Source organism: Nuphar pumila, chromosome 3 (genome assembly GCF_984573655.1).
Source record: "Nuphar pumila chromosome 3, dmNupPumi1.hap1.1, whole genome shotgun sequence".
NCBI lineage: Eukaryota > Viridiplantae > Streptophyta > Magnoliopsida > Nymphaeales > Nymphaeaceae > Nuphar > Nuphar pumila.
In genome coordinates, this window is record NC_143251.1 from 35,205,375 (window position 1) to 35,349,553 (window position 144,179).

The 144,179-nt window shown below is 37.7% G+C and overlaps 3 protein-coding genes across 5 annotated transcripts in view; 2 read left to right on the forward strand and 1 right to left on the reverse strand.

Moving 5' to 3' along the window:
* Nucleotides 1-444: 444 nt before the first annotated feature.
* LOC149842561 (dnaJ protein ERDJ2-like) lies at nt 445-65,333 on the reverse strand. Its single transcript, XM_089999285.1, has 11 exons — nt 65,197-65,333; nt 55,625-55,841; nt 55,408-55,503; nt 36,335-36,455; nt 36,076-36,182; nt 35,766-35,983; nt 28,965-29,142; nt 28,733-28,852; nt 10,285-10,371; nt 4,269-4,379; nt 445-1,441 (listed from the first exon to the last, which is right to left on the reverse strand). Exons 2-11 carry the CDS (start codon nt 55,808-55,810, stop codon nt 608-610), a joined length of 2,058 nt encoding a protein of 685 aa, XP_089855411.1. The 5' UTR covers nt 55,811-55,841; nt 65,197-65,333; the 3' UTR covers nt 445-607.
* Nucleotides 65,334-97,861: 32,528 nt separating this feature from the next.
* On the forward strand, nt 97,862-106,430 carry LOC149842562 (B-box zinc finger protein 19-like). 3 transcript variants are annotated; one of them, XM_089999286.1, is made up of 5 exons: nt 97,862-98,085; nt 105,408-105,504; nt 105,590-105,705; nt 105,790-106,056; nt 106,171-106,430. In XM_089999286.1, exons 1-5 carry the CDS (start codon nt 97,993-97,995, stop codon nt 106,177-106,179), a joined length of 582 nt encoding a protein of 193 aa, XP_089855412.1. In that variant the 5' UTR covers nt 97,862-97,992; the 3' UTR covers nt 106,180-106,430. The 3 variants fall into 3 exon arrangements, with proteins under 3 accessions (XP_089855412.1, XP_089855414.1, XP_089855413.1); XM_089999287.1 differs by lacking the exon at nt 97,862-98,085 and adding an exon at nt 105,175-105,290; XM_089999288.1 differs by lacking the exon at nt 105,590-105,705 and having other exon boundaries at nt 105,797-106,056.
* A 34,552-nt stretch (nt 106,431-140,982) lies between these two features.
* The window catches only part of LOC149842563 (kinesin-like protein KIN-7C), an 11,512-nt gene continuing 8,315 nt past the window's right edge, over nt 140,983-144,179 (forward strand). Inside the window, exons 1-10 of the mRNA XM_089999280.1 lie at nt 140,983-141,066; nt 141,247-141,461; nt 141,672-141,761; nt 141,854-141,954; nt 142,043-142,156; nt 142,236-142,317; nt 142,390-142,457; nt 142,569-142,634; nt 142,762-142,886; nt 144,142-144,179. The exon at nt 144,142-144,179 is cut by the window's right edge and continues 299 nt beyond it. Coding sequence (XP_089855406.1) covers nt 141,056-141,066; nt 141,247-141,461; nt 141,672-141,761; nt 141,854-141,954; nt 142,043-142,156; nt 142,236-142,317; nt 142,390-142,457; nt 142,569-142,634; nt 142,762-142,886; nt 144,142-144,179 — 910 coding nt within the window. The 5' untranslated portion in view covers nt 140,983-141,055. The remainder of the gene's footprint in view (nt 141,067-141,246; nt 141,462-141,671; nt 141,762-141,853; nt 141,955-142,042; nt 142,157-142,235; nt 142,318-142,389; nt 142,458-142,568; nt 142,635-142,761; nt 142,887-144,141) is intronic.

Consider the following 144,179-nt stretch of genomic DNA (forward strand, 5'->3'; position numbering starts at 1 on the left):
CATAGAAAAATGCCAACTTGCATACTATTCAGAATTTGACCTGAGTAATATGTGGGTCAGGTTTGGGCCATCTATAGAATATCCAGACCTGACCTGGGTTGATCCGGGTTTTATATGTATTTTTGGTGAATACAAGGTTTTGAAATTATATGCATCCAGGTTTACGATTTCATTTTCTTGACCCAACAAAACCCCAGACCTGAATCCAGTAGTTTATTATTTGGGCGGGTTTGGGTAACACCCTAATGGGTAATATACCCGATCTGTCAAACAGCCCTACTTATTATAAGAATTCATTCTTTTCTGAAGTGGGAACTTGTGAAATGATAAAAGTTGAGTTACTTTTCTACAGAAGGCAGCCGCAAATGTAAAACTATAAGCGGGAGTAAACTCAGTTTTAAAAATAAACAATGCAGAGATGATTGTGGAAGAAGTGTCAGCTGTAGTATGATCCATTTTATTATGAAAATGCAAGATTTTGACTGTACTGTTACATTTAAGCAAAAAAAGAAAAGGGAGAAGATAAAAGATAAAGGAGCAGAAAACATGAAAAATATAATAAAAAGCTCAAGAAGACTACATGACCAGGCTCAGAAAACTAACGGCTTCACTCCTCGTCGGTTCCCAAACCTTCCGAGCTTGAACCACTGTTGCCGTGTGCATCACCATTCTGTAGCTTGCCATTCCCTTTCTTGGTTTGTTCCTCCTCACCGTCATCACTATACTCGCTTTCATAATCATCATATCCTTCATCCACCTCCTCTTCTTCCTCTATCCCATCTTCAGTAGCAGCTCCCTCTTCAACCACTGCGCCAACCTTAGTCCCTGCATGCTTCCGTTTCAGTACCTTCAACTTAATGTTTGTTTTCTTGTCACACCCGATCCATGAATCACACATGCAATAGGCTGTCAAGTTGTAAGTTCCTTCAGCAGGTGCCTGAAACTGGCCCATCACCAACCTTGAACCACTTTTGACTTTCTCAACTGCTTCCCGGATGGCCAACCTTATCTCCCTCCTGTTTGCACCCGATCCTTCTTTTGACTCCTCTATGGCACTTGATGCAGCAACTATAGCAGTTGTCTCATCCATAAAACTCACTTTCTGAGAAATCCACAACTCATTCGAGGCAGAATCAGCAATGAACAACCAATAGTTCTCATCCTTGTGGGATGGGAAATATGGGCAGTGAGGGAGTGCAGCAGTGAGGCCATTCCCTCGTTTGAGGGAGATCCATGCATGCATAGTGACAACATCACCCTCTTGTATGCCACCTTCTTCACCCTCTGTCACGCATGTGATGTCAATTGTCAGCGACGGCATCATATTAAGCACAGCCTCCACATCTCTAGCTTCTTCATCAGAGAATCCAGCAATCTGAGTCAAAAGCTCAGAACGTTCCTCTGGTGACATCTCTTGTAGCTCCTGGAATGATCGGACCTTCTGCAAACATGGACAGCAGTAGAACACAAGGTTGTACAGGTAGTCAAAACAGACCCTAGCAATGAACTTGACCCATTATGCAAAACTGAGAATTTGAATAATTTTTGGCATGCATGACCATGGTAATAAAACATGCAAGAAAAATCATGAAAACAGGAAATATTGTGAGATCAGCTGGTAGGTCATGGTTTGTTCGCCATGACCTTAAAACACAATCTACATATTTTGACCACCTCTATGACGATCAAACATGCTTTCTTTGAGTTTGTTCTTGCCTTTTCTTTTTCCTTGTTCATATCTTTGGGAGAATGCTCCCAACACAATCCTCTCGTAATAAAGGATGAAGTCACCCATAAAAAAGGAAGACAAACAGAGAGCACAATTGAAAAAGAATTAACCACTGAAAATGGCCAAAATAGCTAAAAGATATATGTAAATATTCGAAATGGCTGGCATACCCATGCAGGTGCTGGTATATCTCTGGGCAATGGTACGTGTAGTTGCCTACAGTGGCGTAGCTAGGATTCATGTGAGGGGGGGGGGGGGGGGTGCGGCAAACAGGGGTGTAGCAAAAAAAAAATATTTGGTGTGATAGTCGGGGGTTCGGGGGCAGCGGCCCCAAAATTTTTTTTTTGAGATAAAATAAAAAATGGCTGCAATTATTAATAAAAATCTATTTCATATGGACAAATCAAACTATTTGCTGCAGTCAGGGCTGGGCTGGGCTAGGACTGGGCTACAAAAAATGGATAAAAATCTATTTCATATGGAATCAGGGCTGGGCTAGGACTGGGCTTTTAAAAAAAAATGTTTTTTTTTAACTGTTTCGGGAGGCAGCCCAGTCCTGCCCCCCCCCCCCCCCAGCTACGCCTCTGGTTGCCTATTATGATGTATATTTTTTCTTATGTTATATATATATATATATATATATATATTCTCTACTTTATCTTCAAAACCACACAGACACGCATACATGCTAATGTATGAACTCATATCTCTTGGTAATGCACCAGTTGTCCATAATTATATACTATATACAATATATTTTGTTTAATGTTATATATTTTCTATGTTTTCCTCCAAAATCCTATAAAGCTACATAATATGTGTGTGGGTATGCGTGTTGGTGTGCATGTGTCATACTTTAGCTCACAGCAAAGAGGGGTCAAGGAATCCTGAATGAGATAGCTGGCACAGTTAGTTGCACTATCATAACCAAGGGGTCTCAGTTAGAATCCCATGGGGTTTACCCCTTGAATTGCCTATGTAAATAAAAAAAAGTGCCCTGGTGTTGTTAATCATCTTAGCAATTGAATAGCATCATACACACTATGGCATGAATGCAACATTGCAACCATGCAATTCATACCACAGCTATGTCATGCAGCTATCTGGAGCATGAACATTATCACAAAACCATGCAGGCCACATCCATGGAAGAGGGACTCATATCTCAACGCATTGGATGTCATTCATTGCAAGACTGAACAGCAACCATGATATCCTAGATGGTAATTGATCCAAGGTTCACTGGACCTGATCTACTCCCCAAACTCAAGGAGTACTCACTAGAACAATTTGTACAGATTCCTTAAGCAGTCTCCTACTAGTGAAAAATTTAGTAGAGAGCACTCCACAGACTGTTTCTTGCACAATTTTTGCCATACCAAAAGAAAAAAAGAGGTGGTGCCCAGAAATTGAGCTAGAAGCATAGTCGTCAAAGCACAAGTACATGTTGAAAGCCCCACAAGAAGTTGATTTTGGAGTGGCATCAAAGACTGATAATTCTGAACTATACTACAAATGAATTTATAATTGTATAAAATAAGAGAATTTCCTAATTCCTACAAAAAGTTTCTGCATTTGTCAGGATGTGTATAAGAAATAGGAAATGGAGGAAGAGCTAATGCAGAAAATCATAACACAGATAAGTTATATAACATGCAAATTTAAGAGTAAAAAAGAAATAAAATAAATAAAGGACATGTGATAAAAAAACTGTGAAGCATTAACTTTTCTACTGTAGCAGGAAGAAAAGGACCAACTCAAGAACTACCGAGCTTTTCCTTTTTCTGTTGTCCAATCAACTTCATCACTTATGTGGCATGCTGCATACCTCATTACTTCATATGGCAATGCTGCAAATATGGCAATGCAACCAACATTTTCTGCCATATAGGTGAGTCCATTTTTGAGATGGATGTTGCATTAAACTGCAGCTTTATAAACAGCCACTGTACCATCACACTCAAAAGGAAGGGACTTCTACCAAATTTATTCACAAACCATTTTTGTATCACATGAAATCTAATATATTTTCTCATCAGGTAAATAAGAGCAGACAAATCTTATCAGGTTTACTTGAAGAATCAATTTAGTTCTCATGCCTATGATGGATAGCTAGTAGAATTTCAATTAGGACCCACAAATTTCTTGCTGAATGCCTGAGTGATCCATGAAAAATATATTAACCAAACTTGACTTGTGTAATCAATACATAAATTTTGGACTTTTGTAGAATAGCTCAAATATAGGAGTATCATGACCGGTTAAAATGTGTGCAGCAAACATCGAGTTGGCACACACTACACTGCAACTTGGAACAACTTGAAGAAGTTTCTTAACAAACTGAACAAAACAGGTCGCTTCTGTTATTCACTACCGTCATCCAATTTTTGGGTTAATCGAGTCTCTAGGCCAATTACAAAGTTAGGTGGCTGGCAAGTATCAAAGAAGCATGAGAAGCATATAGAACAAAAAGGTCAGCTGCAAACTTTACCCATATATTCAGTAAATCTTATGAAGTCGAGCAATTAGAACTACTCACTTTTCGACTGATTTTTTTTATCACTGATTCACTGAAATGTGGCAGCTGCAGAAAGGGAGCATTCCCCTCAGAAAATCCTCCAACTGCTTTTCTTGCACTAAGAGGAACAGCCTGTATCAGAATCCAGTAGTAGTATCAAGAACTTAGAAAGGATAAGCAATATCAACCACCAAGTGTGTACAACTGACAAGACACATTAAAAGGAACAGTTTCATCTTTCAACACGAACAAAATAGGAAATATTGTATCCTATATGATTGGACCATGAAAGTCATGTGAAATGAAGATGTTCTCGCAAAACATAACCCAATAGGGTTCATGCACAAGAGGCAAAAGAGTCACTTACACAACCCAAATATGGGTTCAAGGCTTCAAGCACAAAAGCCACTAAGGGCCAAGAGAACACACATAATAATAATTTTATTGACAGAATGCATAAACTACAAGGAACCCAGATTTCATTTCCTTCTTGACAAACTTGCGGTTATCGCACCGTAAGTTTGAGGGGGGGTGTTAAAATGTATCTTCAAAACCTTGTTGTAAGTATAAATATATATACTTATATACTTAGAGATACATATACATATAATATATTATATGTATATGTATCTCTACATATATAAATATATATATTTATACATATTTTATTTTCTTACCCGAAAAGGGTATTCTTGTAATCTTGCGCATATTCCATTTGAGAATATGTTGTAATTTATTTTTGTATTTTGTATTTCTTTATTTTTAATTTTTTTCATTTTTGTATTTCATAAAGGTGCATTGGGGGTCCCCCAATAAAGTCGTTGGGGGGCCCCCAACGACTCCTTTGGGAGCCCCCCCTTTGCACCCTTTTGCTTTGTATAAATAGGGGTGTTCCCCCTTGTAATTCTTTAAGCTTGAGAGTCTCAAGCATTTTCTCCTTTTTTATGAAATACATGCATTATTGCATGTTTGTTACTTTTACGCTTTTTGCGTATTTTGTTCAAGTGTTGTGAGAGTGTCTTCGTGCACTTCTTTTATAAAGTATTTATGCTTGTATTTGTATTGTCTCTTCATAGACAATTTTACACAACCTAGTAGAGGTTGTTTTTCTTTTTATTTTATGTTTCTTTTTGTTGTTTTTTTATTTAATATTCAATATGGCTGTTGGGGGAGCCCAACTAGCCGTCGGGCTGCTCCCAACGGTCATAAATATGACTGTTGGGGGCTAGCCTAATAGCTAGTTGGGCTGCCCCCATTCCCTCTTCTTTGTACTATAAATAGGAGCTTTCCCCTTAGTATTCTTCAATGCTTTTCTAAGCATTTCCAAGAGAAATATATATATATATATATTTATTTATTTATTTATTTATATTTGTGTTGTCCCATAGTGGCTCTTGTAGTGTTTTTGTGATTGCTCTCTCTTGGATATTGTATTGTTCCTTGGTGGACTAGTGCTTGTGCACTTATTTTGTGTTCTTGTTAACCTTTATTGGGTTCTTTATTGTGTTTCCTCTTATTTCATTATAGTCGCAACAAAATCTAGCAACTGTCTCAACCACACCAGCTCAAAAGTAGTAGTCATTGTAGCTTGGTACTCTGCTTCTATAAAAGATAAGGACATCTTTTGTTACTTGCATTTCCAGAAAATCAAGGAGTCACCTACAAAGATACAAAAACCTATAGTTGAGTGTCGATCTTTCACATCTCTACCCCAATCAAAGTATAAATGTGCAATAACTTCTAATGGAGAAGATGACAAAAGTAAACCATAATTAACAATATTTTTAATATATCTAATAATCTTCGTTACAACACTCATATGCACTGTAGTAGAAGAATATTGAAATTGACTAGCATAAAGAATAGCATGAGCAATATCCGGTCAAGTAATAGAAGATAAGTTAGATTTCTAATCATTTGTCTATATAGTGTTAGATCCTTCACAAGTTCTCCATCATCCTTCTTATTCTTGGCATTGATGACCTCTGGAATATCAACTCCCTTTTCATTAGTAAGTCTTTTTATTATCTCGGTTGCATACTTACTCTGTGATAAAAAATAGCCACGAGGTGAATATGCAACTTCAATACTAAGAAAATAATGAATAAAACCAAGATTTTGTTAAAATATATGCATATATATACAGTTGTAAAATGGTATAACCCTCAGTGGTATTGTCTTTTTGTTATATGTAATTAGCTCCACTAGAGACTTTTTTTATTCTTCTTTTTTATATTTTTATTTTCTTTATTTCTTTGACCAAGGACTTTTTTGTCCTCTTCATAGAGCTGTTGGGATCCCCTTCAATGGTCACAAATGTGACCGTTGGGGAGCTCCCCTTTGGTCCTCTTTGGTGTATAAAAAAGGGACTTTGGCCCCTATCCATTCTTATGCTTTTGAGCATTCTTTAATAACAGTTATCATTTATTTTTTGTGTTCTTTTTGCTGTTGTGCTTAAGCACTTTGTGGTTCTATGTATCTTGCCCATTAGTGTCATTATTGTGTGACTAGAGATACTTCTTGTGATCTCACATTTCATTACATGGTATTAGAGCCCATTGGGTTCTTTTGACCTTGGAAGTCATGCTCGTGGTGATTGAAGATCGTGTGTTCGTGATTAAAATGTGTTGCTCTCTCTTCCTCTTTACCCTCTTTTTCGTCATGGAGCATGAATCAATAGTTGAGCTCTCCTTCAAACTCAATGGATCCAACTACATGATGTGGGTTTTGGACATGAAAAATCACCTTAGAGGAAAGAAACTTCGGGGATTTGTGATGGGCACTACTCTTGAACCATCTTTAAAGCCCACCAAACTCGAAAAAGGTGTTGAGAAAGCTCTTGTTAGAGATGATCATGTTAAAATTATCAATGAACATCAAATAAAAGCAGAGCATTGGAAAAGAAACCATGCTAAAATTTTAGTATGGTTTATGAACAATGTTGACATAAAAATATGTGCCAACATTGCTAAATTTGGAAGAGCCAATGAAGTTTGGTTCTTTCTTAAGAGTATGTATACCCAAAAGGATCTTGCTAGACTATTTTTGTCAAGATAAGATTAAATCTACCAAACAAGGGGGACATGTGCATCCGAGATTATTTTAGTTTCTTGTCTCTCCTTTGGGAGGAGGAGAAGGATTCATGTGGAAGACCCAGAATGATTTTCTTTGTTGGTTCATATCGCCGACCCCAATTGTTTGGGGATGAAGGTGTAGTTGTTGTTGTTGTCTCTCCTTTGGGATGAATTGGTACTACTTGAGCTAAAAATCGGTAGCTCCTGAAGATGATGAGATTAGAAGAGAGCAAATTCAGAAGAAACACTTTTTTTGTTCCTTTATGGTCTAAGATTGAAATTTGAACAAGTGAGGTCCTCTCTCCTTCATAGAACCAAGGCTATGCCTCTTGAAGATGCTCTTGCCGAGGTATGTCAAGAAGAAACTCGCCTTGGCATGACCAATAAAAATGATGATGTTTTGACCGTTACTAGGTCGGGTTCCAATGTAAGGGCCTATAAGCCCCTCTACTTTGTAAAACAAAATAACAATAATAGTGGATATACGAAGGGTGTTATTTGTCACTATTGTAATGAACTGACACATATTAGACCAGTATGACCAAAGCTTAAAGGCAAAATCGCTTTCGTTGAAAAAATCACACCCAAGAAAGAAGAATCAAGCAAAAATTGAGGAGATATTAAAGATACTCTTAGTCAAATATCGAAGGCACTTCAACTTCTCAAATCATGTTCTACTTCGGGTGCTGCCATTGCATCTTCTTTATCTCCGAGAGCTATGTGGATTCTTGGCTCCGATACTTCCTTTCATATGACACCTCATAAGAATGCCCTCTTCGAAGTTTGCACTAATTCTACTTCATCTTACGTTTCAACGGCCGATGGAACCTCTTTGAAAATAAATAGTATTGGAACACTTGACTCAAAAATTTCTTGTTCCAAAAATAAGGGTTAATCCAAAATTAAACTTAAATCTTTTTTCCGCCTCTCAAATTTTCGAACATGGTTACACAATTTCTTTCTTATATAAAGATTGCATCTGCTCTCTTTGTCAAGAAAACAGGTACTACAATTTTGATTCTTCTTCTATATGTTGATGATATGATCATCACATGAAATGACAAAGGAGTTATTGAAATTAAATCTGTTTTAAAGAAAACTTTTGACATGTCGGACTTGAGGTTTTTGAGATATTGTTTAGGAATTGAGGTTGCCTACTCACCTAGAGGATATATTCTCTCCGAGATGAAATTGGTTGTTGACATATGTTCTAGGTTAGGAGTTTCACATGAAAAGATAGAAATACAAAAACCCAGTTCTGCCCTTAATGGGCAGATCCTATTATAAGGGTCAAAATACCAAAATACCCCTAAAGAGTACTACATATTACAATCACAAATATATATATATATATATATATATATATAAGGTACTCCAGAAGTACCTACTCCCACCTAATAGAAACTTTAGATTTTCAAATTTCTTGAACTTTTTTTGTTGATCAGACATATAGATATGATTTATAAGTATTATTTTGCAGAAAACAAGTTTTGGATCATGTGATTATAGCATACATGTATGTTTTTTCAGACCTTTAAAAATCAATGGCTCACAATGTATCAAAATTTCATGAATTAAAAAATCCTATTTTTATGTCCAAAAAACATGATCCAAAGATCGATTCCTATCAAATAATTTATATTGAGTACATCCATAAGGTTTAGTTGAGAAGATACAACCTGCAACCATGATTTCTAGTATGTGGGAGTAGGTACTCCCGGAGCACCGAAGCATTACTCTCTCTCTCTCTATCTATCTATCTATCTATCTATATATATATATATATATACAACATAACTATATTTTAACAGTAAGATGCATCAAAACAGAAATGCAAAACCATGTTGAAACAAGAGAAATAACCAAAAAGATGATTATTCTCAGTAAATAAAGACACTTCATGATTTCTGAAGTATAAGGCTTGTTGCATTCAAAATTTGCAAATGCTAATAATGGCCGTTAATCCTTTCCTGAATGAATAAAAGATCCAATTTAGCTGCCATAAAAGGTTAACATGCTATATTTGAAGTCAAAGGCCAAGAATGTTAGGAATCATCAGTCTTAAGGAGCCAACTGCTATAATGAAGCAAGCAAGCAACCTCAGAATAGAATAAACCATGCATTGAATAGATTTTATTGCTAGCATATCAAAACTTTTCCAAGGTGAAATTGATAAAATAGACTTTAAAGTAATGTAATTCATAAATGCCAACATGCCAACTGTGTTCATGGAAGCCAAGCATTTTTTTATACCACATCCATCAGAAACATTCATTCTAACATCTGCAGTGGACATATATAATGCCATCCTTTAGTGGTTTATTCTCACATTGACACGAATATAGTACAGGAATGTCCAGTCACATGCAGTTCTCTTATGCTCTTAAAGCGCGCAATACTATGTCAGCCACAAAAGTACATGTTAGAAATCCCCAAGCAGACTGACCTAAATGAGAGCATCATGCATCAGGTTGGGTCTGGGAGACAGATTTCACATAAGAAACTGCTCCCAGTCACAGGATTGAGATTCGGAAATGGGTTTTTATCATTGTACATGGAATAATCCAGCTAAGAACTACAGATTTGAAATATACACTTAAAAGCTTAGCATAAACACAATCCTCCACAAAATTATACAATTGAATAATGTTATTGCAAATTAAAAGCCTAGATAAATAGAACTTTCAACCTAACAATACCACGAGTACTAATGCTATACCAAAAATATTATCGAAAAACAGGGGCACTAAGAAGGACATGGCTCAAGCTTGACAAGTAATAGCTATACAATCTGCTAATTTGAAGTTATTAGTTATGAAGAAAAATTGACTATGGATATGCTGAAGTAGCAGCACTTGAAAAAACAAATAAATAGATGCATGAGTTGCAAATGCATGAACAAATATGTTCTTTAATGATGGAAGATAAACTAAACTATTTCAAAAATATTACTGAATAAGTACCTGAATTATACTCTGAGACAGTTCAAGCACCCCAATTGCAGGTCTGAGCCACCCATGCCCCATTGGACTACGCCTTATAATAGCCATCTGCAGCACACAAGGAAAACTAAAATCAAACACCTCACCACCTAAAGAAATGAGAAAGTCAAAAGGTGTAAAGATTCAAAAAGCAATCCTGGAAGTTTGCAAGATTCATAACCAACTGCCATATGCTTGCCAATACATATCAAGCAAAAAGACCATGGCAGATAATTGATATAAACCTCAAACTTCTGATCATGAGGCTACATATAAAAATAAGATAAATGATAGAAAGAATACAAACATACAAGCAAAATTATTTGCACCAAACAAGTTGTAGAAAAGCACATGGTGATTATCAGACAATTGTCCCTTTTTATGGCATGGATGAAGGCCCTGTTTGAATGATGCTGGAAACCAGGTTAAAAAACTGGGTTTTAGTATAACACCCCAAAATTTTAACCCAAATTTATGAGGATTTTTTTTATAACAGCGAAAAAAAATAATATTATGGGGTTAAACATTCCGAAACATTACAGTAGAGAGCAAGCCAACACGTTTATGGCATTTCACTATCAATGAATAATAACATTAGAGTTTTAATGACATGTTCTAATAAATAAAAAAGGAACTCAAACTATCCCGGGAACAGTAAATCCAAAGTCTCGATCAAAGCCTCATTCTGCAGCCGCTCATAAACCCTATTCTATTCTTCACCTGAAAAATGATAAATTTATACGAATTAAACTACAACTGTCTAAGTAGGTAATTACTGTGAATTTGACAATCATACTAAGTAACAAGTATGCACGAGATTTGTTTAATTACACACAATAAAGTATGATACTAAGCATAGCATGGGAATATGAAGATGACTGAACTAATCCACATTGTCAATTTAAGTTTCTAACTAGAATATATAAACACTAATAGGATCAAATCAACTATCACAGGGATAAATAATTTAATTCATGCTAAGGTAACATCATTAGCAGCATTTAAATATGTCATAACCACAGATTTCATTGAATGCTAAAAGTAAGTGACCACATTTCAAAAGTAATTGTTTATGAATACAATTGTAAATCTGTCACTACCTACTCAAATGTGATACCTACGATGATCTAATTCAAATGTTTATCTTTAATTATCCCGCGGGTACACACGGGCCGAATCACCCGTAACGGAAGCGAACATTCAGGGGTTTATTATTAATGGATGTTTTATTAACCCGAACATTCTAACCGAAACTGTAAATCCTAAGGGAGCGGCCAGTGACCAAGAGAATCTCCCAAAGGCCAAAACCAAAACAGGATGCATCCCTAACTTCTGCAGAAGAACATGGAGCTACCACCTAGAACACATTTGGTAGTCCGGGTCCCCCAACTCCGAGGACTGAGGACCAATGAATCACTTTAGCTCGAAACAGTTAAACACATGTCCCCAGAGTTTTGTACCACCTACCCTCTCCAAGGTAAGTCCGAATCTGAGTGGGTTAATCTTTTCATTTATTTAAATTACCCAAAGTACAGGGGCATTTCCCCAACTTCTTTTTACTACCATAGCAGTAGAATTCTCAACCTTAGTCATTTTACCAAGCTGTATAAAACAGTCCCAATCCTTTGTCATATTGATTGCATAAACCCGGTCAAAGTGCTCTGGTGCCTTTAAACCAGCCAAGCACACAAGCCCTGGTGCCTTTAAACCAGTCGGACAACAATTATTATATTTCAATTTACTTGTGAAGTCTCATTATAAACTCGAGGAGCCCCCTATGGACCCATCACGCACCAGACTTGGCCAATCATATGCCAGCACCAATCATAACCTTTGTTTACTTATCAAGGCATAAGCAGTGTTCCCAAGTCATCACCATAGTTTACTTGAATTACAGGTTTGATTAGATTTTAACTTGGCTGGACTCATAATTACTTAGTTTAATAGTTCCTAAGTATGAATAGTGCCAACAACCTTTAAGATAGATTTCATTGCCAACATACAGAGATAATGGTGCATACATCAGCAGCTTTCATGACATGATTTTCAGATATAGGCAAATTACAGATACGCCCATTTTTGTATCAGGTTGCAAATCATTCTATCAATAAAGCTTAAAACACAATGTTTCACAAATGTGTAGCATCACATATTTTCCACTACAAGTAGAATGCCCATACGAAATTTCATAGCGAATCACAATTCTTAATGGCAATAAATATTAAAAACACAGTTTTTCACAAATGTGTAACATCACCCATTTTCAGCTATAAGCATAATGCCCATACACAGAACAACAAAGGACTGACTTATGTTGTGCCAAGGTCGACTCTATGGTCTTCCCAATATGTCGTTAAATGAGCAAATGAGCATCATCTTAACATGCAGCTAACTATGCAATTGAACATCAAGTGAATATGTAGTTAAATACTAAATTGAATCTCAACCTAATATGCAACTAAATAGGCATGGAGCATCTCATTAATATGCAACTTCAAATGAAAGTTAACATCAACTTAGAATACAGTTAACTAGTCATTGTTGATCATTCCTCAAACCTTTCCATATAACTAGAAAAGAATTACAACAATGTGGCATCGCAATATCTCAAGGTTACCAGGACAGATAATATGCAGCCTATTGAGGAAGAAAGACAAGATCCTACATTCAAGTATATGTAATGAAGAAGAATGAAAGTACAAAGTTAGGTCACTATGCTGGTGGTCTTTTGCAATTAAAAACCTACATAAATTAAGTCCATAGGTGACTCTTTCTTTCTCTGGCATTGATTAGTCTATTTAACTACAAGAAGATTAATTACATAATGGTGAGTATTTACAGGCAAAAGCTAGACAGTAAAACCATAGAAAACTAGATTGAATATTAAAATTCCACTGTGACGCTGTGAAGTGATTAGTGCAGAAATATAAGGGATAAAGATGATCCACCTATTTCGGACTTCAAGACAGATTTTGCAGCACCATTTTTATTTTGATAATAAAAGAGAAAACCATCAATATTTACAAATCCAGTATGGCCTGGGAAAACAGACAATCTGGACATATGTTGAGTCTGGTCCCCAATTAAATTTTATCTGGCATCCATATAAAGAATGTATATTATGCTCTTTACAATTAAACAACTCTTTACAATTATACAGGGGTATTTCTACTTATAAGGAATAACATAACATGCTGTATATTAACTGGATGGGTGGACTATAATGTACATATTACATGATCTAATCTAATGTTGCAAAACATATTGTTTTAGACTTTAAGACCCAACAATTAGATCAGAGTATCTGATAAGGGTGAGCATTAGCAACCCCAGAAGGTCTTCAATTTCAGGCATAATAATGATAACTTCTAAGTTATTATTATTCATCTCTTCACCGACAACAGCTAAAACAAAACACAGAACTGCAGCCTACTAGAAACAACAGAATATGCAAGTCCCAAAAAAAATGGAGTAATCGATGTTATGAATAAAAGACCAGATAGCTTGGATCATTAAGATACAAATAACATTTGCAGGAAAGAAAAATAACACACCCATTCAGTATAGACAGTACAGAACTACAAATCCCCATTTTGTTTTCTAATGAACTGATCTATTAAAAGAAAGTCGAATGTAGCCATAACCATAAAGGGTCTTGACTACTTTAGATTTCAGCAGGCACACACCTGATCATATATCATGCAAGGTCCAGCACGGTCCAATAGAATGGGCAGAGGATTAAAAGAATTGGGATTTCCAAAAATCAGTATATACAAAAACCCCTTTACGATAATCAGTAACCACACAAAACCAAGGTTTTGCACAGCTTTAGTCCACTCATAGGGATTGTATTGCAAACCATTACATCTTTAGAACAAATGCCCGACAAAATCACAATAGACCCTACAAAATCGTTGTCAATCCTACTGTCGAAAATTCCGAAATCCCCAAATCAAAGATTTGGGATTTTCGGCAAACCTAATCCCAAATTTTCGATTTGGGATTCACGACAAATCCAACACATACTAGTAACTAAATACATATGTGAAAAGCACAGTAAAAACCTACCTGTTTTTGGCGTTTGGTGGCTGCTACCGCAGGTGGAAGGGTCTGCCTGCCTCAACCGCACCGCAACCTTGAAGAGAGGGCAAGGTCGGCTGTCGTGCGAGGTCGTCGGCGGCATCGGCCGACGTCGGGCTATCGTCGAGGTGCGCCAAACAGGAGGAAGCGAGGGAGAGGCGGGCGTCTGGCTCACTGGGGTTTGCAGAGGGGAGGTCACCGGGAGTGGGAGCGAGGGCACAACCGAGAGGGAGGCGAGACAACGAGAGTGCCAGAGAGCATGAGAGGGAAAGAGAGAGCGTGAGAGGAAGAGGGGTGTGGGAGGGGAGTAAATAGGGAAGGTGGCCCCGAAACGGAAGGAGGCGATTACCTTCCTCCCTTCGCCCGGCGGCTACGCACCCAAAACCTTCCCCCTTTTTTCTCTATCGGCTGCGTTAGGGTTCTCTCAGAACCCTAACACCCATTTTATCAGGTAGGGCCTCTCCCCCTTTTTTTTTTACTTAACGCACGGTGAGGTGTGGGGCATGGATCAACCAGATCCACGACCCACGATCTAGCCACGATTTGGATCTGCGGCCCATCGATGGTTTGGGTCCGATATTTGGACCCATACGGATCCAACTACGGATCTATATATATTTATTTATACTTAGTATTATTATTACTATCTTATTTATATATATATATATATTACACCCCAATTGGGTATGGTTTTGGTTTGGCCACCACCGAGACCCGCGACCCAAATCTTTAATGAATCCACCCAGTTGGGCAAATTGGATCCGTCTGAAGATTCAAATTATTACAAGCTTTAAAATATTATATTCTTAATACATTTGGTTTATTCTTCAATACGATCTTGTGGGTCTTTCATAGGTTAATATGGATCCATTTACATTAAAAAAATTTGACATAACTTATTATGAATCCAGGATCCATTGTACTTCGTAAATCCCTTTAATAAAATCCGGATTCAGGAATCCGAAGTTTTGATCATACTCTGATTTAGATCTTGTGAACACCTCAAATTTTTCAAAATTTTGTAAATATTCCCTTTTTGCCCCTGGCCCCATTTTCTGAGTAAATTTAGTCATTTTCACTCCAAATTCCACTTTATTTCTAGGATTTATTGGAATCAAATCCATTTTCTATAACTGACTCGATTTTGGATCCGGATCTATTATCCAAACCCAAATCTGAGCCTCGTTATCCAATTTTCAAAGTAAAACTACAAAAATTACCAAAATAATTTCTGAATGGCTCAGACAGTCCATCCGACATCCAGTTGGATCCACGGCTCTGTTTCTCGATTCGAGGTCCAAAACTCGAGTATCTCCTCAAATTTTGGATCCAAACCCGTTTTCTGAGAAAATTTCAAAAGTTTAAACCCGAATTCTCATAAAACACTTCTTTTTATTCTTAAATTTCTCAAAATTAGTTTAAAAACCCATAGTTTTAGAGTTTTTTTTATAAAATAACAAAAAATACAGAAAATACAAAGTAAAAGAACAAAAAATTCAAAACATAAAGAAATTACAAAAAAATAGTTCTAAAACCCCCCTTTTTGAAAAAGTTTTTACGAGAGCCTTGTTTTTTTGAAAAAATGAAAATTTTGCAACGGCTTTCCGTTGCCCGATCATGAGCTCTCTCTCTCTCTGTAACAACTCAGAATTTTTTTTTTATTGTTGAACCCGGGTCGGATCCAGATTTGGACCCGACCCGGATCCAAAAGGGGAGGCCATCGGGCACCGCCTCACTGGCCACCGCCTGCGTGTTTTATAAATAAAACATGCAGAGGGGGAGGGTACAGGGGACGAGCCCCTCCCCCACGCGTCGGCCATCACTGCTCCTCTCGTCCCTCGTAGCCATCGGCGATAGGACCTCCGGAGCCCACCCTCGCTGGCGACAGTGTCACCTTCCCTCTCTCTGCTGCGGAGGTGCCGATGACCTCCCTCCGACGTCGCCGCTGCCGGCGACCACCAGGTACGCGCCTCCCCCTCTATCATTCGTCTCTCTCTCTCTCTCATTCCTTCCCCTTCGTTTCTTCGTTACGCAGGGAGGGGAGGGCTGAGCCACCTCCCTGCGACCCCCCTTTTGCGAGGGAAGGGGGGGGGGGGGGCTGAGCCTCCTCCCTGCTTCCGTACGGCAGGGGAGGGGCCGAGCCACTCTTCCCTGCTCTTTGCTACGACAGAGGAGGGGTCGAGCCCCTCCTCCCTGCCCCTTTTTACCTGCCTCTTTTGGCTGTTCTGGTAGGGGCCGATGCCCTTGCCCCTTTTAGTTGTGCAAACAGGGGCCATCGGCCCCTGCCTTTTAGTTTTCCAGTAGGGGCCATCGGCCCCTGCCTTTTAGTTTGCTAGCAGCGGCCGATGGCCCCCTGCCCCTTTTTCTGTTCTAGCAGGGGCCATCGGCCCCTGCCCCTTTTTTCGGTTCCCCTATTTAGGCGCGCAGGGGAGGGTCCAACCCTCCTGCCTCCTCCTTTGTGCTAACGGGTGGGGGCTTGATCCCCTGTCTCTTTGCTCTTTTGGCAAGCAGGGTGACGCCTCGGCCTTCCTCGTAACTTCATAAGGCAGGGGCGCAACCCTGTCTCCACGTTGTTTGCTGACAGCATGTCAGCAGGGGCTCGTGGCCTTGCCCTGCTCTTTGCGCTTATAGCAGGTGCGCATGTGCACAATGCCCCTGCCTCTGCTTTCTTTACGTCAGGACGACGACAATGCCCCTGACCTTCTATTTTTGGTGGTAACTTGCTAAAATCGTTACTTTTGCAGCTCGTGCGACGGATCCTGATCGCGCTCCGCGACCCAAGCCGTCCACCGCTTACACTCGCAGACGCCAGCAAGCTTGCAACTCCCAAAGGTAGGGGAAGATTGTACAGAAGACTTGAACAATTGAATTGAGTTCAATTAACTAAAAAGGACAATTAAATAAATATATATGCATATATATATTATATATATTTATACAAGTACGCATTTAACTCAAGGACGTGGTTTCGCGATCCTTGTCCTTTACCTTGTCGTTGCGCATCGCGCAAAGGTTCTGTGTTGCATTCCTGTTTACGGTCTTTACTTTGCCGTTGCGCGTTGTGCCGAGGGTTTGCGTTGCACTTCTGCTTACCGCCTTTACTTTGCCGTCACGCTTTGCGCCTAGGCTCTTGCTTTTGCATATGTGTTGGTATTGCCTTGCTATTGCAGATGACGTGCAGGTTCTTGATCTTTGCGTATGCCTTAAAGGCATCCTCGTGGAGGATGCAAGGGGCATTTACCCCTCTCCCTCTTTCGACAAGAGTTCAGTCGGGAGCGAGCGGCACATCCTCGTCTAAGGAGAGGGATACCTCGCAAGGATCTTGGCTCTTCGTGTGCGCAGTCCTGCAGAGTCGACTTGAGATTTTAGAGAGTTGCGCAAAAGCATCAAAGACTGCTCCAAATCGAAGCATTTGGAAGGATGTGACTGGCCGATTCCGCTCGCCCTTTTTGGCATATCTCGGGTGATCCCGAATTGAGGGTTCGAGCGAACTTCTTAGCGGGTGTTCTGTTGAGAAACCCGTATCCCGTCTATCGAGGCCGGTATCAAGTCATGCGAGACATGTAGATACCTCGATAACGGATATGATTTGAGATAATCACATGCATAATGTTGGCACGAGGTACTGCTCTTTCAAAAGATAAAGTAAAGTTGATAAACTTTACATCTTTGTGAAACACTCCTGTTGAGGCTTCTATTGACGAGTTATACCCCCTTCATCCTAGAGTACTTGTAGTCGTGCACGACACGTCTAGTACTGCGATGATCGGATGAGACGGTCGTGCGACCTCGAACAACGCTAAATGCAAAATGTTGTAATCACATAAATGGCCTCACATTCGCCTTCACAGGCAAGATGCTCGAGTGGTTTAAAGACCACAGCATAGAATGGGTCGTTAGTTAAGCAACCCCTAACGTACCTATTCGCTTCTTTGTGTCTGTCAAGGGAAAGGACAGAGCGGTACAAACTCCAATGGACAGGTTGTTAACAACCACTCTACGGGCAACGATCCGGCCTCCCCAATCATTGGAGTTAGGGGAAAGGGGCTACATTAGTTAGCTCAACACTTCTGCAGAAGTTGGATGCGTCCGTGGCACAACCTCCTTTGGGGAATCCTCTCTCGGCTAAAGCCGTTCCTTTGGAGCGAACTCAACTAGCTATTCGGGTTATTGAAAATACATAGAATAACAGACGCCCGAACTAGTCTCAGTTGGTTCTACGTTTTGCCTGCGCGTACCCGCAGGTTCGTAATTATCGAAACATAAGGTCTGTTCACACTGGTCGTTAAGTCGTGAGCTTCGCTTACACTACTGCTTCTCTTGCAGTACGGATTCGTTTGCACTACTGACTCGCTTACACTACTAATTCGCTTGTTTGCTCAGTAGTTTAGTATGCTACTCGTTGAGCTGTGCATGTCTGTCAAGGCGTTACTCTAGTTGGTTAAACTGCTTACGCAGTTCTTTGCGAAGTAATAAGGAGCTTCTCATACTAGTTAAATGCTTATAATAATAGCATTATGCCAGTTGCTACATATTAGCATGTGACCTGTTTTATCCCTTGGTCGAACTGTTTGGTGCTTATTGTAGCGTAGCACTTGTTGGCTTGCATCTCTTATGATTGATGTGATTGCATACAACTCATACTCTACGAACTGGTGGCAACTAGGATTGATGTGGTCGCTTGTCTTATAAGCTGCTTACATATTGTGATATAACTGCTGCCGTATGATTGCTTATGAATGGCTTGTGATGCAATGGTTTATGCCTAACGATTAATTTAATTACTTGTTGATGGACTGAGCCATTTTATGGTAATTGTATGTTTTACGAGCATTGTTATGAGTGTTCATCTTATTTAGTTGTTTTGTTTGACTGACGGGTAGAGTTAGTTACTCTTTGCCCATAGAATCAACTGGATTGCCATATCTGCGCATTCTCATCTGTCGTTTACACATGCTTTGAGGGCCTATTTGAGGATTGCAATATTCCTTGTGGCAATAACACGATGCGTAGGATTATATGCTTCTATGTGAAGTGATACGATGCATATTGCTGATATGCATGTTTGTGCCTATATTGTGGCTACCGACCCCGAGGCGGTCAATGGTTCAGAGCAGTCAATTATTGATGCATGTATCACTGAGTGGGGTGTCTGTCGAGCACTTGATCTCCAAAGGATTATCTGCGAGGGCGTGTATGATCAAGACCAGATACCCGGCTAGAGTGGTAGATTCTCTGTGAGGATGTACACTATCCACGAACGGGTAGCCGCAAAGGCGGTGAACTCCTGTGAGGAAGTGTATGGTCCAAGACCAGCTATACCATCTAGGGCGGAATTCCTTGTTAGATTATACATTTCCCAGACCAGGTGATCCGGCGTTGATCTTGTTGTTTGTATTAGTGGATATCAACCCTGAGAGCGGTCATTTGTGTTGATGCGTGTATCACAATGATTTTCATTGGATGTAACATTTGTTAGGGACCGGTCTCCCAAAGGTTTCACTGTGAGGTTATACATTTCCCAGATCAGGTGACCCGGCTAGAGTGGGAGATCTCTGTGAGGATGTACACTGTCCACGAACGGGTAGCCACGAAGACGGTGAACTCCTGTGAGGAAGTGTAGGGTCCAAGATCAGGTATACCCTCTAGGATGGTAATTCCTTGTCCGGTCGTATATCTCTCGGATCGAACGATCCGACGTGGATCTTGTGTTCTTGCTTACCATAAAAAGTTATGGTGAGCTGTGACGATCTTCTGAGATTGTTTGTGATAGCCAACTATGAATTCATAGTTTCGGCTTTCTGTTTTAGCATGATTACATGCATGACTCAGGTGTGAGAATCAGATCGATAGTGATTTGAGTTAGTGATCAGGTTTTGGACCTTCTACGGAAGGGTGGGCTTTTCTGAGGAAGTATGACGCCTTAGTGAGTCATAACCGGGGACAGTTAGCCGCGTAAGACTTTAAGAGATGAGAATAAATTAAGGTTGTTCAGGACAAAGCGTTTGTTAGAAGTAGTGAGCGACAAACGATGTCCTGATGGTGATTAGATGCAGAGACCCCGTTCTAGGAACGAGAACAAGCTTGTTGCGTAGTAGTTCACAGCTTACAATCAAATGGATCGTATGCTGCGTTTGTCAGTTGCACTGTTTCCTTGCTTTGAACTACTTATGTGTTTGCACTTCTGCTAACTCGCTTGCACTACTTACCCGTTTGCACTGCTTACCTTGTTGTATTGCTTACCTGTTTAACTGCATATCTGCTTTAAACCGCGTAACCTGCTGAATTAAATACACTTACTTCAGTTTTCTGTTAGTCTCTCTTGTGCACCTACTAGTTTTTCGCGAAACTAACTCATTCTATGGGTACATGTGATGATTAGGTACACTACGGGCGATGGTGCGATTGCAAGATGGTTTCAAGACTTCTTCTTCCTGCTCTTAGCTCGCGTCCTGGACGCTATGGGTTTGTATCGGATTTTCCTTAGGATATCCGAATCTTGTGAGTTTTGGTACTTTTAGCTAACATGCCCAAAGTTGTCAGTTTGCCTCATGATTTATCAAACAAAAATCTTCCGCTGATTTCATACACAAACTCTGAAGGAAAGAGATATTTCTAGTCTCTTGCCTGATTTTCCGAGAAGGTTCTCAAGTTTAAAATTTGGGGTGTTACACTCTCTCTCTCTCTCTCTCTCTCTCTCTCTCTCGATCGATCGATCGATCGATCGATCGATCCACCCTTTGATCGATCGCTCTTCCCTCATCCGCCTATCTCCAACCGTCATCTCTCTTGATCGATCCACCATTCGCCTACCTTCTTCTTTCTCTCCCGTTCATCTCCAACGGCCTCCCCTTTCTGATTCTTCCTTCTCCCTCTATAAAAAGAGGCATAGGGGAAGGGGTCGGGCATCCGTTCTCCACCTGCCCATTCCTCTCACGCTTCTTCAACATCGATCTTCATCGGTCTTCTGCCTCACCGCTGCCAAGATCTGTTTCCTTCACCTCTCGCAAGCCATCCGCGATTAGCATCCATCGTCCATCGGGCATCCATTAAGCATCGATTACATTCATGAAACATGCAGCCAGCGGCCTTCTCTGCCTCCCTTCTCCCCTGGAACGCTTCCCTCTCCTAAAGGAATGCTTCAGAACCGTCTCCTTCCTCTCTCTGAGGCTTTCCCTGCAAGAGCTGAAGAGCAATCTCTTAGAGTGCCTCATCTACCGTTGTTTAAAGGAGATCAAAATCCTCTGCAAACAAGGTAAGAACCTCTTTCTCGTCTCTGATTTTCGATTTCCTTTGTTCCTACTCCCATTAAAGCACTACCGTGATATCAGTTTTGCATATAGCAAGCATTGATTCACGCACATTATGCAATATCAAATGGAATCCTCATATTCCGATATCTTACTTCTGTAATTGCAAATTTTCCGTTAGATTTCCTTTTTTTTACTGCGCATCTCTCTGATATCTCTGTAATTTATTCTTGCAATTCATAATTTCTAAAAATGTATTTAGCTCATTTACGAGTTGAAGTTATCAATCTCTTTTGCGATTCCTACCTTCTGGGATTATGCTTCTTCAAAAAGGCGATCCAAATGGATTGTCCATCTGAGCGATCTATATGCCCTGGGATAATGTCCATGCGATTTTACCATAAATACGTGTTATGCTCCGTCATACCAGAAATACATAGTCTCATCCATTGATTTTGGTCATGTTGCACATCTCGTTCACTGTATGGGTGATCATTTTCGTATTGTTTCATGTCTGAGACTCTCTTGGTCACCTTTTCATTCAGCAAACGCTGATTGTAGTAGCATCAGTTGCATTCCTTTCCAATAATTCATTTGTTACATCACATTCTTCCTTTGTGTTTTACCATGCTGTATTGCTTCATTTCATTATCCGGTTTAGTTTTCCTTTTTTTCTTTTTTTCCTTTTTTTATACAAGTGATAGACAGGGTAACATTCTGTTGTCCAAAAGGCAAAGGGATAAATCCCGGTTCGTTATTGCATTTGCTTCAACTAATCAAAAAAAAAAAGAGCTCATCCCCCTCATTTCAACAGTGTCTCGATTCATGGCATTTTCACGCATCCAATGTTCCGTTTAGTTTAATTTATTGTTTTCATTTTATTTAGATTTCCTGCTCTTTCATTCGTTCATTTACATTATATGTCACAGCATATCGTCTGATATGCTTGTAATATGTCATTATATCCGTGAGCATGCCAGACAGTGAATTGATCCAGGCTCACTACCCACACTTCATCCTGTGAGAGTGGGTGGGATCTTGAAGTACATCCAGTGTTTTCTCCTGTATTCTTTTCAGACATTCTATTGTAAGCTAGTTCTGGTTTTTATCGAGGAAAGGAAACCTCTCAGCCTTCAGGATTTGTAGTTATTCCAATCAAAGAACAGACAGGTAAGGCTGCTTTTATAGTTTTTTTTTTGTCTGGGTTGACATTTCTCAATATAGCCTAGCCCACGAATGCCTCAGATGGAGGCCTTCCTGAGTTAACCCGTGGACTGGTCCCATCCAAAGCAGAAAACATCCAGAATGAATTTGATTTCGCAGCTTTATTCCCAATTTGGCTTGATCTTTATAGCAAACGTGATACAGAAGATACCCAGAGGGAGTTCGGTTTTGTAGTTCCATATCCAATTTGGCGTGATCGTTTGCAGCAAATATGATACAGAGAATATCCGGAATGAATTTGGTTTAGTAGATTTATCTTCAGTGTAGACGTGGCTTTTATGTGTTCTTTTTTTTTTTTCTCTCCCAATCTGTCTTAAACACAGGTGTGTGGCCTAACCCGCACACTTGTGTGCATACGTACGAGTTGGTGCCTGCAAACAATGCATTTTGCCCGTCATAACTGAACTGATTTTATCAGTTATCCAGGCCCTCAAAGCAGGATACTCTTCTGTTCAGCCGCCACTTCATCGCTATCGGGAAGATGGGCTCTTTATTGCAAGGAAAGGGTATCCAAAGATGGACAGGTCGCTGAATACACATTGTCTGCTTCCCTTGCTCATATGCTAGCACTTCGTCTTGCTCTTCGCATGATGCATGGGGCTTTTCAACTTTTAAACCCTGTTTTTTTTAGTGTTTTGGATCAGCTGCATATTAGACTATACTATATATCTTTACAACACACTTCCACGCCCCCAACATCATCCACAGTAGTAACCAACACTATTCACATCACTGCTGTATCTTGCACCTTCACCTCAGTCACTACACCACACCATCTCCATTCACAGGTGCACAACAGCATCACCTAAACAATTCCACCTCGTATCCCGCACATTGTTCTGCAAAACACATTGTTCACCATCCATTTTCACTATACATCTCCTACAGCACCTCACCACTTTGTTTCTCACTTACAGCCACATTTATATTGTCCCACACCTCAGGCACAACCTCCCATACTCCAATTTCTACATACTCACACAGGCTATCATCAACTTCCATGCTTTTACTGCTTATACCCTATTGCACAGCATATCTCCATTTCATCTACATATAGCCCTTCATTATTCATTTCGATTTTCTGCATCAATATATAAATCCCAGCTCCACCTTTACTTGCATTTATACAACATATGTATGTCATAGCAACTCCATCATACCCCTTTACATTGTTGCAAATCATTTGTGCTTCAATGTGTCATTTGTTGCACTATCTTCACAGCCCCATTAATATCTATATCTTCATTTGTTCCATTCATCTTATATTTTCACCTCTTCCTATACTCCCTCATCAACGTTGAGGGAACACCATATGCGCATGCAATCTCTTGGTTTTTTCTCCCATTTCATACTTTGCTTCATACTAACTTTGTCTTTTTGCAGGAAAGATGTGGAAAAGACAATTTTCTTTATTAGTTTAGAAATTGTAAATTCAATTTCAATTCTCACATTTGGAATAGTTAGACTATAATGAGAATTTTACATTTCAAGCACTAGATTAGAATGTATGAGCATGCCTATATCGTAGAAATTGCTTGTTTTCATATCATTTTCCTCTTTTATTTCAAAAATTCACAAATGGGAACACGAATGGCACGTGCATCATTCTAATAAAAGGTGATTAAATCCTAAGTTAATGATTTGCATCAATGGTCATAGTCAAGATGTGAACAAAACTTAGGATTTTCATCTTTTATGGAATAACATTGGATCCACACTGGATCCCTTTTAAAAAATTATCAGATTTTAATTTTTTTTTTCTTTATCAGAGTTTAACTTAAAATTAATTCAAAATATATATCAAAGGCTATAGTCAGGATATATTGAGAGTTAATTTCATTTTCAAACTCTATAAAGGCACCAAAATATATTTTATTCCTCACTTGAATTTAAATACGATTATTCTATAATACATTTTATGACCATAGTCAGAAATGTATTATATCTTCAATCTTATTTCAATTCATTTAAAGAATGAAATATGCCTTTCAAAATCCAATTTTAAATTCTTTTAATTCATTCATCATCTAGAATAGAATTATATCATATTTTCAAAATCCAAGTGATTTTTAAGATATATTTTCAAATATCTTCTTCATTTCTCAAATCAATCTTCAATTTCTATTTCAAATTCATCTTTCTATTTTCGAAATTCAAAATTCAATTTCAAGGTCCCATTTGACTTTGAAAATTTTGAATTCACTCCTATATTCCAAATTCAATCCAAATTAAATTTCAAAGTTCAATTTAACTTTGAAAAATTCAAATTCATTTTCATTTTCATTTTCATTTTCAGGATTCAATTTCAAAATTCAAATTAGCATTTCAGATCAAGTTTCTAAGTTCAATTTAAACTTTGAAATTCTTGATTCATCTTTCAAGATTCAAGCTTTAAATCAAGCTCATCCTTTATTTTTTTTAAAATCTCCAAAGTTCTATCTACAGATTGAGTCTTGACTCTCAATTCAAAATAAAGGTTTTGAGATTGATTCTGAATCTCAAAATTCGATTTTTCCTAAGTTTTAAATTCAATCTGGGTTTTCAAAAACCCAGATCCATCTTCAAAGTCTCATTTGGATTCTCAAAATTCAATTTCATCTTGGATTCTAGATTTAGAACCAAGTTCCACCTTGGATTCAGATTTCCAAATCCAATCTCCATCTTGGATTCCAGACTTCGAATCCAATTCCATTTAGGATTCCAGACTTCGGATCCAACTCCATTTTGGATTCCAGACTTCGGATCCAATTCCATTTAGGATTCCAGATTTCGGATTCAACTCCATTTTGGATTCCAGACTTCGGATCCAATTCCATTTTTGGTTCCAGACTTCGGATCCAATTCCATTTAGGATTCCAGACTTCGGATCCAACTCCATTTTGGATTCCAGACTTCGGATTCAATTTCATTTAGGATTCCATATTTCGGATTCAACTCCATTTTGGATTCCAGACTTCGGATCCAATACCATTTAGGATTCATATTTCGGATTCAAATCCATCTAGGATTCTAGATTTCAAATCAAAATTCTATTCCAAATTTACAATCCAGTTCCATTTCCAATTCTTATTTCCAAAGCCAATTTCAAATCTATTTCTCAAATCTAAACTCAAAATCAATTCTTGTTTTATGTTCTGAATTCAAATTTTCCTTTTTCAAAATCGATTCTTGAAAATTGATCCAAATTCAAAGTCCCTTCTGACTTTGAAAATTCATTCTCATTTCAAAATTCCAATTCTAAATTCCTTTTTTCTTCATCTAAAGGCTTATCTTTCCAAATTCTGATTATTCCAAGACTTGGAATTTCAAGTCTCTTCTTCCAAATCTATTTCCAATTCTAAGTTAGATTCAAAATCTAACTTTTTCAAACCAATTTCAAGCCTTTTTTAATCATTTCTTCACTCCATTATCAAATTTATTTTAAAATCACTTGGAAAATCCCAAATTTCTAAACTGTTTTCTCAAAAGCATATATTTCGGCATTTGCATTGCACAAGCATGATTCTTTGTGCATTTAAACTTAGAATAAATTCTTAGATGATATTTAGGCAAAGCAAAAGGCATAAAATCGATCCTTGGTTCGATTACTCCTGGTAAAGGCGCTAGGAACGGTCGAACCTCGTACCGACGAGCGAATCCCGTCTCTTCATTTTCCCGCGAATTTTCAAAACGGAGATGAGTAATTTCAAAATATTTTCAAATTTGAGGTCAAGTGAGACCTTTGCAAAAGTGTTCATCTTCTCTTCTTTCCTTTCTTCTCTCTCTTCTTTTCTATCTTTTATTTCCCCTTCAAAAGAGAGATAGAGGTTAGAAAGGAAAAGAGAAGGAAGAGAAGAATACAAGAAGAAAAATTTTGCAATGATCACAGAACTATGGATCCAAATGAATTATTATGGATCCCACTAAATGTATATTGATCCTTACGGTTTCGATACAAGGATCCAGATTAATATTGAAGTTCCGATGTCGAAGATCCAAATGCAATATTGTGGATCCGAATATCGCCTTAAGCTATACCCATTCCTACTAAAGTGTTGTAGGTCCAATATAGAAATTTTCTCATTAAAAAAATTTGATCTACTCTGAGGATCCAATTTAAGGTTCGTGATCCAATATCTAAAATCTAAATGGAATATCGGAGTTTTGAACAGGATATTAGGGATCCAACATTAAAGATCCAAATAGGATATCCGAGATCCAGTTACGAATAAACAATTAAAACAATAAAAATAATCTCGTACCAGCTTAACAACCTAAATTTCAAGTTTATTTATCTAATAAAATTCACGGGTATTACATTCAGAAAAAGAAGTTGATAATCAGAAGAAACCAAAAATAAATTATACATATTTCTTCATTTTTTTTCTCTGTTCCCATTTTGCTCTTAACCTATCCCTTGGACTGGTTGCCTGACTAGTGTGTGTGTGTGTGTAAGAGCTTCCAATGCCTACGATCTCTCATGAATGCCAACACTTTCAGTACAAACTTATGCCCCTAACGAAAATAAAAAAGATATGTGGTTTCATCTATGTCACAGGGATTCGGCTAGGAGGGTGCCGCACCCGCGTCGACGCGACTCGACGCGGGTGCGGGTGCCGCACCGGGTGCGGGTGCCGCACCGGGTGCGGTCAACTCGATCCTGGGTGCGTTGACCGCACCCAGGATCATTAATGTCCATTTTTAAAAAAAAAAATTGCCCAAATGGGCTTCGAATTTTTTTTTAAAAAACTTTATGCTAGTCTGTCAGCTGCTGACAGACTAGCATAAAGTAAGTTTTTCAGTTTTCACGCACAGCTGCTGACAGCAACTGTCAGCACAGCTGCTGACAGCAGCTGCCTGACAGCTGCAAAGTTTAAAAAAAAAAACCCGCCTATTCCCCAACCCCCTTTTTAAAAAAAAACCCCGCCTATTCCCCAACCCCCTTTATATATATATATATATATTACTTATTACATTTTTGCCCCTGCCGCACCCCCGCACCCGGGTTTTTTGGAAGTGCCGAATCCCCGCACCCGCACCCGCACCCGCGCCCGCACCCATGTGACATAGGGTTTCATGCATTAAAGTGTCAGCACCATGGGCATTCTTATAATTATACAAATATGAAATAACTATGAAAGTACAAGCCCAGAGTGGTGACAATTCATGCATAAACTACGATTTATCCTTAAATAAGTGTTTGAACAGAAATTTGATATTTGAGAGCTTTGATCCACTAAGGGAGTTGTTCATTTCTTTTTATTGATGACATGGCGTGGTCATGCTCATGCTATGATCCATCTTTGTTGGAAGAAAACAGGGGTGCTGGCTGATAAAGATGGATATGAATGATCGCATGATATCAATTCATTGAAACACAAACACACACACGCATGCACACACATACTGATTAATATTTCATCATGTCATTAGTACTGTACTATCTTGTAGATCCCACAAGTTTTCCTTTTTTGGTAAATGCTTTGTGGATAAAGTCCTATAGATATGATTTACATAGCTTGTTTAGCAAAAAACATGTTCTGGATTGCAAGATTGTGATATGTAAACAGGTTTTCAAATGATGGACTCACACAATGTCGGAATTTCATGATTGAAAAGTAAGGGTTTGATCACCAAACTACCCAACCCAAAAATGTGTTTCATACTGAGCAAACCATGTTGAATGCATCTGTAGTTCAAATTGAACAAATAAAGCTTTCACCTATGATTTCCCACTAGCTAGCATAGTTCTAATTGCATGATCATATATTAAACTACACACACATGTGCCAATACTCACGCACGCACACACAAAACAGCAGTTTAAAATTATGTAGGCATTTTTTTCATCCATAAACACAAGCATGTAATGCATTCAATGTAAGTACATCAGTCACCTTCATTAATTCTTCAAGAAGGCGAGGTGCAAGTTCGATCACATGCTTGAAATCACCCTTCAGTGATAAAGAAATGGAAGATGATTCCCGAGTTAACTGAGCCAGAAGCAGTAGCTCTGTCTGAAACATGAGGGGGGAAACTAAATGAGCATGTGAAAAATTATATCGGTCCATGAAAACTAATGGTGTGTGAATGCCAAAAGCAGCCAATGGTGGTACAGAAAATCAAAACCTTCACTAAAGCTGGATGCCTCTTCCAAAACTTGGCTTGCTCTTGCTTGATGTTCTTAGTGTCTAAACCCAGCTCACTGCGAACAACCATAAACAGCTTTTGAAGGGGTTCAGTGTCGCTCCTATGAACTGGTATTTCCATGTATTCTGCTGCCTTAATAAAGACCTCCATTACCTTACTGCAAGATCAATGAAGAAAGTTCAAATTCAAACAGCAAAATGGCGATCGGAATTGAAAACAAAGCAGACAGAAGAGATGTATAAACACCATTCTTGGAAAATAAAATGACAATGACACACTAAAGCAAGACAAAATGAGAATAAGGGCATGTTTGCATTGCAGCACCCTGGCATCTGGACGGACTCATTCGCGTGAGTGAATCCAGGAGGCAAGGGCTGTGACAATTGCATCCTGCTTTGGCAAGGATGCCCGTGTCCTGTGCTTGAACTTTGAAGTGGGATGAGGGGCCTGTGAAAATATCTCAAAAAAGAGATAAAGTGTGCGATAAGCACAACACCACCAATGTGCACAAATGCACAAGAACACTTAGAACAAATGTACACGAAGGTACAATAAAGAAACTCAAATGCACAAAGGCATACAAAATATAAAGAATTTTATTGATAAGAATGGAGAACAAAAGCTCCAAGAAGTGAGTTTTACAAAGGGGGGAACTCCCCTATTTATAAAAAGAGCCTTGGAGGGGCTCCACTAGCTGTTGGAGCCCCTCCAACGGTTAGAATTCTAACCGTTGGAGAGGCTCAACAGCTAGTGTTGAGCCCCCTCCAAGTTGATTTTGAGTCAACAAAAAGAAAGAAATAAAAAATGAAGAGAAAAAAAGAAAAAAGAAGAAAAGTAAAAATACAAAAAATATTATAACATATTCATAATTATGAATATGCGCAAAAGGAAGAGAAATGACTAAAATACTCTTGCGGGTTTTACAAGAAAAAAAGGAAACATATATATTTACATATATATATATAAAGATAGATACATATACATATATACATCATGTATATATGTATATGTATCTCTCTTTATATATATATGTAAATATTTACATAAGAGAGACACATTTTAACACCCTCCCTCAAACTTAGGGCACAATGACCGAAAGTTTGCTAAGGAGAAAGTTGAATCTTGGAAAGCAAAGCGCTTTGGTGAAGAAATCTGCCAACTGATATTCGGAAGTCACATAAGGAAGATCGATGACTTTTTGTAGATATGCCTCTCTGATATAATGGCAGTCCATCTCAATATGCTTTGTCCGCTCATGAAAAGTGTTATTCTTAGCAATATAGATTGCATTTTTATTATCACAACACAACTTTGTGGGTTCTTGAATTGGAATTCTCATGTCTTGCAGCAACTGATGAATCCAGACAATCTTCATAGTTGTAGAAGCCATGGCTCGATATTCTGCTTCGGTGGACGATAGAGACACCTTCTGTTGTTTCTTACATCTCTATGAGATCAGAGATTCACCTAAAAAAATGCAAAAGCCTGTAGTGGAGTGACGATTATTTGGGTCACCTCCCCAATCAGAGTCAGTATATGCAATTAAATTTAACTCAGAAGATGAGGAAAGAAAAACTCCCTTGTTTAAAGTTCCCTTTATGTATCTGACAACTCGGAGAACGACACTCATATGAACGGATGTAGGAGCATGCTGAAATTGGCTTGCAGTATGCACGGCATGAGAGATGTCCGGCCTTGTGATGCTAAGATACATTAGAGATCCCACAAGTTGCCGGTAGGGGGTAGGATCCTCCAAAGGTTTCCCATCATCGATCTTCATTTTTTATCCCACAATTTCAGGGGTCTCAAAGATTTTATCATCAGTAATACCTGATTTGTCAAGAATCTCACAAGCAAGTTTAGTTTGAGACAAAAAATAGCCTCTATGAGAGTAGGCTACCTCGATACCAAGAAAGTAAGTCAGATACCCCAAGTCTGACATTTCAAACATTTCTTTTAAAGTAGTTTTAATGTTTCTGATGCCCTTTATTCACTACCTGTTATCAACATATCATCAACATACAACAGTAAAATCACAATTCCTGCATCAGATTTTTTGACGAACAGAGTAGTGTCAGTGTAGCATGAGGTAAAACCATTTTGAACCATCACATCATTAAATCGATCATACCAAGCCTTAGGGGCTTGTTTTAGACCATAAAGTGTTTTTTTGCAAACGAAGGACTTTTCCCTTTGGTACGTTCATACCAGGAGGAGCATCCATGTAGACTTCTTCATTAAGGTCCCCATTTAGAAAGGCATTTTTAACATCCATTTGGTAAATATTCCATTTTTTAATAGATGCAATGGTGATCAAACACCTTACAGTAACCATTCGTGCAACAGGAGCAAAGGTTTCTTCGTAATCGATGTTGTATTCTTGACTATATCCTTTTGCGACAAGACGGGCTTTATATCTTTCGAGAGTGCCATCACTCTTGGTTTTGACTTTAAAAACCCATCTACATCCTATTGTTTTCTTTCCTTTTGGAAGACATTGAAAAACCAACGTTTTGGCTTTGTTGAGGGCTCTAAGTTCGTTGTCCATGGCATCCCTCCACTCTATCATTTCCTTAGCTTCTTTAAAATTTCTAGCAGTGTTTTAAAACTCGCCGAGTCAACTCGTTGACCCGACTGACTGGGCTTGGCTCGCCCCTCCAGCGAGTCAACCCGGCAAGGCAAACTCGGTTTGCCAAAACTCGGGCCTGACTCGGCTTGACTCGGGCGAGTTTTGGGATGTTTGAAATTTGTTTTTTGAGTTTCAAATTACAGTTTCGAAATATATAAGTACATATATTTTAACAAGGGTTACCCCCAGATTTTATATAAAAAAGAAAATAAAAATCATTTAAAGATAAAAAAGCATTTAAATCCATAGAATAAAATCACCATGTTGTTCGAACTACTGGTCACCCTGTGTTATCAACTTATTCTAGCAAAATATTTTAAAGAAATGATTCTCACTATATATGGCGGGTCAACTGTGCCTATGGGAAGTCACATTTAGGTTTCATCACCATTTGTTATGTGAACAAGCATTGTACATATTCAAATATTAGTAGTCTTTTTATAGTTGTGCCATTAATATATTTCCTGCATAGTTTTATACATGAGAAAATTGCTTATTTATGTTGATATTGGGCATTCTGTAAACTTTCAATATGCACATATATCCCTGTTTTACATTTATGGATTTGTTAGAGAGGGAATTAAAACTTTTAAAACAAGCTAGCATATATGATTGGTCATTTTAGGAACCTTAGGTAGTAGCAGACTGGACTCATGGTGACCAAATCCTCAAATTCAAATCATGAATTAGTCAAAGTGCTTGTATAGATATCAAATTCAATTATTCAAGCAAACCTCTATAGCTCTTTGTAGTTGTTTTTATATTCTTACAGACATTTGGAGACTATGTTTACTCAAAAACATGGTTTCAGACAAATTATATAATGTTTTTCTTTTAAAATCAAAAGTTAACAAAACCCGGTCCGAGACACCGAGTTCACCCGTCGAGTCACGAGTCAATAAAGAACGAGTCGAGTTCCGAGTCACGGGTTTTAAAACCTTGATTTCTAGGTTCTTGATATGAGTGAATGGTGTAAGTTTGAGAGTAACCTGCGAAAGAAGAAAAATAGAAGAACAGGGGTGCGGCTGTCACGATTTCCATAGTGAAATCGTGACCTAAACATTATATTAATAAGTGTAAAATGAACAGTATGGGTCCGGGTCTGGTGTAATGTCCAGACCCGAAAGACCAAAAAATAAAACATACAGACTCGGTCCTGTACATACAATGGACCCGGGTCTAACTATCCAGACATAATGGACCCGGGTCTAAATGTCCATAATACAGTTTTTCACCCCCCCTCAAGTTGATCATGGTTTTGGACCATGAACTTGCCTTTAAGCATCCAAAAACGATCTTTTGTCAAACCCTTTGTAAATATGTCTGCAACTTGTCTTTCAGTATTGACGAACTCAGGCTCGATCTCTTTTTCTTCAACCTTTTGTCTCACAAAATGTTGGTCGATCTCAATATGCTTAGCACGACTGTGATGTACAGGATTGAATGACATGTTGAGAGCGCTTTGATTGTCACACAGTAAGATAGAGTGAGATATCTTTTCTCCCACTTCAGTTAGTAGATGCCTGATCCATGTGGCTTCGGCAGTAGCGGCAGCCATGGATCTATACTCAGCCTCAGTGCTGGATCTAGCGACAACCTTTTGTTTTCTACTACTCCAAGAGACTAAATTTCTACCGATGAAGATACAATATCCTGATGTAGATCTCCGTTCATCAGGGTCTCCTGCCCAATCTGCATCACAATATACAGTAAGTTCATGCTCATCCTTGCTGCCAGATGACTGTGGTGAATATATCAATCCGTCCCCAATGGTTCATTTCAGATATCGAAGGATCCTCTTAACCGCTTCCATATGTCCAGTACGTGGTGCATGCATAAACTGAGACACTTGATTGACTGAATACACAATATCAGGACGAGTGAATGTGAGATACTGTAACATCCCTATTAGACTGCGATATCTGGTGGGGTCCTCATACAGGTCTTCATCATGAATGCTAAGTTTTTGGTGAAGCACACTTGGAGTTCCTAGATGCTTGCAGTCTTTCATGCCTGCCTTACTAAGAACATCTACTGTATACTTGTGTTGAGTGAGAGTCAAACCATGAGCCTGGCTGTCAACTTCTACACCAAGAAAGTAGCGCAAGACACCAAGATCTTTCATTTTGAACCTCTGGCCCAACAAGTTTTTGACTTCTTTAATGTGAGCTTCAGAGTTTCCTGTGATGACAATATCGTCAACATATATTAACAGTAGGGTGGTCACATTCTAACTTCTAAAAATGAAGAATGAGTGGTCCAGTAGAGAACGTGAAAATCCATGTTTTTGAATCTCAAGTAGCGAACGTTAAAACTTTATAATACAAAGTATTGTGGGACATCGAATTTTAGCACTTCAAAAAATGCATCGAAATATCAAAAATTCATAATCTAAAATATGTTACTAAATAAATGATAAAAACTCAATATATAGAGTTCAATCGACGAAAAACTCAACCGTTAGAGAAAGAACACTGCCCGATCATCATTGGTCACAGATTTTGCACCTTCCTTTGGTTGCACAGTCCCCCTTTCCTATATATATATATATATATATAATGGGAAACATTGGCTTCGCTTTAGAGTACCGTACTGTCTAGCAAAATCTCATAGATGTGAGCTTTATTTGATGAACATAACTCCACCAGAAATTCATTCAGTATGGTCCATTTATTAGGCAAAGCACTTTGGACTGAGTGTTTTCAACATATAAATATAACTTTACCAAACCATCAAAGTTTGGTGCATTGTGGACCGTTGAATTTTTCAGCACTCAAAAGTTCTGCTTATACAATGTAATCTGACGATCGAAGCATGTTTTTCACTAAACAAACCATATATATCATATCCACAGGACATGATCCGTAAAAAGTCACAAAAATGTGAAGGGATGGGCTATTTCTACTTTCTACTAGAATGCATGGTACACTCAGGGTAGTCAATATTTTCCCTATAAATAAATATATATATAAATAAATATATATAAACACAAGCACAAACAGATAAAAAGAAAAGAACAAAGTTAGCATGCCAAGTACAAAAAAGTGCAAAAAAATAAAAACATAAAAGGATTCAGCTATAGCAAAACATTGTTAGTTGAGCTAAAAAATAAATTACACTATTGGAGTAGATAATTTCTTTCTATGGAATGGAGGTTCATTCATAAGGTCAGTGAATTACATGGTATCAGAGTATTTGGTACTTGAAAATCATATTTTGATTAGAAGATTCTTCACTCTACGTCATTAGTTACATCCTTTCACTCTTAATTTTCTTGTTTTCCTTTATTATCCATCTTGATCAATCCATCCTTTCTTCCTTTCCTCGTTTTAAATAACTTCCACATTGGTCACACCATTGCCCTTGTTTCCTTTAATATTATTTTCCAAAGCTTCCTCTTAATTCTATAGTCTTCATATCTTCTTTATTGTTCTTTTATCTTTCCTCCATTTCTTCCTCATCTTTTAATTTCTTCTTCCCACATCATCTTTTCTTACCTGGCCTCTTTTAATCACCACTTCTCATTAATTCTTACTGATGTCAGCAATCAGTTTTAGATGAAGTCAGCTTATTAACATCAACACCTCCCTTTTCTTGTCATGATACGGCAACTATCTTGTTGGTTTTAGTAACAGTTTTGCAGCATGATCCGTCTCAAACTATCCATACTTCTTATGGTCCCCGCATCTTCCTCAGGTATATTTCCTAACGCAGGAATCAAGTTAAACGCATCAAACTACTCAGTCTGAAACGGGATTATAGTCCCATATATACAATACATAAAGTTTTGGGATGACATCAATGATATTTCAATGCCTCAATACAAACTCAATCAACGAAACAAGGATGGAAAATGAGAACTCGTGTTGGTTGCAAAATCCAGCCTATGAGGATCGTCTTGCAGAGGACCAAGGACTCGTCAGCTGGCTTGAGCCTACTCGTTCGAAGAACATTCAGGTAATAGACTTAACCATAAGACTTGAACTTTGGAAGAAGTTAAACTGTTAAAGATTTCTTATGCATAATACATGAATTAGATGACATGCAAAATATCAACTGGATGAACCTAATAGACCTATATCAAAATGGCAGCAATATAGACAGAAGAAAAGGCAGGGGTGCAGGGAAATGAAATGCTAAATATTTGGTACCTTGGTGCCAGAGAAGGTTTCATGAAGTGATAATAAGCGTATAACGTTTGGTGCATGACATAGTTTCCAGTGTATTTGGATGATCTTGATAGATATATGACAGCTATGATCAAAGGCAACAGAATGCAGACTCCAACAATCCCAAGCAAAAGTATTCCACCTGATGTTCCATCAATACTTAATAAAAACTGAGGGAGTGCTATTCCCATTTGAAGCCCCTGCATACAATCGAGAATTGTTAGGATCAGTTTCAGAAAGTAATACTTACAGAAATATGATACCTTGATCTTAAATTAGTTAACAGTAGAACCTGTCTGCCATCTGGGTGACCATATTTCTCAAAGTTCTCTCGGGACACTGGATCAGTCAGTGCCTGATATGCCTTGGATATAAACTCAACAAAATATTTGTGAGCCTCTGAAAATAATGAAGACATGCATCTGTCAAACAGATCAAGCTAAAGGAAAAAGGTTCCAGCCTAGCAAAAATATCCAACTACAAAACAATACACAAAAAGATCTGGTTGACCACCTCATAAGGGAAAGTGAAATGTAATAATAACACCTTACCTGGATCTGGATTTTTATCAGGATGATACTGAATAGAAAGTTTCCTGTATGCCTTCTTTATCTCAGCATCTGTGCTTCCAGGCTTTAATCCAAGAATCCCAAATGGCTCAAATGGTTGAATCTGTAAACAACAAACAAGCATTATAATGACTCTAATGTCCCAATCACACATGACACAAACTTCAACTGTAAACTAAATGTCTATGATTTCATCCTTGAAACACTTGTGTAGATCACAAAGTTTTGGAAAAATGAGCAATTAATCAAATTCTTATTTTGAACAAATGCATGACAATGGTGATTACAAATCCTTTTCCTAAAGAAAGCCACAAAATTGTGTGCTCTTATCAAGCTTTTATTGCATCAACAAGAAGTTTCCTATATGATGCCGATAACTATCTGAGAAATAAATTGCCAAATGGAATTTAATCTATATTAATAAAAAATATCTAAAACTAATATGCAAAAAAATCTGTGGTTGATAATGATTTGATTATCTACTACAAAATCTGACAGATATACAGGTTTCAATAGTTTATTTCAACACATGTATGAAGGAATATTGGCATCATGTATTGATAATTAGTTCCACAGATACTTTATACTAGCTCTACTAATGATATATCTAAATTTCAAATTTGTGATATGAATAGCTTCATGGGCCTGTGGAGTTCCTGTCTTTTAAGGTTGATACTCCATCCTATGCCAATGTTTCAGATTTTGGTACTTGTCCCACTGGGGCATTTATGCATAAACTTAAAGAAATATCAAGTAAAAACAACAGTTTAAAAAAAGTTTAAAAAGTTAACATGAATAGTAGAAGTTTGTTAAAATGTATCGGGTATATGCCATTTGTATTTTGTATATATATATATATTGATGCAGGGCAGGACCCGATTGGGCCCATCGTGCCACCCGATCCGCCACAAAGGACAGATGAGCGGCTTCGCGTGTATGACCCACTTGCAGGGACGGAGCCACGACGCAGGGATGTACCCCTGCGCACCTACTCCAGGCGTGGTGGAGTTCGCACGTCCCAGAATCAGCAGCTGATGGAAGTTGACCCGGATAGCGGTTCGGATCCAAGTCTGGACCCGCGACCCGGGTCCAGTAAATAGCCTTTAATAGGCTCACGCCTAGGGTTGCGTGGGCAGAGAATTTTGAAAAGCTTCAGTCATCTCTTCTTTTTGTTCTTTGCTTATTCCCTATTATTTTCATTCTGTCTTTTTTTTCATTTCCTTTACTATTGGTTGTTTGCCCCATTGATTATTGGAACTTATTGAGAATAATAAAGAATTTGGGCCACACTGATTCACGGTGGGCTTCTGTTTTCATTCCTCCTCCGACACGGACTGCATCAAAGTGGTATCAGAGCTCCGGCGTCCACCTTCATCAGCGAGATGACTCTTGAAGCAGGGACCGATCCGGCACGAGGCGAAGAGCGTGAGGAGGCTGGCAACGAAGATCCCTTACTGCGCGTAATGGACGTGTTGACGAAAATCCAAGAGAATATGCTGTGAATGAGTAGGGATATCGCCGGCCTGTCAAAGAGGATGGATGGGTTTGAGGACCGCGTAACAACACTCGAATCACCCAAAAAGTCGTGCGCAATACCGGGCGCAGACCTCGTCGATGGCGCAGCCGCAGGTTTGATTCCTAGCGTTGCCGCACCCCTGCAGCCGACGCAACTCCAGCAGGGTCGCGTCACTGCGTTCCTGCCGGCGACAGCCATCGCCCCTGATCTGGGCATCTTGCAGCAGCACCAGGGAGCCCCGATGAGCAATAACTCCCTGGTAACGGCCCCTCACCCCAAACAGCATGCTCCCTTGTTAGGATCGCAGGTGGGACCGAGCCTGCAGGACCCTAGCAGTGCGCTGGGGCCACCTGCAGGTCTGGGCTCGTGGTCACGTGTACCTGTGGCTACGCCGCAGGTCGACCCGAGCCTGCAGGGCCCCAGCCTTGCGCTGGGCCCACCTGCAGGCCCTGGCTCATGGCAGGACACCACGCAAGGTGCGTTGCAGATGGAGCTGGGTCGGCAGGGCCCCAGCATCACGCTGGGCCCTACCGTAGACCCGGGTTCGTCTACCCGAATCAGGAGAGATTCATCTCTCCCTCCCGATCCCGCTTGGGGAGGCTCCGAGATTGCACCTCTACGAGCGGGAGCGGGCCAAACCCATTGGGGTGGACCTGACCCAAGAGGGTCCAGCCCAGTGTTCGTTACAACAGGGCACATGCCTGTTTCGCTAGGACCAACCATTGGGTCTCAAGAAGCGGGTTCGGGTCTTGACACCCCTTACCCAGCCTACCTAGTTGGTTCTGGTTCGCGGGCATCCCCGAACCAGAACCAACCCATTAATTTTGACCCTCAAAATACACCCCATGCCGACCCTAAGCCATATCGGACTCGGACGGAGCTCCAGTTTGGATTTGAGCCGGGTCAAAACCAGACCCATAATCTTATGGATCGGGGATCGAGTTCAAACCAAGCCTATTATCCCCACAACTCGAACCTCGATCCAGCCCATCCATATCTGGGTCCGACGAGTAGTGTAGGAATGGGCCCGATCCATATCCCATCGGGCGAGTCAACCCATCTATATACCCATCAGGCCCCGTACCCAAACCCAAACCCACCTGTCTACCCAACCCTGACCCAAAACCCAATACAGCATCCGACCCAACACCATACTCCTAACCCACAACCATAGTATACCAACTCTACCCGCCAGGAACCCGAACCCTCCACCCTACCTTGGACTTCCTGTCATTCCAGTACCACAATATCGGCCGCAGATGGTGCCCGCCCACGGGCAAACCAGACCGAGGCAATGTCAGCAGGAACCGGCGAGCCCTGATCGCCGACCCCCCATCGATAGAGTTCGAGAGCACCAGCATCCCGGCGAGCAATATCGCACTACGGACAATGAAGCAATATGGGACGACGACATTTTCTGGAACGAGCATCCTGCAGGAATGGTGGAGCTGCGACAACAGATAGCATCAGACCACTCCTCCACTTATGGGGTGAAACTGGATCTTCCGGAGTTTGCGGGGCGATTCGACGCGGAGCAGTTCTTCGACTGGTCTTATGCCATGTAATTCTTCATCGACTATCACACCGTCGCTGAACATCGTCGTGTCTCTCTAGCGTCTACTCGATTGAGAGGCCTAACACAAACATGGTGGGTGGAGCTACAACGCAAGGATTAGAGCGCGTACAGTCATGGGAAGAAATGCAAAGATTGATGCAGTCAAAATTCATGCCTTCGGATCACGCCGAGCGAGCCTACAAGGAATACCTGACCCTGCGTCAAGGCTCCCGAACTGTAGCAGAGTACACTACGGAGTTCCATCGTCTTTCCCTGTGTGTGCAGATCGAGGAAACAGCTCGCCAGCAGGTCACGAGGTACATTTCGGGTCTCCGTCCTGCTATCTTTGATGATTTTAGTTGTGTCACAGTTGAGACATTAGATCAGGCCAGCAGTTACGCCATGAACATCGAGGACAAGCTGAAGAGGAGGCAAGAATATAGGACTTCCCGTAGTGAACCCACCAGTCGACCTAAGTCAGGTTTCCCAACCAGGGGAGCAAGCTCCCCTAGTGATTCAAAGCCTAGAGCAGACTTTAGCAAACCTGACCAGTCAGGCCCAGCTTTCCACAGTCGATCCAAAGCCAAACCTAGTGAGTCGACCCTTCGTTGTTTTAGATGTCAGGAGTTAGGGCATGTTGCGTCCAAGTGTCCCACCGTGAGCAAGAACACTCATCTTGTTGAAGGATTTGTAGAGTCTGCATCCGCAAGTGAGAGTGATAGTGACAACAAGTCATTAGTTGTAGACGAGGATGAGAGGGAAGTTATAGAGTTCGACGATAACGTCGAAAGTTTGTTGTCCATCCGTCATGTGTTGACCACACCCCGAGAATCGGTCACATCGAAATGGTTAAGGAATAACATTTTTAGGACCCAGTGCAACTGTGAGGGTCACGCTTGTGATGTTATCATTGACACCGGAGCATGCGAGAACATGGTGTCTAAGAGTGTGGTTTCTACCTTGAAACTCAACACCGAGAAGTTGTCCCAACCCTATAAGATGGCATGGTTCAAGAAAGGAAACGAGGTTCCCATCACTCAACGATGCCTAGTCCGGTTTTCCATGAGGGAACACTACCACGATGAGGTGTGGTGTGATGTAGCCCCTATGCACGCGTGTCACATTCTTTTGGGACGTCCCTGGCAGTTTGATCGCCAGACAACTCACGATGGCCGCAAGAACAATACTCTTTTATCTTTAATGGTCATAAGATAGTCCTTCTACCTATCAAGGAGACCGGCTTTCCCACCGTGGACAAACCTGAGCGTGTCCCCTGACTAGCGGGCCTCTCGTACCGGCTTTTCTTGAACCATTGTCAGGAAGATGGCTATTGTTATGCCCTGGTGGCAAAGCCCGTGATGAGTTCGTCAGTGTCCATTCCCGCGGATGTTGCCCATCTTCTAGAGGAGTTCTGCGACATTATGTCGGATGACCTACCTGATGGATTACCTTCGACAATGGTAGTCCAGCATGCCATTGACTTTGTGCCAGGGTCGAGTCTACCCAACCTTCCCGCATATCGCATGAACCCCTCCGAGCACACCGAGTTATTAAGACAGGTTCAGGAATTACTGCAAAAGGGTTTCATTCGCGAGAGTGTTAGCCTTTGTGCAGTACCCGCCTTACTCACTCTTAAGAAAGATGGGTCCATGCGCATGTGTGTGGATAGTCGCGCGATCAATCGCATCACAGTCAAATACTGTTTTCCCATTCCCCGTTTGGACGATATGTTTGATATGTTATCTGGTGCCTTCATTTTCTCTAAAATAGATTTAAAAAGCGGGTATCACCAGATTCATATACGAGAAGGGGATGAGTGGAAAACGGCATTCAAGACACGTGATGGATTGTACGAGTGGTTAGTCATGCCGTTTGGGTTATCTAATGCCCCCAGTACCTTCATGAACATGATGACCCAAGTCTTGCGTCCGTGTATTGGGAAGTTTGTTGTTGTCTACTTTGACGATATTTTGATTTATAGTTCGTCATTGTCCGATCATTTGAGTCACATGCGTCAAGTCTTAGGAATTTTGAGGAAGGAAAAATTGTATGTCAATGCAAAAAAGTGTGAGTTTATGACGTCCAGTGTCGTGTTCTTAGGTTTTATTGTGTCATCTGATGGAGTCAAGGCCGACCCCGCAAAAGTTCGCGCGATTGTCGATTGGCCTACCCTAAAGACTATAGGAGAGATCCGTAGCTTCCACGGGTTAGCCACTTTTTACCGACGTTTCGTGAGAAATTTTAGTACCCTCATGGCCCCCATCACGGAGTGCCTAAAAGGTACTAGTTTTCATTGGACGCCCGCGGCTGGAAAAGCCTTTACGATCATCAAAGAAAAAATGACCAGTGCTCCTGTCTTAGCCCTCCCTGATTTTAGTGCAGTCTTTGAGGTTGAGTGTGATGCCTCCAAAGTGGGGATTGGCGCTGTCTTGAGTCAGAATCGTAGACCCGTTGCCTTCTTTAGTGAGAAGCTGACTCAGGCCAGGTGTCAATACTCCACTTACGATGTTGAGTTTTATACTGTGGTACAAGCCCTTCGTTATTGGAGACATTATCTCATTTATAAGGAATTTGTCTTGTACACGGACCATGAGGCATTGAAGTATCTGAATAGTCAAAAAAAGTTGAGTGCTCGTCATGCCAAGTGGGTCAGCTTCTTGCAAGAGTACACCTTTTCGCTTCGCCATCAATCTGGTACCCTGAACAAGGTGGTTGACGCTCTTAGTAGGAAGAACAACCTTCTGATGACTATGTCAGTGCAGGTCATTGGCTTCGAACAATGCAAGGAAGTATACCCCACGGACCCTGATTTTCACCAAGTCTGGGAAGGGTGCATCTCTTCAGATCGCACCCTCGACCCCCGTTTTTGTATTCATAATGGTTACCTCTTCCGTGGGAACAAATTATGTGTGCCCGATTTCTCCCTTAGGCTTCAGTTGATTTCTGAATTACATGATGAGGGTTAGCAGGGCATTTCGAGCATGATAAGACGTTCGCTCTCTTAGATGAACGATACTTTTGGCCCAAAATGCACAAAGATGTTGTCAAGTTCATCTAAGGGTGTCATGTGTGTCAAGTGTCCAAGGGTCATCGTCAGAATAGTGGTTTGTATACTCCGTTACCCATTCCTGAAAGGCCGTGGGAGCACGTATCCATGGATTTTATCGTGGGCCTCCCCCGAACACCACGTCGTTTTGATTCAATTTTAGTAGTTGTTGACCAGTTCTCCAAAATGGCTATCTTTGTCCCGTGTAAGCGAACCACCGATGCCTCTTTAGTCGCCTCATATTATTTCAAGGACGTTGCCCGTTTCCATGGTCTACCCCACACAACCACTTCTGATCGTGACACGCGTTTTATGAGTCACTTTTGGAAATCGTTATGGGCCCTGTTGAAGACAAAGCTTCAGTTCAGTAGTGCGTATCACCCCCAAACCGATGGCCAAACCGAAGTTGTGAACCACACCTTAGGAAATTTGTTACGGAGCCTAGTGGGGGAAAATGTCAAAACTTGGGACCTCGTATTGCCCCAAGCTGAGTTCGCATATAACAACTTCATTAATCGTTCTACTGGTAAATCTCTGTTCCAAGTAGTGTATGGTCGGTCACCCACCCATGTCGTTGACCTAGCCCCTGTGTCAGATCTCTCAGCTCCAGCTTCGGATGCCTTTGATGTCGTCGAATATATGTGTGACATTCACAGACAAGTCTGTGCCAAACTTGTTGAAAGCTACGAGGCCTACAAAGCTTTCGTAGATCAGGGTCGCCGTGATGTCCACTTCCAGATCGGTCAACTCGTCTGGGTGTATCTGCGTCCAGAGCGTTTTCCTGTAGGTACCTATAGCAAATTAAGTCCTAAGAAGTATGGCCCTTTTAGGATCCTTCAGCAATTGGGTTCAAATGCCTACCTCCTTGAGCTGCCTGATGATTGGCATATTTCCCCTATTTTCAACGTGGCTGATCTATATGCTTATTGTGGCAACAACAAGTCGTCAGAGCCGACTTCTTCCCAACCAGGGGAGAATGATGCAGGGCAAGACCCGATTGGGCTCATCGTGCCACCCGATCCGCCACAAAGGACAGATGAGCGGCTTCGCGTGTATGACCCACTTGCAGGGACGGAGCCACGACGCAGGGAGGTACCCCTACGCACCTACTCCAGGCGTGGTGGAGTTCGCACGTCCCAGAACCAGCATCAGATGGAAGTTGACCCGGATAGCGGTTAGGATCCAAGTCTGGACCCGCGACCCGGGTCCAGTAAATAGCCTTTAAAAGACTCACGCCTAGGGTTGCGTGGGCAGAGTGTAACGACCCCAACTCCTACCTTTGAAAAATGCAGAAATTTTTTTTTTCTAAGAGTTGCGAAAAGCTTCCCAGAGACCTGGGGTCCCTACAGTTCCAATTTCAGTTGGATAACCACACACCACAAACGAAGTTGCAATTATCATCCATATCAACCAACTAAAACTCTTTTATTAATGAGTAATAAAATTTCAAAGACAAAGTTTTCTTCAACTGAAAGTAAAGTAACAATTGCAGAATTTAAAAGAACTGAAAGACAAAAGAAAGAGCCACAATATCCTCTACTGAAGCTGACAAGTCCAAGTATAACTCATCCATCCCCAGATGCATGTCCAACTTCATTGTTCACCATTTCCTGTGAAAAACCAACAAAGTAGGGTGTCAGAACCGAAATTCTGAGCACAACTACTTCTAAAGAAACCAGATGAGAGAAAGAACATGGATAAGATTTCATGCAGTGATTTGAGTGAGTGCAGATATAAAATTTTCAACATCTAAATTTTCATAACTACCAATGATTTCATTTACTCACCAATCAATAACAGTAAACAGTGTCATATATCAACAACTAAATAACCAACCTTTCAGCATGATTTCACGAAGTAAAGCGTATGCTACCACCAAATGATGTCATGATATCAAGAATGATTCAAACATGCATGATCTAATGCATAACAGAAAAATGCATGATTATGTGCAATGCATGATTTCTTCTGTTATCTTTCATTTAAGTTCCATCTTTCCATATGCATGCCCTATTAGATGCACACATCTTTAAGTTCCTCTTTTTAATTTCCGTGGCCCGCGGATACACCAAACGGGTACAAACCTCGAGGTCAAGTAGGTTCCCAAGGTAGCTTAACACACAATTTGTATTTTATTACTGGGTTCCAACTTAGCCCTCGATCGATATCAGGAAACAACACCATCCATCGGAACATTAGACCTCCACATCTAATGTCGGGGACACAAGGGACACCCCACGCCCACAAGTGCCACTTCCTTGGTACCATAAACTCACAGCTGTGACTAACACACCACTCCCGGGTAAAGTGGCGGATTCTCCCTAAAACCGTGGCCAGGAGAAGAACCTCAATATCGGGTTTAGGGGCAACAACGCACACGGAGTTTTTGTATCCTCACAGTCTCCCCAAGACCGGATAACTAAGATTCTCATACTCCAGATGAGACATCCCAGAATGTATATTACACTGTTCTTATTCATTATGTTTATTTAAAGTTCTTTCTTTAAGTTTGCCACACATATGCAAAAGTAAAGTGAAAACCCCGCATCCTTCCTTGCAGGGACCCATTCGGGACTCCAGCCCGTATAAACCACTAGAACAGTGTAGTAAAGTGCCAAACCATCTTATGTGGTTTCCGTGATGCAGTTAAAAACATATATAAAAGAAAACCCGACCCATGGCTCTCCAGGCCGATGATGGTCCAATTTGGCCATCGATGCATTGTATGCAAAAACCATAACTTGCAATGTATGCAATTACACCAACATAATTCCAAATGAACATTTATTCATACCATTTTAACAATGTACATGAGCTTTCGCAGTCGTAAGCATGTGTAACCATTCATGTGTAAGTGCTTTCATGTAATCACTTAACACACATGCATTCATCCATAGTTTCATGAGGATATTTATGCATGCCAATAGACTTCGATCCCATATATGCACATGCACCTTAAACCAAATCATTCATGCATGATAATTAAACATGTCCCATAATGTAGATACATAAAACCTTTCATTCATAGCATGAGTTATTACCCACACACAAGCATATAAACCGGATTTAGAAATTTATATGTCAGGGCTGCACGCATTCACCTCATGTATGCACCTCCACCAAACAAACTTTGCAATCATATTAATAGTACAAGACATTCAAGGGAAGCTATATCAAATATTCATAAGTAGGGAAAAGTAAACGATCTGGTGTAACCTAATACAAAAATCCAATAGTCAATGTCATTTTAATCAAGTGAAGTCACTTCCTACTGTTTCAAGAAAGTTAGAGCTGTGGAAGCAATTTATGATGGTGCAATAAAAATCAATATGGCAAAGGCAAGTCATATTGTTGCAATACAGCTAAACTATGTCAAATCAAAGGTTAACAGGGTACGCTAGTATGATAGGGTAGGAAGGTCAGAATTTCACCGAGTACACGATTTCCAGTAACTGTTCAGCATACACTAAAGTATTCAATTGACATAAATTGTTCAGCACATACTAGTGTAGTCCAGTAACACTAACTGATATTCATTTTAGCAACTATACTCCTAAAATCACTAAATTTTGAACCTAACACTACACCTGATTAAGTTACAGGTGGTCATTCCTGTGTATTAAGAGTTTACAAACCATTGAGAAATTGCATAAATAAGGAGTACAAGTTCAAATGTGCAGATTCCATGCTTTTCATATTAAACCTATAGTCGGTATCTACATATTAAAGCCCCCTTGGTGCCCTAAAATGAAAACAAAATGTAAATCATACACCAAGCAACAAGGAACTAGGGTCGTTCATATTGTCTTGCACCCGCCTGGGGCATGGCCAGGATTCCCCTTCTTTTTTTTTTTTTTTTTTTTGAATCAATCAAGTTACAGGCCAGCTCCCAGCTGACTGGATCAGCTGGGCCTGCTATGGCCCGGTTCACAAGGTGCACACCACAGTTTTTTTCTTTAAAAATCATAGCTCAGTCATAGAATAAGTTTGGTCTTGTACTCAACTGAAAGAAACTTCTTGGATTCTTGAGTACTGAATACATTCAATGTTTTTAACAGCACAATTTCTCAGTTTATAATTAAGCTTAATCTATATTCACTGCTGCTAAAAACTATGCTGAAGTACTGTAGCTTTTAACATGTATGCCAACTGCCAAAACAAATCTTAAGTAAATTTATATTGATACCACCAAGAACGATATCCACAAACAGAATTTACATGTATCATGCCTCAATTCCAAATCAAGAGTCTACTAAATACCCTAAAGTTTCAATTTACCATAACATGTAGATTCTAAACTAACTGTCTTTAAATCTTTATATAAAAATGACAGTGAACATTTCTACTGAACTTCAGCAGCATCACATAAGTAAGAAAAATAAATCTTTCTATAAGGGAAACAGCCTAACGTAGTCAATGTACTGGGCTAGTACAATTATTTCCAGAAACCTGTAATTTCATCTATTATTCTTCATCTCACAGAAAATAGATTACAAAAGTTATATTTCACAGCACAAGACTTTAACTTAAATACACCAATCTCACTAATATCATGCATAAAAGGACAGAAAATCAACAAGGCAGATCGATTATCATAAGGATGGTCAAACAAAACAAAAAGATAAACCTTCATTCCCCATCCAATCGCTCAGGGTGACCAAAACAGGGAAAGCCCCTGTTTCACGATTTCAGGGTATTTGTCCCCATCAGAAATCCATAAGCTCTCTTAGTAAAAAAAAAATCCAAAGACAAATACATTAACCGAGGTCTTAACCCCTTTAACATACATCAAACCCTTAACCGAAAATATTAAACCCCCAACAAATCAACTAGGGTTCCGAAATAGGGTTGACCGAACCCCAAATCCTCAGAATAACTCCGGCATTACTAGACCCTCCCCTCAAATCACTACCCGAAATCGAACTCAGGTTCGATCCTTCACCCAAGATCGCTAGAAGTACCGTACCTCTTTGATGATTTCCCGGCGATTTGAGGCTGCGGATGAGAGTACGGGGCTGCGGGTGTCACTCTTCTTCACTGTCGTGGAGAAGAGTGCTCGCTGGAGCTACGGTGGCTGTGGGTTGCCGCAGCTTTTTTCGGCGACCCCTTCTTCCTCTGGTGCGCGCACGCAGACAGGGAGAGAGAGACGGGGAGAGATGGGGGAGAGACGAGGCTGAGTGAAGAGGGCGAGAGCCCCTCTCCACTCCCCTCCTTTATCGGCCCCAGGCCCCCCCTTCACGCCGAGATGGGGGGAAGGTCGGTTACGCCCAGCGTAACCCCCCCTTCCCCCCCCCCCTTTCCTTTTTTTTTTTCTGTTAGGGTTTATCGGGCTTCTGTTTCACGCCCCCCCTTAAGAAGTGACATCGGGTCCGGGTCCTTGACCCGCGATACCAGATCCATTTCAAAAATGGTTCTGGTTCGCCCCTGCACAGTGGATCCTCAGTTGGATCCGGGTGGATCCAACTATGGATCCGACCCCTATATACTAAAATTAATTTATTTTTCTTCTTATAAATGCTATTAATTATTTGTTTAATTAAAAATTACTATTATAAGTATAATTTGACGCCCTTTTGTGGGTTATTTATGGATCCTTTTATGGATCCGATAACGGATCCGAGGCCCCAAAATTAGAAAAATACTTGTTATTTTCAAATAAAAATTATAAAAATTGAGGTTATTACACAAAGAATTTTGAAAAGCTTCAGCCGTCTCTTCTTTCTGTTCTTTGCTTATTCCCTATTATTTTCATTCTGTCTTTTTTTTCATTTCCTTTACTATTGGTTGTTTGCCCCATTGATTATTGGAACTTATTGAGAATAATAAAGAGTTTGGGCCACACTGATTCACAGTGGGCTTCTGTTTTCATTCTCCTCCGACGCGGACTGCATCATATATATATAGTTCACTGTGTATGTAAACTGAAATACCCATCAAGGGTATTTCAGCCATTTCATGTTGTAATAGGTGTCAGTCCACTAGGGACTAATAAGTTCCTCTGTTTCAGTTTTTTTTTTCTTTTTGGTTTTGAGGTAACTCTATTGGACCATCCTGGCCCAACAACTAGTTGGGCCAGCCCCTTTATGCATGGGAGTGCTTATATAAATACACTCCCTCTCTTGTATTATTCATGCTTGTTGCCAAGCATATTTGAATAAAGATCTTTATTATTTTTATGTGCTCTTGCTCTCTTTTGAGAAATTGTGTATTTGGCCCTTAGTGACCCTTTGTATTTAGCCCATTAGAGGCTTTTGTACATGTGAGTGTGCACCTTTGTAGCCACTTTGTGGCATCGTATTTGTACACTTGTTGTTTCATTACATGGTATCATAGCCTTTGGTGCTCTTGGGCAAAAGCGTGAAGAGGAGATTCGTGGGATTGGTGGAGCATTGGTTCGTTGGTTTGTTAACTCGGGAAGCATGCCATCAAACTTCTTCAATACTTTTTCCTTGCTTTCTTCTCATCTTCTTTCTTCGCATTCTTATCTCCATTTTTCCTCCACTATGGCCAACAAAGAAATTGTAACGGTGGTTCCCATCAAATTTGATAAGAAAAACTACATGTGGGCCTCGGCGGTAAAAACAATCCTCATAGGTAAAGACTCATGGCATTTTGTTCATGGATCCACATTGGAACCACAACCAATTATTACAAAATTGGTTAATAAAACCGATAGTGGATCAAAGGAAGAAAGCCTTAAGGGGAATGAAAAAGAAAAGGCTATGATTGATTATAAAAAAGCTTATAAAGAGTGGGAAGTAGGTCATGCCAAGGTTTTTTCCCTCTTTATGGGTAGTATGCATGAGGAGCTTTGCTCCGATATTCTTAATTTGAAAGAGCCAATGAGGCTTGGAAATACGTTAAACAAACATATACCCGAAAAGATGTGGCACACAAATGGGATCTCAAAGACAAGGTACATAATTGCAAACAAGGTGATAAGCCCGTTAGAGAATACTATAGCACCCTCAAGAGGCTTTAGGATCAATTGACTAAACTTGAGCCTAGATGGGAGACTCAAAATGATGCTCAAGAATGAAAGAAATACAAGCATGAGGAACAATTATTTTAATTTTTTTAGAGGACTTAGACCCGAATTTGAACAAAGTCGGGTCAATATTATCCATAGGGAAATTCCTCTTCTCTTACATGACTTGGGAAGTCTCTTATTTGCCTAAAGGTAAAAAAACTATAGGTTGTAGATGGGTATATAAAGTTAAAACTAAGAGTGATGAGACCCTAGATAGAAATAAAGCTCGGTTAGTTGTTAAAGGGTATGCACAAGAATACGAAATATACTATGACGAGACATTTACACCAGTAGCTAGGATGACTTCAGTTACGACCCTTATTGTTGTTGTTGCTATTAAAGGTTGGCCTATATACCAAATAAATGTTAAAAATGAATTTTTACATAGAGATTTAAAAGAAGAGATTTATATGGATTCACCTCCTTGATATGAAGTCCCCTCTGGTAAGGTCCTTCGATTGAGAAAAGATCTTTATGGTTTGAAACAGGCACCCAAAGCCTAGTATGATCGCTTTAGTTTTGTTATGCTAAAGCTTGGAATGGATCGTCATGCCATTCAGTTTGACCAACGCACCTGCAACCTTGATGCAGCTGATGAACGATGTTCTTAGGCCTAATTTTGATGAATTTGTCACGGTCTACGATGACGACATCTGGTTTCTTGCAAGACTTGGGAGGAGCATCTGAAACACGTAGAGACTGTTCGTCATACTCTGCTTGAGCACCAGCGCCCCTCTACCATACAAGACTTCATTCCTGGCTTGCATCTTGTATGATGCCTTATTTCAAGAATAAGAAAAAAGCTCTGTAGAGCTTGCTGACTTGGGACACTTTTTGCTACATGAAAGCTACCCTTGCTTCGCTAATAAAGAAGTCCCCCCGAGAACTCATATAGGCCAAAGTGGAGGATAAGGAAATGGTAGGGAAATTCGGCATGGTGCTCACTAAACCTCCGTAATATCTAACAATTTGAGTCTTATGTCGGTCATATAGAGCACCAACACATAGAAAAAGGGCTGAAGAAACCAGTCCATGACTTGACATCGGTGGAATGCTACCTCAAATTCCCTGTATGTTCGATAGAGCCAAATATTCTTGTTACACTGATACTGCTATGTTTACTAAGAAATCTGATGCAAGAATTGTTATACTTCTCCTTTATGTTGATGATATGATCATTACATGTGAAAACAAACAAGGAGTAAAGGATAATAAATGTAGCTTCAAAAAATATTTTGAAATGATTGATCTTGGATTTCTCATATTTTTTCTTGGAATTGAGGTTGTTTACTCTCCGAGAGGATACTTGCTTTTTCAAACCAAGTTTGCTAATGATATTATTGACAGGTCGGGTATTACTGATGAAAAGAGGGTAATGCACCTAAAGTTATTAATGTCAAGATAAAGATTAATGATGGGACACCTCTTGTCACTCCATATCGTCAAATGATTAGCGCCTTGACTTATTTAACCATTACTAGGCCTGATATTGCGTATGCAGTTCATACTGCAAATCAATTCCAACATTCTCCCACTACAGTTTACATGAGTGTTGTGATGAGAATTGTTAAATATTTACAAACCTCTACCTCTAAAGGTCTTTTGTTATCCTCCTTTTTTTCTCTTGAGTTGATTGCTTATTCTGACTCAAATTGGGGAAGAGAACCAAATTATCGATGTTCAATAGGTGATTCTCTCGTGTTATGGAAGTACAAAAAACAACAAAAAGTATTATTATCATCCACTAAGGCCCAGTACAGTGCAACGGCTACTACAACATCAGAGATCATTTGGTTGCGAAGATTACTTGAAGACATGAGCGTTCATCTTCAGACACCCTCCAAACTCTGTTGTGATAACAAGAGTACAATATACATAGCCGGCAACCATACATTTCATAAAAGAACCAAACATATAGAAATAAATTGTCACTATGTGCATGAAGAATTTCTGAAGCAGGTCATCACCCTACCTTATATTACTTTTGAGTATCAACTAGCAGACTTCTTCACTAAGGTGCTTGCATCACCTTGATTTTATGTTCTTCTTGACAACTTTCAGTGATCACACTGTAACTTTGTAACTTTGAAGGGGAGTGTTAAAATGTATTGTGTATATGCCATTTGTATTTTGTATATATATATATATATAGTTCAATGTGTATGTAAACTGAAATACCCATCAAGGGTATTTCAGTCATTTCATGTTGTATTCAGTTTTTCTGTTTTTTTATTTTGTTTTTTTATTTTGTTTTTTTTTTATTTTTTGTTTTGATGTAACAGCTGATTGGGAGCTGGCCCAATGCATAGGTTGTATTATTCATGCTTGTTGACAAGCATATTTGAATAAAGATCTTTATTATTTTTATGAGATCTTGCTCTCTTTTGAGAGATTGTGTATTTGGCCCTTAGTGGCCCATTGTATTTGGCCCAGTAGAGGCTTTTGTACTTGTGAGTGTGCACCTTTGTAGCCACTTTGTGGCATCATATTTGTGCACTTCTTGTTTCTTTACAAAGTTTAGAGAAACATACAGTAACAGCAAAACAAGGAATATCACCATTGTCTTGCTTTATTCAAGCAACTCCAAGGAATTTCATAACAGGAAAAGGCCTAAAAGGAAGGTCTTCAACTTTTCTTTTGAAAAATTAAAAAAATTTGTCATAAATCCTATTATTCAGCTGAAAGAGGTATTTTTCTTCTTATTGATACACCATCCAACTAAAAGTTAATTTCCTAAAATACAATTTTATTTCTCGTACACATTATAAAGCACAAATTTGGTTCCCTTGTGAATGGGTCACATTTCAAGGATAGCATGCTTAGCATAACAGATTCACATTTGTAGCATGAGCCAAAATTACATTTGTGATAAAGCACCCTGCACATGAGACAGAGAGAGAAAAGAAGTTTTCCATTAAGCATGCATGAACAATCGCACAATTTGTAGTGCTCCAATAGGCATGCATCACTTCACAATTTGTTCAAAAATTTGATGTTGATCAATGTTGAATAGTCATTTATTAGCAGATAACTTTTTCTTCACTTCAACTGTTGATGGTTGGAAACAGCCAAAAAAAGATAATGATGGTACAACTATCAAAAAGTGTCTATTGCAGAAAGTACCATAGACAGAAATAATCCAAAGTAGCATCAGAAAGTATGCTATGCGTCCAAAATAAGTACAAAGTGTTTTTTTTCTAGAGGAAAGCAACCTTTCATTAAGGAAAAGGGAATGTACATACAGGCAACCAGAAGTCACCCAAGTGCACAAACAGAAAATCGAAGTAATAAGAAAGAAAACACTGTTTCCCAGATACTCCAACCACACAGTGATGCCTGTCTGAGACTTGACGATGCCTACAATGACACCAACAGTTCTGAATACTCAAAGTTTTAGTTCATTTGGTGCTCAAGTCTTCATTATATGCATAGAACAGTGAACATATTTCCTTTTGCAACAACCCTTCCAGCTAGAATTTCTCCCTCATCAACATAGTCAATTACATAATATATGGTGGCAAAATGTTGGTTGACAACTTGACATGGCTTTGAAGGAATTCCCTTCAGATTGCAAGCTTTTAGACTCACAGCAGTTATTGGAGTTCTTGAAGTGGAAGCCAAGTTAGACAATGATGGACCAGTATCAATGAGTTCTTCACCTGTGATGTACATGGCTAGTTGCTGTAAAAAAGATACTTGAGTCTGGTGCCTACTTTTTCTCAATAAAGTCAATTTAGGAACCAGGTCCTTCTCAGGGAGCAATTTCTTCTGTAAGGTTGTTTTCCTTGAATGGGTCATTGAAGCCTAACACAAAGTATAGAAGGGGTTGTTAAGGCTAGTAGATGCTTTATTTTCTTCTCAAAAATGAACCAACCACTCTCACTTCTGACAATTACCCGTTCTTTCAAAAGCCTTTCTTTATGCCTTGATCAAATTTGGTAGTTGCTGTGGGCTTCAAAGCCAGCTTGAGAAACCTTGTGCTAGCCCCTTTTATTTGGCCAGAAGAGGAAGAAATGGAAACTGATTGGAGATGCTGCCTGCTTGTTGCATACATGGTTGAAGCGCTCAATAAAGACTTTTTGAGTGTGGAATGATGGCAATGTTCATCTCAGGGTTCAAAGATACTCTATTGTGATAAGATAGATGGACTGGGTCATGCTTTTTTTGAATTGGACTTTTAAAATCAAACTAACAGGCTCCTCTTTATTCTTAAATTATGTTCTTGCCTAGCATGACTTCTTTATTATATTAAACTCTCTTTCTATTAATAAAAAACTTAACAAAATAACATGAATATCTCCATAAAACCTACTACTTTTAACACAAGTCATCAGGTTCTTTGCTTATACATGCATCTGTATGATTCACCAAGTTCTTAGTTGAGACATGTATATTTAGAACAAGTCCAACATTGAGTTTCTAGTATGATCTCTTAGTTATTAACTGTAACATTTGTATGTCGTATGGACACTTCACTTAGCATGTGTATCCCGTGTCAACTGGACAAGACACTCAGACAAACCAGAGCACTTCATGGACACAAACAAAAGTGTCATTAACTTTATCTATTTCCTTGTACGATCTTGATTATTTATTTTTATTCACTTGCATTCTTTTTCTTTTAAAATGTGACATCAATTATATTACACTTCGATTTCAATTTAGTATAATGTTTTTAATTATAGTGATTTAGAATTGCTGTTCAAGAGTTTTCACTTGAGATGATATTCATGTCTATTGCTTTTAGAATAAGATTTATGTGTGTGCGTGTACTGCCATGTCCCCATGTCCTAATTTTTGGAAACTGCCGTATTGTAGCAAGTGTATTCGCATCATATCCATGCGATATAGTGTAATATCTATCTAAGATGCTTATTTATTAGTTATTGCCAAAATTACTCTTTACAATGATGATCTAAACTCATTGGAAACTTTTCCTTCTAGTTGAGAGCATGATAGTAGCAAACGTCAAATCACAAACTATCACATAAAAAATCCAAAGCAAAGTACAATACTCGTGGAAGAACTTAGATAGCAGGAATCAAGCAAGTGGTTCTCAATTGTTTCAGCCACACCTAAACCTTGAAAACTATACAGTTCCAACACTATATGACGCTAGCATATGTATCCTACAAAGTAGGGTGAGCAAAAGATCTTTTAAAAGACAAATGAATAAAAAATTAGCAAAGCCACACTGACTCTATCAATAAATTTGGTAAAAAGAAGTTATTTATGCCTTTCAAGTCCTGAAGCATCAGCATAATAGTTCAGCACTAGTGACTGGAGTCTGGACAACCAGCCATACTATCAAATCAATCACATTCTTTTCTTTTTCTTTTTCTTTTTCTTTTTCTTTTTTGAGAAGAAATTCTACCACATTCTATGCCATTGTAATGTAATTTGAAACAGTATCAGAATATATCTTATAACCATAAAAAGGAAAAGATAGAAATGAATAAACTTGTCTTATAAACATCTTCACATCTCATGCAGCTAAAATTCATGACAGAAGGCACAGCGCCTTATGTGCTTTTGAACCTACCTCTTCACAGACGTGTGACTTGAAATGTGGAAATATTACCACACTTACGATAGTAACTGACTTTATATTAACCATCAAATAAATGGAAACATAAATAAAACTTATGCACCTAAATGCTTTCAAACTTAAATTCATTTCAGGTATTTTAGAATCAGAGTACCTCAACTGGTGTGCAGATTAATGACATAAAACAGTACCAAAAATAAAAAAGCAACAAAAACAACATACTCATAACAGAAAATGACCATCAGGGTATCACACACTACATAAAACAATGTTGAAACACCAAATAAGCAAAATCACCAATATTACTTGTACCCCAACAAGTACCAAATTGGTCCCTTCTTCCCAAAGATTCTAATGTACCTCACGACTAATATGCTTAACATAATAGACAAGGAATGCCATGAAAACCCATAGCAGGATGACCGTCAAATTGCTACACGTAGAGAAATTGTAGATCTGCACATTCAAATTCAACAAAAGTGGAAAATAGTGTCACCATAAAGTGTAAGATGGATTGATTGTTATAGCAAGAGTTAAGAAATCAGAAAACAGAAGGTAAACATGATCCAAAACTCACCCGCTTAAATATGGACTTGTGGTACTTCCCCGAATGCAAACATATGGAACATTGGCAGTGTATGCTCTTTGCCTTCTTGGAGAGCGCACGAGTAACCCGATGTATCGTATAGGGCACCAAGAACAAAGCCATGATTGCTAGTATGAAAATTGGGAAAAGGGTGCTGTTTTCTTCTGCTGCCACCATGGTTGCTACTTTCCTAACCAAAAGTGTTAGCCTACAAGGAACATATCACTACCATCACCTCTGATTATAAGAGATAAAAATGAAAAGAACATATAGAAAAATGAGGTCTAAAAGGGAAAAATTATGACATAGACAAGCAAAAAGAGAACAAAAATGTTTTGCTCCATTATAACGAGAATTGCTGCAATTGGAACCTAAAAGGCTGAAAAAAAAAAGATTCCATTCTAATTATCAACAAATCATGCAGAAAGGAAGAAACTACCTTTTGAGGAACAAGAAATAGAAAGAAAAGAACAAGTCACTTGGACAGCATAATGTGCTCTTGAGGTAAAGCGTATTCTCGTTTAAATTAGGGACAAATTTGAATAGCATAATGTGTTTTACTAGATATTCATTTACCCCAATAAATGGCAAAAAAACAAAAATAACTTTAAATAATCTCAAGGAAAAGATGAAAGATGCTTATATGCATTGTAAAATTTAGTACACAAGCACATGACTCAATCTAATTTAGTATATCAAGCACATGACCTAATCCTTGAATAGTCGATACTGAGACTGGATCGGGCCTCAGAGAGTCTCAACCCAAATAAGAACCTTCAACCTCTATGTAGATTCAGGTCATGAGTGCACGGCAAACAACATGAGGAGTAAGTCTGACCAGATTAGAGTTTGACCATTGGTGCTACATAATGGTGGTTCAGTGAGGCCAAATATGCACCTGGTTAATCTTGCCAAAACACCTGCAAGATATGTATGTGTGTGTGGAGAAAGAGAGAGAGAGAGAGAGAGAGAGAGAGAGAGAGCAGGGGATAGCTGTCTAACCCTGCTGGGCGAATGCTCCGCAGACGTGCACAGGCGCACCATGTGGCACCACTGGAGAAAAAAATAAAAAGGACATACACAGGCGAGACATGTGGCGCCACCGGAGGAAAAAAAAGAAAAGAGAGAGGAAAAACGGGCTTTAGTGACAGTCTTTAACTGCGATCACAACCACTGCTAAAGCCCATTTTTATGTGCAGCTTGCGCAGAGCGTCAATCGCACGTGTGATAGACGCTCTATGTGTGTTCATTGGTCTAGTGACCCCACACTATATATATATATATATATATAGAGAGAGAGAGAGAGAGAGAGAGAGAGAGAAAGAGAAGTGGGAAGCTACCCGACTGCATCCTTACCAGATGGTACCAGATTGCTCAGGACCGTTAATTTTCGGTGTTTCTTAGAAATTCTGACCTTACAGATGTGTTCAGCATGATTGATCTGCTAGAAATGGACACATAGATCATTTGATTCCGATGCATGGATAGATTTTTATAAGGTTCAAAAATCAATGGTCTACAATATTCATAAATTTTTGAGGCTTCAAATACCATTTTTTCATCCAAAATCTATGATCCAAGTATCAATTTCTCGTAAATCAATCATGTTGAACACATCTGTAAGGTCAGAAATCCGGAAAAACACCGAAAAAAATCTTAGTGGATAGGGTTCGTTAAGTTTTCTATCTTGTAGGTTTTCATCTCTCTCTCTCTCTCTCTCTCTCTCTCTATATATATATATATATATATATATATATATATGTGTGTGTGTTAAAATGAATCATTCAATCTTTGTAATCTTATATATATTTTATATATATAAAGGATGATACATATACATATATGGTATATATGCATATGTATCTTCCTAATTATATATATAATATATATTTCTCTATTATTAGGCATAGGGGTAGTTTAGTCATTTCCCCTTTTTTACGCATATTCCATTTGGAATGTGTTTGTAATTTTACTTTTCTTTTTCTTTTTCTTTTTTTATTTTTCATTTTTGTGGTTTGCGCCACCTAGAGAGGCTCCCCAAAGAGTCGTTGGGGAGCCCCCAACGGTCACAAATGTGACCGTTGGGGGCTCCCAACGATTCCTTTGGGAGCCCCCTATGTGGCTCCTCTCTTGTGTTATAAATAGGAGTCTCCCCCTTGTAATTTACTCACTCCTTTGGAGGAGCTTTTGCTCCATGTAATGGGTGTTACACCCTTCCTCTCTTCAATAATATTAACTTATGCCTTATAGGCATTTTTGCCCCTTTGTGGGTTTATGTGTTAGCACATTATGTGCTTGTGTTTTCCCTTTTAGTGAGTATATTCGCACTTCATGTGCATGTGTATTGGTTCATTATTGAACCTTATATATTCAAAGTCGTTTCCTTATACGGTATCAAAGCAAGGTTGGGATCGAGTTGCTCTTTGTTGCATTGGGAAGCGTGCTATTCAAGAAATTTTAAAGAAGAATGGTGAAGTTCTCGTTTCTCTCTTTTGCTTCTTAAAATTATTTGGTATGCATTATATTTCTTTAAGTATTATGCATTATGAAGAATTAGATATGTTTTTGCATATGTGTTTCTCTCTTTTGCTTCTTAAAAATATTTGGTATGCATTATATATATTTAAGTATTGAGCATTATAAAGAATTAGATATGTTTTTTTCTCCATGTCAATATGAGTTTGGATTCTTAACAATTCCATTGAACTTTTTATATTATTCTTTTTCGTATGTCTTTTCTTGAAAAATAAGTTTTTTTAAAGAAAGTTATGTTAGAAGTAAAATGTTTGTGAGAGATGTAGCATTGCTCACATACTCTCATCATAATTATTTCATATTAAAGGTATGTGTTTACCCTCTAAAATGTCCTATATGAGGTTTTTTCATAATAACATGTGTCTTTGAAAAATGATGTTTTATTTTCCTACCTAATGAGCTCTTTTTCATACGAGCAATGTTTGATTAAGAAGGCATTTTTATAATATCGGTTGAATTAAGTTTTAAAAATGATCTCATAAAATATGGTTATTCTCTTTTCATTCTTCAATTCAATTTCAAGAATATGTTTTATTATAAGATTTATGGTCTTCATTAATGTTGCATACTTATGTTTTAAATATTTTATGTTGTGTTTATTTAAAACATATTCATGCCATTGGTTATAATCTATTAAGTCATATAATATTATGAATTTTTGTTTATAGATTTATGTCATAACGCAATCCTAGTATTCTCTTTGGGATTTTCTCCACTTTAATAAAGTTTTCCATCTTCCTTTCGTATGTACCCTCATTTGAGAATTTTGTTTGTTGGATCTCTCTTTGAAAGGCCTTTTGATCCTTGTGAATCTTCTTATGAGTATATACTCTTTGAGAAGATTTCATGATTGTTATAAGCTTCTTTTTAATATTGGTTTTTTATGAGATTTTTTAAAATATTACCATCTTTGTGAAAGCTTGAGAGTCTCAAGCATTTTGCTCCTTTTATAAAATACATGCATTATTGCATGTTTGCTATTATTATGCTTTTTGCGTATTTTGTTCAAGTGTTGTGAGAGTGTCTTCGTACACTTCTTTTATAAAGTATTTATGCTTGTATGTGTATTGTCTATTCATAGACATTTTCACATGGTACTCTCTTTTCAATAAAGAGATGATATATATTACCTTCCTTAGAGTTTGTTTTGTCCCTTAGTGGACTTGTGAGATTGTTTCTTTTATCTTTATAAGTGCTTCTGCAATATCTTGTTACATGTTGTCCTAAATTTGCTCATTTAAGATTATTACCATTCTACGTCTTGGTATGCATATAATTGCAATTTATAAAGGCTTGATTTGATTCTTGGATTATTCCAAATCCGTCCTCACACATGACATTGCTTAAATATTTCATGATGTGTTTATTAAGTCTTTTGATAATGATCGTGATTGAACATAATTTCGTATTTATGCAAAATTATTAGAAGGCATATTTTTGTGATTAATTATGTTGGACCTTTGAATCGGCCCTCTTTGTAAAATCACATATTTGGAAAATGATTTCCCCAAGTGTTCATTATGACATTTACTTTTATCCATCACAAGTTATATGTTGCATCAATCCTTTTGTATGGCATTATTGTTATATTAGAGATGATTGTTGAGGTGAGTTAAGGGCACCTTCTGTTATGTCATTTTAGATTGTCCAATTACCATATTAAAGATGGTTGTTGAGGTGAGTTATGGGCACCTTGGGACTCTAGAATGATTTGTTATATGATCTCTAATTATGAGTGTGTCACTCGTTTTCTTTTGGCCATTGATCTTATGGATGCTCTTATTTATATATAAATGTGATGAATATATGGTGTCTTAGAACCTTAAATGTTTTAAGGTATATTTAATTCAAGGGTGTTGGGGATTATTGCCCAACCTTTTATTGCTTATGAATCTTATGAGTGCATTTGCACATTTGTGATTTCGTGTTTTGTGCTTTTGTCCACAAGTGTTCCAAGTGTTCTTGGTATGTGTATGTTCTTACATTTATATCGTTCCATCGATTATAGTATCTTGTTAAAGATACTTTTACATGCTTTTGTGCACAATTGTTCCAAGTGTTCTTGTTGTGCGTATGTGCACATATTTATTTTCAAAATATTGTCCAAGGTTTTATTTATATGTTTGTCATTACAAGTTTTATTGCCTCAAAAGTTTTCTCCTCTTATACATCTTATCTAAGTGTCATCATATGTAGACAAGACATATTATTACACCATTGTGTGTTGGTAGCCCTTTGTTGGCTTTGTTCTTTTGGTCTAGTAGCTGAACACACTTGTCTTGAGTGTTATTATATGTAGACAAGGCACGTTGATTCACACCATGGTGTGTGATTTTAGTCTATATTGGCATTTGTGTCCTTGTTCTAGTCGCTGAGATGTATGCCCATGGTTGGCTTCTTTCACTCATTTCAAGTGTCATTTTATGTAGACAAAAGATGTATTGTGTTTTAGCCCATGGTTGGCTTCTTTCACTCATTTCAAGTGTCATTTTATGTAGACAAAAGATGTATTGTGTTTTAGCCCATGGTTGGCTTGATACTCTTGTTCTAGTAGCTGAACATACTTGGTCTTGAGTGTATTTTTACGTAGACAATAGATGCTTTTGATCCATGTTGACGTGCATTCTCTTGTTCTTATCGTTGATGCACTCATTTCAAGTATTATTACATGTAGACAAGAGGTTCTTTTACACACCGTTGTGTGTGTCATTGGCCTTTAATGGCATTATATTTATGTTCTTGATCTAGTAGCTTACACACTTGATTTGTGGGTTTTGGAGAACTAATGAGGTAGTTGCTTGTAATTGATGAATTATTGTTGAAATTTGTGAAATTTCATTCATATTTTGTCTTTTAAAGATACAAGTGAATCATATCATTAATATGCATATTTTAAAATCAAATTGATTTTTTGGTCACCTTTTATATTTGATATGCAAAATGAGTTTTTGTAATTGCAATCATTTGAGTGAGATGTTCCTAAATGTGTAAGGTTCCCTACTCAAATAACTCTCATTAGTTTGCCTCTTAAATGGACTTAAAACCTTTTAAACTCTTGTGTTTTATACACTCTTTTGAGCATTTCTCTCTTGAAATCGCTTTCAAAGGACTTGCTAAAATCAATAACACTTGTCTTTTTATCTTATCGGTTCATATAATATTACTTGACTAAAGTATGATTGGAGCATGATCATTAATGACTCTTTTAGGTGTTGATTCATTTCATGATATTATATGCATATGCTCATTATGGCCTTTTGGCCCTCATTCAATAAATTATGTGCAACTTATGCCTCTTCGTAGGCTTCTTGTGGTGTCCCTTGTGGACCATTATGTTATTCCTCGTTATGAGGTTATGTTTGTCCAATGTTGGACTTTATGAATGCATTATGCATTCTTGTAATTTGTTTATGCTCCCTCTTCAACATGGTATATGATTATGAAAAATTGGTTTTCTAAAATCATTTTGCATACATAAGTAATTATCTTGTTCCATCAAATCTTGTGCTTCAAATAAAATAATTGTGTTTTTACTATGAATAGAATATCTTTTTGCACCATTACTTTTGGATGAATTATATGATATGGTTTTTGGTTAATTCATCTTATTTGGAATATTTCACTTGATTAAAGTGCAAAGATATTTTTTACTTGGACCTTTTCTTGATTTGTTCCATAGGATCTTGAAGATGAGAGGAAAAGAAGTACATTGGATAGATCATGAAAGGTGCTCATTGTTAAAGGCTTTGGAGGAAGACATTTGCAAATTTCAATGACATTCGGACTGAAGGCTCTTGAAGCCTTGAGATTCTTCCTCTTGCATTCTTCAATCCTTTCGTTCCCCCACGCAAAGTTTGAGGAGGGGTGTTAAAATGTATTATTCAATCTTTGTAATCTTATATATATTTTATATATATAAAGGATGATACATATACATATATATAAGATTATATACGTATATATGCATATGTATCTTCCTAATTATATATATAAAATATATATAAGATTACAAAGATTGAATAATACATTTTAACACCCCCCCTCAAACTTTATAGGTAGTTGCTCACTCCTTACAATATATATATAGGTAGTTGCTCACTCGTTAGGTGCTCAAATGGAAGTTACTCACGCTGAGCGTCCATCACATGGTATGATGGATGCTTAGCATCATTTTGCGCAAAAAGAACTTTTACTGGTGCTATTGACACGTAAAAGTTCTTTTTGCACAAAATGATGTTGAGCATCCATCACGCCACGTGATGGACGCTCAGTGTGAGTGACCTCCGTTTGAGAATGAGTGAGCAGCTCTCTCTCTCTCTCTCTCTCTCTCTCTCTCTCTCTCTCTCTCTCTCTCTCTCTCTCTCTCTCTCTCTCTCTCTTTATATATATATATGTGTGTGTGTGTGTGTGTGTGTGCGCGTGGATGTGCATACGGTATCAAGGAGTTGAATCAAGCAATATCTTATTGCTTATGTTTTTCTAAGTGAATCTAACCTCACTCATATCATCTACATGGTCCATTTGGTGGGGAACAACTTTTGAATCATCGGAATCTGGTGTGTATACAGGATTTTCTAGTGAGCCAAAAATCAACGGCCAGAAATGCACCGAATTTTCATGACTTAAAAAAAGGTATTTTAATGTTGAAAAAACTTGATCCAAGGGTCGATCTCTGACAAATTGACTATGCTGAACACATCTGCAGGGTTGGATTGAGTCAAACAACTTGCACATATGAGTTTCAACTCATTGAAACCGTATGCACAACCACACCAAAGACTTATATATATAGATGTGTGTGTGTGTGCATCTATTTATTTGTTCATTTATTTCAGTTAGTTTTAATGGCACAAAGTTAAGGCCCACTTGGATGGTATGTCTAAAACTTAGATTCATGCTAAGTTAATTCTCAAAACGCTACTATTAATAATATACCTTTGAAACCTAATGTACTGTCTGGATGGCAATTTATCAATTATGAATAACAAATTTCATTCTTGATATCTTTCTTGACAAATTTCATCATCAATAGCATTGCCTAAATAACTGAATAGGCTAAACTATAAGGTGCAAGTCCAGTCTATAATGAAGCAAGGCCAAGTTGGGGCCAGGATTGACACTAAAGCTACTTTAAGATTACAACTTAATTATCTATACTTAGCATCTTATCTTCAGATTCACAAATAACATACCAAACCTCAGTAGGCAAGAGCAACCAAGTTCAACTTATAATTAATAAGCACCAAATATAGTTAGGGTGAACTTAAGACTTGAAATTACTCTGTATTTACAAAACGGAATTTATCAAGTGGCTCCTTCAAGCACCTCACCTAACACAATCAACCCAGCACCGATAGGTAATGAACAACTTCAGGACAAAACTTATCCAAAATACAAAAGAATTTTAATGTTCAAAGCCTTACAGTGAACAGTAATGACCCCCTCTCCCCTCTCAACCCTCTATTTTTGGAGGATTTGTGAAGAGCATTTCTAGAGTTTTAAAGTATGGCAGTTCCACAAACCTATAGAAGGATCAAAATGGTTATGGACATTGAACACTTTCAGGACAAAAAAATTTAATCAGAGAAAGAAACAGTTTTTATCTTCAAAACTTTACAGTGAACCTATGCCACAGGGATATGCTAATCGGGGTTCCATGTCTAGGGAACATGCCATATGGCAGGCTATGGCCTATGGCCCGTGTCTGACAGTTTATAATTTTCTAATTTGTTTTTATTTTATTATTCATAAATATATGTTTTACATATTAAACTATTAAAAATATATTTGTATATTAAATATTTAAACAAATATGTGTCCTCAGGTCCTACTTTTTGCAAAAATTGTGAATTTGTATCTTCAATCTGCATCACATCCATGTCTGTATCTGTGTCCATGTGACAAAAGTGAACATTAAACATCCCCTCTTCCTCTCTCAATCCTCTGGTTTTGGAGGATTTGGCAAGAGCATTTGTTCATCGGAGTTCCAACACATGGCCAGCCAAAGCCAATATAAGGGGACCAAATGGTCATGCTTCTTTGGTTACCGTTTGATGACGCTTACTTTTTTGACAATCATGTATAAAGATGATGAGTTTATCAGATACAACGATGAGCGTCAAAACGAGCAGGGTGATGGCTTTTCGAAGAAATGGGATATGTTGCACTTCAAGGCCTTAATGTTATATTCAGCAAAAAAATGATGAACTTTAGACCTGTGAAACTTTCATACAACACCTAGAAAAAAAAATCATGGACAACACGCCATCTTACGTAATGTTAGGGTTCAGTGTGGGGATCCCGTGATTGAAAACTATGTTCTACAACAACTGTTCCCTTTGATTGATGCAACTTTCCGCTCCCACTTCATTACTAAACCAATTTTGCGACGACCACGCAATGAAGTTGCCAAATATATTCATACGACAGAATGTTTTCTCTTGTAATCATACACCTCATGGTCATCTATACTGTGGAAGCAGTGACGCAGTGACTGCTAGTTGCTAGCTACATTATAAGAACCAAGGCGCCAATGGTTCCGTACGCAGAGACACAAGTGGCATTTCAGAAAAACAATGAAACAATACAAGCACAGCTTTTCGAAAACCGTTCTCTGCCTCCTACCTGTGGCACCATGACACAGTGTAACATTCCAAAAGAGCTAAGCCTAGTCAAGCTTCAATTCATCAAGAGAGGATCGACTCCGCGTAACCCCCGCTTGAAGGTTTAGCAAAAAAACAATGATGGTGACGATCAAAACTCTGATTCAAGCTGTTCAGAGCTTTGATTCAGTTCCATCATTCTTAATTCGCCTCCCTGAACTCCAAATTCACATTTTACATTGCCAATTTACAGATTCCGACGACGAATTCAGCTCAAATCAAACCCTCCAAAGAAATACAGGAAAGCCCAAATCCACAATAGGAATCAACAAAAGAAAAACTGGTAGATCTCAAGGTAAGCTCTCCAACGCAACAGAAAAGAGCAAGAAAGAATCATGGAAAGAGCATCCGCAGCGTCATATTTACCTCGATCTGCGAGTCGCGGGCTAAGGAGATATAGGAGAAGCACGGATTCGTTTAGGAAACACTGAGAGGAACCCCCGACGCCGACGTTTTCTTCTTCACAACCACGACTTCACAGGGGAATTGAGAAGCAACGCTCCGTTTCGGTTTCACAAACTCCTTTCGCTTGTAGAAGGAGGTCATAAATGGATCATGATTGTTGGATCTATATTCAAAATCCGGATCCAAAAACATGACTGCCATGTGCCATCTAAGGGTGTCAACGCGTCTGATCTTCACCCGACCAAAGTGGGTCCAGATCCTGAACTGGATTTGGGGGTGGTGGTACTGGGTCGGGACCTAGGCCCAAGAGACCTATCATAAGAAAAAATGCCACACAATTTACATGTCCAAAATCTTATATAGCCAATTCTATTAGGACATTTTTACCGTTCACATGTGCAAAACTCATCAAGTTTGCACGATATACCACTCTCCTTGTTGAGTTTGTAAACTCCTGCTTAAAAAAAGGTTTGCACATTTTTTTTTGTGGACATCAGGACGAAGTTCGCATAATTATGCATGTGAACATCCTTTTAAACCCAAACCTTAAAACTTTGCAATTGCATACTAATACAAAATTTGCATAAAAAAATCTGGTAAGTTTGGATTGACAAATAACTTATAAAACTTAAAAAATGTTGATGATTTTGTTTTTTATATTATTAAAAAAAATCAATTTATTCAAAAAATACATAAAGCAAGAGATGCAAACATCCTAACTTCATTCATTGAACTGACACATCATAGAAATATTTTAGCCATGTTTTAATGAGGTCTATGTATGGTTGTTGAAAAAAGAATTAATAATGTAATACGATCATGAAAATATTTCTTTTTCAGTTATAACCAAAATTCGATATATTTCTAAATATCAATAACAGTCAAATAAAGCAACTTGACTTTCATATAACTTATAAAAAATTGCTAAAACAAGCTGACATGTACACAAGATATAGGTGGGCTCGACATGCTCGATTGGCATGGGAGCATGATACAGTTTACATGCATTCACTATGACAGCAACTTAACCACCATAGATGCCAGGATAGGATATGAAATTTAATTTTCAATGGATATCTAATCATTAAATCTAAAGCTTTCATAATGATATTTATTAATTGACATGAGATATAAGACAAAATAAAACCATGAAAACAACTATGTGAGGACAAAAACTATCTTAAGATTGTATAAGTATGCATGGGTGTTATCAAGATACATATGTGTGTGTTGCTGACTTGAACAATCGGCAACACAAAGATGCTGAATCGGGTGAGCATATGGCTTACCCGATTACGTGCATAATCTATTAACTGGGAAAAATATTTGCCAGATAAAGAACTTAAAATAATTGAACATGCTTAAATTAAATAAAGATGAGGAAACGTACCTTTCACCTGAAGAAGCGTCGCCGCAGGTTGAAGGAAGAAAACAACACACAAGATAATAATCAACTTACTTCCACCTCAAGTCAATGAATCAGGCTCAAGGTTTTGTATTCAGTCTTGGTTTGGGAGCAAACTGAATGGAGCAGACCTTGAGCTTGCCTTTTGCTCATTTGCACTAAGTTATCCAGAAGGATCTTTTTTATCCTTCTCTTAAAGGTGAGACCCCTATTTATAGTGTTGGAGACCCCTTCTTCCATTAAGAAATGAGTCACAATTGACCTTGTCTCCAACCACACTTTTTAAAAATCAAGCCAAATACTTACTAATTAATTTTAATTAATAAATTAAAACTCTTCTAAAAGAAGGTTGTATTGATTTCAGAGGTACAAAAATAATATCCAATCATTTTGGTTTTTATTAGCACGTCCTAAAAAACTTTATTTGTGAAAACTTGTTTGGAAAATCATAATTTTAACTTAATAAATTTAATTATTACTATATATTAATATAATTCATATTGAAAGACATACTAGATGTTTGGCTTGCACTGGGTGCTCATGTTGGGTACCGCAACAAGTTTTGAAAAAAACCTACTTACCTAGTACAAGGATATGTGAACATCTTTGTACTATCTGGATGATTGCAATTTTGAGGCATTTTTCATAGTTTTTGTTTATATGCTTGCATTCTTACAAATTTTTTGAGAATGTTTTTATTTCATCGAAATTGGAGTTGTATCGAGTCAAAAGTGTGCCTAACAAGTTTTAGGGACATTTTGATCATTTTGAGAGTATATTGGGAGCATTTTTGTTTAGAAGGTCATAGTCATCATACCTAGAGTTGACTCAACTTAATCAACTGTGAGAGAGACATGTTTGGCATTTTTCAGTTTGATTGAGTAGCATGTTCTTGGTTTTTTGTTTGGGAGAGGACAAAAGTGGGTTCAAAGGACCTATTTGGGTTTTCTTTCCCATGCAAGGACAGTTCTGTCCTTGCAGGGTCTGGGCTGTCGCCCAGTCCAGCCAACCCTGCCAACATCAACTGGACCCAGCCATGTGGTTGGGCCCTCTTGGGCTTGGTTTCCTCCTAGTTGAACTAACTAGGTTGGGACATAGTTAGCTCAACTAGGAGCTAATTTGATTTCTAAAAAAAAAATTGTTATAAGAATTCTTAGTTGCCTATGTGTATTTTTTCATATAAAATTTTGTTTATGAATAATGAACTCTTATTGAACCATCTTTTTATATCAGTGAACGTTAATTAAACTGATGGCCCGGAGGTTGTGGCATTAAATGAATAATGAACACTTTTCTTATGATTAAGTAGAGATTAAACTTAGTTTAAAGTTTTTGTGAATGGGCTTTTTCCTTTGGGCTCTTGAATGGATTATTGGTTGATCTTTTGAAATGTGGACCTTAGTAGGTCACGTACATTGTGTTGGGATTTGTGAACTTGAATTTTATGATGTTTTTCAAGATTTCTCGTAGTTTGGATCATGAAAAATGATTTTCTTAAGTGTGAGCCTATTGTAGGATGACAGTGAGGCCTTAGTTGAACATGATGTTTTGGGGCACGTAGATGACCTCATGTGTGCAGTAAAGTGATTGCACAAGCTAGAAAATTAATCTCATAAGTTAAAAGAACTTAGTGTAGCTTATTGGGCAAGGCCCTATGTACCCAAAAGGCACGTTGAGAACTAAAAAAAAAATGAACTTTAATTAAATATAGAACAAGTTATAGAAAGATTGTTGGTTACGCACTGAAAGATGGGGTAACTTGTCACCTTGAGTGACTTTATACTTGTCTTGTGAGCGAGTTTGCACTAATTTTGTGGGATGTGTTGAGTTGACAATGAACTTCTTCTCAACTGATGGTGGTGTGTTATTGTTGTGGGTTAATCTTGGTTACTAGGGTGGACCAATCCCCAACCATGGTAGCTTAGGGGACAAGGGCTTCTTTTTGTTGTAGGTCCCAACTATGTACACTAGTGATAATACACTATGATTTTGTCCGGAGAAAAAAAAACACCTTGACGAAGGGTTGTACCTTAGTGCTGGTGTAACCGAGTTCTCTTAGGATTAATAAAAGATGCAAAATATTAGTATTTGAAAATATACCCCCATGTAGACTGGTCAGCCTATAACGGCCCAAGGCAATGGTGTCTTCGTGAAAACAGTAATTAATATCAAAACAAAATAATTGTATGTGTATCATATAGAAAGCAAAAGAACAATTTAAATGAAGAAAGTATTAAAATATGTTTATGCATCTAGGGTGTGCATGTATTATTGTTTTCCCTCTTGAGTTAGAGGTTGAATCGAATTAGATCCCCCAGGGAGTCAGATATTGGACTTGTGTGGAGTCGTTGATTTGGTTGGAGTGTAGTTTATTTCGCCAACCTATCCATGTTCGCTATCGCGAGATGAGATGTAAAGTTTCCTACTAAGACGTGTTTGGTCTCACTGCTGCTTTCTTTTCTTTTTTCAAGTACCCACAGGTAGGTGTCCTTTGGTGACGATGGATGTGATGGACTCAAGTATCTCTAGAGCTAGATCATTGACCCATTCTAGTATTGGGACTTTTGTGTGTTTGGGACTGTCACTGTGATATATGATTTGGATTTTTTGTAAAATGTACTCATAGTTCACTAGATTTTCTAAATAAAAATTAAAATTGAATTCAATATACAAAATTGTTTTGATTCACTATGTATGGTTTTTCTCATTTTGATTGAGTTTTCTTTCATCTGGTTAAAAAAAAGGACCTAAAATAGATTTTCCTTTCGTTGTGTGCTCATTAAAAAAATGGCTCAAATTTTCTGGTAATTTTCAGTCGCCACAATGTTGTAGCATAATGGAGTTTCCTGAATGGTCGAAGATTCAATCCAAAATCTCAAGATCTGCATCCTGCCAACTGTCGAGCCTTGCTATAGTATGTAGTAGTTTTTTATAGAGATGCTTTGTGATAACTGCTTGTTTGAAGTCGCATGTTTGGACCGTTTGTTTTTATGTTTATATTGTATAGCTTGTAACCTTTGTGGTGAGTAGATTTTGTTTTTGCATTTTCTAGATGCCAAGGTATCTTGCGGATTGGATGAGTCAAAGAGACTTTGTTCTGGAAGTCCTCATGACCCTCACCTAGTCCGTTCAGACATAGTCGCAGTCGTTACAAGGGATGACATACAAGAGGTTCATGGACTTGGATCCCTTTCATTTATAGGAAAATTGGACCTGGTGCAGGTTGAATTTTGGATCCAAGAGATCGAAAGAGTGTTCAAGATCTTGGAAGTGCTCGATGAGATGAAGACCTTGTTTGGGTCTTATCGTTTGATCGAGGATGTCATGAGGTGGTGGAAGACCACCAAGGAGATCCACTTTGGTGGAGTTTCCACCATACTCTAAGAGGAGTTTAGGTTTGCTTTCCAAGACACGTATTTTTCTAAGTACACTAAGGACAAGAAGGGTCAAGAGTTTTTAGAGTTGAGACAGGATAGCTCTGCCTTGGTGGAGTATATAAGAAAATTCTGACACCTAAAGACATATTCCCCAAATATGTTCCCAACAGAGAAGGCTCGAGCGTTGAAGTTTGCTCAGAGGCTCTATGATGAGCTTTGCAGCACTGTCCTTGTGGGGTGACTCCAGACTTTGCTTGAGGCGATAGGGGCGGCGAATATCATTGACGAGGATTGGAGGTCCTCAAAGAAGAGTTAGATCAGAGCAAAAACATTGCCATCTTCATCCGGGTTGAAGAAGGATTCTCATAAGTCCTTTTAGAAGAACTAGAATCAACAGCAGTGGCAAGCCCCGTACCAAAGGTAGCAGCGGTTCAAGAGCCATCCTCAGCAACAGAGACAACAAAGGTAATTTGCTAGAAAATGCTAGAGATGTCAGCGGGACAACCATGTCCCAGGGAGACATATGTGTGCTTCCATTGTGGCCAGAAGTGCCAATATATTAGATTTTGAATGCAAATGTTGGCCTTACCCCAGCCTTTGTAGCAACAACCATTACCGCAACAGATTCAGCATCCGCAAACTCACCGACAACATCAGTCACAACTGACCCAACAACAGAAAAAGATCACAGACCGTGAGTACGCAGCTACTTCTGATAAGGCAAGCCCGAGTCATAAGCTCATCGAAGGTACTTTGGACATTGCCAATTTTTTTGCCCATGTATTGTTTGATTATGGAGCAACACATTTTTTTGTGTCAAAAGAGTTCACTTAGTTGTTGGATATTTTGGCAATCGAGATTGATAGCTATGTGGTGATAGCCACACCATTACGAGAAAAAGTCCTATTGTGTGTTGCATCTTTCGAGAGTTGCTGTTTCGATAGAGGGCCAAGTATTTTTGGCAAACCTTATCCTCCTTGAGATGATGAGTTTTGAAGTCATTATCGAGATGGATGGACCTTGCGAACACTTCGCTAGCTTGGAGTGTCATGGGCATAGGGTCCTGTTGGAGAGAGCTGGTCAACTCATTGTAGAGTTTTGTGTGGTTTGACCTTTCAGTGATGGGAGAGTGATCTCTTCATTGAAGGCTTCAATGTTCATACATTACGGAGGTCAGATGTTCCTCGCTAGCATAGTTACCTTGAACCATGAGGAAGCATAGATCTATGACATAAAGATTGTTCGTGAGTTTGCATACGTATTTTCCAAATACTTGTCAGGATTGTCGCTACCTACACACGTAGAGTTTTCCTTCGATTTGGTCTAGTGCAGCCCCTGTATCCAAAGCGTCATATATCGTATGGTACCAACAGAGTTAGTAGAGCTGAAGAAGAAACTAAAGGAGTTGTTGGAGCAAGGTTTTATTTGGCCAAATGTTTCACTGCAGAGAGCTTTTGTTCTGTTCGTGAAGAAAAAAGATGGTTCTTTGCGATTATACATTGACTATAGGATGCTTAATCAAGTGACGATCAATAACAAGTACCCGTTATCGTGGATCGATGATCTTTTTTATCAGCTCTAGACTACTAAGATCTTCTCTAGATAGACTTGAGGACTGCATATCATCATTTAAGGATCAAGTCAGAGGACATGTTGAATACAATAGTTTGTACTTGATATGGGCATTACGAGTTCTTAGTGATGTCGTTCGGGTTGACGAATGCACCATCCGTTTTCATGGATCTAATGAATCATGTTTTTTGTTCGTACTTGGATTAGTTTGTCATAGTGTTTATTGATGATAAATTGGTGTATTCTAATGATGATGAACAATACAAAACTCATTTTTATATTGTGTTAGAGACACTGCGAGAACATAGGCTTTATGCTAAGTTCTCAAAGTGCGAGTTTTGACTTGATCGTGTGATGTTTTTGGACCACGTTATTTTTAGTAGTGATATCGAGGTGGATCTAGCAAAGGTTAAAGCAGTGATGTTTTGGGACCAACCAAAGAGTGTCGTGAAAGTTTTTAGCTTTTTGGGTTTAGCGGATTACTATAGGTGATTCATTTAGGACTTTGCCAGAATAGCGACCTCGATGTCAAAACTGTTAAGGATGGGAGTCAAGTATGTATGAACTTCGTAGTGTGACAATAGCTTCGGGATTCTCAATGAGAAGCTTATTTTAGCCCTGGTGTTAGCCTTACCCAGTGGTTCAGGAGGCTTCGTTGTTTATAGCGATGCCTCAGGTGTTAGCTTGGGCTGTGTGTTGATGCAACATGGTAGAGTAATTGCTTACGCCTTGAGATAGTTGAGGACCCATGATTATAATTACCCGACACATGATTTGGAGTTAGCTGTAATCATTTTTGTGTTGAAGATGTAGAGGCATTAACTGTGCGGCGAGACTTTTGAGATTTTCTTTGACCATACGAGTCTCAAGTATATCTTTTCGTAGAAAGAGCTGAATTTGAGGTAGAGAAGATGGCTAGAGTTCTTGAAGGGTTACAATTTCTCTATATTGTACCATCCAGAAAAGGTCAATATGGTTGCATATGCGTTGAGCAAGAAGACTTTGATTTTGTGCTTGATTAGTCAGAATTGAGATCTTGTGCAGAGTTTCATCGATTAGCGACTTTTTGTGGAGAGTTCGGGCCATATTTTATGCTTGAATCTGGTCGCCAGGCCAAAGATTCTGGATAAGATCGTTCTTGCCTAGAAAGTGAGTTCTGATTATGGCAAGTTCTCGGCAGAGGCCAACAAGGTCAATTATCTTTTTTTCGTGTAATAGTGATGGTGTTGTTTGTTTCATGCATAAATTATGGGTTCTTAGTGATTCCCCCTTGAGAGAAGAAATTTTGATAGTTGCTCACTGATCGAGGTACTCTATTCATCATGAGTACCAAGATGTTTAAAGATCATTAGAGAAGTTTGTAGTAGAATGGTACGAAGAAGGAAGTAACCAATTTTGTTGTGAGATGTCTCACCTACCAACAGGTAAAGATAAAGCATAAAAGACCTGGAGGTCTTTTACAACCATTGAGATTTCGAGAGTGAAAGTGGAATGATATCACCATGGATTTTGTCGTTAGTCTGCTAAGAACTCATAGAAATAATGACATGATTTGCGTGATTGTGGATAGGTTGATGAAATCAGCTCATTTTTTGCCAATCAATACGAGCAAATCTTTGGAGAGTATGGTATATTTATATATCGATGAGATTGTTTATCTTCGTGGTGTTCCATGGTCCATAGTATTGAATCGTGATCCACATTTCACTTCAAGATTTTAAAAGATTTCAAAGTGCGCTTGGTATGAAGCTAAAATTCAGTACCGCTTTTCATCCTCGTGGTCAATCAAAGAGGATTATTGAGACCTTGGAGGATATATTGCACACCTATGTTTTAGAGTGGTCAGGAGAGTGGGATACGCATGCTAAGCTGACAGAATTTGCATATAACAACAACTATCATGCAAGTATTCAGATGACCCCATATGAGGCTTTGTACAGGAGGTATGTCGATCCCCGAATTATTGGAGTGAAGTTGGTGAGCGAGTCCTAAAGTCGTTAGAGACTATTCAACATTACTCAGATCAGATGCAAATGATTCGTTAGAAGCTGCTGACAATACAGAGCAAGAAGAAGAATTATGCTGACAAGAGGCACATAGATTTGGTTTTTGTGGTTGGAGATAACGTCTTCGTGAAGATCTCTCCCACTCGAAGTGTTTTTCACTTCGGGAGAAAGAAAAAATTTAGCCCTAGATATACATTAGACCTTTCAAGGTGATTGAGAGGATCTGTGTGTCAGCTTAAAATTTGGGAATCCATAGAAAACTAACATTCTCAACCTTAATTCAATTTATTTTTTGAGTGCAAAACCAAAATTTCATTGGTTTAGGGGTTAAAATTGCACTCAAAGTGGGTCTTACTTGAAAGGACAAGTTTTGACCAGACAAGTCACGTTGTTTTGCCTATAACTTTTTATTTTGATGTTGTATTGACCTAATTTTTATCACATTGAAAAGCTAAGACCTTTTAGTTTAAACTCTCTTTTGGACAAAAATCTTAAGGTTGTTGGGTAAAAAAATTCTTGAAAGTAAGACTTGCATTATAAAAGACCCGAAACAGGGCTTTTAAACGAGAACTTTTGCCAAAACTATTTTTGGTCAAAATTGGGGTGTCTACTGTTACCGCTCTTCTCTTCTCTTTTCTTTAATTTTCTTTTTGTTACAAACAAAGAACCTTGATGGAGAACTACAAATTACTTAAAATAAGCTTGTGTTAATTAATGTCAACAAGCCAATTATTGTTCTCTTGGAGTCTGACTCAGCTTCTTTTTCCATCCTACTGATTATTGTAGGCATGCCGAGGATCCAAGTTGCAGTTGTTACAGTGGATAAAAAAATCGTGGCACATCTGAATTCAATCATACTTGAGAACCAAGACGGTGGTGTGGTAAAGAGTGGCTACTAAGGGGTAATTGTCATGGTGAACAGGCTGGTAAGAGGGTCAGAGTGAGGAGTGTCTCTCTCTCCTAGTCAAATTCTATCAATCACCCACAAGGGCTCATCTAGTGGGGCTTGTAAATATCATCAAGTCAGGGACATCACAACTTTGATGCCCACCAGATTGGTAGGAGTCTACCTAACCCCAGCTTGCTTATCAGGTAAAAAAATTCTATCCAACACAAATTTTGCCAAGTGCCTTCTCAATAAAAGTTTCCATGAAATGTCTTCCACTAAAAGAAAGTAAACACAAAATTAATATTTTTAAATACCCTCCAAACTTTTTTGTTTAATTCACCCGCACCCCCAAAAGTTTCAGAGTTTGCAATTTCCCACCGAAGTTTTCATATTGTTTAATCAAAATTTTCCAATAATAAACTGCCATTGGGTATCCTTGGGTTAACACTGACTTATGTTTTGAAGTTACTATCTTACCTCTGCAATAGGTGAGCTTAGCTGCATGTAGAAATTTTTTCTTATAAAATTATTAGTTTTTTTCCTATTCTTAGAAGTCTAAATAATAAAGTAAGTTTGATTGATACACCAATTCTAGAGCTGTCAATGGGTTGGGTTTGTGTTGGATACCTCACCTAATCTGAACCTATAATTAGGCATGTACTTAATTTAAAAATTAACAAACAAAAACAATACTCAAACTCTTGAGTTTCCCCCAACAAGAAACAATATATTAACCACTACACAAAACAACCTGTTAACAATTTTTTGAAAAACATTGATATAAAGAAGTTTAAATTCTAGCAAGCCAATCGACCCATCATTAGTCTGATCCATTGATAGCACAACTGGGTCCGGGTTTGGGAACTTGAAAAACCATATATGTTCGGGTATGGTTCCTCCTAGTGGTGTAACTGGGTCAGGTATAGGGGTGGGTCGGCCCCAGCCCACGAATGGACCGGGCCATTGACTGGGCTGGCCCGGTCAACAGCCCATCAATGACGGAGCCAAAGGCCTGGTTCATGCCAGCCCTTTGGGAAAACCCTGGCCCACGGCCCGCCCGTTAGCCCATGGGCCGGGCATATTATATAATATATAACATAATGCTTATTATTTATATAATGTATTATATATATATTATGTGATATATATTAATAACGGGCTGGACCGGGCCGGCCATGTCGGCCCACAACCCAGCCTGTTTTGGTCCGGGCCGGGCCAGAGGCTCGGTTTGGGCAGAGCCAGGGCCAATTATATTGTCCCAGGCCCGGCCCATGGTGGGCGGGCCGGGCCATCAGGTATACGTGACTCATCTTGATGCCCGAATTTATTATGCCCAGCCCGACAGAATTTTATTAGACCTATGAGTTTGGGTCGGGTCTAACATATAGACTTGTAAAGAAAACAGGTTGGGTCTTGAGTATTGTAAATGAAGATTTAATGGATTATGTACCTGAACCACAGTGACAAATATCGCGAGATTTATGAAAATCTCGCGATAATATCGCGAGAATTTGCCTGAAAGTTTAAAACGGCAATTTCTTGCGAGATTTATGAAAAAATATAAATACTGTGATTTAAATGCGATATTTACGCTTTAAACAGCTATTTATCACGAAAAATGTGTATTTTTATTTTTAAATAATTTTTATTAACATTTTCTTATAAAAAATAAATTTTTTAATTTTTAAATTTTTTTTATTGCCGAGATTTTGGAGAAAAAAATTGGCAGATTTATGAAAAATTTTCGATTTCTTGCGAGTTTTTGAAAAACTAGAAATTGCCGTTTTTTAAATGTTTTGGATTTTAAAAATTATATTGGAGAATAAAATATTTGTCGACTGAGATTCCCCCAAGCTTATCGTTGAATTTGTTTCCCCAAAAACGAATTCCCTTCTATTTCATATCAAGAGCCGAACATGTTAAGACTTGAACCGATCATTCTTGAATCCGTGGGTTTATACTTTCAACCATACCCAGACCCAAACCTGGATTCAAATAAAAATGGGTCAGGTTTGGCCTAGTTCTTAAACACAATTAAAATCGGGTCTATATAAGACCTGACCTGATACATAGTCCAACCCGTTAACCTATATAATAGGTCCACATTTTCTAGCCATACTTGAATCCGGACCTAGACCCGGAGAGAGAGAGAGAGAGAGAGAGAGTGGTTATGACCTGTGCATTAAATGAGGTGGGGAAATTTTCCTAAAAGCTAAGGCCTCTCATGTGAAAAAGATATATGAGTAGCTTGGTCATTTTATTAAATATAGAGTCTAATTTATTTGAGATAATTAAACTGGGCATCATTTGATTAACCCAAGTAGAAATTTTAAAACTTTTTGCGTGTGAATGACAAGTTTGGGGGTACATGAAAATTTTCCTAATAATTAAACATGAGATGAGCATTTATTGTGTCTCATATAAGAACTAATTTTTGTATACTCTCATATTTTTTGCAAGTCAGGCCCTTATGGCTTGTTTAGTAAAAAAGCATGTTCTAAATTGCCCAATGCTATTGTACACACATATTTTAGAGGAGTTGCAAAACTAAATGGTAGATAATGCACCAAAATTTTATAATTTAAAAGTTTTATGTTTACATCAATACCAACTTGATCCAAAGTGTGATTGCTAATAAATGACATTTGTTAGACGCATTTGTGAGGTCAATTTTTTTTTTTTAAAGGCGAGCAGTTATACAACTATACAATTGGGTTTTGAACCTGCAACCTCCCATGGTAACGTGCACTAGCTGCTCCTACCAGACAAGCAGAGCCCCCGTTGGTCATTTGTGAGGTCAGAATGAGCAAACAAAACTGGCACCTATGGTTTTATGCTAAAGAGTACGGTACTGCCGAGAGTAGCTAATATTTTGCCTATAGTTCTCGTTTGATGCCAGAGAAAATAAATCTACATTGCTAACTTCTCATTTTGACGTGGATCCCAACTAGGGGTGGCAATCGGGTCAGGTTGGCGGGTCAGCATACCTCAACACGAACCCGACCCGTTTATTAAACGGGTCGGCTGTGGCAAACATGAACCCGACCCCATTTATTAAACGAGTAACCCAACACGACACGGTTAACCCGTTTAATAAACGGGTCGGGTCGGGTCGGGTCAGGTAAATGGGTTGGCGGGTTAGCGGGCGGGTTGGTGGGTCGGGTTCGGGTAAACGGATTGACGGGCGAGCGGGTTCGGGTAAACGGGTTGACCCACCTGCCTAACCCGTTTATTAAACGGGTTAGCGGGTTGGCATACTGCTAACACGAACCCGACCCGTTTAATAAATGGGTTAGGCGGGTCGACTCGTTTATGACACAAACCCATTTAAGCCAAACCCGAACCCGGCTAAGAAGCGGGTTGGCAGGTCGTGTTAGATTTTGCCACCCCTGATCCTACTACTCTTCCCTCTGGCACTTTTGGGTGTCATAGGGACAAAAGTTAAAAACAATAAAATAAAAAAACTCACGAGAATTTGACTTTTTTTAATCTCACATTTTTATAAGAAAGTAAATAAAAAATATTTTAAAATAAAACCACACGGTTTTCATGATAAATAGCCGATAAAAACATAAATATCGCATTTAAAATATGATATTTATGTCTTTAACGAAAACTCACGATAAATTACCGCTTTTAACTTTTGGATATTTTCTCACGAGATTTTCATAAATCTTAAATCTCGTGAGATTTGCCACTATGTTAAGGCGCTTGAGGGAGAAAATCTTCACAAAAATATGAGGAAGTCAGGGGGCTCTGTTTTTTTATCCCAGCGACCTTTTTTTTTCTTTTTACCATCAAACGTGAGCTAAAAGTGTGAAACATTTGTAGTGTAAGTGGAGATTGCATTGATCATATGCAAAGATGCTCATATAATATAATGATTTTCAGCTTTACAGTGTATAGACACATACGATTTAGGGGTGTCAACCGGTCGGGTTTGGTTGGGACCCAGGTGAAACCAAACTTGAGTCAGATTTTTGAGTATGGTATTGGGTCCGGACCCAGGTCTAATCGGGTCTATTATAAGAGAAATCATACCTGAATCCGATAAGAACTACATGAACCAGACCCGGACAATAGCTGATAAAATAATATTTTTTATCATTTTTATATTGAAAATTTGTGAGTCTTAATCGGAAATCGGGTTGGGCCTGAGTCCGGTATAAAATTTCACAAACTATACCCTTGGTCCATGTATTTATCTGACCTTCGGGTCTGGACCCGAGTCTTAACCAGGTCTTCTTATTTGTCACCGTACCCAGACCCTATAGGGTTTGTTCCGGGTCGGGTATGAGTAAACCCGACCCGCTGACACCCCTACAAATGATGCTCCATATGGTCAAATGGATTTGCACACCGTGTAGACATATTTCCAACCCATAGTTATACAATCGTACCATTGGGTTTCGAACTTGCAGCATCCCAACACAAGGTAACGTGCACGAGCTGGTCCTACCAGACAAGCTGAGCCCCCCTTGGTCTTGTATTCTGTTACTGTAATCTGACCAGCGAATCACATCTGAATGGTTTCGAGGATACCTCATCCTCAGCCATTGTAAACTGATATTATTTCTTAATAAATTATTTTCTATTTCCTTCAAAAAAAATATCATAGTCACAAACCTCGTTCTCGGGATATATTCAACAAAAGAATATTTCGAGATATTTTCAGAAAACAAGTACTTTTTGAATTTATTTTAAAAAAGACTCAACAAATTAAAAAACAAAACATAAACATATTAAAAGAGAGAGAGAGAGAGAGATTGGGCCAGGGAGGTGTGTAAAGCTTGATGAAGCAGGGGATGCTAAATGCATATACAATATATTAGATATCATGCACTTATATTGCACATAGAAGTGTATACACATTATATTAGGTAGTATACATAAAAGATATATATTGCATTTCATTTTTTTTTGGATTGAAATGAAGGCAGACCCTTACCAGTTATACAACTATAACATTGGGTTTTGAACCTGCAACGTCCCAACACAAGGTGACTTGCACTAGCTGCTCCTACCAGACAAGTGAAGCCACACGACGACGTAATTGTATAGAAAAATTCAAGTTTTTTTTTAAAGAAATAATAAATTCATTAAATGATTTGATTAAAAGAGATTAACACAGCTAAAGTAAAGCTATTAAAAAGGTTTCCTTTACAACCCAATTGAAAGAATATTTTATTTATATTTAAAATTTTATTTGCATACCGAAATAAAACCATTCTTTTTATAGCAAAAATCAAAATCATCTTATGAATATTTTATATACAAAAGTTTGGTGAACTATGAATATGGTTTACAAAACATCCCAACAAGGTAATACAATAATAATTCCAAAATACCAGGGTCTCAAAAAAATAGTCCCAAGAATAAAAGAATCCCCAAACCAGCTTCATAGATATCCAAGGTCCTCAACATCCATCACCACCAACATTGTCTACCCGTGAGTACCTGAAAAAGGGGGGGGAATAAGGAGTGAGACTAACATGTCTTAGTAGGAACAAGACCTCCTATCTTGCAATAGCGATACAGATATGTCACTAGCTTAAACAGACTCAAACCAAGTTTGTGGCCCACATGAGTCTCACTCCCGACTCTCAACGAGTTCTAATTCGGATCTACCTCTAACTAAGAGAGAGAACAACACATGCATATTCTAAATGCATGAACATATTTTAATAATCTTTCATTAATGTTTTTTTTTTCTCCCGACATGATGCAATTACTTGTTCTAATATTAATTATTGGTATCCATAGGGGCACTACTGCCAGGGCCGCTATAGACTCACCGATCTAGATATGAGTGTATTTTCAAACACTTGCAATTTACATCTTTTATTAACCATAAGAGAATACGGTTACACCAGCACCAAGAGTGCAAAACCCTTCATCGAGAATTCTTTTTCTTGAAAAAATCATAATGCATTACCGCTAGCATACGTAGCTGGATCTCCTCTTAGGAGTCCTTGTCTCCTAAGCCATTGTGGTTAGGGATTGCTCCACCTTCAGTGACCAAAATAGGGCCTACAAGAACAGCGGTCACCATCATTGAGAATGAATCTATTGATAACTTAGCATCACATAGGGTTGGTGCTAACTCGCTCATTGAGTTGAGTCCATTTACAGGTTACCCAGTCTTTCAGGGTGCAACCTTCAATCTTTGTGCAACTTGTTTCATATTTAATTAACATTCATTATTAGTTTGATTATCCTCATACCCCTTAGGTATATAGGTCTTGCCCAAACAAGTTAAAAGTTCTTTAACTTATGAGATTATCAATTACTTGTGTAAACCCTTAGTTGCATGCTTAGGGTCACCTTCGTATCCCACCAGTATCATGTTTAACTAGGATATACTGTCGACCACAGTAGGCCCAACCTCACTACCATCCACAATAGTCTCGCACTTGGATAATTCATTTCCCCAAGGCTTAAAACAACTACTAAGGGTAAATTCATAAAATAACTTTTTTACAAATCCCACAATATAATGTGTAGTCTTCTCAGACCTACGCTTGTGAATAACTTTACTTAACCTAGTGCTATATTAATCATTTAGCACAAGTTCAATATTCAAATAATGTTACTTGTGATTCTAGTAACCTATATAATGTTCATAAACTAACCATATATATATATATATATATATATATATATATATATATATATATATATATATATATATATCCACAGAATCATGCTCACATACTCAATTGCATAACATGTCTATGTATACAAGATGAAAATATGTGATGAAGATCATAATCTCATTCACATGCATCGTACAATGCATCACAACATAATTCAGGTCCTTCCTTGCACCACCAAACTCAACGGGTATATTCAACCCAAAGATACATCAAATGCAAGTTTCTTAGCCAGTTCTAGGCTTGATTCATGCAATAATATGTTGAATAACATTTACCAAGCTCAAACCAGAAGAAAAACATATTCTGGTTGAAAAAGAATCAACTCGGTCGACTCAGGCACCACAAGTATCGATTCCTAGGAAGCAAGAGTCAACTCGCGGGTCTACCCAAAAGCTTGTGAAGCATTCAGAGGTCAATTCTCAAGTGTAAGACTCAATTCCTGTACTTCATTGATTCGAGTACCACAAAAATATGCATCTTAACAAAAGTTTAGAAATCTAAGAATCAACCAACCCTTAGAATTACAGACATGTTTAAAGAATACCCAATTTTGTGAATAATCCAGTTTTCAAAAAATATTTATAAAGAATACATAAATCTATACACTATGCAAACTTTCAAAATTTAAAAAAAAAATCCAAGAATTTCCTAAATTAGTAAATCTTTCAGAATTATATAAAAATATTTCTAAATTCGTTTCTCAAAACCTTAAATGAAACAACAAGTTTTTAATGCAAATGATAAACTACACAAAAATATTTTATTATTTTTAAACATAACCCCTTTTATATATTATTGAGTTAAACTAGAAAGTTTTTCTTAGGAAAACTCGGTCTAAAAACTTAAGAAAACACCATTTTATGACAAACAAAATGCATAAAATTTCATTCCCCTTATGCATAAATTATACGAAACTGCTTTTCGCACGAAATCACTCAAAAGGTATATTTATACGAGACTATCAACATTCAACACACATAATGAACCCACAACAATTCATTTCTCTTTTGAAATTCAAATACATTCATTTTTCAAAAAAATAAACTCTCCTACGAAGTTTGTTTTCGATTCCATGTATTTACTGAAGACAACTTGCATGATACACATTGATTTCATGCATTTACCAAAAACAATGAGCATGATACACATTAATCTCATGCATTTACCGAAAACAACAAGCATGATACACATTAATTTCATGCATTTACCGAAAACAATGAGCATGATACACATTAATTTCATGTATTTATCAAAAACATATCTAAAAGTATTTTAAAGATATTTTCTGAATCACATCATATGCCTATGCATGCTACTACTACTACTACTACGAGAGAGAGAGAGAGAGAGAGAAGAGATCGAGCTCCTACCTTGGAATTCGTGAGCAAAGCGAAAAAATCTCAAAAATTCCTAGAGGGATTTTCTTAAAAAACATACACAATTTTCTGATGGCATATACGAATGTGGGCGAGGACTAATGTGTCTTTGTCTCCATGTCACAAATATAAAGAAAATGAGCGAGTGTTATTATACCGCTTAAGCGGTGTCCGAGGCAAACTCCGATGAAAGGCGACATCAATGACACCAGGCAGTGGTGGCGTCTAGTTCACAAGCGGCAACGAGCAGAGAAATAGAAGAGAGAGAGGTCGTTGGGCAAGCGGTGAAGTCAGGTGAGGGAGGCCAGGGCTCAGGTGAGAGGCTCGTGTTGGGTTGTCCGGGATCGCCTCCCCTTAAATGGCGGTGGCCCTGCGTTGAGACAGAAAAGCACAACAAACACAAATACTGTTATGAAAACAATATATCAGCAGAGGAGGTGTTGCGTACCTGAGGCAACCATTGACGGGCTGCTGTTGACGGTGGTGAGGATCGACTGGAGCAGAGAAGGCCGTTGTCGGACGGTGATGGTCGATTAGGCAAAGGGGATTTATCTCCGCTCAGCCGGGCTGCAACCACCATGAGTGCAGACTCCCTTAGGCAGCCAGTGAGTAGATCTCTTCCCTCTGGATTGAAATAGACTGTATGGAGAGGTAAGAACTTCGAAGAAAACCCTCTCTCTTGATTTCTCTGTATTTCTTATTTGATGAGGGTCGTTCATGATACCCTCATATATAGGCACAAAGTGAAAACGGTTTGTGCAATCGTTCCCTTCTGATTCTGTGCGGGTTTAACGGAAGGAACACCTTCCTTGGGGGAGCGTTATCCACTTCGTGGGTAACCACCACCAACGTGGTGGTTTATCTCAACATTTTCCCACTTTCGACGATAAACCCTTAAACCAGCAAAACCTTATGGGAATAACTTGATGAATAGAATGGTCTTTTTATTCTATTATATAGGTCCTTAGTTGAATCTCTAATCCTTATGAGATTAACAACAAAAATAATGAGAATCAAGAACTGAAAGTGATCACTTTATTTATATGCATATGTCAAAAAGAGTTTAACAAGCCCATCCTTATTACATATTCGAAATATAATCCTGGTGCTAGCTCTTTAGTAAGAGGATGAACGATCATATTTTTGGTACCAATATTAACAATATGCACTAAATGATTCTTCGTCCCTTCTTTAACAACAAAATACTTCAATTTCATACGCTTACATGACGTAGTACTTTTGTTGTTGTTTAAAAAGGACATTGCAGCTTCATTATCATAGTAGATCTTCAGTGGCTTCCCAATGAAATCAACCACCTTTAACTGTGATATGAAGTTCTTTAACCATATAGCCTGCGAAGTAGTCTCGTTCAATGCTATGAATTCTGCCTCCATGGTGTGGGCAACAGTGGTCGTCTGCTTCTCACTCCTCCAAGAGATCGCGCCCTCAGCAAGTAAGAAGACGTACCCAGTAGTAGACTTTCTGCTATCAAGGCATCCTCCTAAGTCCGCATCTGAGTAACCAATGACCTCGAGGTGATCAACTTTATGATACGTCAACATATAGTCTTTTGTCCCTTGCAAGTACTGCAAGACTTTCTTGGCAGCCTTTCAATGGGGTAAACCTGGGTTAGACTGAAATCTGCCAAGCACCCCTACTACAAAAGAAATATCTGGTCGAGAACATGTCTGCACGTACTGCAAGCTGCCAACAACTGATGCATATGGATAAGCACTCATTTGTGCTTTGTCAATATCGTTATGTGGACAATCCTTTAGGCTCAGCTTGTCACCTTTTGATATGGGTGTTGAACTAGGAGAACAATTCTCCATCCCATATCGCTTTAACACCTTATCTATTTAGGATCTCTAGGAGAGACCTAGAAAACCTTTTGCTCTGTCTCGACGGATCTCAATGCCAAGAACATAAGCAGTCTCACCCATATCTTTCATGTTAAAATGTGATACAAGAAACTGTTTTGTCTCTGAAAGCAACTTTATATTGTTGGTTGCAAGTAAAATGTTATCCACATACAACATCAATATAATGAACTTACTCCCACTTTCCTTAAGGTATATACATTGATCAATAATGTTTTCTGTAAACGCGAAAGTCACAATGTCTTGGGAAAATTTAATATACCATTGTCGAGAGGCCTGTTTAAGTCCATATATTGATTTGTTGAGCTTGCAAACCAGACGATCATTTTCAGAGAAACCAAGAGGTTATTCTAAGTCATAATGAGCTACGAGGGCCAAAATTATCCTCATTGACTCTTTAGTTGAGGCAGGAGAAAATGTCTCATTATAGTCAATGCCCTCTATCTGGGTGAATCCTTTAGCAACCAATCTTGCTTTATGTTTCTCTATGTTACCTTTGGAGTCCTTCTTGGTCTTAAAGACCCATTTACACCCTACAGACTTTACTTCCTTAGGTAACTCGACAAGATCCCACACTTGATTTTTAGCCATAAAGTTTAACTCTTCTTTCATGGCTTCTATCCAGTGTGTAGATTGTTTGCTTTTCACAGCTTCCATAAAAGTCAACGGGTCATCATCCATATCTATGAAATCACCAGGCGCCTGAAGGTACACTACATAATCATGATGTATGGCAGATCTCCTAATTCTTGTGGATCTCCAAACAGGTCATTCTTCAGGCTCAGATTGAACCTGATCATCCTATTCGTGCTCTTCCGCATTGTCCACAATAGGTTCACTTTGGATTTGTGCATCAACAACCGAATGATCAACCACATCATCATTAGGAATAATAATGCGGTATCTTTCAGTGTTTTCCTTAACAGGTGACGAAATTGGATCATGTACTTCCTCAAAACCAAGGTTTTAAAGTGCACTTAATCCTACTGAACCATCTTTTAGGAATTTTGCTTTATCTGTTTCAACAATTTGTGGTGAGTGAGATGGGCAATACCCTTTTGATCTTTTTGGATAACCAATGAAATATCCACTGGTTGTTCTTGGATCAAAGGCTTTAATGTGGGGGTTATACAACTTATCCTCTACAGGACATCCCCATATGTGCATATAAGACAAAGATAGTTTTCTACCTGTCCACAACTCATAAGGAGTTTTAGGCACAAATTGTGTAGGTACCTTATTAAAAACATGCACAGCTGTCCTTAAGGCTTTACCCCATAACTTAATGGAAAGTGTTGAATAATTCAACATAGATCTGACCATTTTATTAAGCGTTCGATTTCTCCTTTCAGCTACACCATTTTGGTAGGCACTATCAGGCATGATATATTGAGACACAATGCCTTCCTCTTTTAGAAATCCCACTAATGGTCCTTCCCTTTGCCCCATCTTAGTAAACCTACCATAATATTTGCCACCTCTATCAAACCTGACTATTTTAATAACTTTATCAGTTTGTTTCTCTACTTCTATCTTAAATTCCTTAAATATCTGAAAAACATCAGATTTTTCAAAAATCAAGTAGAGATATATATACCATGAATAGTCATCAATAAGGGTGAAGAAATATTTTTTGCCTATGTAACAGGGGTTAAACTGTCCACATACATCCGTATGGAGTATCTTCAATATCTCACTACTGTGTTTGGCACCCTCTTTATATTTGTTTGTATGCTTAGCCTTTATGCAATCAACACATGGGTCATTATCGATAAAATCTAGAGATTTCAAGATCTCTTCATTTACGAATCTCTTTATTCTCTTTTCAGAGATATGACCCAACCTTCGATGCCAAAGCATGTAAGATTTATCATTTATCAAGCTACATTTATTTCCAACCAATGCGTATTCAGAAGTTAGGGACTCCTGAGTTTGTATCTTCACGTTCAATCTATACAAACCATCATGAACTGATGCAGAACCAATTTCAATTGAATTTTTATAAATGAATAATTTGAAATTTTCAAACTTAAAACAATATCTAAATTTATCCAATTTTGAAATTGAAATTAAGTTTCTACTATATGATGGAATATAAAAGATATCATGAAGATCCAAAACTACGCCTGTATCTAGAGTAATCCTGCAGGTTCCAACACCCTTCAATGTGAACACATCTTGTTTCCCGAATAGATGCTCTTCTCATGCATTATTGGTTTCCTTTTACTCAGAAACAACTGTAGACAGTTGGAAATATGAATAGTAGCACCAGAATCAATCCACCAGCTATTTTCATGAATTTGTAATAAATTACATTAATGAGAAACAAATGATAAATTACCTCTCTTTTTCAACCACTTTTTTTACTTTATACAATCTATCTTCCTATGTCTCTTCTTCTTGCAAAAGAAGCACTTTATGCGATCAGAGTCAGATTGCTTGCCTTGGGATGTCTTATCCTCTGTTGGCTTCTTCCTAGCATTTCTCTTAAATGCATTCTTTCTTGGTCCTACCTTGGATGCATGAGAAGCCATATGTGCACCCTGCACTTTCTTCCCTTTCAACCTCTCTTATTCTTCAACACACTTGAACATAAGTTCATTGAACGTCCATTCATCATTATGTGTGTTGTAAGAGATTTTGAAAGGTCCGTATTCCAAGGGTAAGGACGCTAGAACTAAATGCACTAGGAAAGAATCAGAGATGATGAGCTTCATGTCATTTAGCTGAGATGCTATGTTTCTCATCTCCAAAATGTGTTGACGAATGTTTCCTTCTCCAGTATATTTCATAGATATGAGTTTAGACATCAGGGTACTGACTCTGACCTTGTTTAAACTCACAAAATGTGTTTCAATAGCACTTAAAAACTCTCTAACTGTCATGCATTGTGGTATGACACTACGAATATTTTTAGCCATCTTAGATTGCAAAAGCAACATGCTAAGTCTATTGGAGCGCTCCCACTTCTCAAAAGCACTCTTTTGTTCAGCAGTGCTTTGATCAGTTAGAGCAACGGGTTCATCTATTCTTAGGGTCAGATCCAGATCCATATACCCTAATGTAAAAAGTACAGTTTCTTTTCAATCACTAAAATTCGATCCATCTAGAAAAGGTATACAGTTAGAGCCATCTAAAATCACAAAACTAGAAACTGTACGACAAAAGACATGTATCAAGAAGCATTCATACGAGACTAAAACTTTAATGAAAAAAGCAAAAGAATAAAGACCCTTAATATGCTTATTTTCAGATGAGTGAAGGGGGTCATCAGAGTCCTACTTTGATAAAAGCTCCGACACGCGAAACCACTTCACCTACCGACCATATTTGATAAAACTAAGGTTCTTATGAAGTTAGACCATCAACACAAGGTACCTTTGGATACACATGTGTGATGTATCTCGACACATTTACCTTATTCTACCATACTTAAATTCCAAACACGATAAAACTCTCTTTGGGTCGTTTATCATTTCACGAATCTAAGTACAACAGTAATATTGGCTAAACCGTATGATAGTACAAAATTTTGACAACATATGTATATTCAATCACTTTGGTGACATGAATTCGCTAAGTCATCTAACTATCCTTAATGCCAATATTAAACAATCATTCACGCATGCATAATTACAAATAAATACATGAACAATAGCAAAAGCCAAGCTTAAATGGGTAAAACCATGGGTCCTTAGCCAGGAACCGATCTGAAAGCACTCTAAACCGGTCTGAAACAGCCCCGAACCGGTTATCCAACGGTCCGAACCGGTTTTGAACCTTATGAACGGGTGTCAAGTATGAACAAAAGTTCATAAAACCCTATAATCGTATGCCAAAATCCCTATATTTTCTTATATTTATGAAACCAGGGTCTTAGAATCTCGGAACCGGTGAAAAACTGAAAGGAACTGGTAAAAAATGACTCTAAACCGGTCCCGGAAGAGGCCAAATCAGTCCCGGATTCGGTTCAGGCCAAATAGTGCCTAGACCCTGCTGGATCCGGGTCAGAACCAATTCAATCTGGATCCGGGTCGGACCCGACTTTAAACTGGATCCAGATCAGACCTGGTTTGAACTGGATCTGGGTCGGACCCAGTTTGAACTGAATCTGAGTCTGACCTGGTACCAGACTGGATTCGGGTCGGACCCGGTTTGAACTGAATCTGGGTCTGACCTGGTACCAGACTGGATTCGGGTCGGACCCGACTTTAACTGGATTCGGGTCTGACCCGGTATTAACCAGATTCGGGTCAGACTCAGTTGCTGGCCGAATCCGGGTCAGACCTGGTAATAACCTTATCCGGGTCTGACCCGGTATTAATCGGAATGGACCCGGGCCCAGACCCTATCCGGATCACCCGTGAAAATCAGAAAAAGAACAGAAAACCCGAGGGTTTCAGTTTTCTGTGAATAAGAGGGTTTACCCTCTTGGCTTGCCGGTGACCAATGTCGCATGCCAGCGATCCACGTCGCATGTCGACGACCCACGTCGCAGGCCAGCTCACGACGGAGAAAAGGCACCAGCCCCGAACGGCATCCGACGATGGATTCACCCACTTTGCCCGATGGTAGAAAGGATGCCAGAAAGGTGTTTTGTCACCCTGGATGCCGCATGACGTCGGACGGTCGGCGGTGGTGAAAGCAGCCGACGAAGGCTGCCTCCTCTCAACGATGCATCCATGGCGTCCGACAGGCGGCCGACGAGAAGAAAACCCCACAGCCCGACGACCACAGGTAAAAACCCGAGCAATTTTTATTTATTTATTTATTTATTTGTCTGTCGCCCAACGACGACAATCGTCGGTGCTGACGATCAGCTGCAGCATCCCCCCACGGTGACCTGCATTGCTGGACGACCAGAAACACACCCCGCGCAATGGATGCGGGGTGTGGGCCCATAACCCATTGTTGGGTTGTCCGGGATCGCCTCCCCTTAAATGGCGGTGGCCCTGCGCTGAGATAGAAAAACACAACAAACACAAATACTATTATGAAAACAGTATATCAACAAGGGAGGTGTTGCGTACCCGAGGCAGCCATTGACGGGCTGTTGTTGACGGTGGTGGGGGTCGACTGGAGCAGAGAAGTCCACTGCTGGACGGTGATGGTCGATCAGGCAAATGGGATTTATCTCTGCTCAGCCAGGCTACAGCCACCACGAGCGCAGACTCTCTTAGGCAGCCGGTGAGTAGACCACTTCCCTTTGGATGGAAATCGACTGTATGGAGAGGTAAGAACTTGAAAGAAAACCCTCTCTCTCGATTTCCCTGTATTTCTCCTTTGATGAGGGTCACTCATGATACTCTCTTATATAGGCACAGAGTGGGAACAATTTGTGCAACCGTTTCCTCCTGATTTTGTGCGGGTTTAACGGAAGGAACACCTTCCGTGGGGGAGCATTATCCACATCGTGGGTAACCACCACCAACGTGGTGGTTTATCCCAACAACCCGAGCTCAGGCGAGCTTGGTCGGGACTGGCTGGGTGTTGTGCACTCGAGTGAGCCCAACTCAAGTGAGGTCGGAGGGTTATGCCGCCTCCTATTACCAAAACCAAATGAGGGAGAGAGGAAGAAGGTGGTGGTGGCCCTCCCCTCTCACTGGCAGAAACTAAGATAAAAAAAAGATGGGGCAAACTGTCGGCTGACACCGATCTGCCTATGTCTGGCATAACACGAGGAGGAGAGGGGTCAAGCGGTCAGGTGGTGGTTGACCTGCTTATGTCTGGCAGAAAACATGAAGGAGAAAAGGGAGGGTGGTGCAGTGGGTGGTGGCATCGGGCTTCTAGCGAGACCAGGGAGGATGTCGGACAACAAGGTGGTGTTGGGCGGTGGCTGGCTGGGTTGGATAGCGAACCAGTCAGAGAGAGGGAGGTGCAGGGGTGCTTGAAAAAAAAAAAGAGGGAGAGGGTGGATGGCACCAGTGAGGGTGGCCAAGAAAGGAGGTGGCATCGACTGGGCGGCACTGGCGGCCACTGGAGGTGGTCACCGATGGCGGTCGCCAGTGGCTGGAGGAGGTGGTGGGTGAGAGAGAGAGAGACACCTGATGTGCATAAAGGATATAGGGTATTTATAAGGTGAAAAACAAGTATAGGTCAGATTCGGGTGAGATCCGATCCATACCCCATTAAGGCTTTACGTTGGGCCCTAGTTAGCCCACTTTTTAGGCTAACTAGGTCCCAGTCTGGTTACTCTCAGCCCACACTTGTTCAATAGGGATTAGCAAAAAAACCAAAATGCCCTTAAAGGTAAAAAAACACATCAAATGGGTCCTCCAAAACCCATTTAGACTTTTGGTCGAACCTGAAAATAACCATATGTCATCCAATCAACAAAAAAAGGTCAGACATGACCCTCTCATAGTTGACTAGGCTGGTCATCACAGAGTTGGACAACTATGTCCCTCAAGACCAAAATACCCCCAAAACAACTCTGAAATGAGCATTATGCTTCCAAAACTTGTTAGGCATGGTTCAAACTCATTTCAACTCCGATTTCAATGAAACGAAGTTCATTCTCTTTGAAATTTTGATACGAATGCAACCTTATACCCAAAACTCATAAAATATGCCTAAAAAAATTCATTATCCAGATATTATAAAAATTGAGAAAACTATCACAAAAATGTTGGATATTACATACGAGGTTATGGAATAGTCCATATTTAAGGGACTTCATCTCATATATAGCATCACCGCATCCTGATTGTCATTCGTCCATCTAGACATTTCTTGATATATGTTGCATACTTTTAAAACTCATCGACTCATCACTCGGCTCGTTCATGATTGACTCATCACTCGGCCATTTCATAAAGAGAGTCAAAACGTCGTTGCATACAAAATGACCTCCATCTTGAAAGTATCATATGCTTTCAAGTTTTTTTATGAGAATTTTTCAAAATGCTTCTTGAAGGACTTATGAGAATCCTTCTTCGATCCTGATGCTAATGGTGGTGGATATGCTCTAGTCTGACTCTTCTTTGAGGACCTCTAGTCCTTATCGATGATGTTTGCTGCCTCGATCATCTCTAGCAAAGTATGAGGCGATCCAATAAGAACTTTGCTACGAAGCCCATCGTAAATCCCTCGAGCAAGCTTCAGTGCTCAAGCCTTTTCCATCAAAAAAGTATTTGGGCAATACCTCTCCAAGTGACGAAACTTGCTCGTATACTCTAGCGGAGTAGAACTACTCTGCCTCAACTCCAAGAACTCTTAAGCCTTCTTGTCCCTGTCCCTGGTGTACTTAGAAAAGTATGTATCCAAGAATGAGTGAAACTCTTGTCACAAAATCATGGCGACACCTCTAAAGTGAATCTCTTTGGTGGTCTTCCACCATTTCACCACATCATCAATCAATGTGTAAGACCCAAACAAGGTTTCTTCTCATCGAGCACACAGAGAACCTCAAACATACTCTCGATCACCTAAATTCAAAACTCAGCTCGCTCCATATCAGAAGTACCTATAAACGAAGGAGGATTCATGTCCATAAATCTCTTATATGTCATCTCCAATGATGACTGCGTCTGCACAGACTGGGTCAAGGTCGAAAGGACCTCCATAACAAAATCCCTCTGACTTATCCAGTTACCTGGATATCTCGACATCTAAAAATACAAAGTAAATATCTAATCACTACAAGAACTAATCTGCCGAGGTACATAGTAAGTATATAAACAAACAATCTACTCATGTAACTATGAAACAAACAACAATCACAAAACACCACTACACATTACTATTACCCACTCTAACAGGACCAAGCGACTGGCAAGATGAAAATCTCAAACTTCTGGATTGGACCTTGGACCATTTTGAGAATTTCTACTTTGATACCAAAAATTGTGATGGCCTAAAATTTTACGAAAATATATATTTTAAATAATATTGAAAATTATATTAAAATAATGGAAGAAGCATGGTTTATGAATACCGATTTAAAAGAAAACACTCTCAACACTGAACTGAACCCAAGATTCAAAACCAACTAATCTTTTCATTTCATTCAAATGAGAGTTTATTCATACATAGTTTGGTTACAAATATCAAAATTCATAACATGTAGAAGTCCCAAAACACACAATTCCCAAGACTAAAAGGGTTCATGATCCAACTCCAGAGATACTCAATCCACGCGTGCATCACCGCCATAGCATGCCTACCCATGGGTACCTAAAAAAGGGAAAGTAAGCAGAGGTGAGACCAATATTGTCTCTGTAGGAAACTAGACCTTCTGTCTCGCGATAGCGAACACGACTAGGTTTATAAGCAAACTGACCTATCGAAGGTTCATAATACAACCACGTCATACTCCCATCTATGTGAGATTTGACTCAATACTTCCTCAACTCAAAAGAAAACACCAACAATAGGTCACACAGACAAATACATGCTCAATTATAGATGCATGCATATATCTTAATTACTTTTTTCATTTAAGTTCATCTTTTGCTTTCTACATTATGCAAATGCAATTAGCTTTGTTTTGATATTAATTTCCATTTTCACGAGAGCACCACTACTTTGGGCCGCTATAGGCAAACCAGTCTACATGGGGTGTATTTTCAAACAGTAGTATTTTATATCTTTTACTAACCCCATGAGCACACGGTTACACCAACACCAAAGTCCAGAACCCTTTGTCAACATGTTCATTTCCCAGACAAAATCGTAGTGCACTATCACTAGTGTATGTAACATGGACCGCCTGGTCTCAAGAGTTCCATCCCCTAAGCTATTATGGTTGAAAACCGATCCACCCTTAGTGACCAAAAGATGAAACCTCACCCATAACATGTCAACTGTCAGTCCATGGGGTTGGTGCAAAGTCATCCACTAGATGAGTACAAAGTCACTCAAGGTAACAAGTTACCCCATCTTTTAAAGTGTAACCACACATCTTTGTGTAACTTGTTTCACTTTATTTTTAATTTATGCGCATTAATGCAAATTATCTAGGTACCCACACTAGTACCCTAGGGCCCTTGCCCAACAAGCTACACATGAATTTATTTATGCATCATATATTTTTTTGTGCAAAAACCATTATTGCATACATGAGGTCACTCTTACACTCCAATTTGCATCATGTCATGCATTCATCTATGTATTGCTCATCCACAATACATAACCAGAATTATGCTCATATTAGTACAATAATCTCGTATTGTCATACTTGCAAATACGAATCAAACAAGCCCATGCATACTTAAACCACATAATGTCACACTTGCATTGATATAACAACAATCTTTAAATAAAAAATACTGAAAGGAAAAGAGCATGAACATACCCATGTGCATCATTCCATGCATACATGCTAACATACTTTTAAATCTCAATATAAATTGGGTCCATCCTTAGACCATTAAATATATATAAGTATATAAAGTTAAAAAATATAGGAAATACAAGTCTCCCAACTTGTTCCTGGGGTGATTCACTAGAATCTCAGGCTTAACAGCCTTTACCAGAGTATAAAACATCAAAATATTGTATTCTGATAAACAAGAGTCGACTCATAAGCCAAACAGAATATGAATCATACTTAGCAGTCCACTCTCCTAATCTAGGAGTTGACTCTTGGGTAAAACAACTCATAATTCACTCACAAGAGTCTACTCTTTCACTGCAAGGGTCGACTCTCTATCTGCAGAAGTCAACTCTGCAGAGAACAAGAGTCAACTCTTCTGAAAATAATCAGCTCAATAGAAACAGTGGTCGGCTTTCATTTAAAATGTGTCGACTCTCAGAAAGAGAAAGTTGACTCTTCCAAAATAAAGTGTCTTCTTTTAAAATAGGGGTTGACTCTTTTGAAATGAGTCCACTCTCCAAAAATAAATGTCAATTCTTTCAAAATAGGGGTCAACCCTATCTAGAGAGAGAAGTCGACCCCTAGGAAGTTGGTCGACCCTTGGGTCTGCCCAAAATTATACAAAATAGCAAGGGTCGACTCCTACTCAACAGAGGTCAACTCCTACACTTTAAAGATTTGGGTAGCTCCACAAAAACACTATTATGATCTAAAAAAAAAAATTCACTAGACGGTGGTACTACCACATCAAGCTCAAACCCAACTTTCAGGGGTAAGAAAAAATGACCCAATATACGTGGTTCATGAAATATCAAGCATAAAACAATATTTTGTGTTCTCATAGACATAAATACAAATTTGGGCTACACAACTAGAACATAGGTATATTTCAACCGAAGATTCATCTCTAACAAGTTCTCAAACATAGATTTCAATCTTAAAACCTTACTCATCTATTCTAACATAGGTTTTACCCAAAAAGCCAAAATATCAATACAATTAGAAGCATGTAAATCTAAGAAACATGTTCAAGCATCCATTCTTCACAAGAAATCTGCTCCACATACAGTTTCTAAAAATACTTGTCTTTGAAAAATAATTTTTCTCCAAAAACTAACAGTCTAGATTTCAAAATGTTAGTCTAGATTTCAAAGAAACATATTTAAAAAGAGTCCATATGCTAAAACAGAATTCTAGTTCATATAACATGTATAAAAATCAAAATTTTAAACCCTTTTATACCATGAAAGAACTACAGAAATTTCAACTCCTTTAACAGGTGCAAAAGATGAGATTTTAACATATTTGAAACAAAAACAAATGAAGGGATTTTCAGTTAACATAATAAGGTACAAAAATTAGATCTTTAACATACTTTTGTAACAACAAAGCACTACAAAATTTGAGTTTGTTCAACAATTGCAAAAGGTAGAAATATAAATATTCTTGCAACAGAAAACAAATACAGATTTGCATACACACAATTTACAATAGCAACAAAAATATATTTTGCTCTTAAAGCTTAACTTTAGCAAAGATATAAACAAAAACACATAATTCAGTTAAAAAGTTCATAAAAAACATGAATGCAAATCAAAAGAACAACATGCACTGATCCAACCAATCTATGCACGATTGTTCTGGGCTGGTTCCACCAAATCCCAAGCATAACAATCCAAAAACTGCATACAATCCATCATTATTCATCACTTTACCCACTCAGGAGTCGACTCTCCTGAGCATAGGAGTCTACTCTTGAGCTTAACATGCCAAAAACTACATACAGAAGTAAACTCTTGTGCTGCTGGAGTTGACTCATGAAGTGCAATAGTCGACTCTTGAATTCAAGAGCCAACTTAGTAAACTATAAGAGTAGACTCTTGAATCCCAGGAATTGACTCCCTGGCTGCCTACAACACTAACCAGAGTAGGACAAGGAGGAGTTGATCTCTGTTCTGCAGGAGTCGACCTTTGGGTCCACCAAAACCTGAAAAAAATACACAGAAGTCGATCCCTAAGCCATTTCATCTTGGTTCCATATTTCTGAAACTCTGAAATTGTAGGTTTCAAACTCAAATTTGAATGGAACCCAACCCCAACACATCTAGGGATGTTTCAAATTGATTATGCACATCCACAACTGCATACATTACAAAGAGAAAATGATTCTTTTCAACTTATCAAAACATTCTAAGCATGCTTTATCACAAAAACCACATCACACTTACATGTAATCCTAGCATGCCCACTACCTATGAGGAGAAATTGTGCACCTACCTCGAATAACTTATTTGACAAGAATAAGGCCACTAAACACACTATGCACAATTCACACACACGAACTCAAACTCCGAACTATCACGCACAAACAAGAGAGTTGTCCACAACGAAACACAACCCAAACACAGACTGAGCATCTCCTCACAACGTTCCAGCTACAACAAACTTCCAATAGAGGTGCAACACGACCACACGATAGTGGTGGAACAGGTGGGTCATCCACTAAAGGTAAGAGAGAATGTGGGGGCGATGGGGGGGGCGAGAGCGAGTGTAGAGAGTGCAGGGAGATAGCAGGAGAGAGAAAAAATGAGGAATACGTAAACTCAGAGGGGTTCTTATAGGGTCTGACCAAAAGGATTTGGATCTAGCCCCAAATGGGTCTAGGTCTGAGCTTAAAAGATCTGGATCTGGTTGGGTTCTAACCAGATTTAAATTGGTTAGGAGCATGGGTTTCTAGTTAGCCCACTAATTGGGTTAACTAGGTCCCAACCTAGTTGGTCAAACCCAAGAGCAAAGACAGTCAAACAAAGGGCCTTCCACATGGCAAGGTTTTAGCTGACCCTGACAGGTTTGACCTGCTGGGGTTGGCTAAGTTGGGCGGCAATTATAACTGCTTTCCCAATCGAAAAAACCAATTTGCCCTCCAAAGGCAAATTTTGGCCAAACAAACTCATTCAACCCAAATATAACCTTTTTCCAAAACAAAACTATAAGAATGCCATCAAAACAAATCTAGCAATTTTGGATATATCCCCTCACACAGTTGACTAACCTGGTTAACTTTGGGTTCGACGACTATGTCCTCTAGGACGAAAATGCTCCCAGAAAAACTTATAATTGACCAAAATACTTTCAAAACTTGTCGAGCACGCTTCAAACTCGTTACAACTCTGTTTTTGACAAAATAAATATTGTTCTTATCAAAAAATATGTAAGAACACAACTAGACATGTCAATTGCATGAAAAATCTATCTATATTATGATTTTTTATAAATAAAAAATAAAAAAATGCCAAATATTACACTGAGCATTGCCCACGTACGATTGAGGTCTATGCCCACCCCAACCCATTACCCATTGGGTTTTTTTTCTAGGTCAGGGTGACACGTGCCTATCCTACCCAAAACGTGGCTCCGCCCCTGGTTATCATTAACCCAAAAAGTGTTAAGAGAGTTAATTTACTAATTAACCTTTCAAAAACTCCTTCCTTCTTTTTAGGAGAGAGAATCAAGTGCAATATGATTGCATAAAATCTATGCTTAAGCACCTGATCGCCATCCATCAGGTCTTGGGCCCCACACCTGATGGGCCCTCTCCCCAAGATGGAGGGTGATCAGGTGCTTAATGCCCAAATATTTGGGCAATCATATTGCACATGATATTTTCACCTTTTTAGGTATAATTTTTTGAAAATATGATGTTGAGGGTAAAATAGTAATTTTGTATCACATTTAACAACAAACTTAATTATTGTAAACTCTTAAGCCTTTTTAATTAATCGCAATATTTTTAGGTGTATTTTAAAATTTTTTAAAGCTTAGGTGCCTTTTTGAAAAATTTCTCTTTTATCCTTTATGACAAAGAGATCCAATCCGACTCCACATCCATAACCGGACCCGATTTTTCCGGGATACATGATCGGATCAAGCAAAACAAATCCGATCCGTTTGCAGCAGTCAAGGCAGGTGGGTCCCACAGGAGATATTTCGTGGCAACGGTGAGACTCTGTGGGCCACTCGTCGGTGATTTGTGGCCGGTGAGCACTCCCGGGCCCCACCCCCTCCTTCCCCCACCCAGCGAGCGCCGCTGCCCCTTCTGGAAGCCTATTTCTTCTTCCCACCACTCCCTGCTCAGCTCTTCTTCTCTCCCCCACTCTCTTTCTGGGGTTTAGGACTAGGTTTTTGAGGGTGAGATCCTTGGGAGGCCTCGGCGGCATGGTGAGATGGAAGAGAGGGTGAAGTAGACGGGAAAGAGAGCGTCTCCGCATTGCTGGGAAATTATGCGAACGATCTGCGATGTGTGCGAAGGTGCGCCGGCGATCCTCTTCTGCGCCGCCGACGAGGCCGCCCTCTGCCGATCCTGCGACGATATGGTGCGCGATGAGCCAATCTTGTTCTTGCACTTCTTTTGTTTGGTTGTTTCTGCATATTGTGTTGAGGATGGGTGATTTGTTTTTTTTTCGCTGCGAACTATGTGAGATTTGAGATGTCTGGTTGGTTCTGTAGTGTAAAATGCTCGTTGATGCGTTGATTGAAGGCTTTGCTGTATCTCGAATTGGATTTGGTAGTTTTTTATAAATGGTTTTATATAGGATAATTTTACTAAAGATTGTTTGGTGATTCTTTGTGTCCATCGATTACATTAGATTTTGCTTTAGAGAAAGAGGTGAGACCGTAGGTTTTCTTAATTATATATTCCTTTGCTTTGCAAATATGCTTCTAGAGTAAGTCAGGTCGGAATTGATCAAGTTGGCTTGATATTGATGAGGAAGAAAGAAGGTACTGGGTTGTTTTCTTCTATCACTATATTCTTATTTGTTTCATCTAGTGATGATCATGTCGTCCACATAAAGAAGAAGAATAAGAATAAGAATACTTGCATCAAAAATCTTAACAAACAATGTAGTGTCAGTTGAATAAGATTTAAATCCAATATCAAGTATAAATAGAGTAAACCAGTCATACCAAGCGGTTGGTGCTTATTTAAGACTATAAAGAGTATTTTCCAAATGAAGAGCTTTATTCATAAGAATATTTATATCAGGCGGTGCTTCCATATAAACTTCTTCGACTAGGTTTCCATTAAGAAAAATATTTTTGACATCCATTTGAAATATAAGCCATTTTAGAATATATGCTAAGGCTACTAGAGTTCTAACCATGGTTGCCAACTTAGTAGCGAATCGAGAATCGTCTCAAAAGCGACCCAGGAAGCGAACCGGAAGCGACCTAGGAAGCGAAAAAAAATCAAAATTAAAAAAAAAAACACAAAAAAAATTTGAAAAAATTGAAAAAATGGGGGAAGCGAGGGGGAAGCATGTTTCCCATTAAATTGAAGCACACTTCCCATAAAAGGGAAGCGCGCTTTCCATTTAAAAAGGGTGCTTCCCTGTGCATTTCGGAAGCGCGGAACGCGCGTGCGCTTTGGGAAAGCGCGCTTCTCCACTTACCTAGGCGCTTCCGATAACTCTGGTTCTAACAGTAGTCATTATAGCGACTAGAGCAAAAGTTTCTTCGTAATCTATGCCATATTCTTGAGAATATCCCTTAACAATTAGTCTGACTTTATATCTTTAAAGGGTTCCATCACTCATACTCACCTACAACATGTAGGTTTCTTATGGCTTCTATCCATTCAGAATGTTCTTTAGCTTGAGTATAGGTTGAAGGTTTTACATATGAATGAATTAATGCATTGAATGCCTTGTATTTTGGAGAAAAAAAGTCATACGATACAAACTTTCCAAGTGGTTTAGAAATCCTAAATAATCTTCTGGTTTGTACTTTAGGTTGTTCAATATATTTTTCTAGTGTATATGGTTGATTAAGGTCCCTACGCCTAGAATATTGTAAATAGTTTTTGTTCCTATGGGTTTTCTCTTCAGTAATTATATTATCAAGACCATTATCAAGATCACATTCATTAAGACCACTATCAAGGTCACATTCGTAATCACATTTTTCATAACTTGAAATTAAATCAAATAAGAATGAGTAGTGAGCTACTTCCTCTTCATAGTAAAAAATAAAACTTTTCTTTTCTAAAAAGGACACATTTCTTGAAATATATAGTTTTTTACTTTTGGGATCAAAGTATCGATAGCCTTTTTTATTATCTGCATAACCTAAAAAGGCACAGAGAACAGCCCGAGGGGAGAGCTTATCATTTTTTGTTAGTAAAAACAAAACATTTGTATCAAAAAACTCTCAATCTAGAGTAATCAAAAACTAATATAAAAAGTTTTTCAACTGGTGTTATATTTTGCAGATAAGAAAATGACATTTTATTAATGAGATATGTGGCAGTTAGTGTTGCTTCAACCCAAAAATCCGTTGGTACTTGACTTGCTATCAGTAAAGTTCTAGTTGTTTTTATGATGTGTCTATGTTTTCATTCAGCCAAACCATTTTGTTGTAATGTGGAAGGACAAGACTTTTGATGTGTGATGCCATGTAAATTCAAATAATCTTTAAATTCTTTTGATAAGTATTCTTCCCGTGAATCAGTGTAAAAAATAGAAATGTCATTTTTAAACTTATTTTTGACTAAGTTGTGAAATATTTGAAAATGAGAAAAGACTTCAAACTTATGTTTAACATAGATCCAAGTATGCCTAGTGAAATCATCAACAAAAATCACATATTATGCATATTCACCCTTTTATATAACTGGTGTTGGTTCTCAGACATCTAAATGTATTAACTCAAGGGGTCTAGAGGAAATAAAAGTTCTTTCATGAAATGATAATCTCTTCATTTTACCAAGGATACAGTCTTTACATTTAAAACTTTGTTACAATTTTTTTTTAGATTTGAAAAATATTGAATTTTGGATACATTAGGATGACCAAGTCATTTGTGCCATAAATCCAAGTCAATTTTTTGAACATTGCAACAAAATGTATCCTTAGTCATTTTAAAAAAATCCATGTAATAGATGCTTCCTTCTCTATGACCTTCCCAATCAGCTTCCCTGACTGGCGATCCTGCACCCAACAACCATTAGAAGAAGAAGACATTACATTCATGGTCATGTATTTGAGAAACTGAAAAGAGATTTAAATTTAATTTAGGAATATACCTTACTTTTGGAATAATAAATCTTTTAAAAATTTGTAAAGTATTTTTCGAAATTTCTATTACCTTTTATTTCAAGAGATGTACCATCGACTGTGAAAATATTTAATACGCTTGAGTTGCTATAATATTCAGATAAAATATTTTGATTGGGGGTCATATGAAACAAAGAACCAGAGTCAAGAAGCCAAAGAGTTTTACTAGGATCAGAGAAAGAATAAACTGCAACTTCAGTCAATGCTCCATTTGAGGAAGATACTCCTTTAAGAAGAGGTTGAAGAATCTCCATAAGTTGTGACATAGATACAAGTGCATCATGAGATTTGTTCAAATCACCCGGTTTTTTAGACAAACCAACCGAAGCCACCTTCTTTTCTTCCCTTTTTTTAAATCTAGGACATTAAGGTTTGGTATGTCCTGACTCACGACAATTATAAGAAATAATCTTTTTCTTGTCATACTCATTACCTTGTTTCTAATAAGGTTTGTTGTCAACCTCATTTCCTTATTTCCATTGAGGTGGTTTGTAAGGACGCATGTAGTTTTCCGGTTTAGAGACGACTAAAACAAAGTCATATTTATTTTTCAAAGGATGCCCTCTTAGTCTATTCTCCTCCATACTCAATTCTTCAACAGTGCCAACAATAGAAGAAAATTTTTCTCTATGAAGAAGCGCGGGTTTAATACTTTCAAACTCCAGTCTCAAATCATTTATAAATTAATAAAAATGTTCTGCATCAAGTTGCTTTTGTCGGTGCTCTATATCTTCCGGGCAATGCCACTTAGGCTCAAGGATAGATAATTATTCTCAAAGTTTGGATAATTCATTGTAATAGTCCCTAATACTTTTATCCTTTTGAGTCATTGTCCCAATTTTGTTTTGCAAATTGTATACATGTGCAATATTTTTAAGGGAATACATATTTTTAAGGTATTCTCATGCTTTGTTGGTATGCTCAAACTTTGCGAGACTAGAGCACTTTTTAATATCTACGCTATTGATTAACCAAGACATAATCTCGGCGTGCCCCATTCTTCACTCTTTCCACTTTTTTTCATAAGTGGCTAGTGCCTTAGCCTTATCATCTGTAAGAAGCACTTCTTTTTCATTTTCAACCTTTGTGAGGACTAGTTTAGGCTCCGGATCGGAACCATCAACTAATCCCCATAATCCCTTTCCCCATATGTGGTGCTTCATTATTGAATACCACATTTCAAAGTTTGTATCATTGAGTTTCATGGGTATGATGGTGACTTTGTCATTGTCATCTATTCTTACAATGAGAGAAAGAAATGAGGTGAAAGAGGTGAGAGAAGAGAATATATGAGAAAAAATAGAACACGAGTGTACCACCACGAACTAGCATGAACACACCACCACGATCACCCGAGCCAACAAGCCACACTTGCATAATTCCAGGAACACTTTGATTTAGCAAGAAGATCTTTCTTTCTTCCTTGGGCATGAAAATAAAGCAACAAGCAATCTTCAAGAGACGAGCAATCAAGGCTCTGATACCATGTAAAGAAACAAAAATCTTCCATTCACACTCAATATGCTCACCAAAGATTCAAAGGAACACACACAAGTGTCCATAAAAGGGCACACTCAATACCAAACCCATAAAAGAGGTATTTCACAAAAGGGCTAAAATAAATTTTATTTTATTCATCACTATGCAAGAAGCATTGTCATACAAGAGAGGGGGAACACCCCTATTTATATACAAGCAAGAGGCAAGAAGGAGAGGGACTCAAAAGAGTCGTTGAACTAGCTCCAACGGCTGGAAATAGAGCCATTGGAGCTAGTCCAATGTCTCCTTTGACTAGTCAACAAAGTGTTGACTAGTACAACTCTAGTTCTTTTAGAACTAGATCTAGTTTTAAATGAACTAGATAAAATAAAAATAAAATAAAGAAAAAAATATATACATCAATAATATATATACATATATATATGTACAATTTAACATAAACCTGGCCAAATACATCCACCAAGATCTATAAGAATGTACCTTAGAAGAGTCTCATCAATCGGCCGAGCGCTTTGATACGGTTAATAAACTTTGGTATCTTCTGGGTTTTCAGAGTTCTTGCATAGGAAGAAGAGAAGATAATAGAGGAATAGGCAGGCCTTCATATTCACTTTTTCTAATGTGGGAACATGTGGTATCCTTTCTATTTTATATCAGCCAGTGATGAAAAATTACAACATTAACCCCATGTATATACAAGAGCTACATAACTGACAGGGACAGTAAAGGAACATAAAAAATAAAAATAAAAACGCACAGCATCACAAGTGAATATAACAACAATGGGCCCGGGTTTGAATCACATTGGATCTGGACGGATCCAGATCCAAGCATTGTCTCTAATCACATCTCAATAAAAATGCTGCAAATGCATCCCCTCTCCCCTCAAAAGTACATCATGTTTCTGATTCTTGTATATTGGATGCTTCCGCTGTGGCTTTACTCTAGTTCCTTAAGCGTCCTTAAGCACCTATTTTTGCTTCAATCTGATTTTTCCTTTTTTTTCCCCTCCAAACTGGAAGCTCAACTTCCTTATTTTTTTTCTTGATTCAAGTAGACAATACTTTAATAAGTGTATAGAACTTTAAAATTCAGTTTTGGTTCATCAACACCACCCATTTTCTCATTCTTTTTCAATGTTCTTTTAGATTTGTTTTTATAATATTAGGCTTATATTAGTTGTGGAATGTTGGCATATTGCTGAGGCTTTTTTATTTCGGAAAACTATGTCTATTTTATATTTTTCTGTATGTTTCAATTTTCTTGCAGTATGCTGCCCGGTTGCTCAATGTTTTGTCATTTTAAAATCTTCTGCTTTTCCCTAAGAATAGGTGTATCTTTAGGTTCTGATTTCCCTAAGAATGAGAATATCTTCAGGGTTGTGTCTTACCTGCATCATTTACTATAACCTTTTGAATCTGAATTCTGATGTCAATTGTGTTGCATTTGATAGTGTCCAAAGTTGTAGCTCCTGATAGGAAGGAATGGAAAAATATGACTTGTAAAGCTGACCTCATGTAGTTGGATAAGGCTTGGTGACGATGATGGAAGCTACAGATGCTTAGGGAACAAAATTGCTTTTTTGGTCACTGATCTAGTAAAAACATGTCTAGGCACCTGGTCTGCTAGGTGAGCTGATCTTTTTTATTTATGGTTGACCCTGTGTAAGGCACTAAAAGCGTTCAAACCTGGCTGCCTTTTTCAATTTAGCTCCTGCTCTATTATTACAACTGTTGGTGTTCTTTTGACGTATGTATGGCTAAATTGTCACCTTGATGACCGTAGCCCTATTTTGCTTGTAGCCTCATGCTTTTGCAGTTTGCTGACAGTACTTGACAAGTGATGCACCCATCACTTGTTCTCATAGTTACAATGGTAACCAATGGCATTTTATTGACCATCAATTTCTTGGGAAATTTTCATTTCTCTTGCATCTTTTATTGGTTAAATCTTGTCTAAAAAAATACTAAATAAATTAAAAGAATACAAGAAAGAATAATAAAAAAAATGAGGAAACCATTTAGTCTTTTTCTGGGAGATTTGCATAATAAGATTGAATATATCATGATAATTTATGATAAAATCATGATATTTTTCAACATATTGTGGTTTGGTTGGCCTTTTTGCTTTCAGCAAAAAACCATGTTCTTTTTCACAATATTTGTCAGTATGCTTGTTAAATTCTCTGGTAGTTTGAATGGCTGCTGCTACTAGAGCTGGGACTGCTGGCAGTCTGATGTTCAATGTACCAAGTTTTCTTGATGGTGTATGTGTGAACTTGTTAATTTTAGGCCTGGCGATAGATGTGGATGGATTACTGAATGACTTGCACTTGACCTGTTTGTGCTGGTGTTTGGTTTTTGTATGATATGACACCTCCCACCTTGGTTACCACGGACTTGCTGATTTATTCAGTCCTATTCATAAGGCTCTGTTTGGACCTGCATTGATGAGTCCAAGCTTGCTCCTCTTGTTTTTCTTTCATTTTCAATTGAGCCTCACTATTTGCCAACTTCTGCAGGAGTTTCCAACATCAGTGTCTTCATGGCTATATCTCACTCTTCAAGTCTCCATCAGTATCTCTGACTCCAGATCCCTTTCTGTTTTCCCTTTTTTGAAGTTAGAGGGATGTATTGGACCTCTTCCTTTCTTTTTTCATCCTCCGGATCTGTGAACTTTCGTCCAAAAGATCATACGGATCCACTGATGGAACTACCTCCAACGCTTCATTGTTCAGATCCATGGCAGCCTTTTGCAGCCTGGTGCTTGGTCCGGAGAGAGAGAGAGAGAGAGAGAGAGAGAGAGAGAGAGAGAGAGAGAGAGAGAGAGAGAGAGAGATTTGCTCTCAATTGCCTTTGGTGAATGGTGCAACTGCCTGATGATGCTTAATCTCTTGGATCAACCATCATCCTTATGCAGGCTTTCTATCTTCTTTTGTTCCTTTTTTCCTTTAACTCAACAAATGGGTATGTTTCACTCCTCTTCCCTTGACTGGATTTCTTCTGTGCATCTTGGATTACAAGCTCTGTGATTGCAATGGAACGCCAACATTATGTATTACGTTCTAATATTCAAAATTGCAGGTCCATATGTGTAACAAATTGGCAAGCCGGCATGTAAGAGTATCTCTTGCTAATCCAAGTGCAGTACCTCAATGTGACATTTGTGAAAACGCCCCAGGTGTGCTGTCTATTCTTCTAAAAGGATTTGCGTTAATCTTTTGAGGAGAGATACTGAAATTGTTTCTCTTGCAAATCGAGTGTAGCATTCTTCTATTGTGAAATAGATGGAAGTTCACTCTGCTTGCAATGTGACAAGACTGTACATGTCGGAAGTAAAAGAACCCATGAGAGATATCTTCTGTTGAGGCAGAGGGTTGAGGTTAGTGGTCATGTACTGGACATGAAACTAACTCCACTATTTTATGACACCTTAAAAGCTGCCACATTTTAAGCTATTCTTCAGTTTCCAGGAGACAGAGCAAATCCTTTTGATGATCAGCCCTTGCTGTCTACTGAGCCATCAGAACAGAAGCGTGGACAGAATCAACTTTCTCAACCATTGATTCCAGGAGAAGGCCCCCCCAAAGAAAGAATGCAAAACAACTATCGGGCACTGACTGGTCCAGCCAATGATGCTAAACCTGACCATAATGAGAAGCCGGAGACGAAAATGATAGATCTCAATGCGCGTCCACACCGGGGTCATGGGCAAGCTTCAAACTCTGGCCAGGTATGTCGCTGTCTTCTGTTTTACTCTTCCATAATCTTCAAGAAAACTCGAGTATTATCCCTCATTTCTGAAAAAAGTTGGAAGACTGCTTTTCTAAAGATATGTCTATTTCAGAAAGCATAATGGGGTTGGTTGTTGTGGTCCTAAAGCCTGGGCCCAAAGATGGCGGTTTGGAGATCCCTTGATAGCTCAGTGTACAAATCCAAGTGCCAGTCATCATCACCATTTCCTGTTAGTACTGTAAGGTTGCTGCTGCTCTTGTAAAGCATTCATTGTGAGGACTTGTTGCATATTGTGAGTGGAAACTGTATGATAACTCATGCCTTTAAATGTTGGGATTCATCATCAATATGAGTGGAACTATTGAGAATCAATGCTGATGACTTAGAGGTGTACTTTTTTGCGGCCTCTCTCTCTCTCTTGTTGGGTGTTGGTGAACCGTGCTCAATTGTTTTACATCTAGTATGAGAGAGAACAACCCAAGCCAAACCAAGGAGTTGGTGAGTAATTTATGAGATGAAATGTTATTATTGATGCCAAGCATGGCAACATAATCTTCCATGACATCCCTATCAGTTTGGGATGGAAGAGATGATAAGAGCCTATGGTTACCATGCACTTCTTGTTTTTGGTTTGACCTTTAGATGGATGGCTTGTGCATCAGTGTGATTTCTTAGCACCCATTTTCTTTAGGACTCCCATTAGGATCCTACAAAAAACCATAGTTGCAGGTGCCTTTTGCTTAATCCGAATTTGTAGAGTGTTTGTCATAGTTTACTCAGTATACACGTGTATTACTTTAGGTATTTTTCATATTCAAATGTATTCTTTAATGAGAAAAAAGTTTAATTCTTCTTGTCGCACTAAAACTTGATAAAAGATTCAAGTTTTTATGAGATTAGTTTGATTCAAAACATGGCTTTTAATAAATAAGTAATGACAAACACATGCAGTTAAGGATTAAGCAAAAAATGCCTACAACTATGATTTTTTTGGTAGGGTTCTTAATAAATACATTCCCTCATGAATTTGACATTACATTTTAATGTCATGCAAAGCTAAGGTCTGTGGGCCATTAAGAATTACAACCCATATAACACCCTAGCTGGCTATTCCACGGCCGTTTCTTGCTCCTAAATGATTAGTCTTTAGATTGAAAAAATCACCGCTTTTATGTAGAGCATCGTCCTGCATAGGAGGTCGAATGGGATGTTTTATTGGTAGGTTTGTGACATTTTTTTTGTTAATTCTCACAACTGCCTGTACAAAATCATAGAGCATGGTATCATAAGAAATTTGCAAGAACTACATCTTATTATCTCATGATTGAATTGGGTGTGCTTCTTTAAAAAAACAGTTGGGTGTGACAAGGCTCCAAAGGGGTTTGGCCTAGTGGGATGAGACCTAGGCCGCTAGGCAGGGTCTAGGTTCACCCCTTGTGCAAACTGAAGCGTGGCTATTCTCTGGAGGCAAAGGGTAAGGCCACGGAGTTTTATGCTGCTAGGACAGCGATCATAAGTACGACAGGCAGAGCCAGCGCGACTAGGTCTCTGATCCTGGGGGTAGTTTCTCCGTGTAAATGTAAAAAAAAAAATTAGTTGTGCTAAGGGGGTGTTTGATTGCGTTGACAACAGCTTCTGTGGGTCGCTGCTGTCCATGCCTGACTCAAACATCAAACACATGGGATGCCTGGAGTACTGCTATACATGCATCCAACGAGACACCTTTTAGGTGTCCTACTATGTTCTACCCTCCCTAAAGCAGTGGTTTTTTGAAATGCATGGGACAAAAACCCCAAAAAATAAAAATAAATAAAAATAAAGAGGAACACCTGGAACAAAAACTTGACTTATCCTGGACACCTCTGCACTCGGCCAACATTGTTTAGACACGACTATCTTACACAGTTTTGTTCACAAATTTGTGGACAAGGAAGGACAAGAACACCATGTCCTATCATGTCTTGTCCGTAGACAACCCTAGGCAAGGATGCCTTCTGTTTTTGTTTTTATCCAAAGGTGTCATGTCATATCCAATCCTCCTCTGTTTTAGGAAGACGGTGAAACACTTTGGAATAGCAAAATGCATCCCAAAGGGACATGCAAGATGCAGTGTTTCACTTGTCTGTGCATCTCCTGGACACCACATCCTGCACTTTCAACCAACTTTATTCCTCTTCAAAGTGGAAGAGTGGCACAATGGTGACGAAGATATCGACTTGTCATCTATGGTACATGCCACTGATAATGAGGATGTAGTTTTTGTATTCCAACAGGTTGTAGCCAGTCCCTCTACAAAGGTCATTAAGGAGGAAGAGGAGGAAGAAGTTGGGGTGAAGCCGATAAAGACTGATTCCACAATAGATACTTAGTTAGCTCTTGCACTAGACAAAATTTGCATGTTGAAGGAGATGTTACATACTCAAGTTGGGCTTCTAAAAAACACAAATAGGGTCAACGAAGAGCTACAAGCGCATATAAGGCATCTCCAACAATAATGATTGCAAAACCTTGGATTGTTTTGTATTTTTTTAGTATAAATTGTATATTTTTATACAAACAACATTAAGATTCATTGTATGTTTTTAGGGTTGTAAATTTGTTCAATGTTTTGTAATTCTAAATCTATTAAAGTTTAAGTATTACTGAGATTCATTATATGTTTGTAAATGATTCTATAAATTTCAATTGAGTAGGTTTTTATTATGAAAAAGAAAGTCTATAATAAATATATAAAAAAAAAGAAGTCTGCAATAAATATATGCAAAAACAGGAAGTTTGCAAACAAATATATGTGAAAAAAATGAAGTCCGCAATAAATATATATGAAAATAGGAAGTTCACAACAAATATATGCGAAAACAGGAAGTTTGCAACTAATATATGCGAAAAAAGAAAGTTTGCAACAAATATATGGGGACTTCCTTTGTCGCATATATTTGTTGCGGACTTCATTTTTTCATATATATTTGTTGTTGACTTTTTGTTTTGGCATATGTTACGCAAGCATCGTTTTTTCACATATATTTGTTGCAGGCTTCTTGTTTTCACATATATTTGTTGCAAACTTTCTTTTTTTCGCATATATTTGTTATAGACTTCAATTTTTGGCATATATTTATTGTGCAAACTTTTTTTCACATATATTTATTGCATACTTTTTTTTTCTCATATGTTTGTTGCAAACTTTTTTTCACATATATTTATTATGGACTTTCATTTTTTTAGAATCAAACCTACTTAGTTCATACAAAACATATCATTTACAGAATCAAGACCTGCTCAATTGAAAATTACAGAGTCATTTACAAAATCAACTATGAATTTATATTTATTATTGAAATTCATGCAAAATCAATTGTGAATTTACAGATCATATCAAACTGTGAATATATATAAATTCAAACTTTCAGTTCAACTGTGAATTTACATTCACAATTCAAATTCATACAAAATCAACTATGAATTTATAAAAATATCAAGCTTTTAAATAATCTCATACAAAACTCATAATTTACAGAATATGTTTTAGCATTAAAATAATGCAAATTATAGTTTTACATTAACAATTCAGAATAAATTCATCACAAGTGTCCATAGTTTAGCTATCGCAACCTTGCCAACCAGCACCTCACTATCCAATGTGTCTGTATCATCTTTGTTATTCTGTGGTTCAACCTTCTCTTTGGCAACCTCCAAAGCCTTCTTCTTTTGGTGTTCATAGAATTTTATCATACGCTAGCATGACTCTCACAATTTTCTAAAAAAAAGTTATTAACAAACAACTAACTGTACATCCCAAAGAAGTGAACAAAATATGACATATAACACATACTTGTTTGGAGTTCAATTCTTAATTTTTGGCTAAGTAATTCACATCGGTCAGGACAAATATATCACAATCAAACCTGTAACAGTCATATACCAAGCATGAAGAACATGTACACGTACAAAATATATGGCAAAATTTAACAGACATGCAATTAAATTACCTGTTTTCTTATAGATGAATACCCACCATGACCTCAATTATCCAACCACTGTAACAATTATAGTCAAACCATGCCGCAAAAAATTTATCCTGCAAAAGGCGCATAACATACAAGTGAGTTAACAAACTTATACAACAAAAAGAAAAAACAAATATTAAATAAGTAATGTTATTGTACTAGTTGCATGATGCTCTAACCTACAAAGTTTGTGGACCCTATAGAATTGTACACTTTGAACACCTTCTCCCGTATGTCCATTTCTCAAAGAACCCAATGATAGTTGCCCCAGTTGATAGGAATTAAAACCTACAACATAAATCAAGTTTAAGGTCATTGTGTACGTGGCAATTTAAGTTTTCTAATTATGCAAAGTTGTCCAACAGATACCTTGTCAACATCGAAGAATTGATACGATAAGTCCTTTCTCACCAAGCACGAAGTTGCTCTATCTTTCAGACCTTTAGTTATGATCATCTACTATGAAAAGAATTCCATTTACCAGTTAGTTTGTATTAGTCGGCATAAAAATAATAGAAACCTCATTTTTCAGACTCAAAGAAATACAGGGTAAGGAAAATGGTCTTTAATAGTTTTATTTTCTTTTCCATGTCCTCAGTTTGGGCCATTTTGTTGTCTTTCTATAAATCTTGTTAGATGCTGCATAGTAAAAAAATATATAGTACATTTATGTTATATTTAAATGATTTGACATACAAATGTAACAAAAGAACAACTATACAAACAAGCAAACCTAACACTTACGTAACTTGCCAACAAAGTTTCTTTATCAAAATCATATTCTTTCACATGCACAACTTCTCCTTCCTTATTACTCTATTTTTATTACCAATTAAATTTGTATATAAACACATATCCTTATAGTAGAAAAAATATACACATATGACTCGAGACATTGATTATACCTGAGGAACCATAATTAGTTCCTTGCTCCAAGACGAGCTCGATAGAGATTTGGTTTCTTTTCTGCCATGTTTTACTTTATATTTATATATTTTTGCTCTACTTAACATGTAAATAGAAGACATAAGACATTGGAGCAATTCATTAAAAAATACTAGATAAATACAAAGAAATAATTCATTAAACAACTCTTAACAAATCCTACATTGCTATTCGGGCTTCTGCCTATTGTGGCGAACTTCACCATATACACTGCACTTCTATGGTATAATATTCTTGTGTTCTATTCTTCGTCTCTTCACCATAGATCGCCTTGCTTTATGAATCACTTTTGGTGGATAAACATGTATAAGAGTCGATGAACCGATGTGTGGAACATTGTTCACCATCGAAAAGATTGAAAATATATTATACGCAGTACAATATGATTTAACCATGAAAAACTTATCGCAATAGTACTTTGATAGGTTTTTCTCATAAAAAATGCATGTGATCGCATGTTCACATGGATTCACTCTAACCTGCCACTCTTGACAAGAGCACAAATACTTTTGAAGATCAACACTGTAATTGTGAGATCAATCGTGTGCTTTGTGTTGTTGTCGATGATAATGCATTACTTGCACACGTACTTGTGCCTTCCTTGCGAGTTCTTGTAGTTTTTATTTTACTTTCGATACTACAACGCTTGTAAAATATTGTCTGACATTTTTTTTTCTTAAAAAGTTTTATCAGCATGAAACAACTTTTCAATAAAAGGAATTAGAGCCTTGTCCCATATAGCAAGAATCCATACATTGAAGTTCTCTGCTATATTAGATATTAAACACTCATATATTTTTGTTGAAAAGTAGCTGTTAGCTCAATATTTTAGTTATACGTTAGTGACAACATAATTGTATGAGGCTTCGTCATGCTCCCAAATTTTTTGAACTAAATAAGTGTATTGTTGTCTCGTAGCTATACTTCACCAAAGTGCACTTAGTGGTGACTCCATTTCTTAGAAAAGTTCTCTACCAAATGCTTCATACAATATCCAACATGACATATAGGCCATGTATTGGGGACAACATACTTTAGACTTTCATGCTCTCTTTGTATTCATCGTAATGTATGGGTTCTTCTTTTAAATGCTTCAAAAAACCACTTTCATGAATCCTTTGACTCCTTATCAACAATTATAAACGCTACCAAAAATATCTCACCATAAAGATTAATATCATGACCATCCTTTCAAAAATTCAATGATACTTGGATGAAAAAATATGAACTTGTATTGAAATTGATCTTTCTGATTGGTCTGAATGTACCCTAGCTATCCTAGGTTAGCTTTCATTAAATGATTCAAATAGATGAAAATCATCTTGAAAGACTCTTTAAATAAATCATAAATGGCCCCTTAGTCTATTCTCTTCCACACCATACTTGTTTGTGCACGATAACCCAAAGATAACTTCAAGAGAAATTATGGATGACAAGACACTTTTTTCATTACAAGGTTGCTCAGTAATCTACTACATGTATACTCGCTTTGATACTTATTCACTTAAAAGAATCCTGTTCTGCGCACCTTTATGCAATGGATCTTTCAGAGGCAAACAATTGTAGTATGCAAGTTCTTTATCGTGAATACAACAATGACTATGTTATTGTAACTATTCAAAAGTTTTGTTTTATAGTTATTTCTAATCACATGATCTTTCAAAAACTCACGATAATGCTAAAGATCATTAAACCTTTTGCCGATAACAATTTCTTGATCGTTTGAGCTTGTTATTAGCCAATAGAATTGTTCATAATCATCAAGTAGTTTGTTACACAATTTCTCATAAAAATGAGATGTCTCCGCTTCAATGGTTTTTAATTGCTCTTTATTGTATGGGAATCCATTCAACAAGAACCTATTCAACAACGTCTCACTAGTGAAAACATAAAATAGTTCTTAATAAAAAAATGTTCATGTAACTTCTACAATATACCAAGGCTTCAAATGTTATTCGTGTATCACTTTTACCTGTCATTATTTGTCCCATGCCATTACCATCTTCATAATCTCCCATTGACATGGTATAATCATCATCATCAATATCATCCGATTCTTCATTGCTACCACTAATTGATTGTTTTGTTATACAAACTAAGTCAAGATTCATCATATTTTTCACCTCCAACTCATCCATGCATTCAATATTCATGCATTTCCAAGAGTCATAAATTAACCATATGTGCAAAAATACAATAACTGCACATATATCTCAAGCATAAATTAAAACTTGTACCTGACACTGGTTTGCTGACGTGGTTCCTCATACTCTACAGTAACATATTTTAACCCTTTTAGAGGTCATCGTTAGGTGCCTATACCAACCACACAACATATATCATTTATCTTCACAAACTAGCATGTGAGAAAAGGACATCCATATACACAATATATATATATGAAAAAACTCATAAACATAGTTAACCCAAATGATAAATACAAAAAAACATAAAAAAAAAAGATCCACAAGAACAACCAAACACAAATAAATATATACATATAAACATCCACAACATGGAATAGAAGCATACAAATCATGTTTCAGCCATTAAATCGTGTTTTAAAGAAATTATGTGTAAAAAACAAACTAGTTCAATCGTTAAATATGTGCTTATAAAAAAAAATCACTATCAATGATTCCATAATACTTGAAGATGAAGTCCCGCTGTAATAGTTGACGTAATAGTTGCCAAAAAAGTCACCGTCGAGAAGCAGATTGGGGACCACTGGTTGGAAACCACAAAGAACCCTAAAAATTTATTTGAAAAGATTCTGGGGTGTGGTGTTTCAGTTTTTACACTCACGAAGTTCGCATATATTTTTATGCGAACTTCGTGACATATGTGCGAACTTCATCAGGTATGTGCAATGTTCCGAGGTTTGAGAGTAAAATGAGGTTCACATAAAATTATATGAGAACTTCATGACATATGTGTGATGTTTCGAAGTTAGAGATTAACGCAAAATTCACACATAAATTTTATGCGTCCTTCGTGATGTCCGCAAGAAAAAACATGTAGAACTCATTTTAAGTACGAGTGTGTGTTACCTGAGGAGCAGAGCAATATATTGTGCAAACTTTGCCAGTTTCGCACATGCGACGGTTAAAAAGGTCATAATGAAGTTGGGTATTTGTAATTTTGGACATGATGAGAATAGCAAAAGTTTTAAAGCATTTTAGGAATCACGTCATATTTGTTGTATATAACAGTCATTTTTTCATTTTTTTTCTCGACTGAACCGTGGAAACGAGGAAGCCATTAGAGATGTCACTTGTTTTTTCAAGTAATTGCAACAAGTTTCTTAAATGTTTGATGCTTCACTTTATGGTTTCTGAAACGAGTTGTATACCATTAAATTGTCTGGCAGTTGTAAACATGATTCTCACCATGATATGGTATACCAAGTACTAATGCAATGATCAAATAGGTTTCCATTTGCTCAGCGCTCTACACTTGTCTAGGTAATCCACATCTTCATGAATTGAGAGACTGATTTCTCACTACCTTTAAAATTGAATCTCATAATATACTGGAGATGATTAAATCTACTGTAAGTATATCATATTAAACACATTTATATAATTAGATTTAGCATTTGGTGACTAGATTCAACTAAACAATCATTAGTATTGTACAGTGAACGCTCGAAAATGCTCGTCCTTATAAACGGGTCATGTAGAAATGCACACCCACTCACAAATAAAACATGAGTAAAAAAACACGCATACACAACATTTTATTTGGAAGGCAAGCTGGGGTTAAGCATAATCCCACCAGTTATTATTCAACATACCACTGGGGTTTGAACCTGCAACGTCCCATGACAAAGAATCGTGCACTGACAGCTCCTACCAACCACGCGAAGCCCCCTTTGGTACTTACACAAATAACATGATGAATAAAGCTTCACAACTCATGAAGGGTGGTTCAATGGTGCAAAACATCATATAAATGAGAACTGAACATATTAGGCCCTCTTTTTTCTTTCTGTCCATTTAGATGCTTGAAGTGTTTTATGATAGATCTGAACCGTTAGATGTGTTTAACATGCATCGACTCTTGAATCATGTTTTTTTGATAAAAAAAAAAATATTTTTAAGAGCCAGAAAAAATTGATGCCTTCATAGCCATTGATTTTGGATCACTGAAAAACCTGTATACAGATCAGATTCAGGTGATCCAAAAGCTGGTTCTCACTAAACAAAACCTATAGATCCCATCTATGGTGTTAGATGTGAGAAAAAAATACAAAAAAACTATGATTTTTAAAGGAGCCTAAAAGGGCAGAACAAGCACATTACTCTCTCTCTCTCTCTTTATATATATATATATATATATATATATAGAGAGAGAGAGAGAGAGAGAGAGAGAGATTCTCCTCCATAGACCTATAACTTGACAATTTTTTTGTTTTTTAAAGCAAACCCCCACCAGTAATTATTCGACTTACCATTGGGGTTTTGAACCTGCAATGTCCCACCACAAGGAGACGTGCACTGACAGCTCTTACCAAGCACGTGGAGCCTCCTTTGGTACCCACAACTTGACTATTGCCGAACTATCAACTTCAAGCAAAATTGTGCACAAAAGTTAACTTTCTAGACGATGGATGCAACACAGCTACTGAGGGTGAGTTTATTCCTTTTTGTTTTCTTTTCTTATTTTATTTAAACCTTAATCGGTGCATCTTATAAAACATATCGTTGAATTACATGAGCCCCCCCATATGAACGGTTCTTGTACTCTTGTGCATGTTTTCCTTCTCACTATGACCCCACTGTTTGAATTATCAGTGAAGTGAAAGGACCAAAACACCTAACATTTCACTTTTATGGGCTATTTCACAATGACACAGACGCGACTCGACACTTGTTCTTGTGATATATCTTAAGGGGAATTAATTCCTTTCTTTAAAAGTAAGAAGGATGCAAAATGGGGGTGGATGAATCCGACCTAATTGGATCTGACATGATCGGATCCAGATTTCGATTCAGTGTTGGATGAGAATCAGCCAAAACAGAAACTGGGTCCAATCCAACTAAACGGATCTGAATTCGGTAGAATATCCAGCTTGAATCCTAAGTGTTTACATCCCAATTTAGAAGTACTAAGAGACAAAATATACAAGTGTTTTAAGACAGTTTTCTCCATGGATGGGGCTGGTTTTGTTGGGTTAGTCTCTTATTGCTGTGCCATTTTTGTGTCTCATTGAAGAAGTGCACCAAATTAGAATTCAGGAAAGCTATCCAACAAGGTCCTCCCAACGACCACACCAAGTGGGGCCCTTCGCACCGAGTGTCTAAGACTATCAATTTTGGCTTAAGCTTGCACTTGCAGCAGGTGGGTCCCACCAACGGTGGGTTTCATGTGGTTGATTGATTGATTGATTGTGGGACCTGAATCTACAACATGGGGGTCATCACCCCCCAATTGCATACCCCAAAATAATGAGGTCAGGTCAGAGGTGCTTCTGATGGTGTACTGTTTGGGGTGCTTTCGATGTCGTTTATCATAGAGATGAACGGCATCTAATAGGCCATGGTTAAAAGCCTCTTCTGTTAACCAACAAGGGGGAGGGGGGGGGGAGTTCCTGTTTCTGATAGTGCTTTCAAGGGTAAGGTCGCTTTCCCCACCGACAGATAGGAAAGATGTAGAAGACCCATTCATTGAGTGAGTTCGCCGGGAGAAGTACATGCAATGGCCGGCAAAGTGAAGTTTTTCTCCAACCCTGTTATTTGAGCTCCGGTAAGCTGCGCAATCCGCTTATCATTTTTCAGAGCCACAGCGTTGAAGGGTGGAACAAGATTCTTCTCTCCATCAAAATAATAAGGCGGTCATGCTCTGTGGAAGAGAAAAATATAACCAAGATGTATCTTTTTTATGAGAGGTTGAATCGATCATCTGAAGAAGAATTAAGCCAAAAAATTAAGATAGATTCTGAGAAAATAAAACTTCTATTGAAGAAAAGCAAATGAAACACTTTCATAAAAAAAAATTCTCAAGAATGAAGTTTTCGGTGGACAGCTCTGCATGTCTAGTAGGAGCAGCTAGTGCACGTGCACGTCACCTTTTGTTGGTACTTTGCAGGTTCAAAACCCAATGGTATAGTACTGACAGGGGTCTGACCGACCCCTGCCTTTCAAAAAAAATTAAAAATAAAATAAAAGCCTTTTCTTTTAAGTGGGGCTAACGATTATGTCACATAGACACGGTTAAAGGACATGAGACTGTTCTTGTGTAAATTTTAAAGGAAAGAATGGACAACATGAGAGCTATGTCACATGGACACACCGTTTGTAAACATATGCATTATTTTAATACTTTTAATAATATTTCAACAAGAATGCATTTTTAAAATATTAAAATATCAAAAAGTCTTTCATTGATTAAAACATTAAAAAGTTTCATGCCATCATGTCTTATTTTTCAAGAAAATTTTGGAGTTGCGAGTCAAACCAGCATCAGGTCCATATCTTTATGATATAGATTAAGAGTAACAAAAAAAAAAAAGTTTTTATTACATTTGTCCGCATGGGCACGGTTATAGCATTCTTGAGTCTAAGGGATGTGCAAAGAAGACATGCCATGTGACATGTTATGACATGTTCAACATTATTGTACATATTTGAATATTTTTTATGGTTTCAATAGTAAATGCTTTTATATATTAAATTGTTAAAAATGTATATTTATCAATTTAATACTTAAAAAATCCACATTCTCTTGTACTTATTTTTCAAAAAATTGCATATTCATGTCTCATTCATATCCAACCTACCTCTATGTTTGTGTCCATGTAACAGATTAGCTTGACCTAATTAGATATACTTTTGTATATTATTTGGTTTGGATTTGAATCATAGCCGCATTCAGGTTTAAATGTAAAATACCAAATTTGGATCTGACCTACTTAGGTAATTTGGTTAGGTAAAAGTGAAGTTTTTTCAGATCTAATAATTGATCAAGGAGGTGTCCCCCCAGCGCCCCCCACACCACACCACACACACACACACACACACAAGTGAGAAGTCCAATTTCAGGTCAAAGTGGGCCTCCTTCTTGCTTGGGGTGACACATACATCCAAGCAACAAAGGGTTTGTGGAGACCACACATTAAATGTGCTGACCACCCGGTTATACTTAGGCTGGTAAACGAACCGAGCAGCTAGTGACTTGGCTTGGCTCGGCTTGTCATGAACGCATTCGTGATCGGTTTTATATCTGGCAAGCTGAGCCATGAGTAGCACATTTAGCTTAAATAAGTCAAGCCCCAAGACAGGGTGTTTGGCTTGTCTTGTCTTAAGTATAACATATACAACAAAGAATGCATAAAATATAGGAAAAATGACCATATTGTCATTGTAAAATGGCATGATCTATGAAATACCTCACAATTTGCAAAAATCCTCTCCATGTTCAAAATTTAGTTTTTAAATTTTTTATAACATTTTTATCCTTCACACAAGCGAACCTGCTGATGTTTGTGCAATAGATAAGTACACTGTCTGCCGGTCATAACATCTCAATAAAAATGAGATTCACATGAACATTTTGCAGACATGATGAAATTCACATGAAAGAATTTGTGAACCTTACTAAGTTGAATCCCAACAAAAGAGATTCACATATCAAATGTATGCATCTTTTGAGGTTCACGAGCCCTATGTAAACCTTCTATAATTGAAAAGTTCTAGCTCGCTAGGTTCACTCCATATATTTGCAGCACTCGATGTGAAACCAATATTTTAAGTTACATCTTACTTTTATGAAAAAATAATATTTGTGCTTAATATCTAATATAACAAATAACTTTAATTTGTGGATTCTTCCCATGTGTGACAAGCTCTTAATGCCTCTTATTGAGAGGTTTTATATCATGCTATTGACATTATTTTAAAAAAAGAAATAATATCAAACATAAAATATTAGGAGTTGTTGTGGTTGAAGTAAAAGAAAAGGTAAAGGCACTAAAGAAAATGACACAACAACTATGTGTGGTTATTATATATTGCCACTGACATTGGTACGAGGTCTGCAATCGATCTTATGGTTGCAATGTTGATCTTTAGAAGGGGGGATAATCTTGTAATGAGTGACAAGTGAGTGAAATTTCATATGAACATGCAATTGCATGCAATCTGTATAAGAGCAAGCTACCAGAAGATTATTGTAGCAAATACTTCAAAGTTGATTCACATATAGTTGCATATCATACATTTGCATTCTTTATAATGACAGATAATGTCCCACACAACCCTCTATTCACTCTTATTTCAGTCTATCCACCAAAGGTAAAATGTAAACCAGGGTGACCTAAGGTGAAGAAACAAAAAATAACACCAAAGAATATTATGTCATATAAGTGCAATATATATGGTGAAATTGTCCATAATAGGCTAAAGTACGTATAACAATATGTTTGAATACTTTTTGTTGTAAAATGTATGTATGTTTGTGTGTGTATTTATTAAAAATTATTGAATGAATTGCTTTTATGTATTTATCAGGAAATTTTTAATGAACTGCTCCAATGTCTTCTATGTTAGGTCTTTAGTGATATATATAAAGCAACTAAAGAAAAACATGGCATAAGAAAGGTTGCAATTAAACAACCACCTGTAGACATGAAACCCATTATGGTAAAATGTATAAGGAAACAAGTTATATGTTTATATAATTATTTATAGTATATTGTTACAGTTTGATTTCCAAGAGATGCCTTAAGATTCGTGCTCCAAATCTCAGACTCCAACTCATGCCCATAGGGGTAATTTCAGCTTGTTCATTATATTGATGTAGAAACTTATGTGGTTGAATATAGTAGAAAAGTCAATGAACACATGTCTATACCATAAGGAAAGATAGCCCGAAACATGCCCACATCATAACAAAAAAGAGCTACCTAACGGGGCCCACATCAGGGTATCTAATTGGTGGAATAGGATGGGACGACCCGCCCCTCCTCCCCCCTCTCTAGATGTTTCTCAAGTTAATTAGGTAGAGTATAATTAGGTTTTCCTTCTTAATTAATTAAGACTTTTAATTGAAGTAGGAGTCGTAACAGAGATAACACTCTAGAATCCTCTCGCTAGTCTAGTCATTATTTCACAATAGGATTATTTGGTTGCTTATAGATTAGTTTAATTTTATTATTGGGTTAGGTCTCTACCCTAGACCCTCATGCTATATATAGAGGTCTAGAGAACTCTTTTGAATTACAGATTCAATAATATTAAGGTTTCTCAAGTTCTCTCTCTTTCTAGACATCCCTCTCTCTAGATGCCTCCATCTCTCCCTTTTTCTCCTCTCTTTCTTTCTTTTCTCTCTCCTTCCTCACATTTCTCTCTCTCCTCTCTGTGATCTAGATGAAGCTAGGCCTCCTTTGGCTGGTCTTTCAGCCATTCCAAGGGCCCAAGCCCTTCTTGTACTCGTATCTTCGCTATGGAGTGATTCCTACCTTAGAAATCAATGTAAGAGTTATGTCAGTCATGGTTCTGTTGATCATTCTTTCTTACGAACATGTCTCAGATATTTATATCACTTCATTAAATTCTATCATAACTTAGGACCAGTCTCTAACCTTCTATAAAGTCGCTAAGCCATCTTGATCAAGACCAAATTTGAAGGAGCATTATAATCTCGATTTGTGAGTTGTTTTGTCTTTTCTAAATTTCTGTACATACTCTTACCATAGTTAAATTTGTCGACTCCTTTAAGACCTCCCTAGACCTTATACATAACCTCTAGAACTCATCTTAGTAAACCCTACCCACGTTCGAAACCTGAAATACCAAAATAGCACCCCACAGATTCAAGAAAATGCATAGTTTGTCCCGTTAGACCTCATGAGCCTCTTCCATGATCCAAACTGATATCCTTGAGTCCTAGAACCTATATCAAACCCTAACACATGTTCTTAGATAACCCAATAACCTCTGAACCAAGTTCTTTCATATTTAGACCATAATCCTTACCAAAATCACTTACTGGACTTGAACCACACCTCTTGGCTAGATGATTGACCCAGTCTATCCCCATATCACCTAACTCGTAATTGCGAGAAACCTTAGGCCACTTATTCACTACTACAAATTGATCTCTCAAAACCTTAGACATGTCAGCGATATGCTCTAGTCTCCTAAAAACCACAAGTATGATCAACACACTTTCATCAATCCTCAATTGCAATATTCATCTGTTGTCAGCCTGAGACTCTCTATCGGTCCAAATTCTGAACCTTCTATATCGGACGTAACAAATTGGCATCATAGTGAATAGCATACCATGGAGGGATCTTAACCCCTCTGTAATGATAAACTTGAAGAGATTATCTAGCATGCTGAAAATGTTCAAGCGATTATCGAGCGAACCTAAGCCAAGTTATTTCATCGAAGGCAAGAAAATACCAACAAAACCAGCCACTGGAGTGTATTGAGAGGGTTGTAGAAGCCCTAGAAGATCGGTTGAACACTTTTCACAAGTGAAGGCATGACACAAACTATGGTGCCGACTTCAATGGTGGCCAAAATGGACACCTGATCAAATCTATTCTCGATGAGCCACTGTATGAGTTCGCCCGAGGCATGGGTAAGAAGCCTCATCTTGAAGTCTCTACTTTTGCGGGTGAGAACATGCATGAGTGGATCTTTAAACTCAAGCACTTCTTTACCTGCCATAACGTGCCTCCAGAGACACGTGTTGTTGAAGTAGTCACCCGCCTTGAAGGTGACACCCTTCAATGGTATGAGTGACTTGACCTCATACATGAGAAATACACACAAGATGATTTTGAGGACCGAATCACAGAGATATTCACAACTACGGTAGTAGCCTTTGTAGGCTCCAATCCCTACAGGACAGTTCTATGAAGTTGAATACCTCACTGACAGATTTGCCACCAATATTGATTTCTCCCAACAAGGCCATAATTGACTCCACAACAGTTTACAAGGGACTAAGAGCACATCCAGTCAGGCTGGCAGCTCAAGCAGCCTGCATCATATAGATGCAACTGTGATGACAATAATAAAAATTTCTGTAGCACCATGTCTGCGGAGGAGGACACTTTTATGCCAAGCATGGATGCACCCTTGTGTGCAATAACGACCCTGAGTACCCAACCCGTAATGATCGACGCGCTCTAGTGCAAGGCACTCAAATTGAGCTACCCTTGACCAGGCCTGACCAATAACCAAACACAACCTCCTACCCTCTCATGCTGCAACTCGTGAACTTAGTTGTAGGGAATGTTTTTACGGACACGTTAGGGCCACCAATCAAAGTGCATGCAAGTACTCACATGCCTCCCATCTGGCATAATTTCATGAGTAATGTGTTTTGGCCTATAACAAGGGATGAGTACACTAAACATGCCACCTTGGATCTGATTGGGCCATCGAGTTGTACTTACCTCAACTTCGTTGCAATGGGTGCAGTATATCAAAAAGTGGTATTTGATTCCGGTGGAGATCAACATCATGTATGCCATTTTTTTAAGGAAATTTCTACTATCATTTTGAAACTTCGCCACTACAAATCACGAGCTAGTAGACAAGCCAAGCTCGTTACAAGTGGTGCCACAAACTATTGTTGAAATGCACAAATGAAGATATTTGACCTTGGTATAATGGCAAAGTGGACCCACTTTGAGGGAAAAGTAGTGCAGAGCATGGTGGTCTGTTACGATTTGATTCTTAGTTGACACCCCAGGATCCACACTCCAAATCTCAAACACCACCTCATGCTTATAGGGGGCGATTTCAGCTTGTGTGTGAGGTCCATGATGTTGATGTAGAAGCTTATGTGGCTGAATATAGCATGAAAAAGTCAATAGACACATGTCCATACCATAAAAAAGGTTACCCAAATACATGTTCATGTTAGAACCAAAGAGAGCCACCTGACGGAGCCCACATGGGGGCATCTAATTGGAAGAACATGTGAGACATCTTTCCTTCTCTAAATGTTTCTCAATTTAATTAGGTAGAGTATAATTAGGTTTTTTTTTTTAATTAATTAGGACTTTTAATTAGAGTAGGAGTCATAATAGGGGTAGAACTCTAGAATCCCCTCTAGTCTAGTCATTGTTCCACAGTAGGATTATTTGGTAGCTTATGAATTAGTTTAATTTTATTATTTAGTTAGGACTATATTTCAGGCCCTCATGCTATATATAGAGGTTTGGAGAACCCCTTTGAATTATGGATTGAATAATATTAAGGTTTCTCAAGTTCTCTTTCTAGACGTCCCTCTCTCTAGATGTCTCCTTTTCTCCCTTTCTTTTTTTTTTCTCTCTCTCCTCCCTCACATTTCTCTCTCTCCTTTCTATGATCCAGGTGAATCCAAGCCTCCCTAGTTTGGTCCTTCATCTATTCTAAGGGCTCAAGCCCTTATTGTACTCGTATCTTCATTGTGGAGTGATCTCTACATTGAAAATTAACGTCGAAACTCTGTTAGTCATGGTTATGCTAATTAGCCTTCCTTACGAATGTGTCTCAGATATTTATATCACTCCTTGGATGTCTATCATAAATTAGGACCGGTCCCTAACCTTCTTTAAAACTTCCTAAGTTGTCTCAACCAATACCAAATCCAAAGGAGCAGTGCAATCTCATTTTGCAGACTGTTTTGCCTTTTCTAATCTCCTACACATACCTTGATTACACTTGAAAGTGTTGACAACTTTAAGACCTCCCTAGACCTAATACACAACTCCTGAAATTGATCTCAACTTTAACTAAGACTCTACCCACGTCTGAGACCCCAAATACCAAAACTGCACCCTGTTAATTCAAGAAAATATATAGTTTGGCCCGTTCGACCTCACCAGCCTCTTCCATTACCCAAACCGATATCCATGAGCCCTAGTATCTGTATCAAATCCTAACATGCGTCCTTAGGTAACCTTAAAACCTCTGGACCAAGTTCTTTCATATCTAGACCGTAATCCTTACCTGAATCGCTTACTAGACGCAAGTTATACATGCTCGACTTGTCGATTGACCAAGTCTGTACCCATATCTTCTAACTCATAATCACGAGAAACCTTAGGCCACTTTCTCACCACCCCAATCTATCCTCTCAGAACCCCAAACATATCAGTCATAGGCTCCAAGGCCATGAATTGTAGGTACGATCCACATGCTCTTGTCGGACCCCAACTGCAATATCAGTCAGTTGTCGTCACAAGACTCCTTACAAATCCAAAATTTGAACCTTTTATATTGGACGGTCCAAAGGGTGTAACATATATGTACATGATTATATTCAATTGCAATTGGGCATGAAAATAAGTGGATGAGAACCAACCAGATCAATAGCTAGAATAAGAGGTGCACGAGTATGATTTTAGCATAGAGACATTGTTGATCAATGATGTAAGTGTTAGGTTTGCATGTTTATTTATTTTTATATTGGAGAACCGTTAATGTTAGGTTTGCATGTTTGTTAGTTTTGTATGTAGATTGATTTAAATCTAACATAAATGTATCACACATGTTGATTATATTGCATTTAGAAAGAATTATAACAAAAATTGAAAGCATCCATATACGAGTAAATGCAGTAGAAAAGGGATTACCAAAGACCATTTACCTAAGCGATAATCTTATTTTTCTCTTGACTCACAAAAACTAATTGGTGCGAATTTTGAAAAACCCTTTTTAAAATAATATTTTAATCAAAATCAAGTAAAAGCCAGACACCAAAAATATAAAAACTGGCTCACATGAGTGGTGAAGAACAGGTCGAACTCAGGGAACGAAAAACACTCTGTATTCAACACACAATCTACACTACTCTTTATTGCAAAAATAAAAAGAATTAATTAAATAAATAACTACGAGTGCTGCCCTACTCAGAGAGCTTAAACAAAAGAATAAAGTGCCTTATTACAACCTAAATAATTAAATAAAAGAAATAAAATCCTAATCTAAAAATAAAAAAAGGTCTTCAGTGCTTCGAGTCTTTTTGTCCCTTCTTGATTCTTGTGCTTCCCTCTTTGAATGGTTATAATCTTTATACTTTTCATTTACTGATCCTTATTTCAGAGGGCTCCCTAGGGGGCACTTCCGAGGGGACCCCAAAGGGTACTTTGAGGGCACGAAAATGGCTCTACTGCAAGTTCCAACGCTTTCCTGCAAAACACAAAATAAAGTAGTACGGAAAAAACTAACAAGAATTTACTAACTAATGACTAACAAATTCAGCAAAAACAAGAGTTGAATTAACTAAACTAAACTAAAAACAAGAACTAACTATGGACAAACTAATATAACAACCTAACACTAAAAGACAAAATAGCAAAACAAACTAACTAACAAATAAAAAACTAATGTCTAACAAACTAAGCTTAACTAATCCAAGAAAGCAAGAATTCAAGAATCAAAAGTAAACTAAAGAAACCAAGAAAAGACTCAGCTGAACATGATAACTAATTAATTAAACTAATATTAATAAGTAAATCACATGAACAAGAATTGAAAAGGTCGGCTAAATGAAACTATATAAATCAGCTAATTTGCATCAAGTAAATCTAATGCAAATTTCAAGATGGAAAATAAAATTAAGATGAATTAACTTAATGTGAATCACACACTATGCTGGACCTAATACCCAATAACTACATAGTTATACAATAAAAAATATTCTAACCTATGATCAAGAAAATACAAGTTACCAAAAAAAAAGCAATCGACTATTGATTAAGAAAAGATTTATAACTCTAAAATTACTAACATGAACTCGCAGTGCTGTAAACTAACTAAAATAATTAGCAACTCCCTAAGCTCCAGCCACACGCAATATATAAAAACAAAATAACCAAATTAGATGTTAAGCAAACAACAAATTGTAAAAATTATGGAAATCAATTAACTTACTTCAACAACTAATCTAATTAATCAATTACTTGATATTACACAAATCTAACTACTGACAAACTATAAAATCTGACGTAATTGAAAGCTGCAAATAAAAAAATAAACAAACGTTAGCTAGCTCTTCTAAAAAAATTGCTATTGATGAAAACAATCAAAATCGGTTAAATAAAAACCAACAATGCAATTCTAATGAAAACGTATAGCTGCACTAGTTGACAAAAACAAAAGACGTTGCTGTCAACAAACTCAAAAAAATAACTATAGACATTGCTTGAAAGGAGCTATTGACAAAATTAAAAGATGTTGATTGAAAAAAATTAAAATACTATATGCAACATACTAAACACAAGAAATTTAAATGCATTAAATAGGAACCGGCTGAATCGAAATAAAACACTATGAATAGACTGCTAACTAACCTGCTAAAAACAGAGAACATATTGCTTGGCGTAAAAAATCGGACTTCACAAAACAAAAGAAACGATGCACATAATGTTCAGCTAAAAAAAATAGCATATTCTACTTATACGATCTAAACGGATGACGAATAGCAAAAATGTTGCAGAGTATTTTAAACTAAACCTAATCCTAAGGACAATCAAGAATCAAGAAAGGAAAAAACAAAACAAAACAAGAACCCTATGCTAAAACTAACGATCTACCTACAAAACACGATTATTCGATGCTTAAATCAAGAAACCGCTAATACTATCAAAATGATATTTTTTTTATTTTTATTTTTATATGCAAAACATAAACTAACCTTGATGAATATTCAGATGATGCGATGATCTACGAAACTATATGCCATGCAATGCGTTATGCTATGCAAAACCTAAATCTACGGTGAAAAAGAGAGAGAAAGAAATGACCTATCACGGATCGTCTCCGATGAAAGGGTTGAGAAGAGAAGATGATCAATCAAGCTGCATCTACGCTGCTCCGACTAAGAGGAATAAGTTGCCGATGACGAAAGGGTTCGAAGCTTGAATAAAAAGGGAAAGAAGAAAAAGAAGGAAAGAACAAGGAGGAAAAAAAATCAGCAAAAGAGCGAGAAAGAGCAAGGGAGAGAGAGAGAAGAGAGGGACAAGAAGGAGGGGGCATGTTTTTCAATCTAAAAAAACGTGTTTTAGACCTTGAACATAACTATTTATATTAAAATATTTAGTTAAACACAATTTTCAAAAAGAGTCTGATAGTTTTTCAATAATTTCCAAAAAGGGTCTTTTGAAAAATATGTTTCCTAAAGCACACATTCCTAAACCAATTAAAACTTTTACTTAAACATTTCTAAACTAATTCAAACATTAATTAAAAATTCTTAAACTAAATAAAACATTAAAAACACAGAGGAAGCTTTGAAAAATACGATTTTTTGATAAATTCAATTTCAATGCGGTTTCTCAAAACTAACGATAAAATTGGGTTTTTAAAGCAATTTTAACATAGATCATGCATAAAATAAGATGAATAAAATACGAATATGTATGCATGATCACTAATTGCTTAACATTATTGTTCATAAAAAATGATTGGCAATCTCGATTGGTGATTTAGGGCTCATTTTTTCCTGGAGAGCTATAACTTACAATATCTTTTTATAGAATGTGACAAAGTATCTATTATATTGTATTTGTTCTTTATTATAGTGTATATTTATATTTACACTACATATGATATGCAGTTATGTCATTAGCCTAATTTATGTTGCAGATCTTAATCCATCTCAACTAAGGTTGGGAGATGGACATGAAAGAAAGGGAGCTCATGTTGTACAATTTCATTGGGACCACAATACATGCAGATAAAGATATTGCAGATCTAGTATAAACTGTTAATTTATTCAATAATATCTTTAGTTTGCTCTCATATTAATGTTGAGTTTTAGACCATAAATAATATCAATCACAGTATAAAAGAGGTATGCTATTTACAAAATATTTCATGTCTTTTTAAAACTTAAGGATTAAATAGCAGAGAAATTTAAGGGTTGTGACTCCTATTGATGTTGATCCTGTACACATGCTCTAAGGTCATGAAGTTACCTATCTTGGGCTTATAGAAGTTTCTCATTCATAGAGAGCAAATCTTTCTGGGCTTGTAGAAGCTTCTACTTTATAGCGACGGGCCTATAGAGTTTTCTCTTTAGTTACATGTAGTTTATGCAGTTGAGAGTTTTTAGCCTTTGCAACTTCTAATTTTGTCTTTGCATCCATCTAATCAGTTGAAACTCTCACTCCACTTGAAGTGCTCATCTGCTTCAGACTCCTAGTCCTAATTTGCTTGCCTCCTTGCATTTGTAGTAAAAGTATATATATGTTTGATACTAAAATTATGCATATCAAAGTTATGAGGTAATCATAGTATACAATTTGCATTACCATATTGTTGCCACTCTTGGTGCTAGAACTGCATTACCATCTTGTTGCCACACTTGGTGCTAGAACTGCTAGACAAATGTTGGTTGTGAGCATCTATATTCTCTGAGCGGACATGTACAACATCAATTATGACAACTTTCCCTTTAGTCTCTATTGTGACAAATGTTGGTTGTGGCCTTTCCTCCCACACAAGGCAACTTTCCCTTTAGTCTCCTTGCTTTGATGTTGTCAAATGTCATCATCAATTGTGACAACTTCAGCTTATTGCCTTTAAATGCATCCTCGATTACTCTAATAACACTTTATATTTGTACTTAAAGTTTTCAAAGCTTGGTGCATTTACTAGCTCCTCGTGGCACTTTAATCTTATGATGTGTGCCACATCTTTCAAGGTGATGGTCAACTCAAATCTAGAAAACTGAAAAGTATTCATTGTGGGATTCCAAAACTGCATCATGAAATCTATGAGATTGACCAATAGTCCATGGTGCAACCTTCAAGAATCATCAGAAGTACATGTGATTCAGTCAGTTTATTTGCTCCTTCAATATTATTATAAATCATTCATGTGCTTGAAACCAATAGAACCAATGCGACAAATATTATGGATCTTCTACTATTTATAGTTGTGAATCCTGTAATGACAATAAAATTTGCATGAAATCAATCACATATCACACATCAATCATTGAATATAATATTAAAATTGATTCATTTTAGTATACTAGTTACAACAACACATGTTAACAAGAATTTGCATGGAATTAGTCACATATTATACATCAATAATTGAATATAATATTAAAATTGATTCATTTTAGTAGATTAGATAGAATTGCATACATCAGCAAATAATTTGATTCACTATTACATACATATCAGTCATTGAATACATGATCATGTATTGCAATATTTCAATTAGTTATCTTATAAACTTTCTTCACACATACTCACATATCATAATTTAATCATTGAATATAATATTAAAATTTATTACATTTAAGTTTACTAGTTACATTTACGCACATCAATAAAATATTGATCTACCATTGTATATAGATCAATCATTGAATACATGATCATGAATTGTAATATTTAAATTGGTTATCTTAAAAATATGTTTCACACTCATATACATACACGCAAATACTCATATATCATAATTTAATCATTGAAATATAACATTAAAATTGATTACATTTAAGTTTACTAGTTACAACTTCACACATCACAAAATACCAACTCGCTATTGCATACTTATCAATTATTGAATACCTTACAATGGATTGCAATATTCAAACTGGTTATCTTACAAACATGCTTCACACACACACTCACATATCATAATTTAATCATGAAATATAACATTAAAATTGATTACATTTAAGTTTACTAGTTACAACTGCACACGTAAATGAAATATTGACTCACTATTACGTATACATTAATAATTGAATACATGATCATGAATTATAATATTCAAACTGATTATCTTACAAATATGTTTCATACACAATCACAATTTAACTATTGAATATAATATTAAAATTGATTGCATACATCTTACAAACACGATTCACTATTGCATACACATCAACAAATTTAGAAAGTATGTATCCACGAGCACTGGACCTTGCGACCTGCTTGTGAAAACATGCACTTTCTCTTCTATGGGTAAATCTTTCCCCTCTTCTCACTGTCATCCTCCACCTCAGTCTCCTCCCTTTACCATCTCATTAACAAAAACCTCACCCTTCACCTCAACCTTTGCTTCCTCCCTTTGCTGAGATTCTTCGCCTGCCCTCTCACCATCAATAACCTCACTCTTCACCTCAGTGCTAGCTTCTTGATTTGCTTGAAGTTGATATTCTCTCTTCTCCACACTCTCCATGCTCTCCACCTCATTCTTGGTATCCTAGAGGTGACTACGTCTTTTGCTTCATCCATCAAGGCTTGCAGGTTAGCAATTATCGAGAAATCTAAAGTCAATGACTTATTATACTTTTTAACTAGCGTTTACTCACTAACATCTTTCTCTTTAAATGCTTCATAGATGAGAAACATGATTATGAACACAAACATATCAACCTTTTTTGCACCAATTTTTTTTCTTCAATGAATATATTTTAAGCTTCTTATTTTATCACAACAATCTCAGCCTCATCTTACTAATGTTGCATTTTTTGTGAATTATATCAGAAACACATGCTCTTGACCATGGAGCCTATTCACGTATCAAGCATCTTTCATACCTCATAGTATGAACTATCAGCCAATAAGTATTGTTCCTAAAAAATGTATTCAAGATAGAGCAACTTCAATATATTACACAAGTTTTATGATAGAGAGAGAAAATTCAAATGGTATATTTGTAGCATGTAAAGATCCTACCTCTTTCTCTGATCCATCAGTGGGTGTTTATGCCTCAGTGACAATTTCTTCACTTATCATTTTTATAATAAGGGATGAATAATTTTCTGCACAACCAAATTCAAGGATAAAGGTAAACAAGTTGGCAAAGGAGACTCAGATAAAGTTGAATTATAAAAAAGAAACAAAATAAGGTATTAAAAATACAAAAATAACTTAAAAATTATGCCATTGTTCCTTAGTTATTTTTATAATATAATATAAACAAAAAATAAACAACGAAATTCAAAGATAGAGACATACCAAATTAAGGAAAAAAAGTGAACAAAAAACTAACATGAAATTGAATTAAACAAGAAAATAGAATAGGCTATTAAATATGAAAAAATAACTTGAAAAGCATGCCATTGTTTCACAAAATAGTTGATTCATGCCACTATTTAAAAAAAAACTTATTCAACCATTATAAGGAGTGAAACTTGTGCTTGCCAGAATATCTCACCATTGATGATGTGACATATGCTCAAAAACTTGTCTAATGTGTTGTCGTATGATAAAGATAAGACAAGAAAAATGGCAGTTCATCATAAAAACTTGCTGGGAAAATATGTTAAGGACCACAAAACCCTCGCTAAGAACCCTAATTTTATGCAAAAATAGTCATGCAAAACAAAACTTTTATACATATGAAGCATCACATTTAATGTTCTTATAGAGGTTCACAAACGTTATGCACGAGGATGAGGAGATTCACAAAACGTCATGAGAATATTTGTGAATCTCATATTGAATATGCAAATGTTTGGAATGTTTGTAACTGAGGTACATAGGATGTTCCCAAGTCTTCTTGCGAACATCAGAAAAACGTTCATAAATATGTAGAGGACATTCATATCTTAATTATATTTGTTTTGCATTAACAAGAGTCTCACATGTAACACTTGTGAATGTGAGATTTTTATAGATGTACATCGGAACTTTATGTGATTTTTGTTAAAGGAAGTGCACTTGTTATATGCGCAAAAGTCATGGCGTCCGCAAATGTATGATGCAAACCTATAATAAAAAAACATGCAAAGATAAGGACGTTTGTGACACATGTTTGCAAAAGTCAGGACATGTGGTTTGTATGTTATGTGCGCGAAGGTCAATCATGACGTCCACAAATGAGTGATGTGAACCGATCTCGAATCAGAAAGCATGCAAAGTTTTGGGACATTCACAACATAAATTTGTGAAGGTCAGACATATATTTGTGAGTTTTTGGTTAAAGGATATTCACATGACGTCTGTGCAAATCAAGCTTTTATATAGCCCACCAATTAAAGGAACCCACACACCCGGTGAGAGTTAAACGAAGAGATCAGCACCTTCTCCCCAGGCCCGCTGTCATTCGAGCGACTCGAGTGGATGTGAAAGTTGCTTCCTCCCTCTTGGCATGTAACAAATGCCTCCCTCAGCAAATTCAAGTCAGATGAATATCCAACCCAAACCAGAACCCTTGAGAGCTTCCCTTCTACCATTTGTTGTTGAATGAACTGTTAGGATTACCTCTGGTCTGCTCTGCTCTCAAAATAATACCAACTTGCACATGACTATGGTTGACCATTGACTAGGTTAGGCCGAGTCACGAGATCCACTTTACCTAGCTGACCATAGGATAGAGTCCCATACATGCTGGCCGTGAGCTGGGAATGCAAGGCTTGAGATCTACCTGGGATTGGATTGAGATCAAGTATGGCTTAATGGTTAACACACCATCTTAGCTGCAAAAAGGATCTCTTGATCTTAGCCATTCAACTGATGCATTTCAATAGTTAGGATTAATCCACATCCTCACCTAGATGTGGACTAATCCAAACCATTTGTTGGATGGTTAAGATTGAATGTGGGATGGGATTCATCATATGTCTGATGATGGGATCCATTCCCTCTTTAGCTGAGGGATCTCAAGTTTGGAACGAACTTGGGCTTCATGCATTTTTATGCCTGAGTTGCACCAAACTCACAAAGATGGGTGACATCTAAGAATATCCACAATTCAAGCTCCATCATGCCATGCTGACAACTGTACATAACAGGAGACTTCACAGTTGGAAAATTTTGGAGATAAAACTTCCACAAGTCGAAATTTCTCGAGAAAATCTTGGCCAGGAAAATCTCGAATCTTGGAAAATAACAGGACATGTAAGATATAACAAAATATAAAATCACAATGAAAACATAAAATAATTAAAATAAAAAATTGTCTTTATCATGTCAATATCAGGATAAGATCATCCAAAAAAAAATCAGGATACGATTATGATACTTTTAAAATGGGCGATATCTTGAGAACGTGGCCAAGTTTATTTGTGACATACATCCCAAGCACACAAGACAAGACCATACAAAAAAAGCGATATCTGAATTTTAAACAGCAAGTTTGAATCCATATCCGAATCCAAAATAGATTCTACCAAGTACGTTTGAGTCCATATTCAAGTATTTGCATGATACTATGTGATCCACTGGAAATAGGCTCCAAACAAGTATTTTACATGTAAAAAGTACAAACAGGTAGACTTGATCTATGTCGAACATAGATCTGATAAATAATGCGATCCAAACCCAAGTTTGAATCCAAAAAGTGGCTCTCCATATAAGTCTGGATCCAATCCGGAAACACATTCTGCATCTTATTTTAAGATTCAACTCCAGCTTTTTGCCATAATAAGAAAAAAATATAAAGGCCATTTTAGTCATTTCCTTTAGCAACTTTTGATTTCCAATAAATTGTATAAAAAATCACCCAACAAATGAACATTTTTAACCTACACTACACGTGGAACTGATCAGAGGATGGAGAGTGTTTGGTATTAAAATAGTCCACAAATAGACATCCCAATAAAATAGGGTGGTAGCTTGGTGGGGTTGTGTTTGGAAAACAGTTGCCCTAACCATGTCCATATTTTAGGTTGTAAACCCGAATTTCAATCTGAACAAATCCAAATTCTAGATTTAAAACTGAATTTGGATCTGGATGCAAATGAGATCCAATGAATCGAGTTGAACTAGAACCAAATTTTATATGGTAATATTAGACTGCCAAAAAGGCTGGAAATAAGTTTTTATACATAATAAGTACAATGGATCGGATTTTAGACCTGAATATCGATAAAAACAAGAAATTGCAATCTGAACTTATCTGGAAAAGTCTGAGTAGACGAATCCAACTCCAATCTGATTATGCAATCAGATCTTATTTGAAGATGCATATCCAAAAATAAAATGTCGGATTTGGATCAGAGGTCTGACCAAACCTGATCCATTTTATTTTTGAATGGACAAATTGGTAAATTGAAGGCATAACCTTCAATTTAATGCCCTATATTTAAGGCCCTTACCAAAAGTAGGAAGTGGAGTTGGGTGTACGAAAGGCCTGTTTATAATACATGTTGGATGACCTTCTACCCTTGCCATCGACATGGGACTATTTTTTTGCACATAAAAGATGACAAGAATATGGTGCACTAAGCACCAATGATAGCTTCATCTAACTAAGAAAAAAATATTAAAAAACATATAAAATATAATGTAGTGATAAAAAGTTCTATTAACTAAGAAAAAAATATAGAACCCATCAATCAAAAGATATTATGACATTGAGATGATCAAATGTTTTGTTTATATTTAAGGAAAAAATATCTAAAAATTGTATAAGATACTAAAATATTTTTAAAGATTTTCTTTAATATATACATTATAAGTGCGTAATATATAAATATATGTGAAAATTTCATATTTCAAACGAATATACTCTTTAAAAAACATTTTTGTATTTATGAAACACATGTTTGCTACTAATATTTTTTATAAAATTAAATAACAGTTGTGAGTCACCTAGTCAAGTTTGGTCAATCGGATACCGAGTTCTAAGAATGCCAACCATGCTAAGGACTGCTCTAAGGATTTTAAATTCGATGAGATAGTGAAGCTCCAACTCATTATCTTATCTAATCGCATGTCTTTCCATGAATTTATGTAATTCACCTTTTTTTTTTTTAAAGGCAAGCTGGGGTTAAGCGGACTCTTACCAGAACAACAGCCGCCCCATGTGACAGAGGGATTCGACCCGCTTACCACATTTTTTATTGTGCTATTTCAACATAAAACTCAACTTTTCAACCATAAAATTTTAGTGCAATTTAGGCTGTTGATTTTTGAAGCACTTGAAAAACTTATTTACACATCACAATCACGTGTTGTAAGAGAAAATCTGTCCTGATCATTGGATTGATTAACAAGCTAATTAAACATTTAAAGAAATATTAAACACTAGTGTTTGATGACATAATCAAATATGATCTTTTTTTGTGTGTGCAGGTTCATGATTGAATGCTATGTATAGGGGTGGCAATCGGGTCGGGTTGGCGTGTCAGCATGCCTCAACCCGAACCCGACCCATTTATTAAACGGGTCGGCTGTGGCAAACACGAACCCGACCCGTTTAATAAACGGGTAACCCGACACGACCCGCCAACCCATTTAATAAATGGGTTGGGTCGGGTAAACGGGTTTTTAGGTTCGCGGGTCAGGTTGGCGGGTTGACGGATCGGGTTGGCAGGTAGGCAGGTTGGCGGGTTGACGGGTCGGGCAGATGGGTTGGCGGGTTGACCCACCTGCCTAACCCGTTTATTAAACGGGTCAGCCGGGTTGGCGGGTTGGCATACCCCCAACCCGAACCCGACCTGTTTAATAAACGGGTTACGCGGGTCGACCCGTTTATTAAACGGGTCGGGTTGGCCGGTCGTGTCAGAAATTGCCACCCCTAGCTATGTATACCAAAATTCACTATTTTTTTATACTTTGTTGAACTTTTTTTTTTCCTAATGATCAAACCTTGTGATATACAGTGTTTATTTGGTAGAAAACTGTTTTAGATGACGTCATTGTAATGTATAAATGGTCAAGTTGATTGAACATTCTGTCAAACAGAAATCACTCTTCTTTTTCAAGTGATATACACTGTTTATTTAGTATAAAATAAGATTAGAATAATAATTGTGATGAATAAGTAAATTTTATGAAAACTTAAAGAGCCAGCAACTACGTAATTTTAAGTTGAAGCTTGGCGGCTCCTTGGAGGGCAAGGGATAAGCCCACAGAGTTTTACGCTGCCAAGACAGTGATCGTTATGATCTTGGGGGCAGTTTATTCATGTAAATATAAAAAAAAGTAAATAAAAAAGTAATTTTTTTAACTGAGAAAGCTGGGGTTAGGCAGACCCTACCAGTTATATAACTATACTCTAGGGATTCGAACTTGCAACATCCCAACACAAGGTGACGTATACATAGTTTTATTTGTAGGTATCATTAAAAATAGTAAAACGTGTCATAACCATAGTGACAAACATTAAAAACGGCAAAATCTCATTTTCAAAAAACATGTGAGAAATTGATTTTTTTTATAAATCTTGCATTTTTTCTGCAAAATCTCGATAATAAAAAATATAGAAAATATTAATAAAAATTATTTAAAAATAAAATACACGGGTTTTCATATATAAATAGCCTTTTAAAACATAAATATCATGTTTAAATCACGATATTTATGTTTTTTCATAAATCTCATGATATTTTGAGAATCTCGCTAAAAATTGCCGTTTTAAACTTTCAGGCATTTTCTCATGATATTATCACAAGATTTTCGTAAATCTCGCGATATTTGTTACTATGGTTAGGGGTGGCAATTTCTGACACGACCCGCCAACCCGCCTCTTAGGCGGGTTCGGGTTGGGCTTAAGCCAACCCGTTTAATAAACGGGTCGACCCGCGCAACCCGTTTATTAAACAGGTCGGGTTCGGGTTGGGGGTATGCCAACCCGCCAACCCGGCTGACCCGTTTAATAAACGGGTTAGGCAGGTGGGTCAACCCGCCAACACGACCCGTCAACCCGTCTGCCCGACCCGCCAACCCGACCCGCCAACCCGCCAACCCGACCTGTCAAACCGTCAACCCGACCCGCCAACCTGCCAACCCGATCCGTCAACCCACCAACCTGACCCGCAAACCTGAAAACCCGTTTACCCGACCCAACCCATTTATTAAATGGGTTGGCGGGTCGTGTCGGGTTACCCGTTTATTAAACGGGTCGGGTTCATGTTTGCCACAGCGGACCCGTTTAATAAACGGGTCGGGTTCGGGTTGAGGTATGTTGACACGCCAACCCGCCAACCCGACCCGCCAACCCGCCAACCCGAGCCCATTGCCACCCCTAACTATGGTGATAACATGTCCAACTTGTGTCGCCCATGATACACACTCTAAATGCTGCATCACTGTAACATGAATACATTATGAGCTCCGATTCAATCAATAGAGCTTGCACCTATTATTTTCAATATGGTTACACCAACTTAATTAAACTTTTATTCCTATATATTTTCTCAGTGGAAATTCAGCCTGAGTTTCATTTGATCAATTTGATCATACGTACGACTGCATATTCAACATGGTTCATTTACAAGGGATTGAGTGGATTTGATGTAAAACCCTAAATCTATTAATTGCAAAACATTTTAGCTCATTGTTAACCACGAATTTTTGAAGTTCTTAAAATAAACAGAAATTGTAGATCATACCCGTATGGCTCAATCCACGCGAGCCACCAATATATAAAAATTTAAAAAATGTCATCTTTTACTGGTAGTAGCTCATTTAGGTTAAGAAACAACAACTCAATCAACAACTCTAATTTCCTTTTTTCATAATCTAAGGTGAAGTGACTGTAGCACATATATAATAGAAAAATTGGTAGGTCCTAAAAGAACATAATTGAAGGTTTTTTTGTTTTATTCAAACTTGCAAATGTATTTTTATTACGTCTTAGTGAAAAGCATGTATGACATTCGATATATATATATATATATTTAAACATCTTTTTGAAGATAATCTGAAAATCACTGGTTCATATATGGCACCGAAACTTTGCAGTAAGAATTTAAGTTATTTATTTATTTAATTCAATTCAAAGCGTGCTTTCCAATAAATAAGTAATGATAATTTTTTTTTGAAAGCGATAGTTAGATGGTTACACGGCACAATCATAATGGAGGAGTCTTGGGTTAAAATCTAAGAGAGGGTTTTCCTTCGTCGTCTTAAAAAATAATAATAATAATAAAAAAGGTGATTTTTTTTTTAGAAAAATTTACAAAACATGCCTGACTTTTAGCCTATTTACAAATACATGCTTAACTTTTGAGGTCCAGTTAACTAACAAAAGAATTCCCAAAAGTTAGGCGTGTTTTTGTAATATCTTAAAAGTTAATATGTATTCGTAAATAAGTTGAAATTTGGGGTGTTTTTGTAATTTGTTTTCAAAAATTCAAAAAGATAACTTCGGAGAAAAAATAAACTGAGGAAAAAGAAAAAAAAATCAACTTCCAGGCGGTTGTGCTGTTAATTGTGCTCCGGCGCGCATATAAATACCCCACTGCAAAAGAAGTGGTGGGGCGAACCCCTGAGGCCTTCCTTTCTTCTTTTTTCGCTGGCGGTCGAATTTGCGAAATTCGAATTGCGGTTCGAGGAAAGAGAGGGAGGGAAGGATTCGGATTTCTGGAGAGAGAGAGAGAGGCGTTTTGATAGTAGAAGACCAGGATCTCGGGAGAGAAGTTCGGGATCAGCGAGGGATTTGTACAGGCTAGGAGAAATGCGAGGGTCTTAGGTGGAAATGCGGTCGAGATCTCGCGATTCGGGAGTCCGCTGAGGGAGAGACCGAGTGGAGCAACTGAGCGGGTCTCGGGTTTTCATAGATCTTGGGGTTTTCTGGCGTTTGAGAGGGGAGTTGATATTGGGTATCGCGGAGTTTGTCGAGTTCGATACGTGGTTCATAGTTTCTTGGAGGTGAATCTTCGTCGGTTTCCTTCTTTTTTTCTTCTTTTCTTCTTTTCCTAACAGATCCTTTTAGTTCTCTAGTGGAGACAAATTTCTTGGAAAATGTGTCAGTAAACAAAGCGGAATCAAAATGTTGGTATTTTTCTACAATAGAATTGCAGAGATTTTCGAGGGTTTAGAAGCGGTTTCACAGAGTTATGGAGTTGGTGATGGAATTTCTTTTTGAATTTGTTAGATCTTTTAAGTTCGGAAACCAAAATTTTCAGGCATTTTGGTCGTAACGCCCTGTTTAAGTTTGAAGAAGAGGAAGAACTGTTTTTATCTTTTTTTTTTGTAATTTTCATCTTTATTTTTTAATTTTTGCGCAAACGTGCCACAGATTTCAAGTTCCTATAGGGGGCTTTTACTTCATCTTTAATGTAAACGTGTGTTTTCTGAAACATTTTGACGCTGAGATGCAAAATATTACTAAGTCTCGACTCTTGGGAGAAAAAAAAGTGAGAAATTTGAATGTAAAATTTGCTATTTTCTTCTATAAATTTTTTTGTTCTTTTCTTAGGTCTTGAAATTTTATAGTCCAAAAAAAGTTATAAAAGCCAGAATGGTGACAGTTTGAGTTTCAAGGCACATTTTCACTGAGTTTTGAAGTTGGTGATGGAAATTTGCGAAGATATTGAGTTGCTGACCTATTTTTGGCATTTTAGTGGTCCAGAATTGGCTATGGATTTGTAAATATCAAAACATAAAATCTGATGGGTTTTTAGTGTCTTTAATTACGTATTTATTTGGATTGTACTAGCTGTTTGGTTTGGGGGAGATTCTGTTAACTGTTTAATCACATGTTTATTAGTGCAGGCTCAAGTTGGCTATCAATTTTAGACATTCTAATAGTTGTCGGCGCTTTAATTTATCCTGTCAAAGCAATAATTTATTTTTCCTTTTCTATTTTACTTCATCAATAAAAGAAGTAATCATTATTATTTCATTGTACTACGAAATTTATTTATTCACGTATTGTGAAGGGAGGGGTGTGGGTGGTGTTTGTTTTGTCTTTATACCGTGCAAAATTGCTATGTGAGAACAAAAGTCTGTATTTTAGCCTGCAAAACAGAGTTATGGAGTTGGTGATGGAATTTCTTTTTGAATTTGTTAGATCTTTTAAGTTCGGAAACCAAAATTTTCAGGCATTTTGGTCGTAACGCCCTGTTTAAGTTTGAAGAAGAGGAAGAACTGTTTTTATCTTTTTTTTTTGTAATTTTCATCTTTATTTTTTAATTTTTGCGCAAACGTGCCACAGATTTCAAGTTCCTATAGGGGGCTTTTACTTCATCTTTAATGTAAACGTGTGTTTTCTGAAACATTTTGACGCTGAGATGCAAAATATTACTAAGTCTCGACTCTTGGGAGAAAAAAAAGTGAGAAATTTGAATGTAAAATTTGCTATTTTCTTCTATAAATTTTTTTGTTCTTTTCTTAGGTCTTGAAATTTTATAGTCCAAAAAAAGTTATAAAAGCCAGAATGGTGACAGTTTGAGTTTCAAGGCACATTTTCACTGAGTTTTGAAGTTGGTGATGGAAATTTGCGAAGATATTGAGTTGCTGACCTATTTTTGGCATTTTAGTGGTCCAGAATTGGCTATGGATTTGTAAATATCAAAACATAAAATCTGATGGGTTTTTAGTGTCTTTAATTACGTATTTATTTGGATTGTACTAGCTGTTTGGTTTGGGGGAGATTCTGTTAACTGTTTAATCACATGTTTATTAGTGCAGGCTCAAGTTGGCTATCAATTTTAGACATTCTAATAGTTGTCGGCGCTTTAATTTATCCTGTCAAAGCAATAATTTATTTTTCCTTTTCTATTTTACTTCATCAATAAAAGAAGTAATCATTATTATTTCATTGTACTACGAAATTTATTTATTCACGTATTGTGAAGGGAGGGGTGTGGGTGGTGTTTGTTTTGTCTTTATACCGTGCAAAATTGCTATGTGAGAACAAAAGTCTGTATTTTAGCCTGCAAAAATGTTCATTTGTTCTTGAAAAAAATTGCAGATTACGGGGGGGGGGGGGGGGGGTAAAGGATGGGGTTGTTTGGTTATGGGTTGGGCGCATGATAGGTTGGGAATGTGAGTTCTTTTAAAAGGCTGGTTGAAAAAAGGAGTTCGGGGTGGTTGTGTTGGCCAATAGAAGGACACCTCCCATCCCCATGGCCCCGCTCTGACTTGGTCCTAAAGCAGACGCAAGTCACGCCAACCACCACTCCTTAAGATGGGAAAAAGTTATCTTTGACCCTCATGCATGCTCATTAAAGCATTCCTTTATCATAACGATTGATCGTTTTAACAAATCAATTTAATATTATTGTCTGGAGCTGCTCTCCTCAAAGAGCACCACTACCTCACCAATACATAAATAGAACAACAGACTGAAACAGTTGCATATAGAATGCTGTTTTGGTGGAATCATTTCTCTGTCTCCGCTGCTGCCTTTTTTTCTTTTCCCCATCCATTGCTCATGATTCATTCTTTACATGTCATTCAGGTGATCCATGCATTTGCTTTCTTGTGATCTTATGAAAATTTCTCTGTCTGTCTCTGTCTCTCTCTTTTCTATGGTTGGTATTAGGGAACCGGTGATTTTTTGGTGAACCCCTTGTTTCTACATTTTTTCTACATTGTTGCAGTAACGGTTGAATTGTCCTCCTCTGTGAGGGGTGTGAAGGGTGAAGATGGGGGAGATTGGTGCGGTTGATTTTCCGGAGAAGACCCCGGTTGCAGGGGAGGACCGGATCCTGGTGTCTGTTAGGCTGAGGCCCTTGAATGAGAAGGAGATATCGAGGAATGATACGTCGGATTGGGAATGCATCAATGACACCACCGTCATATTCAGGAACGACCTTCCTGAGCGTGCAATGTTCCCTACCGCCTATACATTCGGTGAGCGTGTTATCTTTCTTCCTAAAATGTCCCTCTTCCATTTCGTTTCTTATCCTTGTGTTTGGCCAATCTGTGGAAAGTCTTTATTGTAGCATCTTTGCAGATCTACCCTGCTGGATCAGCGTCCGTTTAATCTATCAAAGACCTTACCATTTTAATCCATTGTGTGGTTGGTGGTGTGTCTGAATTGTTTTCTCTGTGGATGTGCAGACCGAGTGTTCAACTACGAGACGCCAACAAGACGAGTGTATGAGGACGGGGCGAAGGAAGTCACCCTTTCTGTTGTTAGTGGGATTAATTGTAAGCATGAACCGTTTCACTTTCACCCAACTCCAAGTTTCGCATCACATTGAATGATATTCAAAGCCTGATGTTTGGTAATACATTTGCAGCAACCGTATTTGCATATGGACAAACCAGCAGCGGTAAGACCTACACCATGCGTGGGATTACAGAGTATGCTGTAGCCGATATATATGACTACATGTTGAGGGTATCCATATCAACCTGAAAAAGTGAATAAATTCTTGAATTTGTCTGTCACTCGTTCTAACGGCGGGTTTTGCTAATGTTGGTTGTAGCACAAGGAAAGGAAATTTGTTGTGAAGTTCTCGGCCATGGAAATCTACAATGAAGCTGTGAGAGATCTACTCAGCACAGATAGTACTCCTCTGAGGCTTCTAGATGACCCTGAGGTGTGACCTGATAACCTTTTTTGTGCAAATATCAGGATGCCATTGTATTTCTCATGCTTATTGTGTTTGTTGTTGGTAGAGAGGGACAGTCGTGGAGAGGCTTACGGAGGAAACAATGAAGGACTGGAACCATATGCAGCATCTCCTGTCTATATGTGAAGGTGGGATGTCTGGTGTTGTGCTAAGTTCGGGAGATTTTTTGTGTATTCATGAGGATACATGACTTTTTGCAGCTCAAAGGCAGATTGGAGAAACAGCGCTGAATGAGACAAGCTCTAGATCCCATCAAATTCTTAGGCTTGTAGGTGCTTTTATCTGTGCTTTCGGATTTTAGTTGCTTGGATAGCCTAATCTTGCAATCCTGCTGTATATCTATGTGCTTTTCTAATCTTCCTGTTCTTTATTTCTATAGACAATAGAAAGTTCTGCTCGTGAGTTTCTTGGCAGAGACAATTCAAGCAGCCTGGTTGCATGTGTGGTACGCACAAATAGTTATGCTTAGTTTTGTTTGCTATTTAGCTGGAATTTTCTCATGTGTATTTGAGCGACTTTTAAAGCTTTAGTAAAGAATATGTATATTGAGTTCAATGACATTTTACATGCAGAACTTTGTTGATCTGGCTGGAAGTGAACGGGCATCTCAGTCTTTAGGAGCAGGTGTAAGGTTGAAAGAAGGGTGTCATATAAATCGCAGTTTGCTTACACTTGGAACTGTTATTCGCAAGCTAAGGTCATATTTTCTTCTGATGTCTTCCTTCTTGTGTTGTGTTGTGTTGCTCTTACATCATGCAGGGAGTAATTTTTGAAGTGTCAGATGTGCCACTATTAAGATGTAAGAAAGCATCAGAGTAATTGTACTTTCATTAAGAAAGAGAAAATAAAATAGGAAATCTATCTATAAGCATAAAAAAAAAGTGGATAATGACACCTGCTACTTACAGTAGAAAACCATTGAATGATTTGTGAAATTCTGTTAAGGTCCTGATCTTGTCAGTCAATATTATTTCTTAACAAATTTCTATATAAATGGATTTTAATTGCAACAAGAAACGCACCATCGGCTGCATTTCCAGGTTTATAAGTTTCTTTCCTTATTGTAGGTTGTGACTGCGAGTCATCTTATTAGCAGGCTGTCACTTGCAAGCTGATGTTTAGATTACATATGAGTCGCATGTTGGCATGCATTGAAGCTTTTATTTCAGGATGTAGCCTATACTATTTCAAAAAACCCCAATTAACAGTATGAGCTAAGTTTCATCCTTGTTTCATTTATCTTTCTGTGATACCAGTAGTTTTTATCTTTTACTTAAAGAGGGTTGAGATGTAATTCTGCATAAATTTTGTGATTCTTCCTGAATTATATTGCTGCTACATGCAACTGCCATAAGAGGTTCTAACAGGAAACATGAGCTGTGAGGGTTAGTATTCAAGAAGTGTGTAGCTACTCTTGTGGAGAAAATTAAGTCGTGGAAAGTTATTTTAAATGAGATTAGAATCTTTGTGGTTGTAATCTTTAAGCTGATTTTGATACATTACAGAGCAATTTATTCTTCGTGTATTTTTGCTGTTATTTCTGATCATGCATGATCGAACTTGTATTTTGCTGCTGTTTGCTCCTTGGAGTTGAAAGTGTTAATCTTTTTTCTCTCTCTTGATTAACCCATCACAGAGCTAGAGTATGCCATCTATCTACAACATTTGCAATTTAATTCACCATTATAGTTCTGCAAATTGAAAGATGTGATGGTCATATGCTTGGAGGTGTCCTAGAAAATGTTGAAATTATTGTGACTGGTCCTATGTACTTTCTGATATGATGTTGATGGTTGCATTTCTGTCTTAGAATATACCGTCACAGCTTCAGGAATAATGGATTTGTGGTCTACTTATGCCTACTATTTTCATATGCTACATGTTATTGGTGCTAATTCCAATGATTTTTGTTCTCTCATTTACCTCTACTTAATATGATTCACATGAAACAGCAAGGGAAGAAATGGGCACGTCCCATATAGAGACTCAA

Bases quoted from the DNA above. Each gene is read 5' to 3' on its own strand.
- LOC149842561 (XM_089999285.1), bottom strand. From the start codon at position 55,810: ATGGTGGCAGCAGAAGAAAACAGCACCCTTTTCCCAATTTTCATACTA. The intron at 36,183-36,334 runs GTAAGGTGTTAT...CATTATTTTCAG, and splicing joins TGATAAAAATCCAGATCCAG to AGGCTCACAAATATTTTGTT. The intron at 10,372-28,732 runs GTGACTGATGTA...TGTGTGCTGCAG, and splicing joins TTCTTGAAGAATTAATGAAG to ATGGCTATTATAAGGCGTAG.
- LOC149842562 (XM_089999286.1), top strand. From the start codon at position 97,993: ATGCGAACGATCTGCGATGTGTGCGAAGGTGCGCCGGCGATCCTCTTC. The intron at 98,086-105,407 runs GTGCGCGATGAG...TCAAAATTGCAG, and splicing joins GCCGATCCTGCGACGATATG to GTCCATATGTGTAACAAATT. The intron at 105,505-105,589 runs GTGTGCTGTCTA...AATCGAGTGTAG, and splicing joins CATTTGTGAAAACGCCCCAG to CATTCTTCTATTGTGAAATA.